The sequence below is a fragment of the Dendrobium catenatum genome, unplaced genomic scaffold (assembly GCF_001605985.2).
Source record: "Dendrobium catenatum unplaced genomic scaffold, ASM160598v2 fragScaff_scaffold_1507, whole genome shotgun sequence".
Classification (NCBI taxonomy): Eukaryota; Viridiplantae; Streptophyta; class Magnoliopsida; order Asparagales; family Orchidaceae; genus Dendrobium; species Dendrobium catenatum.
In genome coordinates this window covers 218,627-324,194 of record NW_021319969.1, presented here as the reverse complement: position 1 = coordinate 324,194, position 105,568 = coordinate 218,627, and the positions used below count along the sequence as shown (strand labels likewise).

General features: G+C 34.8%; 8 protein-coding genes across 9 annotated transcripts in view; 2 read left to right on the top strand and 6 right to left on the bottom strand.

Annotated features, from left to right (window-relative positions):
• Positions 1-6,570, top strand: part of LOC110112086 — a 39,923-nt gene extending 33,353 nt beyond the window's left edge. The window contains exons 4-6 of the mRNA XM_020844177.2: positions 4,938-4,963; positions 5,076-5,472; positions 5,645-6,570. Coding sequence (XP_020699836.1) covers positions 4,938-4,963; positions 5,076-5,472; positions 5,645-6,173 — 952 coding nt within the window. The 3' untranslated portion in view covers positions 6,174-6,570. The remainder of the gene's footprint in view (positions 1-4,937; positions 4,964-5,075; positions 5,473-5,644) is intronic.
• Positions 6,571-7,782: 1,212 nt separating this feature from the next.
• On the bottom strand, positions 7,783-16,337 carry LOC110112092 (chloroplastic import inner membrane translocase subunit HP30-2-like). The gene is made up of 6 exons (XM_020844184.2): positions 15,938-16,337; positions 13,000-13,115; positions 11,042-11,168; positions 8,186-8,334; positions 8,031-8,093; positions 7,783-7,934 (listed from the first exon to the last, which is right to left on the bottom strand). Exons 1-6 carry the CDS (start codon positions 16,229-16,231, stop codon positions 7,907-7,909), a joined length of 777 nt encoding a protein of 258 aa, XP_020699843.1. The 5' UTR covers positions 16,232-16,337; the 3' UTR covers positions 7,783-7,906.
• A 5,352-nt stretch (positions 16,338-21,689) lies between these two features.
• LOC110112079 (histone-lysine N-methyltransferase ASHR2) lies at positions 21,690-24,756 on the top strand. 2 transcript variants are annotated; one of them, XM_020844166.2, is made up of 2 exons: positions 21,690-23,032; positions 24,372-24,756. In XM_020844166.2, the coding sequence occupies exon 1, from the start codon at positions 21,857-21,859 to the stop codon at positions 23,012-23,014; it is 1,158 nt and encodes a 385-aa protein (XP_020699825.1). In that variant the 5' UTR covers positions 21,690-21,856; the 3' UTR covers positions 23,015-23,032; positions 24,372-24,756. The 2 variants fall into 2 exon arrangements, with proteins under 2 accessions (XP_020699825.1, XP_020699824.1); XM_020844165.2 differs by having other exon boundaries at positions 21,690-23,036.
• Positions 24,757-25,377: 621 nt separating this feature from the next.
• On the bottom strand, positions 25,378-59,156 carry LOC110112084 (glyoxysomal processing protease, glyoxysomal). Its single transcript, XM_020844174.2, has 14 exons — positions 58,889-59,156; positions 58,742-58,788; positions 49,301-49,481; positions 49,141-49,212; positions 48,965-49,039; positions 42,626-42,754; positions 40,770-40,886; positions 40,495-40,598; positions 31,063-31,148; positions 30,881-30,975; positions 30,087-30,795; positions 29,771-29,972; positions 26,581-26,669; positions 25,378-26,101 (listed from the first exon to the last, which is right to left on the bottom strand). The coding sequence occupies exons 1-14, from the start codon at positions 58,952-58,954 to the stop codon at positions 25,866-25,868; spliced, it is 2,208 nt and encodes a 735-aa protein (XP_020699833.1). The 5' UTR covers positions 58,955-59,156; the 3' UTR covers positions 25,378-25,865.
• A 6,934-nt stretch (positions 59,157-66,090) lies between these two features.
• On the bottom strand, positions 66,091-73,226 carry LOC110112085 (calnexin homolog 1-like). Its single transcript, XM_020844176.2, has 6 exons — positions 72,987-73,226; positions 72,828-72,897; positions 68,581-69,698; positions 68,423-68,494; positions 66,636-66,752; positions 66,091-66,558 (listed from the first exon to the last, which is right to left on the bottom strand). Exons 1-6 carry the CDS (start codon positions 73,059-73,061, stop codon positions 66,403-66,405), a joined length of 1,608 nt encoding a protein of 535 aa, XP_020699835.1. The 5' UTR covers positions 73,062-73,226; the 3' UTR covers positions 66,091-66,402.
• An 8,550-nt stretch (positions 73,227-81,776) lies between these two features.
• Positions 81,777-83,975, bottom strand: LOC110112081 (pentatricopeptide repeat-containing protein DOT4, chloroplastic-like). The gene has a single exon (XM_020844171.2). The coding sequence runs from the start codon at positions 83,846-83,848 to the stop codon at positions 81,800-81,802; it is 2,049 nt and encodes a 682-aa protein (XP_020699830.1). The 5' UTR covers positions 83,849-83,975; the 3' UTR covers positions 81,777-81,799.
• A 1,050-nt stretch (positions 83,976-85,025) lies between these two features.
• On the bottom strand, positions 85,026-87,089 carry LOC110112090. Its single transcript, XM_020844181.2, has 2 exons — positions 86,205-87,089; positions 85,026-85,296 (listed from the first exon to the last, which is right to left on the bottom strand). Exons 1-2 carry the CDS (start codon positions 86,863-86,865, stop codon positions 85,265-85,267), a joined length of 693 nt encoding a protein of 230 aa, XP_020699840.2. The 5' UTR covers positions 86,866-87,089; the 3' UTR covers positions 85,026-85,264.
• A 4,613-nt stretch (positions 87,090-91,702) lies between these two features.
• LOC110112088 (ribonuclease TUDOR 1) lies at positions 91,703-101,040 on the bottom strand. Its single transcript, XM_020844179.2, has 17 exons — positions 100,800-101,040; positions 100,062-100,226; positions 99,482-99,556; positions 99,264-99,377; positions 99,058-99,162; positions 98,511-98,717; positions 98,191-98,403; positions 98,007-98,114; positions 96,294-96,464; positions 95,951-96,148; positions 95,513-95,881; positions 95,206-95,436; positions 94,935-95,123; positions 94,766-94,843; positions 94,497-94,691; positions 93,320-93,697; positions 91,703-92,227 (listed from the first exon to the last, which is right to left on the bottom strand). Exons 2-17 carry the CDS (start codon positions 100,209-100,211, stop codon positions 92,036-92,038), a joined length of 2,973 nt encoding a protein of 990 aa, XP_020699838.1. The 5' UTR covers positions 100,212-100,226; positions 100,800-101,040; the 3' UTR covers positions 91,703-92,035.
• Positions 101,041-105,568: the final 4,528 nt, after the last annotated feature.

The window sequence follows — 105,568 nt, the reverse complement described above, 5'->3', positions numbered from 1 at the left end:
ATGGTTCTTTTCTCGATGCTTGCGACGGGCCGGCAAACCCCCAAGGCGCTCACGTAGCGTTGAGGGCGGGAAACCGGTACGATGCTTGCGACGAGATAAGGATCCCTCTTCAATGCTAGCAACGAGCCGGCAAACCCCCGAGGCGCTCAAGTAGCGTTATAGGGCGGGAAACTGGTGCGGAGCTTGCGGCGAAGGGGATAAAAAAATGTGTTCTTTATTTTCATATAAGTACCCCCGAACGCCCACGTGGTGCAGAGGGGGGAAATCTGTGTTTTTTCTAACGCCTGTTTTCTTCTTATAATCAACAAACATAAAAACCCTTAAATGCTCACGTAGCAGGCGGGGATAAAAAAAATTTCATTTGCGACCGCGGTGTCATTTTTGACACCTACCTGAAGCGCTCACGTAGCGTCGAGGGGCAGGTTGCCTCTTAGTTTTTCCCCTAAACGGGGGAGACGCCAGGAGGCTGCCGAAATTTTCACTGAAGATTCAAGGACTTGTCCAAAATTTGGACAGATTGAACTTGAACTCGGACTGAAACTTGGACTTGGACTTGTGCTTGGACTTGAACTTGTGGACAAAATACAAATGACTAATTTTAAACTTAATTAAAATAAAATTGAAATGAGAATATAACTTGATCATAAAATCAAATTTAATTAAATGAAATTGAAGTGAATCATGACTTGAACATTCGAACTTGGACTATCATTTGAACTTTAACAATAACTCATTTTGAACCTCATAACTTGAACAATAATGAGGACTCATAATTTGGCCAAGGAGGACTTAAATCAAAGCTCAACCAAAAGAACTTCATTCAAGCTTGACTTGAATAGTTGAACTCAAGCAAAGAGTTTGTACTTTGATTACCAAAGACTTGGACTCGAATCCATAAGAGAACTAAAGGAGCATGAACTCAAATCAAACTTGAATGAGCAACTAATCAAGAAGGATCGAACTTGAACAATCATGAGAACTTGAATCATATGCAAGAGAATCCAAACTCAAGAAAGTACAATGAGCTTAAGTTTGAGTTCAAGTGGATGATGACAAGAGACTCAACCGAACAACAAAAGACCTACTACACATACAACGTTCCATTTACAAGCAATCATAAGAAACCTATGAACGCTCATGGATGGCTTTAAGCGACAACGAAGATCAATGGACCCACATCATTTATAAAATTCCAAGCAATTCATAAACAAGTGCAAGTTGGAATGTTGTCCTACCACAATCAATGCAAGTTGACATAAAGTGATAACAAATTCACTAACAAATCATATAGTGGCATAACAAAAGGTATATTGTTATACAATGGGTCATTTGTGAGTGATAATCAAGATATGCAATGAACACAATGGTGTTCATAATGTTAACTTCAACTTACAAGTCGGTGAACACATAACCTGCAAGCAGAAGACAACACACCTGTGGCACATGTGAAGTCCTACGAGTTGTCGTAGGAGATCGGCCATACAAACAACATCTAGCCTACGAGTAGAAGGAAAAGTTTGTAATGACTATCAGGAAAATACAACGAATACCACTCATCATTAATCAAATATATTAGCTTTCTATAAGCAAGGATGAAAGATCTGCAACACATATCGGCTCTCTACAAAGACAAATGTACATGCCACATGCTACTTATGGGTAGATGCATAAAGATTATAGTAAATGCAGTATCCTGTAGTCAACTTCAGCCTAAGGATGAATACATCTACCTCCAATAATAATGGATGTATCGTAAAGACCAAAATCACAACAGAAGGCATAAAGAATATGAGTTCCTACAAGCTATCTACTAGCATCTATAAGTACAAGGCAGGAGATTAGTTGGTACACTACGATCCACCCGCAGAAGGCAACGAGTAATGTACGACAGTCTACCTGTACAAAGCAGTTAACAACTTAATCCAGAAGCTGTGAATAATTTTATTCAGAAGCTGCTATGCCACGCCACCGGATCTGCAACATTCGTACAAGCAGACAGAAGGCGTCCACAAACTACAAAGCCACGCCATCGGATCTGTAACATTCATACAAGCAGACAGAAGGCGTCCACAAACTACGAAGCCACGCCACCGAATCCACAATTTCTATGCAAGCGGACAGAAGGTGTCTACAAATACTTTCAAAGTACCCCCGCACGTGCACTGTAATTTGTATACACATAGGTACACTGAAAGGGGGTAAAAGAAATCAAAGAACCTGCATGGGCCCCGGCGAGCGTGTTATTGGTACACACGTGACGTTTAGGGATGATGCGCGGGTCAACAATTGAATTCAAGTTCAAACCTGATCCTCTTATACAGATCAATAAGAGTAAACAAGGTTCGAACAAACAAACAAATATGTGGCAGTGGCGACAGGAATATTTGTTTTAATACATTCATATTAGGTCTTCAAAGCCTAAAATCAAGAGAATTTACTCTCAAGGGCATAAAGCCTACGAAATATAATCCTCTGTCGACAGCCAGACAGAGTCGACAAGGTTCAAGCTTTAAATGGAAATAACCTTAAACTCCCCGATGATGGCCGTGTTGAATGCAGATTTCAACCGGAGGGGTTCCCAAATATTTTTAAATGTTTCCCAAATATCCACAGTCCAATCCAAACACTTTCAATTTCCTCCCAAAAATCCCAAAAAAAATCCCAAATACCCAAAAATCCAAAAAAATCTCAAAATCCCAAAATCCAAAAATATTTAAATTTGTAATTCAACCCATTAATCACTTAAAGCAAAATCCATCCACCCTCCGCAACATTTTATCGGGGTGGAAAAATCAAAATTTACCTCAGCCCACAAAAGAGCTAAATGCCTAGTCAAAAATATTACTAGGATCCATTCTCAAAATTTCTCCTGCCAGTAAGGACGTGGTACGTGTCCTCTAACTGGCGGTCTGCCACCAAATGGTACCGTAGGATAAACGGTTATGACCCGGGGCCCTCTGAACAGAGTGGTTTTTTCGCCAAATGGCACCACAAAATATCAGTTATGGCAGAGCCAATACGCTCCTTATTGGCATCAAATTCTTGAGATATGAATCAATAGGATATGATCGATAGGGCACAAAGCCCTCTGTAAGCTAAGGTGGGATTTAAATTTGTCCCCTTAGAACAAGCATCCAACCGGTTATAAGTCCCCTTGGACGAAGCAACCCATGGCTGCCGCAGGATCTTCTGTCGTTGGGTCGACTACCTCTCTGACTAAGTGACCATGGACCACGATGGCCCGGGACGGACGGAACCATGATTTGATCGGGTCTATCATCATTCTCCCACCATCCGTTAAGTGCAAGTGCAATCTATTTAAATATCAAATTATGCCCAAATTATCAAACTTTTCAATTACTTTCCAAATTTCCCAAATCCAAATCCAGTTCTCCAAAATTCCTAAACCTATTGTTTGCTACTATATGCCAAATAACACGTATTCTATACGTATCTGATTGACGACTAGCCTTAATCGAAAGTTCTCTCTCGTGATCGGGAGGGGTAATTAACTATAGGGGCTTGCGCCTATAGGAAACCAAAACTCATATTATAAAGTCCTCACAAAATGAGGGCGAAATCTCTGGGCAGTGTCTTATCTACAAACTCATCTGCCTTCCAAAATTTACCCCGGAACTTATCCGTTAAAACTCCCCTCGCTCAAATAAAAAGAAAAAAAGCGGCGGGGAGGCCGGGGCCGAATTTTCGGAGCCCACAGAAACTTGGAATATAATATTAATTATTTCTTTATCTTGATAACTTCTATCATTGGGGAGGCACAGATTGGTATCAATATTTTTTAAATGTATATATAAATATAGTATGCCACCAACCTACATAAATATAGTATGTATATATATTTTTTGCATTTACAAGTGCATCTTTGCTTAGCTTAATTTTTTTTATAAAGGCTTGATGTTGTTGTTGTTGTTGTTGATTTATATCAATATTAAGAAGGATAGAGAGTAATGTAAAATAGTCATGAAAAGATATCTTGATCTTTTGACCAAGTTTAGAAGCAAAGATAACATAATTTTGTTAAAAATGAAGATGTCAAGATGGATGAAAATGCTATTTTTAAAAGTTATTAAATAAAAATTTAAAGAAGAAATCTGTTTAGATGAGCATGAAGAATATAGTGATGAACTACATCATCAATTTATCCAACAAATTGAAGTTGAGTTAGCGTTGAAGAATATTTAATGCCAAAGTTTTGTGTCTAAATGATACACCTTCTGAGATTTGGAGAATTGTGAGAGATGTTGAGGTTGTTTGGTTGACAAATATATTTAATGAAATTTCATATACTAGAAAGATGCCAATTTATTAGTTCTTTGATAAAAAATATATTAAATGGAATCTTAAAAATTTGAAGGATAAACTTTTCAAGAAAGGAATAAAAATACATTCATCATCCTTACAAGAGAACAATGGGCCAATATATAGGCACCAAAACATGAAAGGAATAAAAGACAAAAAGGCTCTTGGCCAAACAATATAAAAGCTCCCTCAAGAGAGGGTACAACTGTAATAAAATAAATAACACCACATAAATCTCCTGCAATATATGAAAATTAAAAATATAAAGACTCAATAAAAGCTGTAGATCTCCGGTCTCTATGGTGATAAATCCTCCAAGCTCTGATGTCCCCATCAGATACTTTTTTAGTTCTAAAAATCTCAAACTATTTATTATTGGACATTCATGATGAAGTTGAAGCTTTTTTCCCCGGTCATGATTCCCTGGGTATTCTGTATATGAATGTTGTTTCTTTGACATTCGAAACATTTTATTTTGCAATCTAAATTTTGTGATAAATTACTTTTATTCTTGCAATTTTCCATTTTTATTGCTAAATATGGTCTACAAGGATGGTTTCACCATAACCTTTCTTGCTAGCATCATGAATTTCATTGTTTGTTTTGTTCCCTTGCAGGGAGATGGAGTCACAGCCAAGTTCATGTAAGTGCTTTACCTTTCTTGATTCTGTGTACTTGCTCGTTGCTTTCTACTTGTTTATAAGTGTTTCTAATTTTTGCTTTCATTTCTTATTTAAATCTATACTTCACCAAAGATCACGAGTCTTTGGGCAGTAGCTCATTTGGGGACCACTCAAGCGCTTCTGGTAGCTCCCATGTTTGCCCTTACCAGGCTCTGCATGGTTTTGCTCACCACCCGATGCATACCGCTCCTTTGAGTTCTTCTGATTCTGTTCTTGAAAATTCTCATTTCCACCGGCATCCAACTGGTCTGGGAGGACAACCACAAGCTGAAATGCTCAACCCTCATAGTTTTTCTTCAACGGATCCCCCAAATCACAACTGGCAGCATCAGCCACCCCCACTTCCAGTTCCATTGGCCACTAATTCTGAGCCGCCTACATCCCAATATGGTCTACGGCTACCGAGGAATGATACGAACAACCCGCAAAGACTCGGATCTTTTGTGCATGCCCATCCCCTTCCACATGGGTAAGCAATTCCCTCCAAGATTTATGCTTCGTTTGGGACAGCTTTTTTACTGTTTCTTAAATTTTTTTAAACGAAAGCTGCTTTAAGAAGCAATAAGAAAGCCGTCCCAAACAAAGCCTTAATGCAACCTCTGCGTGGATGATCTAATGTAATTCTCTTTTAAATCTTGAAGGTCAATTTCAACGCGGAGTGGGAGTAATCTAGTAGCTGGATCCATGGCACCACCTGTACTGGGGGAGGTAAGGACCCATGCTAGAGGCAATGGAAGTCATATCTATCAGCAATCAGTATCTTCCTCGCCGCCCCCACACAGTTCCCCTTTTCCCCCAATCAGGAGGCCAAGGCCAAGGGGAGTAACTCTAATCTCAACCTCAACCTCAACCTCTACAGACATAGGTGGTTTCTATGGTTTCTCTGTCTCAACCTCCGCAAACCGGAGTTTCCAAGACTCTGGTAGGCATTTTGATTGGTACTATGGATGGGGGAGAGAAGGGTTCGCCCCACTCCCATGGATCCCACTCGATGGGGAATCGCGGTGGTGGGGTCCCTTCAACCCAAACCAGCCTCCTCAGTCCGGAAGCTTTCTTCAAAGAGGAGGCACCACCAATGATCGAGTTGCTCAGAGCCGATCGGAAAATGGTTATAACCATCAGCGGATGCCACCGCCTACCCGTATGCCGCCGCCGCCACCATACATGTGATCCTTAATGTCTCTTTGTTCTTTTCCTGTGAATATCCCATAAATTTGCATTAAACTGCTTGGTTTTCACATAAGGCAACAAACTATGGCAGTTTCTGCTTGGTATTTGTGGGACAATGGTATATGGCCTGAGTGATGTTCAAGGTTTTCATATATATATATACTGATATGAGGCCCTTATTTCCTGCAATGGGCTGTGAAATGATCTTGGGCAGGTTTGTTCTTATCTCGTCAGAAACAAAAAGTTGGATGCAAGAGCCAGCCAGCTTGTTGCTTATTGTACTGATTTTTAATGAGCTTTATTTCAATGGTATGTGCTGCCATACTGCGTTTCTACTTGATGTGTTAATCAGAATATACATTCAAGTGAGTTCTTAATCATTTTGAAAATTTTTAGCCATCTCAGTGTACTATCGTACACTTTATAACTATATGCATATATAATAGTGTGAGCAGGGGCAAATTATTACGTGCGGCGTTCATATTTTCATCCTGTTTATCATGTGTAATCATGTATATGATGATGTGGTGATGTGTTTTGATCATGTTCTCATGAAGATCTACATGTGACTAAGCATGCATGGCTGTGATTCCTTTATAAAGAGGTGGTGTGGAGGTGGTACCACATGATTCCTACTTGTTTTTCGTATGTGACTTGCAATATACAGCATGCTAACATAGGATGCATGTGCCTTATGCAACATGCATAATGCACATAAATGATGATGGCATGCTTATATTCATGCCATGCTTCCTGCTACATGATGTTATGATGTAAATTGCATGTTATTATGGTAATAAATAATGACTGCTAATATGAATGAAATGGGAGTACATGCCATGTGTAGGAAAGATTGGCCATAAGCATTGTAGAGAATTTTCATACTCAAATGGCATATTACAAGGGAAGATTCAATGATGTGCACATAAAAGAATGGGTCATGCACATCTATGACCATTAAATGAATAACAACCATAATGATTTGATTGCCAGTTGAAAAGCATTAGGGTAACAACCTTAGCACGAATTTTGAAAATTGTATGGAATAATTTTAAGATAATTGTATAATTTAATTTAATTTATTTATCTTTTTTTTCCTAATATGCTTGTCATGAAACAAATTAATCATAAACAAAGCCTTCTTGAACTAATGAAAGGAGGTAATGTGAAGAATTTAAAATTATTAATTGAGCACATTTGATCTAATAGAAAAAATTACACTGAGGAATTTTAGAATAATAAATGTTTATGAAGCGAAGACTTTCTCACTGTTTCCGAAACAACTTTTTGATATAAAACTTTTAATTTAAAAATTTTTATACTAAAAAATTGTCTTAAAACACAAAAAAATCATTCCAAATAAAATCTAAAATTCATATCATTATAAAATTTGAGTCAGAAAACCCTATACCAAAAAATTTTGACACCAAAATTCTATCAATTTTAGGAGCTAGGAACTATTATTCCGTGTGGACACTGGACGAGAGAACCGTCAGATTAAGCATTGGGTACCCAGCGGCACCGAGTTGGGTACCCAACAATGGGATGACGTGACACATTTTTATTGATCTCCGGATACCCTCCGGAAAAGCCTAAAACAATACAAGTCTTGAAGCAATTCATAGATGGTGATAATTTAAACAATATAAGAAAACAAAGTATTTCTGTGCCAAAGACTTTCAGTTCTAAATAACTGTTCCAGTGCATTGTTGGTTGTGTTACTTCCAACTTCATCATCTTCCTTTCTTCAACTCAGGATCCCTGAAATAGTAGAAGAAGATACAAATAAAGAAAACAAATTTGAAGAAAAAATTGCATTTCTCCCTTAATCTAAGCTATGATAATTTCACTACACACCTATGGATGTGATCAAGAATGAGAAGCCTTGGACCAGGAGGAATCTTGACATCTCTAAGAGCACTGGAGCAGAAGATTCAAAAAAGTAAAAGCTAATCAATAACAAGGTTACAGTAAATTACGGAAGGTATGAAGCTAGAGAAGCTAGAAGTTGCCTGTCTGTGAGAAGAGGAAGAGTGGTATCTGTGAGCAGGCCTTTCTTGAAGTTCTTCTCATAGTTCGCTAGGCCAAGACTAGTCAACATATTTCTGGTTCGTCTGTAGTAAATATCATCAGCAGGTGGCTGTGAAAATTTCTGGCCAACCTGCATAATAATCGACAATAAGCACTTTCAGAATGTTCTTTCTGCATAAAATCAGCGTTGCTGATATATTCAGCAAGAGAACTTTGCAGTATAATCCAACAAAGGTTTGAAATCTTTTAAACTACACAGTTTGGATAGTCTGTAGACTTTGACTTGTAACTTGTCCGGTTTAAAAATGCGAAGATGGTTATTCCTCAAAAGTTTTCTGTTTGAAGTAATAGGTAATATAGCTTGAAGTTCTATTTCCCACCATATATTATCTCACTCTAAAACACCAAAATTATGAGGAAGTGTAAAATTCAATAATCTTATAGAAGCACCCTCAACCTTTTTTTAACCCAAACCACTCAAGACTAGGTAACTTCTCTTCTTTGATTCGTTTTAGATGGCTTTCTTACTGCTTCTTAAAACAGCTTTTTAGTATAAAAATTTTATTTGTTGTACTAAAAAGCTGCTTTAAGAAGCATTAAGAAAGCCATCCCAAATGAAGCCTAAATCTTACATATATGTCTTCTATATGCTCTTTAACTTTGATATATATATTTACTTTGTCCTTTTATTATGATAGAATATTCAATGTTTTTCAAGTAATTTTAGTACTTTTCACGTCAATCTCTCTCTAGGTGAGAGCCTTCTAAGAAGCAATGAAAGCTTTCAAAAGCTTCCAGTAGAGCTACCAAATGAAAGCACAAAAAGCCAATTTGTCAAGGCCCGAGAATTCGAATGACAAACTATTGGCCAAATATTGGCCTTAGCAGTAGCTAGGAGTTCAAAAAAAAATGTAAGCATCACTTTTGAGCTCAGTTATTTGGGGTTTGATGGCTATTCTGAAATATACCAATTTGTTAAAAAAGAGACCATCTCTTCAGCACTCAAATCAATAAGCCAATGTATAACATGCTCTTTAATAATTTCAGCCTCATTAACAGCCTCCTCTTGATCATCAACCTCAACCTTAATCAAACTTTTAAGGAGTAGCAAAGCTTCTATATAATGCATATAACTGCACGGGTATTAAAGGGTAGAACTTTAATGGTAACACAATATATCCTTCCAAATCCTTCTAAATCTAACCTCCATCAACCAAATACTAATACTTCAATCATATCCTTGATATATTTTAGTTGGCAGTAAGAGCGGGACTACATCATAGAGCACATGGAGTAGGACGACAACAAATGCGATAGCGGCGATGAAGGTGGTTGGTTGATGTCTTTTATGATGGGAGGGCAGGATCAATAAGAGTAGGACAACTTAGGGATGACATCAATGCGATTAAAGTACAACTAGAGAAAAAAAAAAGGGTTACAGAATGCAAATATGAGGCTTCACGACTGGGAAAAACATTTAAGCTAATTCTTTAATTAAATATTAATACTCCGCAATACAACATTTTAATAAAAAGGGTGGGTGCTTTAATCTTTAGTATTTATTTGTTACATATTTTATCATTATTTGCATTATCCCAACTATTTAATCAGCTTTATGAATCCTCATTTTCATTTGTTATCTTAATAAAAGTATTGCCCAAGGTATTCAATCTATTCTTCATAAATTATTTTGAAAAATTTAAATCTATGTTATCGTTAAGTCTATCCATTCTCCTAATTCTCTGACACTAATCATGCCATCGTACAAATATTTTTACAATGGAAGTATTACTCATTTCCGAAGAAATTTATCCTAAAATTCGAAAGATCAAAATTCAAAGTACTTCAATTCTGAAAAGAAAGGAGGGTTGAATTCTTACAAGAATATATACATTTATGTTAAAATATTGCGCTGGAATTGAAAATAAATAAGTCAAAGCCTTAAGTGAGGTAGTTACTATCTTAAACACCATGCAATATAAGATATCTGATTTTGGTCGGGTTAAAGAGGAACACATCAATAATAAGGACTTTAATGAGATATATTTTAATTTAACTAGTGTCTCAGCTACACTTATAAGAATATAATGATTAAGAATGGCTTTCCATTTAGGTGAACTCAACTTTACATTTTTTTATTTATCTTCACGAGATTTTGTTATATGGAAAGTAATTGTAGTGATGTTGCAAGGCATTTCAATTGAGATAAACTTATTGCCATGACTAATGATGGGAATTATTGGCCTAGATTGAAACGAGAAGTTGCATTTAGTATAACAATGTAAAACTTACCAAACGACATGAATTGTGTTGGGCTTTATATATCATTTTCTATATAAATCTAGGGAAGAAGTTATCATGTTAGCATGAGTTTTACTTTAGGAATACTACAAACACTTAGGAAGCATTATACTAATTTCGTTGAGGTTGCTTGTTTTCTAAAATGTCCCATTTCCTTCCATGTTTTAATCTTGATAATGCATCTTACATAACAAATTTATATTTCAACGAAGTGGCTAATCTTCCTGGATTACTTGAAACTATTGTATCTGACAATGTCATAGAATTCATGACTTGCTTTTGGAAAATTCCAAAGAAGGAAATAGGAACCAAATTTAAATTTTCAAATGCTTATCACGCACAAAACTATAAAAAAAGCTAAAGCAATCATGTGAGCTCCAAAAATTTGAGCTTTTAGGGCTCCGGCCTCTCCCTGTATATTCGGGTAGAATTTTAACGGATTAATTTTTAAGCTTTTATAGATCCCTCAATGAGATAATCAAAACAGGCCTGCTTAAAATCAGTTTTTAAAGTATTTTATGTTAATGCTCCCAAACCTTGTAAAGGCCACCTTGAACAAGAGCAAAAAATAATCCTGATGTGACAGCATTGACAGCCTGATTTGGGCCTCCCATTCCACTCACCAAAGAAAACATTGCCCCTGAACCAAAAGCCGCCACCATGCTGCAAGTACAATATCATTAATCAAAGGAACAATTATAGCCCTGTAACCCTAGTTAGTTCAATTTGAAACAGGCCATTTAAAAGAAAGGACATAAATATCTACTTCCGACAGTTCATTTATCTCCTTTTGGAGAATATAAATGATTAAAATCAAAATCACTTAAAAACAAAACGATAACAGTTCTAAGTTCTTATGAAAAATGAGATGAAAGTTAAATTTCCAGGGAAATTCCACTTGAACAAGTGCACAAATTAAGCACTAGTTACAACATGTTTGAGATGTTTTAAATTCGACCAAAAATAAAGTGAAATTATATAATAATTTTAATAGAAGAAATGCATTATATTATATGAGCCTAATTGTCTCTTTTTGGTAATCCATCAAATCCAATCATCAATGAGATGCCAAAATCCATCATGGTTTTGGGAGAGCATAATTAAATGGGCTTAAAAGTTCTAGCCTTCTAGGTTAGCTCATTTCACCCATAGTCTCGAGTGCAAGGTGATCGGACAATTGTACACTGACATTGAGCTTGGTTGCATACAATTGCAGCATCTGAAATCAGAGAATGATTTCATAGATGGCCATTGCAAAATCCACTTGTTGTAGTCACTCAAAGTGTACAACAACGGCACTCGTTACAGCCCCAAAAAGGCCGCTGTATGTAACAAGCAGTCATAGATGACTTGTGGCAACACCTGTACTAGAGCAAAGCTTTGCGGCAACTGTAGTTAGCTCTGTGACCGGCCAAAACAGTATATGATTAGAACCCTTTCTCATGTCAGCAAAAGTCTTGTCTGCCAAGCTCAATGGCAAAGTCCATGAGAATGGTGCTGTGTGCGCAGATTACATTGCTGTAAGTTGTGACCAAAAGAAGGCTCACCACCTCAAACAAAGAAGAAGATAGCAGTTTTGCATTTGAAAGCCTCTTATTAAAATTATTTTAAATTATGGGAAAATTCAATATAAACTAAACTCTAGACTTTGTTTCTGAAAATATCAAAATCTGTGAACTTTTGCAAAATGTTTATAAATGTTATTTCTGAAACTGCTGGGAGTTAATTTTGGAATACCCAATCAAACAATATCTAGACAATTTTGTATGGTAGCGTAATTTTGGTAAGATTTTGCATAAATAGACTAGAATCAATAACTTGCATGACACAAAATATGTGAAAAATGTTTATATATGTTATTTTGAGGCTTGTGGGAGTTATTTCTACAATAATCAATCAAACTCTACCTTGGTAATTTTTATAGTAGTGCGTTTCTGTTAAATTTTTGGCATAATTAGACTAGAATCATTAACTTGCATTTGTCACAAATTATCTATATATATATATATATATATATATGGATTGCCATTTATTTTGTTCATGATGCAAAAAATGTAGATTATGAAGTTATGTGCTAGCTTGGATGTTTCTTGAACATATTATCTTATAATATTTGGAGCAGCAAAATCACATGAAAATTACTTTAGAATTATCACATGTGCAAGAAAGAGTATTATCTTTTACTTCTTTTTAGGCAGTTTAATTGTCAATGTGTGTTTAATAATGCTAATTTGTGCAATCTTAGCGGATACCTTGGGCTCTAAAAAGATGATTGCAGACTTTGTCTAGAGAAAAGAGTTGAATGAACTAATTATGCTAACGTATCATCCTTAAAATATGCAAATAGCAAACAAATAGGAATCATTTATTTCAACAAATGTATATAAAAGGTGTAACTACTCTAGTGTACTCCAGTTAAACTCCCGCTTAAACATTAAAACGGAAGAAAAGATTAGAGACAACAAGAAATACCTCTGATTAAGTTTGAACTTACCTACTTTGGACATCCTCAACCCCTCTTATCCTTTTCATGACACAAGAAATACCTGCATTTACACCTGTCATGACGGCAAAATTTCGAGCTTGTACCAAGGGACCTCCTGCAAAAGCCTGCAATCCATGTAAAGCAGTAACTTTTTTAAAGTGATCGAACAAGGAGAAATGAAAAAAACAAACAGCAGTAACAACTTCAAAAAAAAATGGCATGCAAACCAGAGCCCTGCATTAGGTACCCATACCCACACCCACCCATGTACCCACCCATACCCAATGGGCATGGGTGGGTATGGGTACGCTCATGACATCGTGGGTGGGTATGGGTGGGTACTCAACATCAAAGGACAACCGATTTATATTACTAATTAACATATACATGCATTATATTATAATAATCATTACTACGCAATGTGCAACACTGAACCGCGTCATAACCATGATAAATTTTGATATGTAGATTGAAAGTTTGCGGTTAGAGAAAATGACAAAAAACCTCAAGGCCATTAATCTATGGCAGACTGCATTCAATAAGCTGGAAAGTGGGTGAGTGTGGGTGGGTATGACATCAGGAAAGTCACCATAGGTGGGTGTGGGTGGGCAAAGCCCGCCAACGTAGAGCGTGGGTACGCAATGGGTATCCAACTAGGACCCCATGTAGGGCTCTGATGCAAACCATTGTCAGCTCATATCAAACATAAACAACACAAACCATTAATAGAAAATATACCCTAGATTTGTACATAAAGATCCATGCAACTAAACTTACTCTCAACACTACCATAAATCTTCACAATAACAAAGTGTTATTCAGATCGAGTCTACAACAAAAGTTGCATTCCTCTCATATCAAATTTGTGTTTAACTAGGGAAAAAAAACTCCAATTCATTGTTTATATCAAAGACAAACTACAGAAAATTTTCACTCAAGGTCATGCGACACTCTACAAGTTAAAGGCCCACTTTGAAATGGAGCAAATTGAATTGAATTATAGATTCTATTTTCACACACAACGAAAAGATAACATATAAGTTGCTTTTGCTTGAAAGTGCTATATTTCAATAAACAAATTAGTGCTTACGCACAATTCCTGCGGTAAGTGGTGAATCACATTGGTCCATGTCCTTTAAGCCCATTCACTTTGGTCCATAGTGCCTTGAGAGATTCTAAATTAATATACATGATAAAATGTTAACTCAATAAAAGATTCTTTCTGAACAACAATAATGAGGACATTACAAATTTTCAATTAACTTGGCTCATGTGATGTGCCTCATGAAAGCATTAGGAATGGCATATTTTCCAATATTGAATACCCCCACCCCCACATGTCGCTTCCAACTCCCTACCGCAAACTCTATTTTGTTAGAGGATTAGAGGGCATTTAATCCCTTAACCCGCCAAACTCTATTTTGTCCTCTCAAGATTTAAAAAAAAAAACTCTGAATCCCATTATCACTCCTCAGACTCTCATCATTGTCTAATCATGTAATTGCCCCTCACTCAAGATTTCACAATTGAAAGCAAGGAGATGAGGAAGACGTGCATAAGGTATTCAGTGAAGTAGGAGAGGATGCATTGCCACTCAGGGATGTGAGGAGGGATTTGTGTTCCAAAAAGGCTACTAGTGGGAATGTGGTTCACGAATTTGAGGAAATGGTTGAGGAAGAGAAAGCCATCAATGTGTTTGAGCTCAATGAGTCATGGCGTGAAGAGGATCCTAATGTCGTCGATGACTTCAACATGAAGCTAATCATATGGAGGATGAGATGGGTGACGACATGGGGTTGGCAATGCAGACCATCATCACCAAAATGACGGACATATTATCTCTTTTTTTAGAACAAAGAAATATGAAGGATTTCAACCAAAGGTTTCCTAAGGAGTGGAAGAAAAACTTTGCTTAGTTGGTGTTTGATTATGATGCCTCTAGATTAATTAATGTTTTATTACTACTTTGCCGACCCCACAAAGTGGAAGAAAAGCTGCTTGTTGTTGTTTTTTTTTAACTTAATTAACTACTTTTAATTAGTCCAATCAAATAATAGGTAATAGCCTAATTAGAATAAATAGTTTAATTAAGCCTAAACCACTAAGACAAAATTAATAAACTTAGTGAAACCATAAAGTAGGAAACTCACTTCAATCCTAAATCCTAGTAACTTTAAGAGTTATATTATACTCCAGTAGAAAAATATTCTAAAAAACATGGGATTTTATTGGAGCTTGTGACCTAAATCTAAGGGCCCAATCAAAAAGGCCAAATATCCACCTAAGCTTGGGGCCATCTACTTAGGCTAAGAGACATAAACCCTAATAAATCCCAAATTTTTTGGGACATTGATTGAGGAGTAAAACACCACCTAAGTTAAAATAAGGTTCTAAAAAATAATCAATTGTTTGGAATAATTGATCTCAAGTAAACTTTAATAAGCCCAATAAATTATATTGCTGTATTAAACATTAGTTTCCATCTAGTGTGAATCAAGCCAATCACAAATCGAACCAAAGGACTCGATCCAAAAAATCCTTATACTTCCATCCCAACACTTTCTAGATTTTAACTCAAATTAAAGATATCAGAATTCACCGAGTTTTTAAGATATAATAACCTCAAATCTATTAAATTCAGATTTACTGAATCCTACTTACATCCAAACATCCTCTTAGCTTGTGCCAGTATTAAACCTAACCATATATTTTGAAGATAACTTTAAGCGTAACCCAATATAATTTTCCCTCATGTAATGAAAGAAGCCCAGACAAAAAAAGAGCGCCTCTTCAACAAACTCCATCACTATTGCCTCTTATTTCAAAATGCATGGCGAAGCTAATAGCATCTATTCAACAGACACCTAAAACCCTAAATCGAGCAGTTCAGCACAATGTCAAAAAACAAAATAGAACTTTTTTATGTAGTGAAATACAAATAGAAGACCTGTGCTTGCTTGAGAGAAGACATGGCCTGGGGACTGAGCCCAGCTGCTTGGGGCGGAGGAGAGGGGAAACTGGAAGACATGTCGGACGTTAGGGTACCCATGAGGCCGCCGATAGCAGCACCCTGGACTGCGCCGGTGCTGGTAACAACTGCAGCCTCCACCGGCAGAGGTTGCTTCGCCAGCCATGATCGGAATCCGGCCTCCACGTCCTTGAACCGCGACTGAAGCTGCGCGAGGAGATTAGTAGCCGGTGGCTGCACCACCATCACACCCTGCCTTCCATCCGCCGCCATCAGCCACCGCTAAAACTCGCTCCCTGAGGCACTGTCGCTGTATGTCTCTCTATCTCAAAGTCTCAACCTTGCTCGCTACGGGAAGAAGGTCAAATGGATATGAAAACCTCTGTCATATAGCAGAAGAAATGATTTTTTATGCAAAATTTCACCTTTTAAAGGTTCTACTGTGGAGAAAATATTGAGGTTAATGAGGGTAAAATTTAAAAAATAAGATTAATTATAAATTTCAATTATTTGATTATTAAAAAATAGGAAACTTATTTAAATTTGTAAAATAGATCAAGTTGCTGTCCATTTGATGAATTTGGCTTTTTGGTTGTTTTTTTTTTATCATATTGAGTTTAATAATTAATGTAATGTGGATTTAATTTTCTTCTAATTTTGTTAAATAGTTTAAGATTAGTAACTTTAAATTTAATACAATATAGGATTGTTTGCCCTACTCTATTTTGATTTTGAATATGTATTTTGCATTTGTGCCTAGGGATGTCAATATTTTGACACGACTTGAAATTCGACCCGATCCCGACCCGGAAGATTCTGAGTCTGGATTAACATGTTTATCAGATGGGTTGGGTTCATGTTCAAAAATATGATCTTTTTTTAAAATCTGATCTGATTCGAGTTGACCCGATAACCCGAAAACAACCTTAAATTGATATATTCATTTTATTTTATTTTTTTCATATTATTTATTCAGCAACACCTATCCACTATTTTGTTTTTAAATTATGTAATAGAATAATAATTTAAATAAAGGTCTAAAAACTTCATTTTGGAATTGATCTTATGAAGTGTTGGAATATTCATGATGATAGAAATAATAATGTAACTTATATCATACAAAAATCTCATACATATTGATAAGTAGAGCACATCATAAATAAATATAAGATTTTAAAATAAGAGATGGTGAATGACTTACAATGTGGTATTTGTCTATGCAACACTCATCATTTAGAAAATGCACGTTATTTATGTTTTGTTTGGAACAACTTTCTTACTGCTTCTTAAAGCAGCTTTTTAATACAAAAATTTTAATTTTTGTACTAAAAAACTACTTTACGAAGCAATAAGAAAACCGTCTCAAACGATGCCTTGATATGAGAATGAAGTGCAATTTATCAAACATGCTTTTTAGTAAAGGTTTTGGTACAACAACATGAATCTTATGCAACTATCAACATCATGTACATGCATAAAATGATTACAACAAGTTTGTATAGCACAAAGTATTGTATTATAGCATCCAATGAGAATCACAACAAATAAATAAATAATTAAATACTTATTTATTTATTAGTACTTTACATAAAATATATGTTTTTTTTGGGTTTATTACATTATTTTCAACTTAGAATTTATTTGATTGTTTGAGCTTGGAAAATATGGATTTACAAGCAATTATTTTCATTAAATTTATTCTTTGGCTAATGTTGTTGGATACCAATATGTATTATAAATTTTATAAAATTCTCCAAAATCTTCTAAAATATTATGAATTTTATTTTCACACAACATAAATGAAATTGAAATCACCAATTTTTTTTTGGGATTTTTACATACATAACACTTGAAACTACTCAAAATACCTATTCAACACCTAAAGTTTCATATTTACTAATGTACCACTAAAAATACGTTAAATCACGCCGTTTGGGTTCCGTGTAAAAAGCCCGACCTCGCTTCTCTTCTATTCAGTCGTGAAACCCTTCCCTTCGCCGCGTATACCCTTCTTCTTCCCCTCGTTCTCGAATCCAACCCCTTGCATTTGCTGTTGCGTTTGAAGGTTTCACACAAGGCGCATCTTCCCTTGGCCTCGTTTCTTCTCGGTCGCGTTCGAAGAGAAGATCAGCAAGGTTTGAAGATCGTATTTTATATTTCGTGAATGTGTTTGTTGTTCGAAGATCGAAGGATGATTTTAATTTTTTTCACCATATGAATGAATTTGTTGCTGTTTTATTGTCTTCTTCTCCAATCTGTCGAACTTCGCCTCCTATAAGTTGTTGTTTTGTAGTCTTCTTCCCCAATCAGTCGGGAAGCTACAGGAACCTGTAAGTTGTTGTTAAATTAGTCTGCTTTACATCTCATCTTTATATATGTATAAAAGGTTGAAGTGGTTGCAAACGGTACTAAACATATGCAGATGCCAAATTAAGCTGCTTTACACCTTCAGATTTTTCGCATCCTATCAGGAACAGAGGAGTTGTAAAAAGTTCTAAATTACTAGTTTCCCTTTTATTTATCATTACTGCTATGCATTACTGAAGTTTGCCAATTTTTCATTATGAAGGTGTTTTTGAATTGCTTCTGAAGCCATTAAGCCAATCAGTAATGACTTCGAGTTCGTCAACGACACCAATTACAATGCAAGTAATCGAATATATTGTCATTGTAATTTGCGGTGTACAATATATACGTCCAACAAAGCACGTAGTTATGGAAGAAAATTCTACAGATGCTCCCGGAACAGATCAGAAGGCGATTGTAACTTCTTTCGTTGGTGTGATGAAGTAAATGATATGCCGTATGATTCAGACTCGCGTTGTGCTGAAGAGATTGCTATATCATCATTGAGAGATGAACTTTTACAGATAAAAAAATTGTTGGTTATAATCCTAAGTGTAATTGTAGCAATCGCTATTAAAAATTTGCTTACCACCTGTAATTGTTGATTTGTATTGAATCATTTGGATGTAAGTTTGACTTTGAAATGTAATTTTAATTAGCTTCCTCATCAGTGTTTGACTTTGTTGATTAATTATTCAATGAGAATATATTGCTGTTGGTAAATCTCTCTGTAAATCTCTCCAATGAGAATATATTGCTCTTGGTAAATCTGTGCAATGGCAGTACTATTGTTCTCGGTAAAATAGTTAGCTCAAAAAATTGTTGCATGAAATTGGTGATGTTCCAATGACATGATAGTGTAAGTCAAACAGTTGTCCTCGTAGTCAATGACAAAGTGCTTCAACTCGTTCTTTTAGCAACAACAAACTGATTTCATCTCTTTGAAGCTTCAAGGTTTTCTGATTTCTGCCTACATACTTCATTCGAGTTTGATCTTGCACCTCACTCCAATATCCACCAAATTTCAGGACGATGTAGCAAAAATTAATGGAACTCATTTCTGTCCATGGAAATAATAAATGAGTTAAAAAAAAAAAGAACAGAATGACTACAAAACAGCAAGCCTCGGTGAAAAAACATTTACATTATTTCCTAAGCGTTGCACTTGGTATTGGAGGAGATGAACAGCATGCGACTAGCATTGCATTTTTTAACAGTGCCAAAGCTTCGCCGAAGAAGAGGCGACGAAGGAGAGACGGGATTTATCTAGGGCACGCGATGTGAACTGTGATCGAAGAAGAGGCGACGAAGGAGGGGCGGGATTCGTACCTGCTCGAGTGAAGAAGAGGCGACGAAGTTTCGCCGAAGCTTTCACGCTGGAAAATTGAGTGGGTTCGGGAGAGGGGTTTTTACGGAACGGAACCTAACGGAGTGCTATATCTAATGTTTAGAATGAGAAATAAGTGGTATATTAGTAAATATGAAACTTTAGGTGTTGAATAGATATTTTAAGTAGTTTCAGGTGTTATGTATGTAAAAATCCCATTTTTTTTTTCAAATTATATTTTCTATCTGCAAGCTATCAAAGGAGCCCCCAACAATAGTCTTATAATTGTGGTTGGATTGCAATGAATAAGCGGTGGTTTGATGGAGGAGACCGAGTGATGTTTCGACGTTGAGATTGAGTGGTGGTCCCATGGCAGCAATCATGCGATGTTTAGGTAGTGATGATCAGACAGTGATCCAACAACGATGGTTTACTAACAGTGGATCTCGAGTGGAACTTCTAAAATTTTTAATATTCCTTGAACAGTTGAACTCTTTTGAATCTCAAATAAATAGTCAAGCCCTTTTTCACAACTTAATAAGTCCTATAAATTATATGAAGCACCTCTCTCTAAAAAGTGATATTATTTAGTGATTTTTACTTACATAACACTTCAAAATTTCTTATTTACTTAGTTAACGCCTAAACTTGACTGTTTACACACCTACCACCTAGAACTTAATTAATTTTCTAAAAAAACATTCCGTCATCCTCTCCGTCAAAACCCGTCCAATTGGGTTGCTCGCCACCGCCTCCCCGAAATCACTGACAGAGCATAAATATTATATTTTCGGTTGTTTGCTAGGTGGCACAGCTACTTTCTCCGCCGGCCTCCTTCTCCTGCCTCCTCATCAAACTCTGCAGCTCATCTGCTACCTCCCTCATCGTCGGCCACTCCGCCCCTCTCACCATCAAACAGCTTTTCGCAACTCCCCTTTCTTCTTCGACAACGCCAATTCCCCCGTCAACAGCTCAGCCATCAGCCATCACCACCCCAAAACTATCGAGAATGCGTGCGATGTGTTTATTGGCGGGGAGGTTGGAAAGAATGATCAGCTCATTTATGAACCACTCGACGTTGGACTTCCTAATGTGGTAGCATTTCTTGACAGCAACGATGCGATCTTGAAGGTGGCATTGTAGACGGTGCTGCAATCGTTGCTTGCCTTGCTAATGATGCGGCATTCGCTGTAGCCGTCGATGGCTCGATCCAGTTCTCCGGCGGTGAAGATGCGGAAGCTCGGAGGAGATATGTTGAGTTCTTTCACACGTTGTCGGAGGATTCTCCTGCCGTTCTCTTTGAAGAACTTGTCCTCACCGCCCAGCATCCTTCTTGCCTTGCCGATGATGCGGCTTTCGCTATAGTCGTCGGTGGCTCGATCCAGTTCTCCGGCTGTGAAGATGCGGAAGCTCGGAGAAGATATGTTGAGTTCTTTCACACGTTGCCGGAGGATTCAACAGCCGTTCTCTTCGAAGAACTTGTCCTCGCCGCCCAGCATCCTTCTTACCTTACCGATGATGCGGCTTTCGCTATAGTCGTCGGTGGCTCGATCCAGTTTTCCGGCGGTGAAGATGTGGAAGCTCAGAGAAGATATTTTGAGTTCTTTCACACGTTGCTAGAGGATTCGCCCGCCGTTCTCGTCGAAGAACTTGTCCTCACCGCCCAGCATCCTTCAACCAACTTAATTCACGGGGAAGCTAATGCTAATGGATGAGAGGAGTTGGAAGAGGATGATGAAGATGACTATAATGGCCGGTGCTGAAGCTAGGTGATGAAATAATGCTGCAGAAGTTGTGTAGATGCAGAAGGAAAAGACCTGTTTGCGTTATGGGGTTGGTTCTGACCGAAGACAAAGAGAGTGTTATATTTGAGGAAGGATAAGGTTTTTTGGTGGTAGAAGGGTAATTATAAAAGTTTAGGTGTTAGATAAGTAAATAGAGAGATTTTAAGTGTTACAAACCCTTATTATTTATTATGGAAGACATGAAAAAGAAAAAGAAGAAATTGAATAATTTAATAGGCAATTACTCCTATAGTCCTATTTGAGGGGAAAATAAACCACCCCACGTCTCCGGGCCCATGTTTCTCTGAACAGTGCTGAAAGGTCAGAGCGGTGGTTTTTGAGACCTAAAACCCTAGCAATGCTGAGGCATTGAGACCGTCGGCGGCACCGCTTTCGCTTGCAACTTCATCGTCGTCGTTGGCTGGTGTGGCATCAGAAGCCATGACGTTGGTGGAAAGCCCACCGCCGGAACCTCTCGTGAGGCTTGCCGATATACCTGGCCGTGGTCGCGCCTTCTTGGCCTCTCGCCACATCAAACCTGGTGAGATTCTCCTCTCTGACTCCCCTCTGCTTCTCTATCCCGCCGTTTCCGCAGGGGAAACCAGCTCGCCCTATTGTTCTCATTGCTTCCGCTCTGTGCGTTCCACTCCAACCCCTTGCCCTTTCTGTACCTCTGTTGTGTTCTGCTCCACCCGCTGCCTCTCTGGTGCCCTTTCTTCATGCCACTCCCCTTCCATTTGCCGCGCATTAGCTGCACTCCCGCCCCTCCCCGATCCTGAGCTCCGCGCCCAGGTCCAATTCCTCTTGGCCGCCTCCAGCCTCTCCTCGACCTCCCCTGCCAACTTCCACCACCTTCTTTCCCTAGATGGCGGTGACGCCACCCCAGCCCAGCAGGAGGCAATTTTCCTCCATTCCCTCCTTAGTCCGCTCACGGGCTTCTCTCTCCAAGTCACAGCCACGTTGATCGCCAAGGATAAAAGGAACGCTTTTGGCCTCATGGAACCGTTTAGGGCAGAGGATGCCGGTGAGAGAAGGGTCAGGGCATATGGGATTTACCCAAATGCCTCCTTTTTCAACCATGATTGTTTGCCCAATGCTTGCCGTTTTGATTACCTTGATCGGGATGGGGACGGCAACACTGATATCATGGTTAGGGCAATTCACGACATTCCGGAGGGCAGAGAAGTGTGTTTGAGCTATTTTCCCACAAATTGGGGGTACAAGGAAAGGCAGCAGAGATTAATGGAGGATTATGGATTTCAGTGCATCTGTGACAGATGTGAGGTGGAAAAAAATTGGAAGGATGAGGATGAGGAGGACATGGAAGAGGAGGAGGAGGATGAAAGGTTGGAGGAGATGGATGAGGAGGTTGTTGAGAACGCAGGTGATGGAAATGATGAATTCCCCCATGCTTATTTCTTTGTGAGGTATGTTTGTGACCAGGACAACTGTGGAGGGACAATGGCTCCCTTGCCTCCATCACCGCAAGGTACACCATCAGGTTTGATTGAGTGCAATGTTTGTGGTCGGTTAAGGAAGGAGGAGGATGGCTTTGGTGGAGATGATGATGATGGAGATGGTATAATGCTTGACCAGTGAACACCATTGCTGGATCTTGTAGGTACTTTTTATTACCAACTGATCTTTTATTGCTTCTTGAGTTATGTACTACACTTTATATCGTCACATGAATGCATGAAATGTGTATAGCAATTTAAGAAAAACCATGGAGTTTTATTGTTATAATTGGGTAAATTAGCACCGAGTTCTGATACTTAATTATGCAATTATTGGCTTGAGGAGATGTTTTCATTAGTTCTCTTTTCTTTTTTGTGCTCTTTCTTTTTGTTTTTATTTCCTCTTTCTTTTTCCTTTTAAAGTGAACAAACAATAACCTGACTAAAAGCCACAATGTAATTAGCACCGTGATGTGATATTCAATTTTTAGTCTTCTTGCAATGAACTTTTTTTTTTTTCCTTCAATCTTTGAGTTAGCAATTGATAAAAATAAAGAGGTGGAGATCAAAAGTTGCTTATGAAGAAACACACCTAAGTTTTTTGACAATACAACAACAACAACATCAAGCTTTTATCCCACAAAAGCCCACTATGTGGGATCGGCTACATGAATCATTTATCTTCATTTCATTGCGTTATGCTAAGATTTAAAATTTTATTTAAATCTAATAAAAATGTCATTTCTAATATTTTAACCTAAGTCTTTTTAGGTCTACCTCTATATTTCTGAATGTAGGTCAAATCTAATACATCTACTCTACTAACCGGGTCATCGGAAGTCCGACATTTTATGTGACCAAAACATCTAGGCAACTCTCTCTAATCTTATCTGCCACTAGAGCCACTTCAACCTTTTCATAATTCTTGTCTCGCATTCCGTCTCTAAGAGTGAGGCCCCTCAACCACCTGAGCATCCTCATCTCTACAACACTTAACTTAATTTTATGCTTGTCCTTTAATTGCCAACATTATGCGTCATAAAGCATTGTAGGTCTCACCATCTATCTTATAGAAATATTCTCTTAAATTTGAGGGATACTTTCCTTGACAATAGTCAATATATTTTTTATTCCTCAATAATTCATTCACTCATTAATTATAATACAAAACTGTAGCCTTTTATGTAGATTGAAGATTCACAAAACTTGCCTGAAATATCTCAACTTTAATAAGGAAGAAGATTGCGTCCTTATTAAATGATGGGACCAAAAAAGCCATATATGTTAACATTAAAATGAATGGAAAGATCCAGTTATGACTGTCATAACTCTGACTGTTTTTGGAATGCATGCACTCCATGTTCTAATGATGTTACCATAACAATGCAAATCTTGAATGTTTGTCTTGATCATGTTGAGCTACCCAGTTATATTACATTAAAATGTGTTGAGAGTTTTCACTAAGTTTTCTCATGGCGGTGTTAAATAATCATCTCCAGGTGCTATTATGCCAACACAAGTTAGAGAAGAGAACTAGAAGGGTAAACATGTGAAAGTCAAGCCTGGTGGATCCTGTCTGAATCAATCCAAGTCATGTTGAGTTGTTTCAATGGTTGAATTTATGAGTTTAATAGAGTTTTTTTATGTCTACAATATATCGAAAGCTGCGACACTTATAGGTGAGTGCACCTGTGTGGCTTATAGATTACTTGCACATCAAATTTTCTTAAATTTATGTAGCTCATCTTGATCTATTGGTTGGGAGCTTTGACTATCAATCAATAAGCCTTAGATTCGAAGTTTATGTATGTGATGTGTGTACGAATTTATCTTAATACTTCAACCTTAATCCTAAACATTTTTTTATTATTCTATTATGCTAAATTATTCGTCTTTATTTTTCATGTATTTTTCGAATAGTCCCGGAAAACTTATTATTGAATCTAAGTGTTCTCTTTTAGATGACAATAACATCAACATCAAATATTTGTCTCACTACGTGGATCAGCTACAAATAAATCAGACCGTGTTGGATTGTTAACAAGTACTTGGATTAAATTGCTCAGATTCTCACTACCATATTTGAGCGTCTAAACCCATGTTGGTTTTCCTTGCGAGATCACCAGGGCTTTCCTTTGTGCGCATGGAGATTTAAGTAGTAAAAATTTATTGTGTTCATTAGGGGTGTCAATATTGGACATAACCCGAAAATTTCAGGTTTGGATTGACCCGAATCTGAAACGGGTTAGATTCGGTTGATACGTTGACTCGAAATTGACAAAAAAATGACCCGTTTTGACCCGAAAACTTGTTTCTAACCCGGGAATCCGAGATTGACCCGATTTTGACCCTTCATTAATTGTTTTGCCGTACTTGAGATGAGCTTGTTGATTCACATTATGCTGAGAATTATAGACCCAACTGCAGGAACTGTTGAGCTATTCGGTAATAACAGGCAAGATGTATAGACATTCTGATCCAACCAACAAGAAGAAAATGATCAAATGATTCAAATAAAAACATTTGATATATCAAGTGGTAATCACAACACTTAACAATTAACACGATACATCAAACTACAGAAATTCTGTTCTAAATTCCAGCACAATTTCTGTATTTACTCGCCAGCCTATAAAAAAGGCATTTTTGTATCCGCAACAATATCACAATGAATCAGTACTAGTTGCAGATTATTTAATTATAATGCAAAATCATACAAAACTTTTTATTATCTGATTGTTAACTCATTTTTAATCAGATGGGACCTACAAAACACACTAAGGCTGGGCGTCTTTTTAAAAGCTACTTTAATTAGTAAAAAAGCTGTCTCAAACGAAGTTTAAGGCTTTGTTTGGAACGGCTTTCTTAATGCTTCTTAAAGCATTTTTTTAGTACAAAAAAATTAAATTTTTTATTAAAAAATTGCTTTAAGAAGCAGTAAGAAAGTTGTCCTAAACGAAGCCTCAATCTAAATTTCCATGTGAACTGCTTTGTTATATCTTGCTGGGAATATTCAGTTTCTTGAAATTATTCAGCTCCTTCAAAGAAGCAATCTCTGCATTCTGCTCAGCAAGAAATTGGGAGAACCGAGATCCTTTTCCTTCTCTATAGTTCTTACTCTCTAAATCATACTGTTGTTTCTTTGAATTTGTGGGTACCAAAGCCCATACAGAAGAAAGCAGTTCATTGGGTTTATCAAGAATCTCGAGCATGGATGCATCCTGGGTATCTGCACAGATAAATCATATCAGATTAAGGCTTCGTTTGGAACGATTTTTTTATTGCTTATTAAAGTGACTTTTTAGTACAAAAATTAAAAATTTTATACTAAAAAGCCGCTGTAAGAAAGCCATACCAAATGAAGCTTAAAATTGATTTTTATAGGAGGAGACTTATGGCCATCATATTTCTTTTGAGATGAATATAGTTGATGACTAATCAATCAAAATTTATATTTTACACATCTCAAAATAATTTTGATGGATCTATTCTAATCAAATTTATAGCAGAATACTTTGTAACTAAAGCTTTGTTTGGAACTGACTTTTTTTGTTTTTTTAAAAGAGAGTTTTAATACAGAAAATTCAATTTTTAAAATAAAATTTTGCTTTAAAAACCAATAAAAAAAGTCATCCCAAGCCTAAAATTTCCCAAATTTTACTACAATGGATGTATGCATATATATAATATGGTAACAAATTTGTGTACCTGAAAACTTGAATACAGGCTCCAAGGCCGCACAAGGTATGCTGAAATTCAAATGTGGTATAATGGTACCTCCGCCATGCCTTGCATTACTGCAAGAGAAAAAAAAAAAAAAACCATACTGAAATTTTAAATAAAGCTTAGTTGGAGAAATTATAACAAGAAAGCAATAATGCTACTATGTAAACAAAAAGATCAGCAACATCAGTCTTATCCTACCTATTTAGGTCCCATTTTATGAATCCTCATCTTCTATAAAAGATAAAAACAAAAAACAAAAAGGACAAGTGAAAGTGAGAAAGGCTGTCGCAGAAGGTGAACGCATGTTTGGTAATCACATAGAATCCTTTCCTCCAACATGTATAATCATGGATGATAGCCAACTCTAGCAGTCTCAACATTTCTATAGCTCTCTCCTGGGTTATTTGTCACTAAGCTCTAGCCTTTCTCTCATCCAATATTTGACCAATCCGCCCTTGCTACATAGCATCATGGTTGATACAGTTCTCTGAGTTCTTTGGGTCACTAAGCTCTTGCCTTTTTCTCATCCAGTGTCTGACCAATTTCTCCTTGCTGCATAGCGTCATGGTTGTTGTTCTCGTAGTGATGATAGTAGGATAGACAATAATCATGGTCATAGGGGGAAAAGCATTTTCTACTTAATTTGATTATCCCTGCACCGTTCAACATGCCTCCAACTCCTCTCTAGTGATTATCGTCAAGTCCACCTCAAATACTTCTTCATGATCAATGAATTAGACTTCGTTTGGGATGACTTTCTTACTGCTTCTTAAAGTAACTTTTTAGTACAAAAATTAAAATATTTGTAATAAAAAGTTATTTTAAGAAGCAGTAAAAAAGCCATCCCAAACGAAGCCTTAAATCTCAGGAGGATGTATGGCAGTATTGTTAATCACTCATAGACATATATTTTCACTTCTAATGTTGTTTCCATGCCTAATTATGTTGCAACTGCTTCTTCTGGTACGTCATGGATTATAAACTCTAGAAATCGTAACTTTTTTTCCCTCTAACATATCTTCTCTCCCACATATCCTTGTTGTTAGTAACTCTCACTCAGCTGTCTATAAAAGATTGTATTATAAGTTCCCAAATTTATTAAAAATTTAATTAATTTATCTTAAAATTACTTCATCGAACTCAAGCCTACTATTTAACTATCTATTATTTACTTTTTCTTCCACCATCACTTTATATAAATAATATTGCCATTTGGGTCATACTCTATCTCATCATCTTCAGGAATTCCTACCTGCACTCTCAATATTTGAAACTTGAATGCATTAAATGCAAACTTGGTAAACATTAAGGGGTATCTTTTTTATTTTCTTTGTTAGCCTTAACATTATCACTTTTAATTTGGTTCATTAGAATATTTATAGTCCATATCATAAATATTAAGGGGTATCTTCAGGAATTCCTCTAGTGATTATCGTCAAGTCCACCTCAAATACTTCTTCATGATCAATGACTTAGACTTCGTTTGGGAAGACTTTCTTACTGCTTCTTAAAGTAACTTTTTAGTACAAAAATTAAAATATTTGTAATAAAAAGTTATTTTAAGAAGCAGTAAAAAAGCCATCCCAAACGAAGCCTTAAATCTCAGGAGGATGTATGGCAGTATTGTTAATCACTCATAGACATATATTTTCACTTCTAATGTTGTTTCCATGCCTAATTATGTTGCAACTACTTCTTCTGGTACGTCATGGATTATAAACTCTAGAAATCGTAACTTTTTTTCCCTCTAACATATCTTCTCTCCCACATATCCTTGTTGTTAGTAACTCTCACTCAGCTGTCTATAAAAGATTGTATTATAAGCTCCCAAATTTATTAAAAATTTAATTAATTTATCTTAAAATTACTTCATCGAGCTCAAGCCTACCATTTAACTATCTATTATTTACTTTTTCTTCCACCATCACTTTATATAAATAATATTGCCATTTGGGTCATACTCTATCTCATCATCTTCAGGAATTCCTACCTGCACTCTCAATATTTGAAACTTGAATGCATTAAATGCAAACTTGGTAAACATTAAGGGGTATCTTTTTTATTTTCTTTGTTAGCCTTAACATTATCACTTTTAATTTGGTTCATTAGAATATTTATAGTCCATATCATATTTTTACCCACTAAAGCTTTAAATAGTTTGTTATTTTATTAATCATCATTTTCATGTCACTTGAGTTTAATTACTCAAATGTCAAGGTTTTGCAATGTATTTCATACTTTTATCAATAAATTAAAGCTTAATTTCTACTATGATTAAGACTCTTCGCACTAATAACGACTTAAACTTTATGCAATTTCAATTTCTACCTTTCTGTGATGATAATAAAATCATTCAAATAGCCTCAGGTACCTATATGCCTCAACAAAAAGGGATTGTTGAACACAAATATCAACACTTCAAGTAGCCAGGACTTTGATGTTCCATATGAAAGTTCCACAACGCTTTTGAAAAGTTGTTAAGTTGACTACAAGCTATCTTAGTAATTGACAACCTTCAACTGATCTTGGTGATGCTACCCCTCGCTGCATCTTATATAATGGACATTGTTGCTTTCCTCTTTCTCTTCAAGTTTTTGGCTATTTTTGTTTAGTCCTTTCCATTCAAACTAACAATAAATTCTCTCCTTGGGAAATTTAGTGCAATTTTTTTGGGATACTCTCACTCTCAAAAAGTCTATTGTTTCTATACCTTTCATGAATCCACTATCTTCTTCACAAACCCCTTTTCTAACTACACTTCGTCACTAGTTCCTCTTTCCCCTAAAGTCATTATACCACCTTCTCTTCTCCAAGTATACACAAACTGGCCTCATCTGCTATCTACAACAACTACTTCCACCACATTAACAAAAAATGACCGAGCAACCCATCCCAAAGAACCTTCTAATCTCCGCATGTCTATGCCCTTGAGAAACATAGAAGACACTATCATCTTATTCAATATCATATCCTCTAACCATCTTTCCTCAGGCTGTTGCCATTTTGATGCATCATTGTTATCCATTTCTATCCCTAGGACATACTGGGAGGCACTACGGGATATCAGATGGAAATAACTTATGATACTGAAATGGTTTCCTTGCTTAATCGACAAACATGAGATCTTGTGATTTCTCCTCTTAGAGAAAAGTCAGTTATCAACACAATTTACCTTGTTACAAGTCCAATCATGTGACCATTCGAACTAATAACAGCACCACCACTAGCTCCTGGATGAACAGCAGCAGTTGTTTGTAGCATTACTGGTAAACTAATTTTCCTTGCTTCTGCTTTGCAAGATCCGAACGTGTGAATTGGCCCTGGAATCATGACAATATTTGAAACAACCCCGGACGAAACAGAGGAGGAAACATCTGAAATTATGAAAGTGTAGAATTATACACGTGTAGTAAAAAAGTAGTCAGTATGGACAAGCTGAATAAAGATGCTTTCTCTATTGATAAGCAGAATAAAATACAAATACTCACTAGACCGGGGTCCCAGAAGACTATGACCAATGACATAAACAATCGATCCTTTAGCCGGACAGGCCAACTGCGGTTGAATTGGCGAAAGTTGAGGTGGAACAGATTCAAGTTTCAGCAAGGCAATATCCAAAGGTCCTTTAGAGACATAGACTGCTTGAGCACTATACCACTTCTTTTGCTCCATAAAATCCAAACGAATAGATATTCTTCTAGAACTTTGGTAACCAAAACCTGAAAAGGGTTTTCCATGTCCACTAGTAGAACTTCCCAACCTTACTAGAGGATGAGTTCCTGTCTCTTTTTCAGCAGAATTTTCTCTCTGGCCAAGGGAAGCTTCAAGTTCAGCATGAGAGGAAGCTTTCTCAAGCATACCAAGCTGCGAAGTTCTTCCAAATCTCCAGGGTTCCAAGGTGTGAGCATTTGTAAGAATGAGACCACTTTTGTTGAGAACAATACCTGAAGCCCACGATCCCTCACCTACTGCAATGAGGACTACAGAAGAGATGGCCTTTTCAAGTGAAGATGTTGAAGGAGAAAAAATTACAGGCCTCCTAATCAAATATTTAGGTGATCCATGATCACAAGATTCATCTAATGAAGCCACATCATTATTATATTTGGTTCTTCCAATTACTCCAACATGAATACTCTGAGTTCCCAGCAGATTCTCAGTATCTATGCTAGCTATTGCATTCCAAGTAACTGCAAACTGTTGTCGAAAGTACATGCTGCTGCCTAAAGAAAATTTTTTGACAAAAAATAGACAATGCTGATATCCAACAATTTCTTTTTACCTGGATTTCCGCATTACTCCCTTTTTGTCTTAAAGGCTTTGTCAGAATACCAGCAAGGGAGGCATGCCTGTCAAAAACTGGACCACCTTCCATTCCTGGAAGGTTCAATCATCTAATTGAAATTTTATTCCACTGTACTAAGTATATGACAAATAGAACAGTAGAAAAAAGACAATCCCTACCAGGAAGACAACGAATGTCAGCCACTAATAACGATCGATGATCCGAACCAGAAGGGCAGCAGTTCGCCAAGCTTCCAACAGATATACTGATTGAAAAACATAAGTATTATAAAATATCTTTATGGGATCATCTGGACTACACTAGATTTGTTTAAAACCGAGTATGAAATGATAATTCAAAATTTGCTGAAAAATATGAATTTGCAATATATTGCATTGAAATAAAATAAATCAATTAACTCATGAAATACGCCTAAACCAGGCCTACTTTATTTACATGTCCAGCCCACCATGTAAAGTCTACATGCTCAACCTACCTTTTACCACAAAATGACTTGAAGATGGAGGTTCCATTGCTGCTTCGATTTTGCTCGCTGATTTCCATTTTTTTAACATTTCAAGTCCAATGTCGTGCCACCTCGCTTCCTCAAACTACAGATCATTCCTGGATATCAATCCCATCTTTCAGCTAACTGCTTCTCGGGAATTTCCACAATATGATGCTTCCCATATGGCTGCTCCCACTTGTAGTATTTCAAACACTGTGGAATCTCCCTTGACTTTTGCTCCTCGTTCATTCACTATGGCTATTAGAGGTAATAAGGGTCCTAGCCTTCAAAATGTCTCCTCTTATGTTCTCATATAATTTTAGCAACGTATTGAATCAACTCATCACAAGCTTCCATTCTAACATCAAAGCAATCAAAATTTTCCTGACAAAGGGATCTCTGAGTTTACATTTCATTTTTCTTTCGCCTTTATTGGTAAATGTTCCTAGATCCACCCCAATATAAAGATTATTCGCAGATGAAATACGTGAATGTTCACTTAGAGCTATAGTGTCATTATACAAAAAATATTTCCAATGGAATAGTCCGGGAAAAGAAAAATGACCACAAAAGGCAATACCACAAGCAGCAACAATGGCAGGATTGGGATCAAATAAGTTCAGAAATTACTGCAGTGCATTGATTTAGAAATTTCAAATATGAGGAAAACATGTTTAAAGCATTATTTTTCAAATGAGGAGGAGAGAAGAAGTGTCAATATTGAGCTTGCTAAATTTTTTGGTTATTTAGAGGACTTTGGTGACCAAAAGTCATTGCGTGATAGGTGGAGAATTGATCCGAATATGTGGTGGATTATACATGGAGCTTCAGCACCTCTATATAATTTTAGCAACGTATCGAATCAACTCATCACAAGCTTCCATTCTAACATCAAAGCAATCAAAATTTTCCTGACAAAGGGATCTCTGAGTTGACATTTCATTTTTCTTTCGCCTTTATTGGTAAATGTTCCTAGATCCACCCCAATATAAAGATTATTCGCAGATGAAATACGTGAATGTTCACTTAGAGCTATAGTGTCATCATACAAAAAATATTTCCAATGGAATAGTCCGGGAAAAGAAAAATGACCACAAAAGGCAATACCACAAGCAGCAACAATGGCAGGATTGGGATCAAGTAAGTTCAGAAATTACTGCAGTGCATTGATGTAAGATTAGCCACATATGGAAGCAAAGGGCCAAATCCCCAACTACATAGATTAGCCGATAGCATAAAGTAGGTTAACTCCATGGAATGAAATAATCAGCATCTAAAGAAGAGTTTGATATTAACAATAATCACCTGTAGCACCAAATCATAAGCCAAGTAGGAGTTGAACAATATAGCACACACAGAACTGACATCAAAATAGAGAACTGCATATTTGATAAAACAAGAATTGGAAACAACTGAACTAGACAACCCAAGAGCTATAAATTGAAAAGATAGCAGCAATAAACTAAGCATAAAGAGATAATAAAACATTGGAGAACACAATCTATTCCCAATAGGAACATCTTTAAAGTATATTCTAAATTGAACTGAACTAGGAAATATAAATCTAAGAAATAAAATAACATTAATGCATATGATTTGTGTTACTAATGAATGAAACTTAAATTTGCATCATTCATCCCAACTTTAAAAAATTCGGTCATGATAAATTAAGTATTTGATATTTACTATGCAGATGTATGCAAATTTGTTGTGCCTTCCGCAAGGTAACCTATGAATCACCACAAATAAGTTTGTCAACCCAACGAATAAGAAACCAATGCTATCCAACATTTATGATGGGCAATCGCTGAATATAAGATAGGCTCTTTAAAAAGATGAAAAATTATCTAGTAAGATTATTGTAAATTCTCAAAGAGATGGAAATATATGAGGATCCACACTAATGGTAGCAGGTTCATGAAATAAGTCAGATTAAATATATTAAAAAATATATAAAAAATAGAAATAATATCAAAGCTTACCAAATTTTTTATTTTATAAGTATTTATCCGAATGAATTGTATGATTTTATAAAATCCCATCAGTCTTGAAGTTAATTTCTTAAAGGCCCTCATAGGAATCCTTTATGATTGAAATGTGCCACTAGCTTATCACTAAGTTTGAATTCCAACTGTTTCCTATTTACAACAGCAGTAAACTTATAGTTCCCATAATTAATACATAATTTCATTGTAAACCTCTACCCTCAAATAAGACAATACAAATAAATCAGACAAATTTTATGAAAACTAACATCAAACATCAGTCATATTGGATATTAATAATGATTTATAACATGTTCTAATTGAAAACAAGTAAAACACACAAATATGCCTATAAGGACAAACAATATCTTTAAATAAAACTAACCCAAATGGCTTAAATATTAAGGTGATGATTTATACAATTTTATATTCATCCAGATAGATGATATTTTAAAGCACAAATTATTATTAAGGCATCTCTCATTAACAAACTCGTTGAAATAGTTATGCAATTTCACTTTCTCCACAATTCTTTCTCTGAGTAAGGAAATCAAAGAATAAAATAAAAAAGAAAATTAGTTTTAGCTTGATTTGCATAAATAAATTCGACAGAATTTTCATAAGAAGTTTAATCAACATGTTCAATTAATTTATCACCTTTAGTAAGAGCAACTTGTTCACCTTTACATTCAAGTTTCAAGTTATAAACTTGCTCTATAATGGCTATGCTTTGTCTTCTTTTATATATAAGGCTACATTCAATTTCTATTTGAAAATTTGATTCATAGTCAAGAATATATTCAGTTTCCATCGGGTGTTCAAATTCACAAACAAATTTAGATTAAAATTCTACTTAAAGACTTTAAATTCAATTTTTTGTTTTCAAATTTACTATATATTTGTGGTTTAGATTAAGAATTAAACTCACATAAAATCAATCTCAAGCTTGAATTTTGGCACTTATTTAGATATCCATTTTCAGTTTAAATAAAAAACTCAATTACTCTCAAAGGAATTAACTCGGGTATGATTTCAAGCTTAATATTGGGCTCCAATTCTAGCTTCAGATATAACCCTATGCTTATATCCAATTATACGTTCAAATTTTGACTTTTAAGTGTAGTTCAAGTTCATAACCATGTTCTAACATCAGTACATATTCATATTCAACATAATTAGATATAGACTCATATTGCAATTGTAAATGTTCTTACACATCTCATGCATCCTCAAAAGAGCATTCATGAATTATAGTTTCTTTGATAGGATCAAATTTGATTATCCATGATTATTTTGTTATTGTATGTTGACAAGCTTGAGAGGAGAATATGATGATGTAGGGACTTTATCATGATTTATTTTCTTGCTACAAGAGTTTTGTTTTGCATGAAATTTTCTTATTTGGCTTTGCAAGGTAATTAAATCTCATTCATTTAGTGATTCTTTAATTGACCCCGATGTTGAGCCACACTATTAATCATTGTGATGCCAAACTTAAAAGGAGAAGATAATGATTTTTCTTTAGGGACTCGAATTATAGTTGTGGTGTTCCTGGAAAAACACTCATAATATATCCCAACAGTAAAAGATCGAGTTGCAATTTTAGTGGTGTTTTTGATGAATTGTAGCTTAGTTCTTTCTTAATCTTTTACCTAAGACTTTTAATAGCATATAATGGTAACAAAATAATCTCGAGGTAAATGATTTTTAAATACAAAACTCACAAATATATCATAGACACCATATTCACCGTTCTTTAAATGTTGAATTATTCTTGTAATAGTTCAATCATTCACTAAATGACATATGTTATTCTTTATGTTTATATTTTAGCCCATTTAGCATTTAGTTCAGTTGTATTACTTTAACAAAAGATTGAGCACAACCCACTACTTTAGATTTAGCACATTCAACTCTTTCAAAATTAGATAGATTGTAATCTATGTTGCACCGATACGGATACGGCGACACGATACGACACGATACGGATAAGGGATACGTCAATTCTTAAATGTACATGATACGGATACGACGCGGATACAACATTATAATATATAAATCATACATAAAAATTAAGAAACGTTGGGTTTTGTTATTGTACTTTGCATATTAAATTCTCCTAGAACTTGGATTGAATCGGCTTGGTTAATCTTTATTGCGAATCTTTGGCCTAAGCAAGTTGATATTTTCAAATTCCTAACTCAATTTTTATGTGCTAGTTTTAAATTCATAAGAAGCAACACTTTAATCTTTTCTTTTAAATTTCTAAGCAAACTCCTCGTAGTTTCACATCAGTAATATTTGAAATACCAAAAAAAATTGAATTGGTCTCTGATAGACCATCATCAGACCCAATTCCTACGCCACTAGAGCTCATTATCCTACGAAGAATCGACACAAATTAAATCACATGAATTTGAAACAAAAAAATTTTTAAGTAAAAGTGTAGATATGTCGCATATATACCGGGGGTCCAAGGGGGCGCTGCCCCCTGGCAGGGTTCGACCTGGTCAGGTCGCGGGGTCAAGGGGCAGCGCCCCTGCGGGGGTTTTTGGGGCAGCGCCCCCGAAACAAATTTTTATTGTAAGAGTTGTTTTAAAGCTTTCTCTAGCTTCTCGGTGCTGCTTGGTACCATTTGGTACCCCTCGATACCGAGCATTGATACTAAGTATGGTACCGAGCATTGCAGAGAGGTACCGAGCGGTACCGAGTTTCAATACCGAGCGGTACCGAGTTTCGGTACCGAGCAGTACCGAGCAGTACCGAGTACCGAGCGGTACCAAGTTTCGGTACCCTTTTTTCATTTTTGTTAATAGGACACACGATACGTGTGTCCGGTCAAATTTAAATAATATTTTAATTGGAAACGACAAAGCCGTATCTGACATGTATCCGTGCCGTATCGAAGGCGTATATGTATCCGACACGTGTCTGATCCAGCATGGCTCGTAAATAGGAGTATTCGTGCTATATAGATTGTAATACAAAATAAGTATTTCAATTTGTCAATCCATTCCAAAAAATTCCTCTTTGTTACACTACTCATAGAATGTCGGTAAGTTATTATGATCCTCACAATAGTTATGATGTATTATTTTAGACAACTTATTCAATATTGTTTAAATTGCAACTTTTATTAATTTTTTTTTATTGATCCAACTATTTTGTCTAACTTTTAGCCGGCATTATGACGCAACCAAAGGCTTTGATATCATGTGAAGTAGAATCCAAGGGACTAGGGTTTACAAATACAAACCTAGGATGAGTCATGTCTAGGACTAGAGTTTACAAATACAAACCTAGGATGAGTCATGTGAAAAAACACATAAAAGACTACAATTCATATTCTCAACTATTAATCTAAGTACATATCAATCTTTTTTGATGGAAACTCAACACACACACACTTCATTGCTACAAATAATAATGTGAAAGTCCTCAGAATCTGAAATTTCAAAAGAAAAAAAAATGAAAGCAAATATAAAATTCTACATCAAATAAAATTTACACTAACATAAGGAAGCTATCATGTATCAAACTTATAAAATCTAGATCAAGAATATGCACTAATCACTTTAGAAACAAGATGAAGAATATAAATCATCAATTGAAGATCAAAGTCTTGTGTCGATACAAGGAGAATCAATCCCGGAAGTTATCATCAAGACTTAAAAAGCACTCTAAGAATCCGCATCCAAGCTCACACAAGATCTAGAAGGAAACACAATTTTATATCACTATTCAATACTTCAATTTTTATTTAATGTGCCTAAAGGTTACTTTTTGAAGCCCAAGAAATACCCAAAATAAGTAATTCCTCACCTCCAAGATCTCAAACACCAATTCAGTGAATTTGAATTCTTGAGAGTAAAGCAAATTACCAAGTATATTTTCACCAAAACAATAAATTTCAGACGTTAGAATTGTTCAATTTTCATGTGCTCAGCTATTGCATAGTAGTATAAAAAGGAAGAAAATTAATGTTACATTCCATTATAATACTGTGCATGAAAACATTGAAGATGGAAATAAATAAAAAGAGAAAATTGCAAGAAAAGGCCCCCAACCATTAGTAAAGGCCTAATTTAATCCAAGAGTTTCATATTGCCCAAATTTAATCCCTCGACTATTAAACATTGATCCAATTTAATCCAAGAGTTTCATATTGCCCCAATTTTTGTAATAAGAAATTTGGAGCTTTGTAATAAACGATAATACTTTTTGCAATAAGGGTGGGTGATGGGGACATCCATATGAGATTTCGACACACCTACCATCGGAGGGGTCGTCGAGCGACGGCCATGATTCATAGTCTTTATTTTTGATGTTTTATTTTATTCATGTCATTTATATTTTATGATTTCCATTTGTACCCCTATGAGGAAGTTAATGCATATTGTAGCTCAAGAGCAATGTCGTCTTTATGGTTTTTATTTCGGATGGCCAATATATAGGCTTAGTCATTATATTTGAAGTAGTTTTTGATGAATGAAATTTTATCTCTTGATCTCTTTGTGAGTTCGTGATATTTTAAGATCTCTTTATGAGTTCTTAACGAGGTGGTGCTTGTGGATCTCTTTGTGAGTTTCATGGGAGGAGACGCATGAGATTTGAAGTTTCTTTGATATACTCCAAGTTTTTCCCACAATTTTCTGGCCTTAGCTTTCCTCTCCCCCAAAATCCCCTTGCCGCCGGCCTCCTTCCCTCAATTTCCCTTCCCCACCTCTCCACCCGCCGGCCCCTCTTGGGAATTTGAATTTGAAATTCAAAAAATTCTCATGAGACTTTGATTACTTTCCTAAAATGAATCCTAGAATTTAGGCAATTGTCATAATTGAATTTCAAATCCAATTTGAAATTCAAAACGTTGCCTATTGTCTACATTCAAGTAAGAAAATTTTCCTTTTGTTAAAATCTGAAATTACTGTCAATTAAATATGTGGGCCCCACTTAATTAAATCCTATTCCCCTCCCTCCTCTCTAATTTGGCCGGCCCCTTCATGGGCTCCTTCTCTCTCCCTAATTAATTCCAATTCCCCAAAAAATCAGCCCCAAATCCCTCTCCCATTACCGCCCCTATTCCCCTTGTGGATTAATTTGATTTTCAAATTAAATCCCTCCACAATCCACCAAAATCTGAAAGAATTTCAGATTTCCTGAATTACCTTGGGGATCTTCCATCATAGCCGACCTCCCTCCTTCCTCCCACCCGAGCTCCTCCCCCTTCCCCACCCTTTCTCTTGGCCGCACCTCTCCAAGGTGACTTCTCCTCCGCCTTTACACCACCTCGACGCCAAATTCTCCGATGATTATGCATGGCGGATCCTGAGATTGAAGGCGGATTGGTATTCGACGTCTACGGAGACATCCACATCACCCGTTCACCGTTCTTCGACGTCGGGTTTGGATTCGACAACACTGTTGAAGACTATTTGAACAGCATCCTTCCCACTCTCGTAGACGTCATAGACGAGCAATTCCAAGACTACGATTGGACCATCAACGGACATCCACCCGCTTCCCCACCTCCTCCTCCGCCGCCTCCCTCGCCATCACTATGGATCGTTGGCGCCGTCTATCTTGGAGTGATTTCGTTTCTTGTATGGTTCTTCTTCCTCCGACAACCCTAGATGTAGAAGAGTGACTTTGAGCCTCAAGGTGAGACGATCACTTTGTTAACCGTCGGATTCTAGTTGACTAATCATTTCATTACTTTTGTTTAAGTTGTTATTTTAAAGAACTTACAAATTTAGTTGTGATGGATTGCCTAAGCATTGTTTACTTCTAAGATCTTTCTTGAGTTTTCAATTTTGAGAAGCTTTAAAATTATTTTTATCATTGCTCCAACAAACTTTATTAATCACTAAGAAAACAATTCTTTGTTTCACATCAGTGGGTTTTGGAGTTTATTATGATGTTCCACTTCTATGTTTCTTAAAAGATAATATTCTTTTACTAATTATTCATCCTTATTATTAAGTAGGCTAATTTTTATTCTAACTTTATATTTATTATAATTTATTAAATGACAAAATAGAGCAACATAAGAAATGTTATCGCGCATATACTTACACTATCTACAATAACCTCACATTTAACTTTGGTGTAAACTTTAACAGCTATTTTCAGGTCAAATATCAGATCAGATCAAATTTCAATATACAAGGGACTACATTGGGGGCATCGCAAAATTGTAGAACTAAATTGGACAGTTGCTAATAGTCGGAGTGGTGGAAGACTATTTAGATTTTTTTCTCTAAATAAAGAATACTACAGTCTCGAAAAGAAAAGTTGCAGTTGGCAAGAAACAACTTTAGATGAAACACTAGAATTGTCGCAGTGACCTACAGAGTCTGCATATGGAAATCCAGTAAATGGGAAGTCTCACGAAAGGAGAAAAAAAAAAAGGCAGGCAACAAGAAGAAACTACAGTCACATAATTGAGAAAGCCCAAAACAGCCATAGTGCATTAGTCCAAGATCAGCCATGCATCAAAACAGAGCGAACCCCACTACAATGATTTGCCAAGAACATAAGAGAATAGAGTAACTCCATGGAAGGAAATAACCCACAACTGAATATAGGGCTCCAAATTAATGGTAATCAAGAATAGCACCAAGTCCGAAGCCAAATAGCAGTTAAACAGTATACCAGCCATTAAATTTACATCAAAATAGAGAACCAGATATATGACGAAATGGATCATTGGACACAACCAAACTACAAAATCCAAGAGCTAAATCGAAAAGGCTAACACCAGTTAATCAACCTAACGAAGTAATCAAAACAATGGAGAACACAACCCATTATTAGTAGGCCAATCATCATAGGCATGTTTTATATTAAAATGAAGAAGGAAAAAAAACTAAGAAATAAAACAACAATAATACGCACAATTTGTATTTCAAATGAACAATAACTTCCAAATTTTCAATACCCATCCAACATCTTCATCCCTCTATCTGATTTCAGATGATGCACAGAATTCAGCCAAGCAATTACAAATAATGTAAGGGAGTATGGGGAAGATTGTTTATCATGAAGGCATTTATCTTCATGCCTAATTTCAACATAAAAATGGTAGATTGTTTAGAAAACGTAATGTGCAAGATCATTACCTATTGTAAAAATGCATTGGTGAGAGTACTCCAAAAGGAGAACCCATAACTATAATCAGATCACCTCTATTTTGATGCTGCGATATATTTATACACAGACCATCCTGAAAACCATGCGAGAAAGTTACATGCAAATGGAGTTGCCTTGCTGTAAACTTGAGCATAAATGATTTATAAGGAGAAAGGAATTACACGTTTTCAACCATTTATTGATCCAAGAAAAACTAAATGGTCAGCATATTTGCAAGTGACAGACTAATACAGAAATGAACTACCTTATTATCTGAAATTGGAATGCCAAGGAAAGCAATCCTTGTGATTGACTTAGCCAGCAGAATAGGACTATTCGACTCTTCCAATGCAACGCCTTCTCTAGACTCATCATTTCTTCCCTAAAATAAATCAAATGGTGATTTCTTGCAAAAATAATTCTACAAAATTGTATATTTACATTAACTTGAAAAAGTGAACTAAGACGAAGAAACTAAACAAGCATATCAAATGTGAGACATGATAAACAAATCAACAGAAAAGACTGAGGGCCAGCCCAAAATAGTTTTGTTAATTCTGGTCGGCAAACTCACCAAGATGCCTGTAAAGAGTTGACGGAATAACTATGCTTGACAATTGCAGCTGAACTTAAATTTTCTAATAAAAATATAAAAAGAAGACAGAAAAACTTTTTAACGAACGTTATTACTACACTGCACAGAATCGTAGAACAAGTATAATAGGTCAGCGTCTTTTTATACAATCATCATGAAGTTATTTAACATTCTGAAGTTAGGCATCCCTTCGCTCCTGTCAGAATTATATAAGGATATCATACAAAAAACAATAATTACAAAAATGTTAATTTAGTATGTGAACGTTTAATTTCACTATAATGCATTGACATCAATAACAACTAGAAAACTCGAGCATAAAGAAAGAAGCTTACAATTTGAATAACAGGAAGTAAGATAGTGCAAAGACTAGCCATTAATTAGGCTTATAAATTCTAAACCATCAAATGGCAGTGTTATGGCAGGAGGGGGCGGAGAGGGGAGCAGCCCTGTTCAGCAAGAACAGGACCAGCCTAAGTTCTTGGCGAAACTAGGGGAGGTTTCAGTCACCCTTGTGGGGCCCATAATTAAATATGTGAGGAGGAGGAATAAAGGGAGATATATTTAGGAAAGTTATAATTAAAATTGAGAGGGAATTATTTAAAGAAAGATATCCAAATTGAATTCAAATTGGAGAGGGAACCATTTAGGGAATGAGATTGATTTAGGAGGGAATTAGGGGAACCTATTTAGACCTAACTATATTGCTAATTCAGGATTATGCAATTTGTTTTTACTGTAGCTTTTTCTTTGTGGCTTTTCTAGCGGCGTCTAAGATTTGTGGGAGAGTTAATCTACCTATCAAATAGTAAATTTACTGTAACTTTTTCTTTGTGATTTTCCTAGTGGCGTCTAAGGTTTGTGGGAGAGCCGATCTACCTATTGAATATTAAATCAATTGTATCTTTCCGTATTGTTGAAGTATTAATAAAAAATCAATCTCTATCTTCAAATTCCTATAGCTTTCTACTTATTACCTTGCTGTTTTTACTTCCAAAACACATCAGGCTGATCCAAATAACATGCAATACAGCCAAAATCATGAATGTTTGACAATTTGATTCTGAATAAATATTGGAGACTGCTGCTAAGATACATAATACAAAAAGCTTTGAATAGCTTGCCAAGGAAGATGCATGGCAGGTTGATCCAAACAAATTAATTGGTCAATTAAAAGTTTAAACAGCTTGGAAATGACATTTCAACAAATTAAAAAACTGTCGAAATAGAAACAGAAATAGAAAAAATTAGCAAAGGAGATGAGATTTCCAAAAACAGCAGGAACAATAATTGCTTAAGATAAAAGCAGTCTTCTCAAGGTGTAAAATGTCGGAAACATATTAACTGAAAAGTCTCAATAAATTGCCCCATATCATCATATAGTAATGCTCAGTAAGTAAAAATAAAACAGGCCTAAGCTTAACTATGCTACATTTCACTTTTAAAATAAAACAAATGCTATTAGAAAATATGATCTAAACCGAAAAGAAATCACCAACAAAGGAAAAAAAATGATGATAATTAACCTTTCTTTCAGAACCATCTAACTCTGAAGTATGCGGACTACTGAAGGGAGCCAATGACCACAAAGCTTCGAATATAGATTGGCCTCCAACAAGTGACAGGAGGGCATCAGAAGCAGCCGGGACATCAACCTATAAAGGATAAATAAATAATGAAGATATTTCTAATTGACGAAGAATAAAACTATATATGCTAAACAATCATGAAAAAAAAAAAGATTTAAAAAAACCAAAGAGGAGCAATTTAAGAAATTGTTATAACAAGATCAAGCTAGAAGACAGGGGTGTCAAAACGGGTCGAAGGGTCAGGTTGGGTTCCAACCCAAAATTGACCAAATTAGAATCGAGTCAATCAGGACCCTGCCTATTTATTAAATGGGTCAAAAAAAACAACCCAACACCGACCCGCTAGCAACCTGAATGACCCAAACCAAACCTGTTAATCCGTTTTCATTAAAAAAAAAGTATAACTTATTAACTATAGAATTTATGATATTTAATAAAAAATAATAAGAATAAACTCACATGTAAGAAAATTAAGAAAAAAAATATGTTAAATAGGTCATTTTCAAGTAAAAAATGAATTTGTGGGTCAACCCGAATTGTTCAGGTCGGGTTGACGAGTTGGGTCAAATTTTTTACAACCCTACTAGAAGCAAGATTCATCAATACCCTTAACTCCACTCTAAGAAAAGACATGAAGAATGAGGCAAGTATACAGTATTTTGAAAAATATATAAAAATATATATACTTCTAAATCATCAGTTCAAATGAAACTTCTAAATCGACTTGACTGGTCCCGCGATCCGCGGCTGATGATTGCGCCGCCAGCAATCATTGCCTAATCAAGCTGCGATCATTGCCATCCACGCGGCAATCACTTAACCACGTCAGCGTGGTTGAGCGTCGTCCGATCCAGTGCCTTTCCGAATCGACGCTCTAGATGCGGCCGGACGAGATGTAGAACCGCGGGGTCAGAAGGCGCGGTCGTTCCAGGCCGCGGAAAGACTGAATCCCAACCGTTGATCGCGCGATCAACGGTTGGGATGAACCCTAGACGTCCGTTACACCGAACCCATGCCCTGGAACAAGTTTTTGACTCGTTCTCTCAGTAGGGTGAATCAAATCAAACGAAATTTTAGACTTACAATATGCACATGAAGAGCATTCATGGGGGCTAAAAAATGCGACAATATGCGCATTATGCAATGAGTTATTTAGCTCTAAGTGCCCTAACCTAGGGTTTAGGTTTTACCTCAATCCACACGGTGGATTCGGGAGTTCTTGGTCTCGTTGGACTCGTAGGATCCCCACGAACAAGTTTCCTCTTGAACTCGAGCTCTGAAACGGCTTGGATCAATCGAGATTCGTCCTGAAACTTCTTGAGTCTCGGGTTCGCCGGAGGATTGCCGGCGGCGGCTCGAGATCGTTGGATTTTGGTTGGGGAAGGTGTGGAGAAGTCCCAAGAGCTCTCAAACGAAAGTTCTCGGGCTCAAGGGGGCTAGGGCTCAAGAATTTGGAAAAAGATCCTCCAATTAAACTATTTTTTGCTATTTAAATGCATGGATCCAAAAAGGGACGGCCAAGATTCGATCTCTAGCTAATTAGGAGGGAAACCAGGCTATTTAGGTCGTGGTTTGAATTTCAAAATGCTCACGGAGCTTTAAATGCAATTAATAGGCTCTTAATGAGCCTTAATAGGTTAATTTAACCCATCAAAGGCTAATTTGACCAAGTCAAAGTTTGACTTGGTCAAACCAGTCAATTAGGTCAGAGAAGGGATTGGGCCATGAATGGGCTTGGATTTGATTAGAAATTAAATTAGGCCCATTAAGGCCAATTGAGTCAACCCGGTTTGACCTGGTCAACCAAGTTGACACAGGGCCTAGGTCTGGGCTCAACAGACTCAGCTCGACTCATTGAATTGATTGGGAGTGGTCTTGGGCTCTGACTTGGTCAATTTGACAAAGTCAAACCCTTTGACCAAGAGTCTGGGCAAAATCAAGGTCAACAGTAGCTCTCAGGAAGGTTTGGGGGGGAGGTTAAGAATTTTTTTTTTTAATAATATTTGACTTTTCTTTGCAAAGTTCATAATTTAAATAATATTCAATTGTTAATTAGGAATCCCGCAGTATACCATAAGGAGAAATTTGAGAATTTCAAACGGTGTATGAAGAAAGGACATTGTGAGGAATGTTACTTTGGGGAATAACTTAATATCTTTATTTGATGCAGGTAGAAATTCATATAAATTGTCAAATTAAGGAATTTGGGTTGATGTAGGTGAATACAAATGTAAAAGATTACAAGATGTCCTCATTAAGGAAGAAGCTCGTTGCAAAGGTAAGATATATAATTTCTAATTCATAAAACAAGTACTTTAGCCTCTTTCATGTACCCTTACAATGGAACCAATTTAGTGTGTTATTCATTAACAATTCAACATTTGAATGGAATCACATATTGCTGAATGTGTTGGAAAAATCCTAGATGTTACATTGTTAAATGAAAGACATGAGATCCATGCAGACTTTCTTTTATACATGCATTGTATACACATTTATTTTATATTGACATATAATGTGTAATTGATAAAGTAAATGCAATAATTAGAATCTGATAAACCTAAGAAAATGTCATGTTACGCGATAGGCAAGTGAGACAGTGCAACCCTGATAGGCAATACGACCATGGTATGATGAAGCCTATAGGCTATGGAGGCGATGCGACGTTAGGAGGCAATGCGAACTCGGTATGAAGAAGCCTACGGGCTATAGAGGCAATGCGAACTCGGTATGATGAAGCCTACAAGCTAGGGATAACCTAGAGCTAGACATCTTGACATGACACACTCTTAGGCTAGAGTGACATTAAATTTGAAAGAAAATATGTGCAATTAAATAAAACACATGTGATTAAATTAGGATTAAAAATTTAAAACAACTGACATGACGTTGCTTTGCTCTATAGTATCATGATTGATATTTTGTCTTTTTTATTCAGGTGAGCATATTAATGTTACATAGTCTTTAGATACAGCTCATTTATGCAATTTATATGTATTAATGATGTATTATAAAACAGGTATGACTTAATTACATACAACCATTACACCTATATGTTAGTTACAACTTTTATAGACTTAAATCTTATATTAAAGCTGCATGTCTTTCTGAGACTAATAGCTCGCCAAACTTTCATTCTGGCTATTTTTACAGTAAAGATGAAGTAAAAGATTGAGGCTAAGTAGAAACAGGTTTAATTTATGTCTTATGTTTTGTTACATACAACATCAAAATAAAAGTTGATGGGAGGTATGTAAGATATTTTTGTTTATGAATGTTTGGGGTTATTAGTTGTTCTATAGATATAAACTAGCAATACAATTTTAGATTCCAATTTATTGATAATGGTTTATGTTTTTCATGAATGTTATGAATAGTTGATGCAATATGAAATATAAATAAAGGGTATGAATTCATCTGTTACATCCCTCATCGACTGCTAGGAGTGTGGTCGAGATGGAAAGTGACATCTTGTCTGCAAAAATATGCAGTAGAAGTAGTGTTGCTATACTTTAAACATTTTGTGGATCAATTAAATGATCTTACCTAACTCTATGTCATGAAATGATCTTAGATCTCCCGAGAGACGGGAGAGGAGATAGAGAAGGAACTAAGCGAAAACATTAGCATTGGCAATGTTAGTTACAACATGATGCCAACATTTCATTTGAAGCAATTTTTTTATAACCATTCAATGAGATGCATACAACATGAAGCAATTATTATGAATGAGATGCATACAACATGAAGCAATTATTATGAATGTGTTTGATGCAGGACTTAAATGTCTAGGCGATGTTAATTAAGAATTTTGCACGCTTTAATTTAGATAGCAATATTAACTAAAAGAATTGTAGTGATTTAAACAACAAAATAAAACAAGAAAGGGGTGAAACTAGTTTAGGCCAAGTCACACAACTAGAAGTTAAGGTCACAAAATAATCAATTACTCAAGCATAGCATACATTGAAGATTTTCAACGATAAATCCCTAAGTTAACAATGAGACTAGTCACTATAAAAATAGATCCCTCACTCAACTCTTAGTAAAGTTGGCTTACGGAGAGAGTTTCCAAGATCATTATGATGCCACAATTAAGGATAAACTTAGAAAATATAAGACTTGAAAGAAGGTTTACCTTCGTCAGTTTGTGGGAATGATTAATAGCAAGATACTAGAGCTTCTGGACAACAGTCAGGGACTTTCCGGACAGCGGGACAGCAATAGGAGTTTGCTAAAATTACTGGACAGCAGCTAGGAACTTCTGGACAGTAACTACGACGATCAGCACAGCGGGTCAGCAGGTTTACGTTGGCTGGAAATTCGGGACAACACCCTTAAAGATGACCAGAAATCTGGGCAGCAATGGCGTAGGCTTCCGATCTTCAACTAGATGGTTCTAGATTGAGAAGAACCAAGTAGTTGACAAAGGGAGGATAGTTGGGAGGGAAACTAATGTGAAAGAGCAACGAGGAAGGAGAAAGAGAGAGAGGGGAGGCCGGCGGCAAAAGAGAAAGGGAAGGAATTATTTCCAAAAATCTGAAGTTTAATTTCAAATTAGATTGGGAGGGATTAGGGGTTTTGAATTTTGAATTTCAAACAGGGAGAGGGAAAGGAAAGATACTTCTTTAATTAAGGGTTGATTAAGGCTCCAAGAGGGAAGGAAATTAATGTGGGAGAGGGAGGAGGGGGGCCTGCCTAGAGAGAGAGGAGGGAGAAGGGGGCGTCCACATTCAATGAATATGTCTACATTCAATGAATGTGGAATTTGGAATTAAATCCAAATTAATTTCATATTTGAAGCAATTAGGGAAAGCTTCCAAAATAGGTGTAGACTAATTATGAAAGATTTTTAAATTCAAATTCAAATGAATTTGAATTAAGAAATTTTCCAAATTAGATGAGGGCTATATTAAGAAAGTAATAAAAGGCTATTGAATTGGAACCAAGGGGAGGTGGAGATGGGTAAGGCCGGCAGCTAGGCTTGGAAAGGCGTGGTCGGTGGTGCGGGAGGAGGGTGGTGGGGAAAGTCGGCGGCTTGGATGAAGAGGGGAAGGATGCGGCAGTTAAGGCATGAGTCGAAGGGTTTGTGGGTGGGATGGTAGAGGTCATCGGTTTGAAGTGGGGATGTGGAGGAGGCTAGTGGTTTGGGGTTGAAGAGGGGAGGAGGAAGAAAGCAAGAAGGTTAACCACGAGCCCGGACGCTTCCTGCGGCAAGTGGGTGATTTGATTCCCTCACCTAGGGTTCTCACCAAAACACTCTCTCAAATCTCACAAGAGTCTCACAAGAGACAAGTTGCTAAAAATTTTTAAAATATCACTCCTTAGTCCTCAAAGGAGGGGGCTTTAAATAGCCAGTACAATGAAGAAAATACAAAAGATAAACTTGCCCCTAGGGCATACACATGACTAGGCCCTTAAGTGAGGGCATAAAAGGAAAAGTACAATAAATCTCATAAACATAATAAACTAATACATCCATAATAAATCTAATGCAATGAATATCAAAAGTAAAGCGGTGCAATCGTGGTCGTAGATCGACGGTCACGCCTCTAGTAGACTCTCCAAGGTCGGATGTCCTCATCGGTGTTAGATGAATGTAAAAATAAATAAAAAATCAAAATTAAAGATGATATGATAAAATAGGAGAAAGTATTCTCTTGCTACAGGAGGAGATCCTCAAAGAGTTATTTATAGCATCTTGCTTGTAACCTGGAGAATTCTTGGGGAGTGAAGATGGATATATATTTTTAATTTTTACCCCACTTGATAAACAGAATTTGTAACCTCATATCTACCCGAGCTTCAATACTCGAAATACTACCATCAAATTCATAGAGCTGCTTAGAATTACGGTCATTGCCATCGTCAACAATAAGATGAAGATAAGGAGCTAACACTTCTGGCGGATCGGAATCAATGATTGTACATGCATAAGAGGAGTTGAATATGACCTCAAAAATTATAATAACAAAGAGCATGATTCAATGATAAGATTTAGAGTTGGTTCCAGATTGTGTGTGCAGCTGCACTTGGGGCTGAGAATTTTATTCGAGCATAAGAAACCACAGAATTTGATTAGACTTTGGCTTGGAATGAGTTTGGATCAAAATCAATAAGTAGTATAACAGGTCATCTAAACCGGACGAGGATTAGAGCCTAGATTGATTGAACAAGCCAAGAAATTCAAAAACAGCCAAATTAACCTTAAAATGTAAAATGTAGCTCAAGAAATCTAATAATGTATATGTACACTACAATTTTGATGGAAAATACCAGCGCCAACAGTTTAGCTGGAACCCATTCAGGAGTTGCATCAGGTTCTTGATGGCCATTATCTGTCTTATTTCCCTAAAAACGAATGGAATGTATCAGAAGAAATCCAAAGGCATACCTTCATAATATAAATTTCACTTGTCTCTTCTTTAAATATTTTCTGAGGAAATACAAACCTCCACAAGAACATCTATACATGCATCATGAATCAACCGAGGGGAAAACTCCAGCACATATCCAGCATGAGGCTTGCAAAGAAAATTTGAATATAGAACCTTCAATAATTAATACAATGACAGTATGCAAATCACAGAACAAGCCAAATTTCTTGTTAACCTGGGTAAGTTTGTATCTATGTTCAGCAATGAGGAACGGCTGAACAACTGATGCAACTGTGACAACTACAGCACCTGAAAATTGATGAATATTCAAAATGTGTTCTATGACCCTTGGGATGTGACTAAGTGAACTGGAACGAAGTAGAAGGCCTGATGCCGAAATTGTTGTCTTTCCTGACCTGAAAAGCCAATCAGAATTATCCAGTTTGACTGCATATATGCAATGGAAAATCATTAAAATCCATCATCTACAAAATCCTTCCATGATTCTTATATAATTACACAGATCAATGTTTTGACCTAAGCTTCAGACAGTATCAGAACAAGTTGAAGCTATTTTCAACGGAAAATCAATATCCATCATCTAAAAGCTCATGAATACCGAATATGTTCATAGATTACCTATCTGAAACTTATCTCAGCGCTTTGAATTCAGCTCCAGCACCAAAACATTTAATTGAAAAATAACTTAAAAAAAGGCGCAAACTTTCTCCTATTTCTTTTTAGTTCTTGGTTCAGTGCAAGTTCAAAGTTAATCCATATTAACTTCAGAAAAATACCAGCTTATATGTTTTTATGCGCATATACACACAAAAGCTGTCAGCACATAAAAGAAAAAGTCCATGTTCAAAAACAAAATGCAAAAAAAAAAAGAGGGAGAGCAAATAAATGACCGTTTTAAAAGACATTATTCCAGAAGACTGCCAATATTAAGAATCATAGATAGAAACAAAACATTCTCAAACAAATATGGAATCAGCTCAAGGACAGATTACTTTTGTAGATTATTTTCACCTTTAAATGCTAAAAGACCACTTTCCAAGCAACTTTGATCACAACAAAAAATTAAGTTTAGAGTTCGCAATCTAGGTGTCCTTTAGAGAAAGATCCAAGGATCACTTCAAGTGTTACGGTGAGAGATGAAGAAATTGTGTAAGAGAGAGCTTCTCTTCACTGTTTCTATATCTTGTTTTTTTTAGTTTTCTGAAGTGCTTTCAATAATGCTCAAAGGGTTCATGCCTCCCACCCCCTTCCCACAACTCCCTTATAACCGCCAAGCTTTGAAACCTCAAAAGAAGAAGCCAAGCCTTTATCCTCCAAAGGCAAGCAATATCCATAAGATGGTCAAGGAAAAAGAACTCATGAAGAAGTACCAAAACCCAGCTGATATAGATCTTTATAAAGCCAAACATAGGGGTGACTGACTCAGCCCTGTATGGTGGAAAAATGGGTGTGGCACTTAGGCCGCATGCCTAAGGATATCCATTCTCAAAAGTTCCTAGCAAAAGGCAAGGCAAAGAATCATAAAAAAAATAACTTATTGCAGACTGCAGAGCATCAAGGTATGCCATCTAGGTGGCTATGGAACATCCGGCACTGAAAAGACCCACCAAGTATGGGTCCCAAAAAGCAACAATCCATTTGTGGACTATCATGATGACAGACGGTCTCGAGAGTCCTCTTCTCCTAAAAATATGGGAGCGACCCCTTCTAGGGAATCATCCCATTATGAGCTGCATATTGGCATGAAGGATGAAACAGGTCCAGTCAAGCTTATGTAGCCACTAAAATTAACACCTCCATCAATATCTGAAAGTGTCTTGGAGGTGTCATTGAGGTTCAAGATACCAAAAAAAGAAGAGTTGGCCATGGATATTTAAGGTATATATATATATAGTTAAGCATGATGGCGACCATTCTAGTACGTGCACTATACATTCCAAAACATGCGCAGCAACATCTGCCTATCTCTTAGGAGATCAAGCTCCTCAATAGCTATGAGCTCAAGGTGAACAACTTGATACCTCTTCGTTTGGTGATGAAGAAAACAAAAGAAAGAAAGAGAATGTTGTTATCATTATTTCCTTAGCTTGAACACACAAGGACAAATGAATGCAAAAAATAAAGAAATTTCCCTTCTCAGCATTAAGATTAATGAAGTGATGGAATAGATGATCATAATGATGCAAGCATGGTAGAATATTAAACAAGAAAATCTAGCAAATCTCTCATCCACCAACAAACCTCCTAGAATGGTTAGCAGCATGCAAGTCAACCATGTTCCCCAGACTTATAGAATTCAAGCAATCCTTGGGGACAAAATCAAAATCAATATGGAGGCATCTCATCCTACTCCCAAAAGAATCAATCTGCCTCAGAACCAATAACTAAAGCCGAACACTCATTAGTGAGAAAATCAAAACAGCCATAACCTCAAAGCAAGCAACGAAGTTGGTGGGTTCAATGCAAAAATTCGATACATTCAGTGGGAATGACGATCCAAGATAACACTTGACCCAGCATAAGGTAAGTTGTGGCAAAAATGGGGGAGTAGGTGCTCAATTATTATGACAATTTAATAATAGCCTCATCGGGTTGCTTTCAAAAGATATGTTGAGCTCTTCAACAACTCGGTCAAATTATTTGTTGGGTTACTTGTAGCAACAATGGGGGATGTTTGTAAGTGATTATCTAGTGCAACAGAGAAACCTATTATCGCCAACCATGCAATATAAAAATACAAAAGGTAGGAATAAGAGCAAAACCGTGAGGCTCTTAGGACAAAAGCGAACAATATCTCGATAGTTAAGAATTTATGCTATTACAAATGGTATAAGAGCAATACACCAGCCGAAAGATGGGAGCTAAGTGTCATACAAGACAAAGTACTATGCCATGGGAGCCACCTCTTGAACCCTGTATGGGACAAAGTGCTACATGATTGGAGCCACCTCTTGAACTTGTAGGGGCTACCTCTATAGTCCTATCTGCCTTATGGATGATTTTAGGATACAGATGCTGACGAAGACGTTAGTTACTTAAGTTGGGAAGATTGTGAAACTCCTTAAGTAAAAAGAAAGTAAACTCTTAACTATCGAGATATTGTCCGCTTTGTCATAAGAGTCTCACGGTTTGTCATGTTTCTGTAACTTCCCAGTAGGTCACCCATCTCAGAATTGCTATAGGATGAGCACGCTTAACTGTGGATTCATACAAAAAGTCCAGCCATTATACACGCCTCGATGTTTACGAGATAGTTTTCTTTTTACTTAAGGGGTTTCACACATATTGATAATTGCATGGCCCTTTACCTTTGTATGGCTCGATTATGACTTCAAAGAAGCTATCGAACCAAGTGACTAAGTTTGTCAAGCTAATACCACATGATTTGATATGATTAGCAGGATTCTTGTCTTCTTGATATATATGAATATGAGATGTTGCTTTATGTAATAAATGCAATTGTTATAATCTTCTGATATGACATAGTGACATATACAATGATATCCATAATCATAATTATAAGCATATGTTTAGTTCTTATGATTAATTGGTTGATACATGCATATTGATTTATTTCCTTTTAATTGAATATAGTTGTAGGTTTTCTGTAACCTGCTGAGGTGTTTGCTCATTTTTTATTATTTACATGTTTCAGGGAAGGATAAGACTTCAATGGAACGAGATCATGGTATGCTATTAGAGGCACTCTTTTAACTATAGATTGATTATTTTATAATCATGAAGCAAAATCTATTTTATTAGAATTATTGAAAATTCAAGGTAATTGTATATGGATATTTTGGATGTAAATAGTTCTGATATATGTATGCATGTGTTGGATGATGGCTTTTCTTTTATCTTCATATATTGATAGCTTATTGGCTCAGTGTTGTGAATTTGATTAATAAAAAGAAATTCATTCCAAATAGATTTTGGGCAAAATCTCTATCTCATACTTGTTCTAATATAACTTATATGGGATATGTTGGGTTGGGTCGTGACAATTACACTCTAAAAGATAGTATCAAAACAAACGATGTAGAAAAACCTAGCCTAAGATAAGGAATGGAAGGTCATCATCTCAAGAAAACAAAGAAACTTTTATAAAAGCTTGGGGGTGTTCCTAATGCTTAATGGAAATATTTGGCCAATGTTGTTCTTAAACTAAGGGTATATCAAAACCCAAGTATGTCAATTTATTGAAATAGAGCTCTCAACATATCTTACACCCTTTAAATGGAACAAGGACTTCTATGATTATAGCAAAATCCCTCAATAAATCACCATCTTTGTATGGTGATACATCTACAAAAATATCACCATTTGAAGATAGTCCGAACAATATCCCCGAAATAACACTCTAAAAAAGATGGAGAAGATTATAAGACATGCCCTATAGTCCTACCACATGGTGTTGTCACAGATACATAATGTAATAGCTCGTATTTTAACTCAGGTAAATAATTTTTTTCTGAAATCATTATAAGTCTAAATCACAAACCGTCTTCATCATAGCATTGATATTGTAATGCTTTAATTACACGAATTTTTTCATAATTTTTGGGCACTAAGAAAAATCTTTAAGAAATTAACACCTGTCGATACAAGTGAGGATTTGAAAACCGATAGGTGTCTGTTTGCAAATCAATTTCACCAATATTTTTTAAATAAAATGATTTATTTTATTAATATGTTTTCTATAATTTTTGAAGCCCTAAAATATTTTCTATGAATTTTATATTGAAAAATTGATTAAATTAAATAGTTATATTAATATTACAATAAAAAGTGAGAAAAATAGAGGGGAGAGAAAAGCGGAGCTCAGATTTGGAGATCACGGAGTGATTTTTGGCAGTCGAACCTGTTGAAAAATTTACACGTTTCGTTGTAAGAAACATTTACTCTATTTCTGATTTCTAGAATATTGTGTTTTTTGATATTTTTCCGATCAAATTTGTGTTTCCGTTACTGAAAAATAAAAATAATTTTGTATTGGTAAAACTTTCATCGCATAACTTTTTTATGTTATAGAGATTGAGATTATGAACGTTTTTAGTATTTATTTAAGATTTTTCACCATATGATTTTAAAAATACAACGATTTTTGCCTAATCAAAAATTTATTTTGACGTCTAAAAATAGTGATTTAGTTCAAATAAAGTTGCAAAATATTATTTTATGCAATATTTGATAATTTTGTTAAATTCTAAAAATGCTAATCTTTGCTTAGTATAATTTATGTTGTCTACCGTTGAAAAATTTTGACACTTTTTGAATTAAGCTCAATTATATATTATTTACTGCAATGTATTGTAGATATAGGATTGATTAATAGTTGGTCGTTATTATTGTTATAATATTGTAATAATAACGTGTGTGTAAAAGATAAATAAATATTGGTTTACTCGTTGGTTGGAGATTGATTGACCTGTATATGATGATGGGCCGACAGGCCTTCCTTTAAATATTATGGTTTGGTGTTACCCTCGCCCGATTCACGTGATACACTGATTGAGAGTTATAAGTAGATGATTATTGTGCATACGGGCAAAGAGTGGTGACTCTATGTACTGAGCCAATGGTTACTGATATTGACACTAATACTGAAAAACCACCGCTATAGTCAAGACTTTTACTTGTTTAATATGATTATTAGAATGCATGCTACTGAAACACAGTTATTGTACGGCTTTATTGTTACTTTCACCCATAATGTTGATATTACTATTATTCTATTGTTATTAATATGTTGATCACGTGACATATATTGAGCATATGCACTGGACATTGATATGATATTTCTAAGCATGCATGAATAGAATCATTTTTATATGATTGTTCTGCATTAACATGATTTTGATAGTCTTTATTGATGTTTTGATTCGATACTTTCTAGGATTTCTCTATTGATTAATAATAGTAATATGAATATTGTTTTATAGATTTGATGCTCGTTCTAATTTATTGGCTTTTTTATTGTACTATTTTACCATTTATAGATTTTACTATTACTGTGTATGAGTTTTACTATTTCTATATTGATTCAATGATCATATGAATACCACTGCTATAATTCAATTCATGACATATATATTATTTATTTATCGTGCTTTGCATTCAGTTGTGTGTTTTGGTGACCTGCTGGACTTTTTAGCTCATTATATGTGATTAAATAATTTCAATTTAGGGCATAGGATCAGGAGTGTGAGGCTAGTCAAGATTTTTCAGATTCTGTTTCTTTTTGTTTTAATTATTCTTTTGTACTCGTAAAAAGTAGATGTGATATGATTGTATAGATCCTGAGAAATGAATGCATGTGTATGTATGTGTGTGTGTGTGTGTGTGTGTATATATATATATATTTTTTTAATTCTAGAATTATTTTTTATGTTTATTTCTGATAAATGAAATTAGGTAGCTCTGATTGTTGTTTATTAAAAGATAAAAAAATAATTCTTACAAATTAGTTCTGAGACATTACACATAACACATCAAAAGAAAACAAGTAATTCCGATGAAGCAAGTATGAGCCTCATTCACATTAAAAATGAGAAGCTTAAAGTTTAGAAATTAGAAGTGATTCCAAAGCTGTGATTCAATCCTCTGAGAATGTCAAGACTCAAGGGAGTAGATTTTAAGAGTTTTTCTTCGTTCAAGTAATCAAGATCAAATGAAGTTGGAAAAGTTCAACCAATGAGTGGACAAGATCTAACTCCTCGACAAAACAAGCATTCATCTACCAAAACATGGGGAAGATGGTTATGCTAAACGAGGATAACCTTCTTCCGTCTCCCAAAAAGATGTAGGTCACAACCAATAGAAAAAATGTACTACAATGTTCTCTCACAGTTGAAGATATTGAAGAAATTTATATGAACAAAATTCCATCTTCTTCCATCCATTCTCTGATCTTTACACTAAAATTCATAGACAACTTCTAAAAGGTAACTTTCATAATTTGTTGTTTGTATATTACAGCGGTTTCATTTTGAGGGTGATTTGTTCTTAATCATTTAGCAAACTATTTCAGGTTATCCCAAATACACCTCAAAGAAATATCCAAATCATAGAAACATCTATTTCTCACTTTTCTACCAATGAAATGACTGGTAACTTCCTACATGAAAACAATCCATATAGGAGTATGCAGTCAAGGTTCAACAAATCCACTAAATAGATTTAGTGCCTATTTAGATGCAAGATTTAGGCCGAATTTGAGCTAAATCTAGCCAAATGATAGAAAAAGCAATATTAAATCTCACAATAAATGCAAGCTGTAGTTGACAGGAAATTCTCCATTTCGTGGTAAATCCTGAATTTACCAAATCCTATTGTTCGGCGGATTTAATGTCATTTGTGGCGCGAGAGGGGAAGAATCTCATTTCCAACTATTATGGTGTATTCATCCTCACCTCCCATGCCCAGCGCAAATGACATGTTCGCCCATACTCGTTGAAAGATCTCGATTTAGTATGCTCCCTTTTTGTCTCTTTGATTAATTACTAGCCATCTACTTTTTCTTATCGTGGAAATTTTGGAGAGAGTTTGAAGCTTTGAGTTAGGTTTGAAGCATATTCAAAATTTTATCGCTTTTTACCTGTTCATTTCCATTGTTTTTGTTTATTTTGATTTTATGTTAACTTGTATGTTGTTTCATTTCTCGGTTGTCAAAAAATTTCACGGGAATTCCCATCTAGCGTTAATTTGTATTCGAAGTTCAAACCCTTTTCTTTGCCCTAAAACTCCATATTTTGTAAGGATTTGGATTAGGCTTTCATAAGAAAAAACTGAATTATATATCAAAATCAAAATTATGGACGATAGAACAAAAAAATTGGGATCTTGCTATGGCAAAGGGAAAATGACAAGGTTGGAAGCCAATAAGGTAATTTGTATGCTTATATGGAGATGTAATGCTCAGCTAGCTTTCTTGGAGGTCATGTGCTTAGAAGAAATGAAAAAAAAAAAATACATTTAGATATAATGAGATTTTTTTTTGGTTAAAAAGTTTTAAATGACCTTTCTTTTTTAGAAGTATTAGAAATGGCCACATAAAACGGCAGCCCTCCGATGACCTGATTAAGAAAGTAGATGTATTAGATTTTACTTACGTTAAGAAAGGTAGAGGTAAACCTAAAAAGACTTGGTTAGAAAATATTAGAAATGACCTTTCTTTTTTGGATTTAGATGAGAATTTGACTTTTAACCGGACTCAATGGAGAAAAAAGATTCATGTAACTGACCTCACATAGTGGATAAAGGCTTATTGTTGTTGTTGTTAAAAGGTTTTAAATGGAGATTCTATGCTTTAATTTAGTGAGATCTAACAATTAGCATACGATTAGTTGTATGATTATTTTCTTAGAATTCTATAGTTGTATGTTTAGCCAGGAAGAAATAATGTGAAGAAGTATTTTACATTTTTTTGTTCAATTTAAAGGAATAACCAATAAATAGATGAATGAACATAACATAAAGTCATCCACCTATTGGCTTCCACACCTGTCATTTTCCATTTGCCACAACAAGATCCTAATTTTTTCTCTTATACCATTCATAATTTTGATTTTGATATACGATTCAACTTTTTTCTAGGAAAGTTTAATCCAGATCTATACAAAATATGAATTTTGAAGGCACGGAAAAGGGTTTGAGCTTTGAATAGAAACTAACGTCAGATAGAAAATCCCGTGAAATTTTCTGACAACTAAGAAAGTAAACACCATACAAGTTAAGATCAAAATGGACAGGAACAACGAAAATAAACGAGAGAAAAAAGAAAAAAATAATAATTTGCTTCAAACCCAACTCAAATGCTCTCCATAATTTTCATTGCAAGTAAATGTAGAGAGCTTGTAATTAATTGAAGAGAGAGGAAGGGAGCGTTCTCTTTTGTCCGCTAGGGCAAGTGAGTGAGTGCAATGAAGTTTGTTCCGTACACCTTATAGGCTTCTGTGCGTATCTTTGGCAAACCTGATTTCATGGTATGTTAAGAAGCAACCTATTGTTGCTCGCTCCTCTACCGAAGCTGAATATAGAGCTCTAGCCGCTACTCCTTGTGCTATTATGTGGCTAAGACGCTTTGCTGATTTTCAGATTCCGATCATACAACCTACTCCATTGTTTCGTGACAATGCTTCGGCACTTTCTTTAGCTAATAATCCTGTATTTCATGCACGCACAAAGCATATCGAGGTTGACTATCACTTATCAGGGACTGTATAAATCTAACCACATCTCATTTCATCATATTTCCTCTGAGAATCAACCTGTTGATATCTTCACCAAGCCTCTCACTTCTACCAGTTTTATTCAACTTAGGGGTAAGTTAAAAATTCAAGAGCCCATTGCTAACTTGAGGAGCGGTGATAAGTGATAAGTTCTATGTGCTATAAAGTGCTCTGCTCCACTCTCATGCTATAGGTTTTGCCTCTTACAGAATGGCTTCATACTCTATATTAAGATTTCATCACAACCATTGATTTGTAACAAACTAATGAATACTCTTGTATTTAATACTATACAGTGAGATGTATTTGGTAGATGAGAAAATACTCAATAGAGCTTCTTCATGAATTAGTTCACTCTTACTTTCTATACTGTAGTTTATTCATCTATGCAGTTACCGTAGATCGTTATCTAGTTACCATCTTACCGATGAAGATGAAAAGCATCTCTTCGCATTTTCAGTCCCTTTGGATCCTAAATTCAAAGAAACCCAGTTTAGCCGAAAAAAAAACTTTAGACTATAAGAAGATTATATGAGGAAACGAAGAGGAATTAGATGATTCGTAGTACATACAGGCCCCTGAACCCTGACCATCACCGAGAAATTTCGAGCAAATTTGGCGATTTCGGACGCCTCCATCTTTGTCTTCTTCCCTCAGCTCTGAAGCATCGTAACTGAGCAAGATGGCATAATTTAGCGAAGCACAAACCAAACGATATCACGTCTGAAACGAACTGGCAGTCCTTTTGACGAGGGTTTGCATCCTACAACGCCGGCTTGGAAACTCCGGAACCGAAGAGGATCTGCTTCCGAAGCTTTGTTTGGCGGTGGAAAAAAAAAATCATTTTGTAGTATTAGATTTTCTTTTAAAAAAAACTGAAATAATGAGAAACTTAAGCCATGGAAGGAATGATTTGATGTCTCAATTGCCTTTTTTTTCTACATATCCTTTTTTTTTTTCCTTGTTATGTATGATATATACTAAACATTTACTCCTGAATGTGATATTGATGGGTTGCAAATAATCTTTGACTTGTCTAGCATAAAATTTAATACAAAATAGCAAAAAATTTAATTCAAAATATATATATTAAAGTACTTAGTTGATTGATTAAACACAAATTAAAACTTCAAAATTATTTTTGAGAACGGTGAAATTTTATAATAAAAAATATTGCCTTCATGTGATAATTACAATGACACTAAGGCTTTGTTTGGGGCGGCTTTCTTAATGCTTCTTAAAGCAGCTTTTTAGTATAAAATTTAAAAAATTTATATTAGAAAGCTGTTTTAAGAACCAGTAAGAAAACCGTCCCAAATGAAGCCTAGATTTAATGAAAATTATGCCACTGAATTTAGCAATTGATGCAAAGCACGTGAACATTTCATGATGCCTCTTTATTATGCCTCTTAGTTTTTATGTCTCCTTATACATTTGCTTCCTCTTATACTTTCACTTTTATATATCTTGAAGCCTTTTATAATTTTAATTTCACTTATATTTTTATTTGATCATTTGACATATGAAAGAATTATATGCATGCAGAGATCCTTATAACTTCACTTTGTATTGCACATGAATGTATATGATTGTTAATCATTATATGCACTTTCTTCTTTCTCTTTATTATTTCACATATCACAACTCAATCCAATAAGACCTACAGAATAGGTCCTATTGTGTTGGCTTACAACATGCCAACCTAAGATCTCAATTTTGGGAAACTTTTAGAATTTATTTTTCAATATCAAATGAAAAATAAACAGCATACTACATAGTTATTAATAACATCTATTATACTGAAGATAAACTAGTCCACAAAATCTCTTTTCATTTCTTCATCAAAATGTGTATACAACATTTATACTATATTACATAACTATAAATTGAAATACACAATCAGATTGATTTAAATAATTAGTCATGATTGTACAAAATTAGAAAAAGAAATATGAAAATAGATACATGTCAAATTCCTAAATCATCAGCTACTCATTGACTCTTTCCCTTTTCTAAGCCTCGAAACAAAATGCAGATAAAATTGTGAGCTAACACAGCTCAGCATGTCGCACTTGCCGGACTAAATTTATAAATAATAATTATTAAGCATTTAGATGAGTTTTAAAAGTAGTTCATAATAATCATTGCACTTAACATAATTTTAGTTGCACTTGTTAGAAAACTTAAATAGCATTGCATAAAAGTAAATAAACAATACTTTATATGTTAGAGAAAAAAATAATAGATTCCCCTCGAACCTTTATACCTCCCATCAAAATATAATTCAAAGAATTCTGACCCTTATGACTCTCATATTGACATATTAGAAAATAGGTCCTTATGATTCTTAATGCCTAGCACCAGGAAAAGAATGTGCATGTAGCAGAATAACAGAACTTCCTCTACACTCGTCAGATCTCTTCAAAATCACTCATTTTAATCAAATAAGCATATAATTTATTGCATTGCATTAAAAAATATAACTAAACTCATTTCAGAATTTGTTAAAATGCCTTAACAGTAGGCATTATAAAACCCTACTAAGCATAAATTCACTATTTAAAAAAATAATCAAATTACCATAGTTTGTTCAAAACATCGCTTTGAAGCTATAATTCTATAACAATGATATTTTTACAGGTAGGAATTATTTTTAGATAATTAAAATAGCATACTTTTCAAAACCCTAATTATAAAATTTGTAGAGAAATACCTAAATATCCAGAACTATTATCTCTATAGCATATAAAAAATAACGCAGCAAAAGGTTTACATGTGCAAAGATATTTTTATTTTTAGAATATTAAAATATAATTTAAATCAGAAAATTTCAAAAATTTCTATGGTTTTTAAAATTGAGATTGGCAAAATGCAACCTACCTCGATCAGGATAACTTTCAAAACTCAATCATTAGTAGAAAGTAGACCAAATTCATCCAAATTTGGCTCTCTCTAAATTTCATCGTCCTTTCTTTGTCACTAGCCAGCTGTCCCTATTTACATCAAAATGAAGTGGATTGGTAGATTTGGATATTTTAAAAATTAAAATTTTGCCCCAGCACTCCCTCAGGAGCCAACGACGCCATCATGCCGAAATGCTGAATTAGTTGCAGATTATCTTGAGAGCTCAACATTGCGGTGCCGCTAACCCCAACGTCATGTCTGCCCAGGAAAAAAAGTCTAAAATTTTTTAACATGCAAAAAGTGTAAATAACGTGCTATTTTATGTGTTATATTTTTAGTGAAAATATATTCTTTTTTTTTTTTTTTGTATTGTGCAAAAAAATTACATAAAAGGTATAAATTTTAAGTTTCATACAACACCAGGACGTCGAAACAAACAAAGTCACAGCGCCATCAAAGATATTGCTGGAGCATCAGAATATCAACATTGCAGCACCAACTTCTCTATCGAATAGCATCACAATGTCAAAAATTCAACTTTGCAGCACCATGTTCCCTCAGAGCAGCACACTTTATAATGTCTTGGCACCAAAAATGCTCTTCTAACGTTGCAGCATTTGAAAGTCAGCAGTGCAACGGCATAGCAATTGTAACTTCTAAAGACAAACTGTCAGGGAAACAATGCAATGGTTTACTAAGTAACTGATCCACGTCAGTAAGAGTCGCAGCCGAGCCAAAGCAGTAGCGCAGTGGCATTAGTTCAATTGTTGGGCACATCAACGCTGATCTTTCAAGCGTCGCAGCACCTGTTTCTTAATTTGTGTTTTCCTATAAATAATCATTGTGTTATGTTTGAAAGGGAGTTTAATTACTTAGATAATTTCAGTACAATTCAGATAGCTTTTTTGAATTTCCCTTAGGGTGACAACTAAGGAAATTTAGAGAAGTACTTAATAACATCATTAGAGTATTTGACTTATATTTGTGAAAGCTAATCTGTAAGTAAAGAGGAGTGTAAATGATATCCATTGAACCATTCTGGTGATATCTATCTCTTGTATTTTTTTTCTATCATGTTATTAATGAAAATGAGGTTATTTCAATTCTACTCAATGTCTAGCTAAATTCTCTAGTTTTAGATTGATGATGTAAATATCATATGTAATACTAATGAATTCTCTTATTCTTTAAATAATTAAAATGATATTTTTAATATTACAATATCTTAATTTAATACACATAGTGGTTATATGTGTAGTTAAAATTATGTGTAATGTAGAGCCTCGACAGAGGAAAACAGACATAACCAAGAATAGTGAATAAGTATGCAATATACATAAGGTATTAAATGTATTAAATTCTTAAGGAGATGATATAACCGTAGGAAATTGATGGACATCCTTTGTTCTTACAAGCTCGACATCGATCTAGAGATGCACATGCTTTGTATATCATCACAATTAAAAGATATTTATTAGGAAAAATGTGTTATTTATATTCATCAATCCAAAATATTATATCAATATATTGTATTCAATATCTTTATATAATTTTATTTTATACTACAAGCTCGACATAGATCTAGGAATGCACATGCTATGAATATCATCACCATTAAAAGATATTTATTAGGAAAAATATATTATTTATATTCATCAATCCAAAATATTATATCCATATAGTGTATTCATTATCTTTATAGAATTTTATTTAAGCGATTGAATCTCCACAACATCTATTTTTATTAAGTAGGATAATTATTGTAATTAGAATAAACAGTAGTAGTTGATTGTTAAAAAACATACTTTCTTATGGGTTCAACACTCCACTCTATCACTTTATTACTTGATTTGGGACTTATACTTATATATACTAAGTATGATTTACTAATTTATATAAAAAAAAATCTAAGCATTGTTTAGGGGAGATAGAGCCTTAATCATTCATTGTTATAATTTAAATTTACATTTACTCACAGCCCCCCATCAGCAAAAGAACCCTAGGACCCACTTTAGAATATATAAAGACTCTTACAAGCATCAAGAACATTTTCAAGCACATGCAGAAGATTTTAAAAATATAAAGTTAGCATATTACCTCCTCAGATAAAAACCCAAGTCAAATAAAAAACAAAAATGCCTAGAAAGCGGTGAAACTAAATTCTAAAGTAGGGTATGTGTAACCTGCCCTTAGCTGGATGATTTTCTTGATTGGCCCACAGATGAAATCTGCTTTAAGACCTCCAAATGCAACTTTCTCTCGCTAGAATATCTCTCTTTTTTCTCTTAAACTAGTTGCTCCTAAATGAGGAATGAATTTTCATAATTAAAATTTGATATTTATAGAACCAATACCGTAGCACTACAATCGACAATGTTGTAATACTACCAATGGATTTTTTAAGATATTCAAACAGAGAACCTAGTGTCGCAACAACTCCTTCCAACCACCACAGCTCTCCTAAGAAAAATTTCAATACTAAATAGAGACTTCAACATCGTAGTATGATACACTCAGAACTATAGAAGTGGTTGTTACGATCCTAAATAACATATCTTAAATTAGGGGTAAAACAAAGACTTCCATTGGTTGATGCAATTTAAGAAACCTCTACAATATGATACAGAGAAAATATCATTATTTTGATTCGAAAAAATTATGTAAGAGCCAAATGCTTTACAATGATTTATCAATATGGAAAGCATTACATCTTTTCATGGATGGCCAATTATAAAAATTATACTTTGAAGGATTGGCATTTATAAAAACTTCATGAGAAAAATTACTTTGTTGCCCACATTTATACATTTTGTAATAGCCCAAATTCTTAGCTATCAAGATATTGCCACTTTGGGTTAATGGCTTCACAGTTTTGTCCCGTGGGTGTGAGCTCATCTATCCTAGGATTTATCCCACACGAGCATGCTTTACTTTGAAGTTTCTTAATGAACTTACAATAATTAAACCAAAAGAAACCTCGATGTTTAAAAGTTTAATTTAGTTTAATTTTTTTTTTTTTTAACTTAAGGGGTTTCACAGTCTTTCATACTTAAGTATCTGACATCCATGTTAGTAACCTTATCCTAGAATCATCCACCATACAGATAAAATTCTAGAGAAGATTCCTACAAGTTCAAGTGATAGCTCTCATCATGTAACACTTTATCACATATAAGATTCAAGAGGTGACTCCCATGACATTGTAGCAATTTATCTTACTTGACACTTAGCTTTCATCTTCCAGTTGTGTGTTACTCTAACATCATTTTGTAAAAGCTCAAACTCTTAACTATCGAAGTATTGTCTGAACCTTGACCTAACGGCCTCATGATTTTATCCCGTTGGTGTAACTTTCTAAGAGGTCACCAATCTCAGGATTTCTCATGCACGAGCATGCTTAACTTTAGAGTTTCTTAATAAAATTCTTAACATTACATAAAAAGGCTTCTCAATATTTAACCGTTTAGTTTCTTTAGGAGATTTCACACATCTTCACCTCTTATGCCATCATTACATGCACTACATGTGCTAGCTTACACAACTAATTTATATTGACTTCTCCCTCTTAGGCATCTTAAAGAATACTTTTGATATACCTCAATGCCTCACAATAAAGTTACAAGAAAAATGACTAATTATAAATTTCTAAAAAAAATATATGAAGTTCTTTTTCTAATAAAAGTATATATGTTTAATCAAGTTATAGATTTTTTTATGAAGATTGCACTACACAAAATTCCCTTATAATTGTTACTTCCAAATTTTTCTAAGAAAAAATAATTAGATAGTTATGCCAAATAAAAAAAAAGTGAAGTAAATGTTTTTTAGACAAAAAAGCTTGATGATTAATTGATATTTTTCATATTTATTTCTAATTTCTTAAAACAAATATACTTAAAAAAAAATACTCAAACAGATTTATACAATTAAAAGTAAAAAAATAATAGTAATTTTGGATTTTTTTAATATTAAAATTCAAAAAAATATTATCCAAATAAAAAGAAAAAATAATGAAATAAGTATAAGTAAAGCAATATATCCGTTCTTTTTATCATTTTATGGTTGTTGGATCATAATAGAAAATGTTCATGAAGTCCTAAACCTAATTTGCATAGGCAGATAGGAAGCGATTTTTTAACCTGAATTTTATTTTTATTCTGTTTTTCATAATGAGTTACTTTGAAAAGGAATAAATATAATGTAGTTGCTGTGTGGAAAATTTTTCGTTAATTTTGATTTCATTTTATATTAATTTTAAAAATCTAAATTATTTTAGAATGAAGGATTTCAGTACTAAAAAATAAGGACCACTAATGTGTTTTTAAGAAACCTCCAAAATAATTTAAGCATGAAATTTGATACAATTATGAGTAAATATATATAAATAAATAGAATTAATAGCAATATAGATATATGAAGAAATAACCAAAAGATTTTTTATTCGACCACTACTTATTTCTTTCTTCAAAGAAATATATATATATATTTATAGATCATTTTTAATCAAAATTAAATATATATACTATATATATATAGTATATATTATATAGTATATTAGTATTTAATATATATATACTATATATATTAATATATATTCTATTATTATATTAGTATATATATATATAATATAGAACATGCTGTATAAAATAGTACGAAAATTGTCTCAAATAAAACCTTAATGTTTGAGCTACACAAAATGCCAATATTATATTTCACTCGTGTGAAGAGCCCCAACAACCTTCTCTTTTTTAGTTAAAGCTGCATCAAAGACTCCATTGATAGACAATCAAATTTGTTCTAGAGGAAGGAGAGAGCCTAACCATATAATTACTTCTATTCATGAATTAGAAGTAGATGAGTTCAATCTGTAAATCAAAGAAAATTAATCAAATAGGAAAAAAAATACATTGTTTTATTCTGATTTGCAATTTTGAACAACAACAACAACAACAGATTGGATGTCCATAATTAGCCATATCTGCAATCCATTTCTTTTCCGAACGGCACAGTTCATCTCATCAAAACAAAACATTAAACCAGTTTTGACTCCAAATGAAACAAACCTACAACAGAAATTCATTTTCTAAGTCTCCGAGGTAAGATAGAACCAAATCATTCTAATTTCAGAACGAAGACCTGCTAGATAAGTAGCAGGAAAGCAAAATTTTGAACACAGGAGATGTTATGTCTCCCTTCTGGATCTCCTAGGCTTTGCTGTGCCTGCATCTTCTTTCTCTTTCTCATCTTCTTCTCTTTCAACATTGCTGCTTCCTGCTTCATCTTCTTGCTTTTCAGCACTTGCAGTGTGGGATGAGGTTGTGGTGGCTTTTGGGGGGTGCTGTGTGGAGAAAATTTTCAAAGAGAGATCTACATTTATGTCCATATTTAGGGTAAATAAGAAGTTGGAAAACTTACCACAGCTTTCTTCCCACCAAAAATAATCCTGAAGATTAGTGTGGTGAAAACCACAACAATTGATACTAGGATTCCAATGGTAATATTTGGTTGTTTCTCCCCCTTCTCAATTACATCCTAAAACAATGAAGCAATCATGTGAGAAAATATATATATATATTTAAAACCACAAAAAGGTAGTATATAAGAGTGAATAAATAAAAAGTTAATGTAAACGCAGAATATCCAGGGGAAAGAGCGGGGGGGGGGGGGTGGGGGGAGGAGAGAGAGAGAGAGAGGGGGATTCTCTCATCCTAGAAAAAAGAAAGATCTTCCTACTAATTATATGTACTGCTGGCATAGTACTCAAGAGCAAGACGTACCATTTATTGTGATCCATAAGATGGAAATTGCTTATAGATTCAGGCTTTGTTTGGGGCGGTTTTTTTGTTTCTTTATAAATCAATTTTTCAGTAAAAAATTTTTTGAACTATAAATTTTTTAACTAAAAAGCTGTTTTAGAAAGCACAAAAAAAACTGTCCCAAACAAAGCTTCAGTTTCTTTAATTTTAATAACAAGTTAATCACTGTGATGAATGTGAAAAATATCAAGGTGATTGAAAGACACCATCTAAAAAGTCTAGTTTTGCTCATCTATTTCCTCAATCAAAATCATCAAATCCACTCTTAACATCGACCCAAATCATATATTTTTGTCAAAACAACATAAAATATCTATTTTGCTTTGAAGTTGCAATCTTCTCCAGCAATCAAAGTCATCCATTGAAAAATTATTCATTCATCTAATGATCTTGTGATAACATAAAATCCAAATAGTAAAATAATGTAGATTCTTCTCCTAGGAGCAGAAAAGTCTGACTCATATATATATATGATAGAATCATAACATAAACATCTAAATATAAACATACCTGCACACATGGGAGAAGCCCTTAATTGACAAAATAAGAACAGGGTGAAACATTGCAACTAGATTGACTAATAAGTATAACTTAGCTTCAAGTATTGACAGAATGACTCTCAAACTTATCTCCTCTGGTCACACTAGAAGATGCACTGAAAAATTGCTGGGTACTTTGCTGGGAAATTGGTATTAGCTTCTATATATAATTAAATATAGAAAGGTAGAGGGACGTTGAGCATTTAGCCTTCCCAACATATTGTACAAGATCATAACCCTACCATCTTTAAGCAAGTTAATTCCACACAAATATTGGTTGTTCTCTTTCTCCATAAGTATGAGAAACTGAAATTAAAAGAAAAAAAGCACTTGGAACCATATGAAGAAAGTTTTTTTCTTTGCTCATTAATTAACTACATCATATTATAATCAATTTTTTTCTTATCTATTAGACTTATAAAGGCAGTGGGCAATTGATTGGACTTGATATAGTATTTTATTTAATAATAAATTCTTTTGGTGTTTATTTAATATAATTCTAAGTTTTTATATGTTGATTGTGCTCCTATGCTTTAGTACAAATTTAAATTAAATTGTTTCTTGTGCTAATGCAAGAATAATTTACTAGTACTAATGTAAAAGAGCTAGATGTGTTTAGGTGTAGGTTTACGATTGGAAAGGATATGGAAGCTACCCTTTTTATAAGCACTTCAAATGGTTTGTGAAAAGAAAAAGGAATGGATGACCACTTGACAGTGATTTAAGTTTGAAGGATCGTAGTCTCTTTCAAAGAGTAATAAACTTTTAAGGATATAAGAAAAAAACTCCAATGCAAATACAGAAATCAAGAAATATGAAGAAAGCCAGACATCAATAAATTGCTTACAATGATCTTTGCCCTGTAAGATTTCAGTAAAGGAACATCGGCAACCTGGTAAAGCACATCAAAGATCTTCTTCTGCATATTTAAAATAAAAAGGAAGAAGTTAAAAAGATGAATAATATGAAGAGTATTGTGTAAGGAAAAGAGCATAGGAAAATCACTTGGAAGCTTGAAAGCCCAGCTGGAGTATCTTGAACCTTCTCCTTTGCTTTTTCTAGTTCATACTTTGGTTTTGATGCCTTTTCTCTGTATGACTCTGCAACTTTCTCATCATTAACTATCAGAATATTATCAAATAATATTCCATCTTGCATGGTCCATATTTCGATGCCAATGGCAGCAATAGGCTCAAATTCAGGCTTGTCAAGATCAAAATAATTAGGATTTGGAATCTCCCGAGGTTTCCAGATGCCCTTGTAGTTGGGATTGTCAATCAATGGAGCATGCCATTTTCCCTTGTAAGCTGGATTCCTCTTCACTGGTTTCCTCCATTCACCACATCCAGGAGCTGTGGTACATTTTGGGTTATCAATCTTTGGTGCCTCCCACTCTCCATCCTCTTCATCATCCCAGTCTTCTGGTTTTGATGCTTCAGGGTCATCTACTTCCTCTGGCTCATCATCCAACCATCCTTCAGGCTTGACAGCATCAGCATCCTCTATCTCCATTGGAGCATCTTCATCCCAGTCATCCGGCTTCCGAGCATCTGGATCAGGGATTTTTTCTCTCTCATCCCAGTCCTCAGGCTTCTTATCATCTGGATCAGGAATAGTCTTTGGTGGGACTATTGCTGGCTCAAAATCATCACCACTAAGAAAATTTGCCTTCTTCTTTTCCTCCCCATCAATCAAAATCCGTAGTTCATTATTAGGTTCAATAACAGCAGTATAGACATGAGTCAGTTTATCATACGGTACGGATGGCGGATACTTGAGATGATGCTCCACATACTCCGCGGTTTTTGGGTTCTTGTGCTTTAGAATGAAATGTACCTTGTTGGTAGATCCACACTTGTCAGGCCCAAACATGATGGAGTAAGGGGAATCACTGTCAAAGTCCTTAGGAGCCCATTTAGCGTCTTGTGGTCTGAGATACTTGAGATAAGCACCCCCACATTCAAGACCATTCTGGAACCTAGCTTCATATTGTAGAACAATGGTTCCATCCTTGAGATTAACTGGTTCATCAAGTTGTTTAACTATGCCATACTTCCTTGCCTTCTCACTTACAAGAAGCCCATAATCTTCATGGCCCTCACTCTTTGAGTGTTTCCATACTCCTAATAGTCCATGAAAATACAACAGATCATAAAATGGAAAATTAAAAATGCCAGCTGATATCAAAATATTGATGAATTATTTATGTCAAAAAAAATTCCAAAAGTGATGCAAAATGGTAAGTCCAATGAGCTAATAATCATCCTCTGTAGCGTTAGTTCAACTTCTGTGGTTGGGCTTTATGATTCCTTATTCTGCAATAAATGCAAAGTGCTGAAAGATATCGATTTTACACAAATCTTTTTACAAAACTACCATTCATGTTACCTTTGGTATCCTATTTTCCTTCCAAATTCTCCCACATTAAATCCACCTACTCGTGATATGGTCCATCTTCGACCCTCCATTGTACATGACCAAATCATCAAAATTCAACTTTCCAAAAACCATATTCAATAAGCATTACTCTCACTATCACTTCAATAAAGAGATCTCTCAACCCATCCTTCTAGTTTTACTACACATGCATCTTAACATTCTCTTTTTTGTCTTGTTGAGTTTCATTATCAATGAATTATTTAACCTAACGCTCAATTTTGTAGAACATTCTTTAATAAAATTTAATAAAATTCAATTATACACACCATTAAATTTCCTTATTGTTGAGTACCTCAATTAAATCTCCATTCTATCTAACATAATCCTAGTAGTTACATCCTCATTTATATTCACATACTGCTATATAAGATATCCAAAATACTTAATATTAATCATATCAAGATATTTCATGATCTTCAGATAATATTGATTAATATTTATCGATTTCACACCCATTCTATTTATTTACTATAAGTTTCTTAATTTCTAAACATTTCATCCACTACTAAGTACTAAAACATCTCACTTATAAGAGTAGAGGTCATATAGATTAGAATTATCATATGTAAATAGCATACACAAAGGTACCTTAAATAAGTTTAACAAAGATTGCCAAAACTAATGTATAAAAACATATGAATTTAATGCTAATCATTAACATAATTCTATTATGATTAGAAACTAGTTAATCCAAATAATCTAAAGTCAAAAGAGATGAAGTACTCACCTTACTTAATTATCATATATGAAAGAAATACTATTTTAAGAGGCTTGCAGATTAAGTTGTGATGCAATACCTGATCTACTTTGGTTATGATGGGTGTAGAATTTTCATAGAATCAAGCCACATTTCTGTGGGCTTTTGCCAAGTTGATCTAGGTTTTATTTCTTTGCATGAGAAATAACCCTTTAGAACATAAGAAAAATAAAAATTAGATAAATTATTATATTGTTGATGTGGATTATATCTTGTAGACTTCCTTGATTGACTCTCAAATGTTTTTCAGTTGAAGCCTTTAGGCCTAAATATATGAGTGGGAGAGGGGGAATTAATTTGATTAGAAGAGATAGAAAGAAACAAGTTTGGCCACTAAATTAACAGTTCATTAGCCTTTTCGTTTCATGTTAGACAATCCAGGGGCCTCCTACTTATAGGTAACAATAGGCTTGATCATTTATCATGAAACTAGGAATTTCATTATAAAAACAGGTAAATTAATAGCCAACCTTGATACCAATCCTCTCCACTAAGTGCCTCAAATCCTTCTAGATGGGTATGGGGTGTTTGCCTGTCATATACATGCCGCACTATGGATGATGTGTTGATGTCTCAATTAGATTGCCTTATAACTCCTATATAGCCTTTCGTGAACTCGTTGTAGCCTTCGTATAAGTTGGAGCTTAGATCTTAAATGAATTATGGAATCCACCTATCTAAAACAAATCTTATCATTATCTTTATCCTTTTGATAGATTCACTTCAAGGACAAAAAAAATGGATTTGTTCCGAGCCTAATGTATTCTCATCGATGATTTATAAATTCATGAAATCATTGTAATCCCTAGTATTAATTGCATGACTAAGAAAAAAATAACAATTTACCGGATCTAATTAGATATTTTCTTCTAATTAAAAATATTTTTAATTTCTTCTTATGCAATGAGAAAAATTTTAATTGTTAGCTACAAGCTTCGTTATTACGAGGTATAGCTCATTAAAATAAACTCATAAAGATATAAACAGGCAAATGCAGTTTATAACAGTTTGCTAGAAAGATGACAAACGGTTCAATTGATATCAGCTGTTTACAATAAATTCACTGAAAAAGTTCGATAGTTTTAAACATCAAAATCTAGCTTTCATTACGAATATAATCAGAAAAGCTTCCTCAATTATATAGAAGTTGAACAAATTGCGTTCTAAAGGAGGACATCAGTAAATGATACAATAACTCCAATTTAATGAATCGTCGAGAAAGATGGAACTGAATTCATATTTTGTCCAATTACAATAGTAATGGGAAATTACCCAATCAAATCCATGCAATCCAATTTGAATGGCTGGGATTGATTCAATCAAACATTTTTAAAACTACTATGATTAATGAATTGCGTGGCTTGGGTTGGGTAACTGCCCAGAATTGCTTAATGAAAGGAATCTGAATCTAAATGGAACTTTCAGTATAGTATCCACTTTTACAGTTAACAAACCTTGTTCTGATAACAAAAGAAACAATAAATGATTCAACAATCAGCTCCCTCGTCATTCCATAAAAATGCTTCATTTACCTTGTGGCAGGCAACAAGAGACTTAAAGATAGAACAGTTCTAGCTGCTAGTAGTTTACAATATCAATTCTAACGATAAAGTCCAATCAATGCCTCGCTGTATATGAATTTGATTGAAATTACAAACCCTTCCTTCTATTCGACAAAGACGACTTAAACAACCAAAAGGAAGCACAACAATAAACTATTTATCAATTTATTGTTTTCCAATCCAGATGGATTGATCAAATTATAATATTCTCCGTATATAAACCTTTACCACGCTATCTTTCCACACCAATAAACCAAGTTAACCATTTTAAAGTGTAATGAAAGATGCAATGTAATGCTAAAAAAGCAATTTTTTATCTTTTTGATAAGCAGAAAACAGATCTCTTCAAGAACATAACACACTACTAAGATTTCCTAATCCCAAAACGGTGAAAATTTAGCAAGGGAATAAACAAGTCATTCGAATCGTAAATAAACATACACAAAAAAAAAACGAACTGACGGATCTAACAAACACGGATCGGTATGCAATACCTTTGTAATCCTCATTCACAGATACGATCCACCGCTTCTCGAACGGCTCGTCAAAGGATTCATAAAATATCTGAAGCCAAAATTAATCCAATTAGCCCAAAAATGCCGCCACAATTTAGCAAATTGGAGACACCTTCAAAAACAAAATTCAAAATTTACCGGATTGGAAGCGCACAACTGAAGCGCAAGTAGTGCGAGAAGGATCTGTAACGTCGATCGCGGCCTTTCCATCATCGCACTCTCCAAACCCCAAATAGGAAAAGAAAACACTAAATTGTAAGATCTGGAAGCTGTGCCCTAGCCCGATCCGGAGTAGCCTGGGAGCAAGGAATCAAGGGAGAAGATCGACGGCCAAGATGACTACGTCTCCACCAGTTGTGCTCGCTACGAATCCATCGAGGCCCGATTATAAAATGGGAAAGCTCAACCTGGCAGCTGGTCAGGGTGCATGGGATTCCTCCACGTCCATGGAGCCAATGCCATTATGCCACGTCATCCGGCCTGGTTTTTTCTTCGTCCAGCTAAATCCGTCCGGCCCAGCTTCAGCTCCGCCCGCTTGACCCGTTTGACTCGCATAAGAACAATGGAAAATTTTAAGACTAAGTACTAACCATAATTAAAATTTTATAAAGCGTCTAAGCATATTTTTTAAAAAACTTAAAAATAGAGAAAATCATCAGTTTAAACAGTGATTAACCCCTAATTGTATTAGTCAAACATATACGTGGCTTGTTGACTTGGCACTTAAGTCGTCAGTTAAACGGACGACTTTGTCTTGCTAAAAGAAATATTTTCCCTTCAGATTTTCTTCCTCACATGTTGCACCCTTTCCTCTTCGTGTTCCCTTACGTCGCCGATCTGCCATTCCTTGCTGGTTGAAGTGTTGAGGTAAGGAATTTTTAAATTTCTTTACTAAAGGAAAATTTCTTAAATTTTTTCCCTCTTCAATTTATTAAGCAATGTTGAATGTATAAGTTAATTTGCCTAGACTAAATTTGATTTGATGTAATTTTTTGGTAATGTTATACAAATTTGTGAGTTTGTAATTTTTTGGTAATGATTTATTAATTTTTTGGTTTGAAGTAATTTTTTTGGTAATGAGTTAATTAGAAGTAATTTATTGGTATTTTGAAGTTATATATTATATTCAAGGGCTAACTTTTATAATGCATTAAGTGAATTATTTTGGCAAATTGTAAAGTTATTTTCATAGTAATAGTACATATTGTAATTATAAGTTATGTATAATGACTAGAAATATGATCATGTAAATTAATAATAATGTGTATTAAATATATGGAATTTGTTGATCTTTCATAGAAAAACGTAAGAGTTCAATTATGACTTATGAGTGGACGATGTACAACGTTCATGCTAATGTATGGAGGTAAGTTACAAGTGGATGCTGATTTCGCGCCAACTTATTATGGGGGTAGGAATCGTCCCATGTAAGTGCCATGAAGTATCAACTTAGTGCAACTTAAGTTAAGGCTTCTTAGAGCCCTGAAGTACGATAATTCAAAGTTTTATATGAACTTAATCTGTCGAGTACTTGTGAGCAATGAGTTTGTCGCTTCACATGTTGAGGATGACGAGGTTTGTGAAGTTATATTATGCCAAATTAGTATTGAATTTCTCATCATGTACGCTGAAGTCAAAGAGATTAGTTTGTTGCGAGGTAATACTGAGTCTCCAAATTCACAAAGATATGAATCTTCGACCCAAGGTGGACGGCTTGATGTGCTTGATAGTCCTCTAAGGATAGAATAAGTAGAAGAGCCTATTGATTAGTGAGTTTCTTATATCGCATATTATTAATTGTCCAATATTATATTTTTCTATTGAATAATAAATAAAGTTGATTGTTTTAAATATGGTGATATAAAGAACCAATAGACACAGGAACCTCCAATCCCTTCGACACAATCGATCCCTTGTGATCATTACGGTTATGAGACTACGAGTAGTGGCTCTAGCGAGCATTGTTCTGATGAGGATGTTGATGATCTTTTACCAATGTTGAATGATGGAGTTGCATTTGTTAATGAAGATATTCGAAATGTCACCCAAGATAACTACTTTAGATTAATTTGTACTAAGGATGCAATGGTGGCAAATAATGACTATGTTACACTTATAGGACTATACAATAATGGGATCATAAAGTTGAGTTTGATGATGCCCATGAGGAGGTGACAGGTGAGGATGACTTCTCGATTCCTACCGAATTACTTGAAGGAATATGCTTCACAAGAAAGGATGATTTGCAATTTGCAATACAAGGATGGTTAAACCAAAATAATGTTCAATATATTATCATTGCATTAAATACTAAGAAATTTATGGTTGCATGTGCAAAGAATGATTGCCCGGTGTCTCCTTACCTATGGCGGCTACATTTTGCTTAGATCAAACACTTAGGCGTTATATGAAAAATCTCATCTATAAAGTACCAACATACATGTGCCACTCCAATTCTTGAAAGTGGCCAACGTCAATGTAACTCGCAATTTATAAGTTTCTACGTACTGCCCACAATTAGAAAATAGATGGACTTGAAGCCGAGGGAGATAATTAATCGCATTGAAGCAAAGTTCAATATAAAAGTTTCAATACCTACAATGGTATAAGTCATGTGCCACACTATACGTGCTAAAGTCACATGTCGAGCCTCCCACCACGTCATATCATAGAGCTCCCTTAGGACGCCTTATGGTATGTAAATATGAAACAAATCATCAATTTACCCTTATTTGCAAAATTATTTGAATAAGTTATGTTATCATTTCAAAGGGATTTCTTTATTGGTACGGAATGCACTTTGCAACACCACTTCAATGGCATTGAGGATAAACAAAAGCAACATGAAATAAACACGATGACGAAGCTTTGATGTGGCTTACACCGAGAGATGCATATTGAGGACCAATAATACTTTGATGATATAGCTGGATATGATACACCACTCTCCATGATGTAGGATGCTCCTCAGCTTTACACTAGATTTGTTGGACCCTCTTCGTATCATGATTATATGCCCTTTGAGGATAACTTTAGTTACGAGATGCCAAGGGATTTATATGTATACCTCACCCCAGACTTTGTACCAAGCACCATTCATACAGCTGACGTACCTCAAGTTGACATTATTACAGAGGAACATCATGTGTTACATGAAAGGCCTCTCCGACTGCTGTAGCATACATTCCTAGTAGTGATGCATTACCCTAGAGGCTAAGGCGACGTTAGCTGAGCCTGTGATTATACTACATATGATTTATTTTATTATGCTTTTATTATGAATCATGTATTTCATTATACTTTTATTATGGATCACTGTCATGGATCATGTATTTCAGTATGTTTTATTATGTAGTGGACATTAGGTTTTAAATTTTTATTGAGAAAACTTTGCTTTAAAGTAAATGCAAAATAAATAGAACTTAGAGACAAAACCAAACAAATTAATAGGGATATGAATCTCCAAAGGAGAACTTTTACAACACAATAAGAGCAAATAGTGATAGTGGCGGATCCAGCCCTTTTTTTAGGGTGGGCAAACTCAATATATTTAAAAATATAAATAAATAAATATAGATATATTTCACTAACAAAATTCAAAACAAAGCATTATATTTCATCATAATTTTTGAAATTAAAAAGAAAATTACAGACTTTGCATTCTACTTTGCATTTTCTGATAATATTGCATAATGACTTCATTCGGTACAGAATCAAATACTTCTTTTTTAATATATGGCACTAGACAGTCATTAAGCCAGGCATCACCCATTTTGCTACGAAGTCGATGCTTAATGATCTTCATTGCAGAAAATGCTCTCTCCACTCTCCACCGTAGCAGTAGCAACTGGTAACGTCAGTGCAAAAACAATAAGTTTATAAATACACAGCATTTTTTATCTCCTTTACCATCTGTTTTGCTAGAGAAGCAATTGCTAGTTAAAGAAGTAAACTCCTTGCTAATACGACTATCAACTATATAAGTTGATAGTGATGCTCAAGAGACACAAGATCAATAATAGAGAAGTCTGCTGGATATAATTCTGCAAGACGAATTAATTTTTCCTTATCATAAGTAGAAACATATTACTCGGATTTAGACATGTCACACAAAGAAGTAACTCGGTGCTACTTTCTGAGAATCGGTTATTCAATTCCTGAAGTTGCATATCAATAACCGCGTAGAATAAATCTACCCGTAATGAGTGAAAGTTTGTAAATTCTTCACATTTTCTTACAGACGTCCACGAGCCTTGAATTTTAGAATCCATATTTGGAACTTCATATTCAAAACATTGCAAAAACGTGACACTTTTTCAAGTAAGAGCACCCATCCATTTTCCCTCATCATTTGCAATCGTTGTTTAGACACTTGTACCACTTTATTGCATTATATATATCTTGATCCTTTCTTTGTAATGCTTGAGATAATTCATTTGTAATCCCTAAAATGTCAATCATCAAATGCAGTGTCAAGACAAAGTCAAAAGATTACATGAAATTTATTAAAACACCAGCTTCAACTAATTGTTGATCATGTATAAACACTCAACAACAAGAAAAATGACTGAATTAAAACCTCACTCAATTAAACTTCCTAAATAACTGAAATTAAAATCTAGCATAAAATAAACTCAAGAACAGGAAAAAATTTTAACTATGTTCCATTCTAATCAAATCCACCCAAAAAAGAGGAAATGCGACGACTTGGCGAGTTACCTTGACGTCGTGAGCACGAAGAGTGAGCGACGGCGAGCGGGGCCAAGTGAGATCTGTTTTAAATCGACTAAAATCAGAAAGAACCGAAAGAGGAGAGTGCTGGTCCGCTGGATGTGCTGCGCTTGCGGTGACTGCCGTATGCCTGACTGTCGTCTCCGAAGTGCGAACTTGAAGAGGGCGAAGAACTCAATAAGAGGCGACGAAGCCGGGAAAGACGAAGCCTGCGGAGACGTCGAGGCGAAATGCGAATGCTTGCGATTTGCCGAAGAAGAAGCCCGACATGCCGAGCGGAGACGAGTGTTATGCAGCGGGATTTTACGAATATTAGAGCGGCTGAAAAGGAGCGACGGTGGGCAGGAGCTAATAAGATTAGGGCAAAGCAGTATTTTGAGGGTGGGCAAATTACCGAAACATATCCCTTAAAAATGGCAATTGCCCACCCTGAATATGCTGTGGGTTCGCCCGTGAATAGTGATAACAATAATAAAAGAATTTAAAAGTAGTAAATAAAACAAACCTTCATTTTCTCTCTTCTCACTTTTTCTCTCATTATTTTTCTTTTTCTTCTCTATTAGTCAAATTCATAAAATAAAGTGGCTTGAAATGGTTGTTTAGTGACTAGAGATATTTATATAAATAATAATATAATATAATTATTATATTAATATTCAGCTTTTAGTCTAAATTCATAAATTATCTTATATCTTTAAATTCGAAGCTCCAAAAATTATTAAAAATATCAACAAAATACCCAATCATATTTAAAAAAAATTAATAAAATTAGTACAAAATGGACACCTAATGATCCCAAACCCCTACTATTATATATATATATATATATCAATTTATCACGGATTTGCACATTGCCCAAAAATTACAAAAAAAATAGTGTAATTGAAATTCTATATATATATTATATGAAGATGATTTGTGATTTAGACTTATAATAACTCCTAAAATATTTGATTGGATTAAAATACGAGTTATTGCAGTCACCCTCTATCTGTAGGCATAATTCCAGCAAATAAGTTATAAGCAACTATTAGTATCACACCACCAACCTTCTATTTAAAGGAAAATCCATCGTCACACCTACTTCCATAGGATACTTGTTTAATTTAAGAGTCAGCCCCCGTAATAATTATATGTTAACAGTCAACCTTCCTTTGCTTATATACAAATACTATATTATTTTGTATAATATAAGTCAATATTATGTATGAAATGCAGTAACTCATAAAAATATAAGAAAATAAACAAAATTGTGCATTTACCTCAAAAAATCATAGCTTCCACTTTACGATTGAAAATTTAATATGTTCTTGTCAAAATGCTCATATTGACGACATCTATCACAATTCAAAAACTATGCAGTGAAAGTTCGCGCCTAAAATTTAAGATAACGTAACTTTTACCCAATTTTTTCCAAAATTAAAATTCAATAAAATATAAATATAGAAGTATTATTTGAAATTAAAGGTATGATAATGATAGCTTTACAAATGAGAAGAGTATTTATGTAGCAATTGGAGTGGCGCCCAATGCATAATCGGCTATACGGACACCAAAACCAAGGGTTTCCCTCTCCACTCCCTCTATTTTCTTCTCAAAATTTGATGTTTCATTCTTAGGGTTAATGAAATAAGAAAGGAAAACGATATATGGATATATTATATTTATAACAAACACATTGATAATTTGCCAATTATTTAGTTTTCATCATAAAATTCATCATAAATTCTTTTATATTTTCAAATATGGAGTTGTAAAAATTATATTAAAAATATTCATAAAATAACTTAGCATGTATGGTGAAATCGGTTTGCAAAACGGAGCTAAAGATTACAAAAATCTCACATGTTTGACATGTGTCAATTTATACAATGCCCTAAAATTAAGAAAAAAAATATTATAATTTAAAGCTATATATATATATATATATTAAAAATTGTACTTATAATGACTCCTCAAAAAATCCCGCACTCCGATTTCGTGCTGCAATCCCGCCTCCGAGCTGGCTCGCGATCAATTAAGTCAAGATTTCATTGGATCAAACTTGAGCTCAATAAGCCCAATGAGCTTGAAATCGTGTACGAGCTCAACTTTGAAGCTCAATAAGCTCAACTCGTCAACCCAATTAACGAGTTGAACTCGAGCTGACTCGCAAGTCGGCTTGACTCGGCTGCACCCCTAATCTAGGTTGCACTATTAAGTTGTTATACCAATGCATCAGTTCATCAACCCTTGCATCAGTTCAATTGTCAATAATTTTTGATTAGCAACTTGGCTCTATGGCTCCTTACTTGGTGCCTTGCTCTATGACACCTTGGAATATAATTTAGAAGAATTTTTTTCTTTTATCTTTTATTAGACAACAACAGAGCTACCAATTTTTTTTATCAATAAAATTAAACTATCAATCAAAATATTAAAGCATACGTTTGTATTCATTTCCCCCAAAAAAATCTTGTATGCTACTTAAGATCTATATATTCATATCACAAATACTTTGTCCTGCAATCAGTGACAATCAATAGAAGAATCATATAGATTAGTTAAATCAAAACATCAACAAAGGCTATCATAAATCATATCAATACAGTAAATCGAGAGCAGTAATATCAATTTAGTAAACTAATAACATTAATCACATTCTATATCATTATCAGTGCAATATCGTAATCACATGCTTAGTATGTCACATAATCAGTTAATCGGCAAACAATACCGAGAATCAATAAGAGTAGCAGCAATAATAACAGTATACTAGTAGTAGGATCAATATTTGTATCAATGACAATATCGATATCCGTATCAATATCAATATCATAATGCTTGTATTAATAATGTTCTTAAATAAAAATACTCATTTTTATTATGATAAAATCATACAACATTCAATAACTTATATTTTATCAAATGAAATTCAAAAATGTTAAACCCTAAATCTCTAGAATAATCATTACCTTATCATATAAAAAATTAATGAAAAAAAAATATCATATTAAAAAATTACGCAATAAAATTCCAATAAATCCAAGAAAAATGCCAAAAAATAAAAATAAAAATCAATTATGGGGAGAATCAAATGGTTGAAATCAAAAATCTTTGAAAGAGAAGTAGGATCAGAGTCACCTACCAAAATCTGAGCAAGTTCCACAAAAAACGACGAAGATTTTGCGGGATTTACGGACTGAGACGCGCGGGATTTGCTGGATTCGACGACTTCTCGATGGATACGAGGTTAGTCTGATTTTTTTTTTTTTTTTTTTTCCTTTGTGCTTTATACAGAGGTCAACAATGACGTTGAAATTTAAAACTTTCAATTAAAAATTTTATTTTTGAATTTCAAGTTATCACAAGCCTTTTGGTTTGGATCTCGCTCTCACTCCAACGTTGCGGCTCTCTGCTCTGCCGCGCCGTGATGCTCCTTCAATTATGGGATATTCTTTTCTCCTAAAAAAATAAACTTCATATAATAATTTTATAAACATACATTTAATTTAGATTATACATTTTTTTCATTATCAGTTAACTATTACTTAATTTTAATTTTTACACTTTATGAACGGTGAGCAACGATTTAAATAATAAAATAATTATTTATAGGAATTTGAAGAAAAAAAATATCAAAATGCCTTATTGCACATCCAATTATCCAAATTAATAAACTACCCTTCATCTTCATAGTTGTTAGGATATGAATATATTAAAAGAAACAATTAAAAAATTATAAGATGAAATCATACAAGATTTGTTAACATTAAATAAATTGCAAGTCCTACAAGAATAACATTGGCTTGTGGAGTCAACAATTCATCACAAGCCTTAGAGATCAATCATTCAAACAAAAAAAAAAGAGCCAAAAAGTATGTCCATTGGAATATATAAAAATATACATGGGCAATTGATACTATAATTGTCACTAATCAAGTGGCACCTGAGTGACGAAATTCATAAGCACAGTCACGGGTGGCGAGTCTAGCCATGCCGAGTTACGAGTGGCGAGTGTATTCACGTCTAGTGACGAGAGGAGTGTGTAGTCATGCCGACTTACAAGCAGCAACTGTAGTCCCGCCAAGTTACAAGTGGTGAGTGTAGGCCGACCGAGTGACTGAGTGATCCTTGAATTTTGCCGATGACATTCGCCGAGTGCACCTTTAACCTTCCTCGCCTCAAGGTGGATTGAGCTTGAGGCCTTTGGCATAGACAATGCAAAGACAAACAACCAATCACCAAATGTCTTGGCAAGAACAAGAACCATCAACAAAACGATGGAATCTATCAGGATCCCTCAACATGATCTCCCTTTCAGAAATTCTACTGATCATCTTAGCTGATTCATGGCAATTCCTGCAAACTCTCATGTTCTTAGTTACCCTTATAACAGTGCTCAATTGAGTGCTGATCAACCCAAAAGCCATAGCAAGCATCTCACTGTGCCCCAAAGGAATACATTCCCTCTCTTCCTCCACATCATGCAGGCTAAAATCCTCCACAGACACATAGCCTTCCGCTTCCATTATTTCCATCAATCTCTTCAGCTCCCAGTAGATCCTTTCTGATCTTGGATGCGAGACATCTCCGGTGCCGAAAGAATGAATCTTGCCTCTGAATTCGATCCAGCTGCAAGCTTTCTTCGGCTTCAACCCCATGTCCACCATCATCTCCCTCACCTCCTTCACCTTTATGCAATTCCCATTTGCTGCATGTATATTTGATAGCAGCACATAATTCTCTGCATTCAGAGGATTCAGCTCTATCAACTGCTCTGCCACTTGCCTCCCAATCCTCCTGTTGGAATGAATCCTGCAGCCATCAAGAACCGCTCGCAATGCATCAAGATCCTGCTCGATGTAGTGCTCCTTCAAGAATGCTCGAACTTTTACGAATCTCCCGGTTCTGGCCAGAATCCTAGCCATTAGAATCAGAATGCAATGGTCAGGCTCTGAATGTTTTAACCAGATGAGTTTGAAAATTTTCTCCCCTTGATCTACAATGCAGTTAGTGCCGCAGGCATGGAGAGCTGCTGAATAGGCAGCTCCATCAGGTTCAGTTCCTGTATTATTCTCAATCTCAAGGAACAAAGCAACTCCAAGATCTCCATGGCCATGCAAACTGTAGCCTAGTATCATCACAGTCCATGAGATTGCATCCCTCTCAGTCATTCTATCAAACACCTTTGAAGCATTCTCAATGCTCCCGGATTTTGCGTACATGTCTATGAGGGCATTCTGGACAGCAGAGTTCATATCAATGTGTTGCCTGATAATGAAGCCATGAATCTCCATCCCGTGCTTCCGAGCCGCCATCCTAGCACAAGCGGGGAGCACGGCGGACACCGAGAACTCGTCGGGCTTTATTCCGTCAACCACCATTGCCCGAAAAAGCTTCAATCCTTCATTGAAACCACCGTTCTGCACATTGTTGTTGATGATTGTTGTCCACGAAACCGCGTCTTTGTGCGGCATTGAGTCGAACAGAGCCAGTATTTCTTCCGTTCTTCCGCACTCAACGTACATCTTCAGAAGCGAGTTCGCCACCAAGACATCGCAATCCAATTTACTCTCTTTTGCCAAATCATGAATCTTCTTCCCGTCTCGGGTTGACTTCATCTCTCGGCAGGCTTTCGCGGCGGTGGCTACAGCAATGGGGTCGAGCTTTACGCCAGAAGCGGCCAGTTGGTAGAAAACATGGAGAGCTGAATCAGGATTGTTTTCCATTAGGTATAATCTGGCAAGAAGGGTATAGGCGATGGGGTTTTGCGGATTGGAATGGAAGAGAAGGGACGAGGCGGAGTCCACGCCGCTGAACTGGGAGTACAGCTCCATTAGGGCGGAGAGGACGTAGGAGTCGCCCAAAAGGCGGAGCTTTAGGACGTGAGAATGGAGCTGTTTGCCAGTAAAAAAAACGGAGGAGAGGCGAGAGGCGTCGAGGGCACGAGGGAGGGAGTGGCGGTCGGGGAGAACGCCAGCAAGAAGCATATCTCGGTAGGCGAGCACGGCGAGGCGGGGATGGCCGGCATTGATATGGGACTGCAGTAAGGCATTCCAAGCGAAGGTGCTCGTTGTCAGGGGAATTCTATCGAACGGTTGGTGGGCGGTCGGTGGCTTGAAATCCTGGGTATGATGAGAACGAAAGATTGGTAATTTGCTGTTGGGATTTTCGGGGGTGACCTGACGTGATTGGATGAAAGAGCTATGGACCTCCATTGCTGCTGCGAGCTCTCTTTGAGTCAATTGATTCCTTCTGTTTGCCTGTAGCTTCGTTGGTTTCTCCATGGAGAAGAAGAGCTCAGTGGGATTTTCCCTGTTATGAATAAATGGACGGTCTGGTGCCGACGGCCCATTTCAGGAATTGATGCATGGGCCGTTGTTTTTAAATTTCTCCTATTTTCAACTTTCTTCGTCCGGTTATAGAACTTTTGGTCGAGAGCACACTTCTAAGAGGATAATGGATAGGGGTGTAAAAAGGAGAAATTATTATGTTCGGAGATCGGATGCAGAACGTCCTCTGGAGACCAACCAGAATGTGCACATTAGTGGTACCAAGCCAAGGTATCAAGCAGTACCAAGCTGCGGTACCAAGCGAATAGATGACGTGACGCATTTTGGTTGGTATCCGAACGGCATTCGGCGTCTACACGAAATAATTAATCCTAAAGCATACACTTTTAGGGAGCTGGGTGATTGTTCATATTATGCTCATTTATATTTTTATCTGCACTCACATAATATTTGTTCCTAATCAAGGTTGATAACCTTTCGTAAATATCCCAGATAAAACTACAAGAAGGACACTCATAAAGCCTACAATCACGATTTCATTGACTGAACTCGTTCTAGAACCACAATCACTTCTGGCTATGGAACTCGACAATCATTTCTAGGGGCATGCCTTACATGTTAGTTCTATCAAACTTTTGCAAAGCACTCAACCCTAAAAACTCGCCCATAATATATACCTATCAAAGGACTACATTAAAGTCAGAGGGCCACGTGTACACCACGGCCATCTAAACCCACATAACATTTCAATCTATGCTTATCACTTCAAGCCTTGTTATTTTAATTTTACTTTAGGTGCAACCTTCTCTATATATAGTCCACTTAACATCGTAAATAAAATGCAAATATGCGTGTTTTGGACTTCAGATTGACGGTACTATTCATGAAGATATTATAGTTTCTTACTCTCCATACTTATTTACTCATTCTGTTCTCCAACTCTAATACGCTAAACTTTTTAGACTTCGTTTGGGACAGCTTTTGATCATTATTTTTTGCTTCTTTTAAGAAATTTTTGTGCTGAAAAGCTACCGTAAAAAAACAGTAAAAATACTATCCCAAACAAAACTTCATCACGATAACGTGTCGCCCGGGTATAAATTTGGATCCACAAGATTCAACCTACATAAAAGGCAAAATGTAGCCTATATAAAAGGATTAAAAATATAAATTGATGCCAAAATAAAATAATATCAATAATATTTATTGTAGGTTCCCACGTGGGAATAGGGAAAGCTACTTTGAAAAAGGTCCGACTTTATTCCCAAAAAAAAAAAAAGGTCCGACTTTGACGGCTATTTTGTCGGCTTTGTTTCTTACGTCCGCCGAAGAGTTTTCGAAAAATGAAAAATAAGCTTTGTTTCTACGTTGACTAAGTCAAACTTCGCCTCCTCCTCGCTTTCTTCAATTTCAATGTGCTATTTTCAAGGCTCGATTATTGGCTGTGGGAGAATTTAAAAGAATTTGTTAGCTCCAAAATATATATTTAATTAGAGAATTCTTTTTTGGAAAATTTTGTTAGGGAAGTTAATAACATAATTAAAATAAATTTGAATGAAATTTTAAATCTCAAATTTTTGTTGAAATTTAATTTAAATTAGAAAAAAAAATAAAATGAATGAGCTCATTTGAGTTTTATAATGGTGTTAAAGTTGTTTTTTTTTAAGTTGTTATCTTTGTTGGGGGAGAAATTATTCTGTGCGTTCACTTTACGATCCAGACGAGCCAAGTCATCCGATACACAGCTCCAGTACACAATGAAAAAATGATGTGATGTTTCCTGGTTCACTTTAGGACGTCATCTGATGACCGCACATAATAATATATCTTATTTATAATAGTTTTCTTACTTTTTCTAATGACAAATTTTTAGCAAAAAAATATTTTTAAAATGAGCCAAAAAATAATGAGAAAAAAAAAAGCTTTAACAAAACTGAATTGTCATTAGGATGTACAAATAAAATAGTGGAAATATTAAATGTTTTGCATGAATATTAAAATTAATGGTAGTTCAAATATAAAGATTTTATTTAACTTAATTTTTAAGGATTTATATATATAATTTATTTTATATAAAATCTCTTTTATTAAAAATTCAAATACTTGAAAGAAATACCATAAATTTTTATCAATAATTGTCTCATGATATTGAAAGTTGACTAATTTGAGTAATTTCAATTAAAAAAAAAAGGAAAAAAAAGCATATTTGTTAGAACAATTTTCTTCTAAATTTCTAAATTGTAACATATATTCTTACAAGCCTCAATTATCAGCAACTAACAAAGATAATTAACAAGCTAATCAATCACAAAGATTAATTAATTAATTAATTAACTTCTCTGTTCCTTACTGTGGTTCTTCTTCTCCTTCCTCCTAATCCCTGTAAACCCAACTCCACCGCCACCTCTTCTCTTCCTCTCCGACTCACTTATCGTCTCCAGCTTCGGCTTCCAAAGCTTGGCTCTCACGACCAGCTCTCTATACTCTCTCTCCATCTCCTCTGTAGTACAAACCATTCCTTCTTTCTTCTTCTCCTCCCCATCCTCCTCTTCCCCCAACCGCTCGACGAACTCATCGGAGACTCTCAACTGAAGCTTTCCTTCGGCCGTTTTCTGGATCTCGAAGGGCCGGAGAAGAAGAAGCTTGCTGGGGGAGGCGCCGGAGGAAGAGAAGGAGGAGACGAGAGAGACGAAGGAAAGGGCAGAGGAGAAGAAGTCAGAAGGTAAAAGGAAGTAACTTTGGCCTGGTATGAGTAGGTCCCCGGCGGCCAGCGGCGGAACCTTCTGTCCGATGAAGAAACAGTCGGAGCGGCAGACGAGATGCAGGGGATTGGAGGCCATGAGCTCCTCCGCCGGCAAAGATCTCCGGAATACTCGGACTCGACCGTTGGAGAGGATGAGGCGGACGGTGGCAGGAGAGGTCGGCTTCGCCGTGGGAAGGTCCTCCTCCGGCCGGATGGAGACGTGCAGGCACATGGGAACCATTTGAAGAGTTAGAGACTTGAAGCCCATTGATGATACAGATAAATTTATATCTTGTTCATGTATGTGAGCTGAAGAAGCTGATCTGAGAGGAGCAGAGATGAAGAAGATGATGATTGATGAAGGTGGGCAAGAGCTCTATGAGGAGATCAAACTTCTTATATATATAAATGGAGAAAAAAAAATTATAATGATATGATTTTTGAATTTGTTTTCCTTTAGAAAAGGGGAGATTTTCAACTATTTGAGCAACTTGGTGGAAAAAATATTACATGAGAATACTATCTTGTAATTTATAATATGATTATTAGGAGTTTAAAGTTTAATTTTGTTTGTGATGATTTTCTTATTGATTCTTAAATAATTTTTTAGTATAAAAATTTTAATTTTTTTTATTAAAAGTTGTTTTAAGAAGCATTAAGAAAGTCATCTCAAACGAAGAATTTTGTACTAAAATTCTGTTTAGAAAAAAGTAAAAAAGCCGTCCCAAACGAAACCTTAGGCTTTCTTTTGGATAACTTTTTTATTGCTTTGTAAACCAGCATTTAGTATAATGAACTATGATTTTTTTTATAATAGAAAATTACTTTAAAAATCAATAAAAAAAGTTAAAATTTCATTAGAGTTGTTTTAAGATTAGTGTAATATAAAAGTTTCAGAAAAATTAAAAGGATTTATTTATATGCTGTAAAACTCTGAGGTATTTATAAATGCCACATTTATATTTTTATATTTATTTGTATAAAATCTAAATATCTATCAAGTTAAAATATTTATATTGAAATTTTTTTACAATTTTAATAAATATTTGCTAGTGATATTTTATACATGTGTTTAAATATTAAATATTATATAAATAAAAATAAAAAATTATATATTGAATTTACAAATTATTAGTATCTTCTAATATATAATTTTTACTTAATTATTTCTCTAAGGTTTTGTTTGAGAAAATTTTTTTACTACTTTATAAAGTAGCTTTTAAATTTTTGAACTTAAAAATTACTTTAGAAAGTAATAAAAATCTGTCTCAAATGAGAAAAATTATTCTATGCAGTTACTGGAAGACGTTCAGAGGCGAATCAGAATACGCTATGTCATTTTTTTGCTGTGTATCATATGACGCGGATCTACCTAACTCATATGTAGACCATCCGGTGACTACACTGAATAATTTCTCCTCAAAAGAAACCTAAGCGAATATGACAATAATAACAACAACACTTTCTGGGATCTCCAGTCAGGTAGTCGACAGTTAGCACAAAATTTATCAAACAATCATGCATAAATCCTTTAATTCCCTGAAAATTATTTGTTAATAAAAAATGATTAGTGGATAAGTATAAAATATTTAAAAAATAGAGGAAAAAATTGGATTGAGTTGGATTGGACAGAATATGACCCTTTGACTGAGTTATCTCCAATTGGGTGCACGCACGTTATTTGTCTTTTTTTCTATTTACACTGTACTTTCTTTGATTGGAATCTTGTTCTTGCCGGCCGGCTTTTTCTGCCTGAGGAGCCCACATCCCATAAAATTACTAATTGCAGAGGGGACATTTTATGTAAATTATATACAAATTTGTAATAAAAAAATTATTATGATAATTTACAAAAATATATACATGTATTTTTAAAGAAAATATGTTTATATAACATTGGTATGTAAGAATATTATAGCATTTTTTTATGGTCCACATTTGTCTGCTTCTCCTTGATGGTTTTCAGGAGACGAGTTGGCTTATTGTGGATGTGACAAGTGGATCTCTCTTAGAAGCTAAGTGTGTGAACTCTAAGCTGTGTTATATCTGTGAAGTATACGATGATCTATCTGTGAAGTATACGATGATCAATGATTTGAACAAATAGGGATCGATATTGATGCATTTTCTTGTAGTGAAAGGTGGAGCCAAATTCAAGGCAACATCAACAATTACTTACAAGTTTACCCCCCTTAAACATTAAGGTTGGTTCCGCCCCTTGATTGAAGGATAGTAATTGGGTGACTGTGGTTTGGGGATCGTAGTGTAGTGATGATGGTCAGATGATCGAAGTCATTCGATGGTTTTTGGGAGATCATGGTTAAACGACAGTGGTCAAAGGATAATAGTGATGATGGTGATAGAAGAAACTAATAATGGAAAGTATGGGCTCTCAATTTATGAACTCATCAGGACATATTCATATCTTCACTATATATGATATTGCTAATAGTAGGTATGCATCATTGAAACGTTTCGATCATACTGTTGAGATAAGCCACTTCATATATATGGGCAAATGTTACTAGCATGTTATGCCGTATCAATAATACATTACCAAATGTCGCTTTCACTTGCTTTTCGGTAATATATGTATGACAGTTCAACGGGTGCTATCACTAAGCAAAGTGTCCCCCATGATTTTGTACCACATCATCCTCATGTAAATGTTCAAAATGTGGTCCATGCTCTCCCCACCATGAATGCCAATAAGAAGAAAAGCTCTTCTATTTTCCAACAAAATAATATGTGAGTGATGATAAGGTACCCAATCAACATCCGTGTTTCTTCGTCCATCCACTAACAAAGTTTGGATCCATAGATGTGCATTAATGCGAGCATATACCCGAACTATCCTAACATCATTTTAGGTAAGTGTCACGAACTTCTCTTCCAACTAATCAGAGGTACACGAACCACCGAATGTTTCATGTCAAGGTAGTTTTTAATAAATTTAAAAGAAAAAAAAAAAAAAAAAAGCATGAGAGGCCTAATTTGTTTATTTATTTTTTAAACAGAGATAAATATTTTAATTTTCAAAAGTTTTTGTCATTTGCAAGCAAGCAGAATCAAACATTTGACGTGGGCTGCGTAATTCATACGCAATCTTCTTTATTTGTTATTTTATCTCTCTTTCTGGCACTTTTAGTCCACGCCCAAACCTCCCACGTGAAGCAGCAGCTGGAATTGATTCGAAGATATCAATACTTTAATTATTTCATATATATATATATATTGTTTTATTTATTTAATTAAAGTTTGTACGATAAATTATGAAATATATATTGACACACAACTCTGTTTGCCTATTGGTTGAGAGCTAAGCTTCCAACTAAGAGGTTCTAAGGTTCGAGTCTCTGTGTATGCGTTGTGTGTTGTGAGTTTGCCTTATAATGACCTAAATGTCCAAAAAAAAAAAAAAAAAAATATTATATATATATATATATATTGACAAAAAAGGCCCAAATGGGGCCAACCATATGTTTTACGTGTTGTTGTCTTGAGGTTTAAATGAAATGGTATATATAAATATATGTCATTAAATTTTTTAAAAATCTTATTTTAAAATTGTAAAAAATAAAAAAATAGTGTTATATAAATTGGGAAAATTAAAACTTTGGTTGAGTCGGTTTTCTTATTGTTTCATAAAGTTATTGAAGAATAAGATTTCGTTTGGTACGTCTTTGTTACTGCTTCTTAACAAGAAAGCCGTCCCAAACAAAATCTAAGTAATTTTTTAAAACTATTGTAGAAATCTAATTATTAAAATAATTTTTTTTTAAAACAATGATAAAATAGAAATTATGATTGCGGTCTCAAAGTTAAAGCAATGAAACTTTATTAATAATTTAATAAATTCATTTAATGATACATAAATGCAATTCATTTAATACTAAATTTTGTTATTATGTAAGAAAATAAATAAATGATATAAATCATAATAAAACTAATCAAAATTAAAAATTATTTTTATATTATTTCATTATCATTATCTTATTTAATATATTATTATTATGATCATGAATGATCAGTAGGCAATCAAGCTAATAATGTAAGATAGATATTGTATAAGCTGTGCGATTTGACAGAGCAACAACAAAAGCTCAGTTTTCCTGATCTACTTGGATTCTATGTACCCTCAAAGGCATGTGGTCCGCAAGCTGGAGGAGGGCGCCTCACCGGCCTTTGACAATTTTGGGCACGAGGAAATAATTTGTTCTAGTAGTTATTTAGTGGTTGAACCAATGGTAGAATTGGTTATTGCAAAGGAGATCATCTAATGATGATCAAAATAGTGCTAAACTAAGCTAATCTAATTGCACTATGATCTAAAATCATCAATTGTGTGAAGTCACAAAGCTTCTCTCTCTCTCGGGACAGGTTAGGTCAGTTAAGCCAGACTCACACGCATATCACATCCAAAAGGCTCGAATCCAAGACCTCTTAGTTGATAGCCTAAACTCCCAACCAATAGATTAAGATGAGTTGTCCGCTTATTTCTCTCATCGATCTCTATTAAACTTATTGTGTAGTTAGTAGTAACATTATTTCGGTATCACTCACGAACAAATTTGAATTGAATGATAAGAGTTTCGTTGATATTTGTATCCTTGAAAGTGCAGCTTGCATTAATTAAAGATAAAGAAAAAGTACAAATAGTAGATATTAGTATCCCATACAAAAAAACAATCAAAAGTGAGAAGAGTATTGCTTCTATCTATGAAAATCCATACAAGAAAATAACAAAAAGTAAAGAAAACAAAGAACAAAGGCCCCTTTGATTTGCACTGAGAGGTCCCCCAAGTACTTGTATTAATGACCAACAAGATAATCGAGGAACAACTCTGGATGGGGGGATACCGAAAGAAGATTTATAACAGTCCGAAGGCTGATCAGTATCCCAATGTTCCAGCAGAAGTTTGATTAAATTGCGGCCCTTAGGCAAATAACAAGGAAAGACATCATTGCTCACCAAAAAGAACAAAGTTCCACATTTACTACCCATACAATCGTCGTCTATCATTTGCCCGAGTGTTTTATGGGATGGGAAAGAAGTATCAGAATCCATATTCCAAACCAAATTGCATAAAAAAAGGACCTTTAAATAGTTGAAGAACTCTTTTCAAGAGTTTCATGCTTTCCAATGTACTTCTTGAAGATCCAAAAATAAGTTACAACAATCGTTCATTAGGCAACCTACAACAATTTCTGGAACAACACAGGGGGGGATGACTTATTTAAGAGGGGAAAATAATGTACTGGCAAACTTAAATAAAGAAAATAGTGGAACATATTTCAATGGTTCGACTTATAAATTTAAAAAAAAAAAAAAAAACTCGAAGTAGGAACTAAAGTGCCTCAACTATCTACTGTATTCCAGTTAATCTAACCTGTTTTTTTTCTATCCCCCTTTCACTGTAGAAGGCGAGCGTCACTATCTAGCGACGGCCTCCTGCTTTCCTGGCAGCCGGAGCGGAGTCTTCGTCTTCATCAGATTGAATATCTCCATATTGCCATATCTTAAGCCTGTCGCGCTTTGCCTTAGCTTGGAACTCTTCGAGGTTGTCCAATGCGGCCTGCCTTTCCTTCTTGTCCCACCTCCTCCTCCTTTCCAGTCGGCCAAGTCCTTCCTGAAAGCCAGCAATGTGAGTATAATCAATGAAACAGCGTATGCAGACTATAATGCCTTTATTTTTTTTTCTCTCAAAATTTTTATTAAGTTATGGCACATTAAAGCTTCATTTGAGATAGAAGCAGTAAGAAAGTCGTCTAAAACGAAGCCTAAGCATCCGCCGTTTGGGGTGGCTGCGATTATCTATAAAAATAGCTGTAAATATGTTGTGGAAAATTATTATGAGTAATATAAATATTTTACTTTTTTGAAAAAAAAAAAATCAAACGACTTTTTATAAATAACACTAAAGCAAATATTATAATATGACAAATATTTATGAAAAACAAGAAGTGTGGCGAAACAAAATTATGGCAGTTGTTTGAAAATCAAAGCAGTGAAAAAACTATCCCAAACAGATTCTATATGCTAGAAGTTATCCCCCTATCCTGAAAATCCATATTTAGTAAAATCTATAACTAATTGGCATGATAATTGTTAAATCTGATTAAATTCTAATAAATACTTGGTGATTTTCAAGAATTAGGATTCGAATGAAGGAGAATAAGATATAAAACGAGGAGAAATAATGCAAATCTCTTTAATCCTACTTCCCTCAGGATTTTGTATCTTAGTGATTAAGCCAAAAATAAAAGCAAAATGGGAATTAAGAAGGTAGTAGAATATATGTGGGCCCAACAACAACAACAACATCAAGTCTTTGTCCCACTACGAGGGGTCACTACATGAATCCTTTTTCATCATTGTATCCTGTTAAAAGTCAAATTCTCATTTAAATCTAATAAAGAAAGATCACTTCTAATATTTTCTAACCAAGTCTTTTTAGGCTTACCTCTGCCTTTCTTAACTCACGTAAAATCTAATACCTAAACTTTCCTTTTCACGAAAGGCCTCCGTTTAATGTGACCAAACCATCTAAGGCAACTCTCTCTAACCTTATTTTCCACTGAAGCTACTCCAACCTTTTCACGTATATGTGGCCCAAAAATAAATATTTGACAACATTAAATTCACACGTCTGATTAACAAAACCAAATGGCATTGAAGTAAATAAGAATATGGGGAAGAATATGGTGAAAGAAGAACAAACCTGCAGCATGGCAGCATTGACACTAGTTTCAGCTTCCACATCAACCAGAGTAACAATGAAAACCGTTCCAGTTCCCTGACCTTTAACTTTACCACCCGAAGTGTCTCTATCTTCAATCATGGCCCTGAACTCCTTGGAACTGTTAAGGGTGCATTCACTAAGATATTCAGCCGCTTCATGTCCAAAATCATCATCCAACTCCGGTACTTTGATATATGCAAGCTTGCATAGCTGAGCCAGCCCGGGTGAAGATGAGACTGAGGCATCAAGATGTCTAAGTCGACTGTATGGAACAGTCTCCTGATTACCATAGTCAATGTAGAAGACCTCGAAATTGTCGTTGAGAGATTCAACGGGTCCTCTTGGTCCATTGACGATCTTTTTAACATGCAATACAATTAAACTACGTAAGAAATTTTGCAGATCAAGTAACCATATGTATTCTTCATAGTACTAAAATGTTGACAATGAAGCATAATTATGATAGGAAATATTTGAAAATGTCAAGTAAACCCTAACAAGATTGATAAAAACAATGGGAAAACTCCACAAATCCAATGGAAAACAAACAAAAATAGTAGTTTTTATTATAGAAATCAAACCAACGGAAAATAAATTGCAAGATACAATTGATCCTCAATTCGAGAGGAGGATCCTTCTCTCCCAATCTCTAAATGCCGCTAGAGCCCAAAGCACTAACTTCAAGAACAAGAAAGCCACAATGATTTTGCATGCCCTAATCCTCCAATTATCCACCTATTTATAGCATAACAACCTCCCTAACCCTAACCTGCCTCTTGCCAAGGACCGGTTGGGCCGATCCAATGGGGACAAGTCTAACAAATTACTATCATCAAGCTTGCTTACCATATTATTAAAATGTGTGTATTTGAAATGAAATGTAACAAAAAAATATTCGTTTCATTTGATTTGCATCCAACAAACAACCTACGAATTTTTAAAATGCATAAAATTATTTTACATTATATTAAAATTCCCCTGAATTCCAAATTCCTCTTACTAAACAGCCCCTAAACTTTTAAATAAATAAAAAAAAGACACTTAGCAAAGTCTAAAAAAAATCATTCAAAAGGCAAGTAAATGTAGAGGTGAAAAGCAAAAAATTTCAAGCTCATTTCTTCTAAACTGAACTGACAAAGAAACTTTTCAAGATTACCAAAGCTCGGTTCCAAGATTTATCCAAACTGAACTGAGCAAGGACAATATCTCCTTTTTTGGGATTGAAAGAACCAAGTAATGGAGCTTCTCCAAGGTTCAATGAAGCGAGCTGATTCTGGATGGCAGCCACGTTCTGATCACTAACTTTTTGAACATAGAATTGTCCACCACCAAGGACTTCAGTGACCACAACCTAAAGCAAAATTGTCAGAGACAAAATTGAATCTTTCATTATTATAATCTATCATTCCCCATTTAAAAACATACCTTAAGCACTTCCTTCTCTTTTGATTCTGCTGAAGGACCATTGGTATTCTCTTGTCCCTCAACATAGTTCTCCCAAATCTTAAGGAGTGAAGAAAGAAAAGAAAGCAATGAGAATGATTAGTAACCAAAATAGCTAAAATGAAACAAGATGCCTGGCACAATGACATACCTTTAGCTTCTGTAGCTTGGCAGACTGTTCTGCCTGAGCAAGAATCTGAGAATCTGGAATCCTATCTGCACCAAAGTTTGTCTGAAGCTTAGCAAGCCCAGCTCCAAGAAGTACTGCACCCATATTAGTCGTAGATTCCCATAAAGAACCCAAAAAAGTTCCAGTTCGATCTACCGTCTCTACCTCAATCTGTGTAATTAATTACATTAGAGAAAGAAACAAAGAATCATAAAAAGAATTATATGTAGAATTAACAGAAATAATTCAGCACCTCCACATCCCTTTGCAGTATCTTCCTCCTCATCAAGGAAATCGCTTCATTTGAAAAGGGCTCATCACGTCCTGGGCACCTGACACCGGACAATGAGAAAGCAATACTGCAAGTTTCCTTGGGGATCATCAATTTGAATCGGTGGCCACTAAGAACATATTCTACAATAGCAGGAAGCCTTCTACTGCGTTGTAGAAATGGCAAGAAGTCTTTGGCCTTTTTAACCGACGCCTGAGACAAACTAGTATGTTTAATAGACAACTTTACAACTATTTTTCACAGGACATATAAGGGTTAGTGCCCTTACCATTGTAAGATCAGTGATGTGCATAACTGGCGAATCCTTAGAAGAATGAATTCCTTTCTTCCCACTGATAGCCCGTGATTCAGCCGCGAGTAAAGCATCATAAAAATTGGACCTTTCCTCAAAATCTCGGTGCCTTATAACTGTCCCAAAACCCCGTGAAACAACCAGCTCAGCAACATTAATTCCTTCTGCCTGACCACTGACAGAAGGAGGGGCGGGGGTGCTATCATCACCATCAGCCTTTGATGGAGATAATAAAAAAACTGATCCAAAATCCATTACTCTAGAATCAGCAGAACCAGGTACACCTGTTGTGTATGGCCCATCAGCCATGCTTACCTTCCTAGAATATTCCATGGCAACTTTGACCTGATCATACAAGAATTCTTTTAGCATAATGGCTAATCTCATTATGAAATGAGCAGTACAAATGCTTACCGGACGGCCAACAAGGCGTGTACGCAGGAATTCCCTAGCCTCACGGGCATATGCTGCTGGCTTTTCATCTCTACGAGGATTTCCCATCTTAGGGCATCTAATACTGGAGAGATTAACTCTGCGTTCTGCCAATGGACTTCCATATGGTATGGAGTCATCAGCAACGATGATGCAATCCCCACTAACAACCTCAACAACCTATCAAAAGTCAAAGCCCCAAAAAAAACCAATCAGAAAATTTGAAAAATAGTCAAATCCACACAAAAAAGGAACAGTCAGACAATTTGAACTATATATATATATATATATATATATATATATATCAAGAAGGAAATCAAATTACCGTTCCTGAGAAGTTCTGATCATGAATTGCTTTTGAATTTGTTTGTGGAGGTACATAGTTTGTCCAGATTCTCAAGCGGTCTTTCTTCGCTTGAAGATCAGCAGTCTTCAGCCGCCGCTTTGCTTCATCTTCCATCATGTTCGCACTCCATTCAACATACTTAGCAAATCCCTATAGATAAATCAAACTGATGTTAACAAATATTTAATAAACATGCAAGGCAAAAAATAAATAAACTCTCAATAAGCTTTTAAACAGAGGAATGAACCACAAGGGATTCATGGTCGTCCAAGAGATAGAAATACAAAACAAATCTTGCTCAACTTCAAAGGAGTTTATCCAAATTCATCCAAAAGTTCCATACCCTTCGAAATGCTTAGAGTAATTATTTCACCAAGAAGCAACTAACTAAAACTTTTGATAAGCATCATTCACGATTTATTGTAGGTGGAGGATTTATTGTCCGAGGTGCGTTGAAATCCAGTTATTTCAATGTCATAATTTGAAATAGTAATTCAGATAGTCTATTCCAGTGACTACTGTTTTCATAGCAGATGCTCCTCATTAGTACATCAACATGATTAGAATCTCCAATGATAGATTTCAGCAGGCCAGGCACAAACCATCCTGACCACGTGAACAATTACAAGGAAAAGGAGGAAGCACACCAGCCAACGGATATTTGCTGTAAATGTTGGCCTTAGAAATATAGGTGCAAATTTATGCTTAAGTTGCTCGAAAAAGCAAGCAAATGCACAAAAATATGGTCACATACTATGAAGAAAATTTATATTTAAATTTAAGGAGGCAGACAATGCAAAATAGGATCCTAGCCCTCGGAAAAAAAGTATTATTGTTAGCTAAGTTTTGAAAATAGTAAAAACTGTGTAAAACGAAAAGGAAACAGTAAAAATTAATTGCATTAGTGAAAACTCTATTTAGGAGTTCTTTTGTTAGCGAAAACAAATGTAATGTAAAGTAAATGGAACAGATCTGACTATCTTTAATTTGCAACGTATTTTTTCAAGAACATATATTATTTAGTAACACAACTTTCAAATCAAATACAAAAAGGTAATTTACATGAAAACATTTCACTTCCAAGTTTTTACAAATGATGCATTATCGAGAGATAGGACTAAAGATAGTATTTGGAATGGGTATATAACATGGCTTGAAAATGTTTCCAGAGAATAAATTAACCACTTAATATAGCACTTAACTAGAATAACGGACAGAGAAACTTCATAAACTTCGCTCAAAATAGTTGGTAAAAGTGCAATGATGATGATGATGTCATGGAAAAAATATCAACATGGTTAAAAAAATAGCAAAATATAGAGTGCCATTTATAAAATTACAATGAAAAGAATCAGGCTTCTAGTCGGAACTGAAAGGTCCACTTGATCCATGCAAAAAAAAGTCCATTTTGATGGCTAGAGGTGATAATCCAAGTTAGAAAACTGGGAAACTAGAAAAATAAGTAACCACATCCATCCTAACTAAACGTCTTGATTTCCCAATATAATGAACATGCTGTCATTATTTTTTTTTTCAACTTTTACATTCTTACATTGTTATTTATATAATTTTTTATAAGGATTCATGTAGCTGACCCTGCATAGTAATATGATGGCTTGATGATGATGTTGTTGTTGTAAGGGCTAAGGCATGAAAAATTTTGGGCATAAACAGGGAAGAAAAGCAACTCACATTTTGAACAAGCTCCAAAGCAAGATCTTTTGCAGTGTCGCCATCAGGATAATACAAGGAGCCAATCAAATTGCTGAATTTATCGACCCCTTCCAATACAATACGAACCTGCCATTACAGCTTCAAGAACAGCCAAATTGAAAGAAGAATTTTCAGAAGTAAAGACAGATTTAGAGTTACTAACATCTCGATTTAATGTCCGAATCTCTGTGAAGTGCTTGGCTTCTCTCCCAAATGGGTCAGACAAAACTTCAGTGGCTGATGCTTGTGATATAAGTCTCTGCGCTGATGTTGGTTGGGTTCTAATTTCAGAAGATACTTCTCCATCTGCATCATCAGCTATCACTTCAGGCACTGGAGTAGCTTCTACCACAGCCCTTCTTCCCATAGATGGTGCCTTATTAATGTCACATAAGTTTACTCAATATGACAAGGATGTTATTACTTAAATTGATAAATATCATCTAAATAAAAAAAATGTCACCCGTTGATGATGGCTCTTACCTGGATCCCAGCGATAAAAACTTGAACAAACAGAAATTCTGGAAGCAGATACACACGAACTGTACTGCCATCACGAACTTGCTCAACAATGGCTTGCATGGGTTTTCCCTTGTTTGCAGCCAAAAGTTCCATTGCGTCCAAATTGCTGGGATCACCTATGGCTGAGGGAGGGAGGTTTCTGATTGATGCCTCAGAAGCACCAGGTACCTAAATCATTTGTTAAAAGAAATCATATAACTGATTATGCTGCTTGTGCAAGCCCTGAGCAGAAAATTTTAGGATAGCCTATCAGATAAAAGATGAAGTGCATGATCTAGATGTCAACCAAAACGCTTGCATGAAGATGCTAATTCATTAACCATTTTTAAGGTGAGAAGAGTAGAAAAAAAGCAATGCCATAATTATCCATGGAAATGATAATTTAAATAGTCTAGACAAAAAGATAAAAAGTGACAATAACTTAATATAGTGAAAATGTCTAGAACAGAAACAACCATATCAAAAAAAGTCGCAGGCTAATCAAATCACAAAGGTAAAGCGAGAAAACCTTGCTCCAGCGACCTAGCTCTTGTTGTTTAGCTTGCTCCTCCAAATGCAGCAGTTCAGCTAAGCCTGGGCTGGGTTCTCCTTTTTGTGGACCCTGCTCCTTAACCTGATTCATAAATATATTGATAAGTGCATGAAATTGGACATTCAGGACTGTTATTTATGACAGAGTGGTAACACGGGATATCCTTAAACAATATGTGCTACCTTTGCCCATCCTTGAGAAACAACCAAATGTGCTACATTCTTTTCCGCAAGGAAAACTGTACCGAACTCTCTGTTTATGTTTGCAACAGAGTAATCCACTCTGAATACTACCTCCTATTCAAACCAAGAGAGTAGCCTAAAAATGTAATCTTTTGTAGAAATTGAAAATATATTTTGAAACATTTTGTATCTATTAAGATACTTTGAAGTAAAAGTACCTTTCCTATGCAGAGCTTTCTCAAAAATTCTCTGCTGTCCCATGCAAATGGCTCATCTATTGTGCCTCGGCGGGCCTATTACATTGGAGAACATAAAAATAGATTTCCATTGTAAGAACAACATTTGCAAATGATTATGAAAATCTACTTTCTAATTTGCATTGGAAAAATGAGAAAAGAAATAACAGTGCATGCATCAATATACAAGCGTGAAGCTGATATAGATGTAATATGCGGTTAGTCAAAGTCATGTCAGTGTAAAAACAAAAACATTTCAAATTAATAATGACCAATGTAACAATTTCAAATGAGAAAATTATAAACACTTTAATCCTTCTAATTAAATTGGGTCTTTCATATAAGTAAGAAGAAGGAAACCAAGATCGGCAGTTATATGCTAAGACAATGAAAATATATATTCTTCATAAAGAAGCTTTGGTTAGACGAATGGCAACACAGTCACATAATAATAAAGAAGATCCAGTCAAAAAGTGTAACGATTACAAAAATGGAACTCATCGTTTGGAAAGATATTTGATGCAGTTAAAGATGACGACATTGCTGATGAGCTGAACCATACCAGCCTAGGTGTTATGACGTGAGACAATGTTATGGTCTTCTCTGGAGGTATTTCTGCTTTTGTACTTCCCATAATCACCAGAGTATCCCCTGACGGAACAGCCTTCACTCTTCCCCTCAGCCATCCACTTGCCACAGGAGCCGTTGCCATGCTGATAAGTAGCGCCTACAATCCAACAATAGATTATGATTGTGATGCCACGGAAATGTAAATCGAAAAGAAAAAACAAGTTCAGATTCCTTAGCCAACCAGAAACCTGCACGGGGTTAAAGCTCTCTGCATTGCTTAAAATAACTCAAAAGCAATCAGAATAGTTTTCGGGTGGAAAAAAAGATAACGACAAATCGAAATCAAAAGCAAACCATAAAAAGGCTGGGTAACACAGCTGTAGCGGAAACTACCCAAAACTAAAATGAGAAAAGAAAAAAAAAATAGGAGCAAAGCGACGTTATCTCTACGAAATTTATCACACCACGTTCAGACTGCCTGAGGTTGCCGATTTCGTAATTACAAAAAAAGGATAACCATCCTCACGGATCTGAAGCAAGAATTATAAAACAGAACAAAAAAATCCAAAATTGTAGATCTACATAAAGATGAAAAAATCAGCCAAAATCGATGAATCCATAATACAATCACCAAAACAAGCAAATTTGCACGGATCGGTAACAACATATGATAAATTTCGTAGAAGAAGATAATGATAATGACGAAATCAAGACAATCACCGATCCAGACCTGAGACAGAAGCAGATCTGGCGAGCGACACCGGCGCGCCTCGGCCTGACCTCCGTAGATAAGGGAATCACGAGCAATAACCGATCAGACCTCGATCCGATCGACTTCCAATATTCTCACAATGAGATTTCCCTCTCTACTCGAACAGACAATCCTAACTTCTGCAGTAGATAGGTTAATATAAGACAGAGCTCGACGAAGTAGCCGAGGGAGATCCAGAGAAGCTTCAAAGATAATAACGATGAAGAACTGTAAGCCCGATATGCCCTTTAAATTTCCAAGAAATTACTAAAATTACCTTCTTCTAAAACTGGCTTGCCAGGTATAAATTTGTAACGGAGGACCTGTAACAAAATTTAAAATCGATCACGTCCATTCATTGTATTTGTGACGGACAGGATTAAGCTGCTTGCCGTTGAAAGAACGAAACGGATTCCACGCGTTGATTTAAATACATTATAACTGTTGAGATGCTCAACCGAACCGATCCTCGAGGATCGGACCGACAGCACGATTGAACCGGAATAAGTGGCCGGATGCTACGGATATTAAAATTAAATAATTAATAATTACTCTTTTCTAAAATTATATATTAAATTTTTTTATAAACGATTTAAACTTCTGTAGTTTTTGGGATTTTTTATTTCAATTTTTGTGAGACTTCTTTGTATTGCTCATGGTGGTTTCAAAATCGGTTAACGGATTAGGTTTAGGTTCAACTCGAAATTGACCTGACCCAAATCTAGTCAATTAAGATCCAACATGTTTAATAAGTGAGTAAAAAGCTCCAACCAAAACTCTACATGCTCACAATCCAATTGACTCGAACCAGATTCGTTGACCATTTTTTATTAAAAAAAAAATGTTGTTACAACTTTAAATTTTTTATATAACTTATTAACCCTAAAGTTTAAAATATTTGATAATTAAAAAATAAAAAAGTTATAACTACAAGTAAAAATAGTTTATTAAAAATAATATTTTTGGGTCAAAATATGTTGGTGGGTCAACCGAAGCCGATCCATTGATTAAGTGAGTCAACCAGAACCCTAATTTCTCAAATCGAGTTCGAGTCAGGCAGGTGAGTCGGGTTATTTTATTAACACCCTTAATTGTTCATAATTGTCTATTAAATATAGTAGGGGTGTCCATAAATGACTTGAGCCACCAACCTAACTTGGACCCAACCCAAAAACTCAGACTTGAGTTCACTCGTTTAATAAATGCGTCGGATTGTCGCATTACCCAATCCTGCGCATAGTAGCTACAATATTTGTTACTAAAATTCAAGTAATTTTCTATCAATGATCATTAATTTTAAATTAATTAGTAATTATGAGTCTTAAAAGGTTGAATGGATAGAAAGTAACCAAGGTTTGAGTTTTAAGAAGTGAAAATCTGAAAATTGGAAATTTCTCTATGTGGCGTAGCACATGGGTTGGCAATGCCGCGATAATGAGCTCTCGGGTTTCTGGACAAAAAAACAGGTTTGAACGTATATACGCCACAACATCGGGTCTCAGATGAAAATATATAGTAGCATCTCAAATATTTTCTTGAAGCATTGCGATGCTAAGAAAGTGAGTGTGGCAACGTTGGGTAAAAATAGTGAAATCATTTTCTCAACCACCTTGTTGAAGAAGAGAGGAAAAGGAAAAGAAAGAATATGATAGGAGTTAAAAAGGGATATATAAGTAAAAGTGGAGTTATAATCACGTATCATGACTTGTGCATGTTGATAATTGTATTATGTTTGTATTAATGAATCAAGTAAAGTATTTGAAATAAATATAGAGAATTATGAATATTTATCTCAATTCTGATGAAATATGAGTGTCATGTGCAAATAAATCTCCTAGGACAAATATTATGTGAAGAATATGAAAATATTTGTGTAAGTGAGTTGCAAATAAGTTAAAATATTAAGTATATTATAAAAGTATTTCACCGTTTATGCTTGTACTTTAAAGTTATTTATTATATTTTATTTTATCATTATAATTATATCTTTTAATTTGAATATTAAGATCTAGGGGGGGTGGGGGGGTTCTTCTTATTGAAAATAAAATGTAATGATACTGTTAAGTAGATCAGTTGTAGAGGCATGACATTGGATATGGGTTAGCAATGTATATTTTATAATTTGACTTTTACTTATATGATATATAAACTTATTTAATCTGGATTATTATATTTATGTTTTGAGAAATTTAAATTTATTGATATTTCCTTTTTAATTTGAAGTGTATGTGGCTTTGATTGTAATTATTGATGATAAAACTTAGGTTTAGATAAGCCAATCTTTTCATTAGATCCAAGAGCATCATAGCAGCACACCCCAGTCTCCCCCTAATAGAGCATTGTGCTTCAACACATGAATTAAATTGGCCAAAAGATAGAGAGCACAAAGTCGTGGCGCTACCAAACCCAACACCGTAGTGCTCCAAGTGAAAAAAATAGTGAAATCATTTTAGTAGCATCTCAAATATTTTCTTGAAGCATTGTGATGCTAAGAAAATGAGTGTGGCAATGTTGGGTCAAAATAGTGAAATCATTTTCTCAACCACCTTGTTGAAGAAGAGAGGAAAAGGAAAAGAAAGAATATGAAAGAGAAAGAAAGAGAGAGATTTTGAAGGTTAAAGTTCATATTCTGACCGTCAGGCCTGTTAGAGAAATTGTGAGCTCAAGGTAGGCTTATGAATCACTTTATTTGACTTTCATCCCATTACTTTATAAAAAGCTATGAATTAAAATATATACATTTTTTGGATTTTACAAATTTTTTATTGTGTAACTTTTTTCATAATTTTTTCATAAGGTAAATCCTTAAAAAATTAAAACACATCGGTACAAGTAAGCGTTTTAGGATCATTAGGTGTTTGTTATGTGGAATTGATTTCACTTAAAAATTTAAATAAAATAAGCTATTTTATAGATATTTTTTGATAATTTTTTAGATATAAAATTTTTTTATGAATTTTATATTGAAAATGGATTAAATTATATAATTATTATTTTATTATTTTATTTCAAAATATCATGAACCACTCACAAATCTATAAAGCCTATTTCCCCTTCTCATCGGCTGAACAATGAATTAAAAACAAAAAGATTAAGAAGGAAATAGAAAAATTAAAAAGAATTTTAGGAGAGAGATTTTTTTTTTTTTTTTTTTTTTTTTTTTTTTTTTTTTTTTTTTGAATTTTGAGGCTGTGGAATGATTTTCATCCGTTGACCCTATTGAAAGATTTACTTGTCACATTGTAAGAAATCATGATCTTATTTTTATTTCAATATTTGATATTTTTCGATCAAATTTTAGTTTCATTACTTAAAAATGATAATAGTTTTGTATTGGTAAAAAATTTATCGTGTAAATTTTATATGTTGTAGAGGTTGAGATTATGAATATTTAGAATATTTATTTAAGATTTTTAACAAAATGATTTTAAATTAACAACAATTTTTACCAATTTAAATTTTTATTTTCATATAAAAAATTGTGTTTTAGTTCAATTAAAACTTCAAAATATTATTATATATGATTTCTGGTAGTTTGATTAATTAGATTTTAAAAATATGAATTTTTGTTCAATAGGATTTTATGTTATTTACTGTTAAATGAATGTGGACATGTGATTGAGTAATAGTTGTTCATTATTACTGTTAGAGTACTGTGATAATAATATGTGCATAAAAGACAAGTAAAAACTTGTTTGATTGGAGATTAATTGACATGTGCAGGAAGATGGGCCAACGGCCTTTCCTTTAAATACTATGGTTATGTATTATCCTATATTAATAGATCGATACATTAATAAATAGTTATAAGGAGTTATTATTATGTCAGAGGGTAAACAATAACGACTCTATTTACTTAGCCAACAAATTATTGATACTGATATATATGTTGCTGGAAAAATATTAATTAAGTCAAGACTTTTTTTTTTTTAATTAAGCCAAGACTTCTTACTTGTTTAGTGTGAATACTAAAATGCATGTTATTGAGATATTGTTCTTATTACAATAACGACTCTATTTACTTAGCCAACAAATTATTGATACTGATATATATGTTGCTGGAAAAATATTAATTAAGTCAAGACTTTTTTTTTTTAATTAAGCCAAGACTTCTTACTTGTTTAGTGTGAATACTAAAATGCATGTTATTGAGATATTGTTCTTATTAATGTATGAATTTATTATTATTACATGAATTTACTATTTATGTATTATTTTACTACTGTCATCGAATTATTATTATTACCAATATAAACATCGATATTATTTAATATTACTGATTCATTGAAATGATATTAAACATGTGATATATTGAGCACATAATATATTTATTTAATATTGATATAGAACACTTGGATAATATGTGTATACTCTTATATCATTTTATTGCATTGATATGATTTTATCGCTTTATATGATATCACTATTGATTGATAATGTCGATACGATGACTATTTTATTGATTAAATATTTGTGATGGTTTATTGATTTCTCCACTGTATTATTTTACTGCTTCCATAATGTACTATTTTACTATTTATAAATTCTTCTACTACTACAAGTTAGTTTTACTATTCCTAAACAAATTTTTATCATATGGTTATTACTATTATGAATTGACTAATTACATGCATATTACTTTTTGACCTTGCTTTCTATTCAATTATAGAATTTTAATGAATTGATGGGTTATTTAGCTTATTATATGTGATTTAAAAAATTTCAGGTCAGGGAAGATGTTTAGAAGT

What these genes read in the sequence shown, in the direction of transcription:
- LOC110112092 (XM_020844184.2), bottom strand. Translation starts at nt 16,231, where the DNA reads ATGGCGGCGGATGGAAGGCAGGGTGTGATGGTGGTGCAGCCACCGGCT. An exon ending in CTTCTCTCAAGCAAGCACAG is followed by an intron (nt 13,116 to 15,937) that starts GTCTTCTATTTG and finishes CATGGATTGCAG; the next exon opens with GCTTTTGCAGGAGGTCCCTT. An exon ending in CTTCCTCTTCTCACAGACAG is followed by an intron (nt 8,094 to 8,185) that starts GCAACTTCTAGC and finishes CTTCTGCTCCAG; the next exon opens with TGCTCTTAGAGATGTCAAGA.
- LOC110112079 (XM_020844166.2), top strand. Translation starts at nt 21,857, where the DNA reads ATGACGTTGGTGGAAAGCCCACCGCCGGAACCTCTCGTGAGGCTTGCC.
- LOC110112084 (XM_020844174.2), bottom strand. Translation starts at nt 58,954, where the DNA reads ATGGAGGCGTCCGAAATCGCCAAATTTGCTCGAAATTTCTCGGTGATG. An exon ending in GTATAGATGTTCTTGTGGAG is followed by an intron (nt 49,040 to 49,140) that starts GTTTGTATTTCC and finishes ATTCGTTTTTAG; the next exon opens with GGAAATAAGACAGATAATGG. An exon ending in TTCCAATTTCAGATAATAAG is followed by an intron (nt 40,599 to 40,769) that starts GTAGTTCATTTC and finishes CATGGTTTTCAG; the next exon opens with GATGGTCTGTGTATAAATAT.
- LOC110112085 (XM_020844176.2), bottom strand. Translation starts at nt 73,061, where the DNA reads ATGATGGAAAGGCCGCGATCGACGTTACAGATCCTTCTCGCACTACTT. An exon ending in CTGGGCTTTCAAGCTTCCAA is followed by an intron (nt 68,495 to 68,580) that starts GTGATTTTCCTA and finishes TTAAATATGCAG; the next exon opens with AAGAAGATCTTTGATGTGCT. An exon ending in CTTACAGGGCAAAGATCATT is followed by an intron (nt 66,753 to 68,422) that starts GTAAGCAATTTA and finishes TCATTGTTTTAG; the next exon opens with GATGTAATTGAGAAGGGGGA.
- LOC110112081 (XM_020844171.2), bottom strand. Translation starts at nt 83,848, where the DNA reads ATGGAGAAACCAACGAAGCTACAGGCAAACAGAAGGAATCAATTGACT.
- LOC110112090 (XM_020844181.2), bottom strand. Translation starts at nt 86,865, where the DNA reads ATGGGCTTCAAGTCTCTAACTCTTCAAATGGTTCCCATGTGCCTGCAC. An exon ending in GAAGGAGAAGAAGAACCACA is followed by an intron (nt 85,297 to 86,204) that starts GTAAGGAACAGA and finishes ATTCTCCCACAG; the next exon opens with CCAATAATCGAGCCTTGAAA.
- LOC110112088 (XM_020844179.2), bottom strand. Translation starts at nt 100,211, where the DNA reads ATGGCAACGGCTCCTGTGGCAAGTGGATGGCTGAGGGGAAGAGTGAAG. An exon ending in ATCAGAACTTCTCAGGAACG is followed by an intron (nt 96,149 to 96,293) that starts GTAATTTGATTT and finishes GACTTTTGATAG; the next exon opens with GTTGTTGAGGTTGTTAGTGG. An exon ending in CACGCCTTGTTGGCCGTCCG is followed by an intron (nt 95,882 to 95,950) that starts GTAAGCATTTGT and finishes TTGTATGATCAG; the next exon opens with GTCAAAGTTGCCATGGAATA.